This window comes from Vidua chalybeata, chromosome 7 (assembly GCF_026979565.1).
Source record: "Vidua chalybeata isolate OUT-0048 chromosome 7, bVidCha1 merged haplotype, whole genome shotgun sequence".
Taxonomy (NCBI): domain Eukaryota; kingdom Metazoa; phylum Chordata; class Aves; order Passeriformes; family Viduidae; genus Vidua; species Vidua chalybeata.
In genome coordinates, this window is record NC_071536.1 from 7442965 (window position 1) to 7556607 (window position 113643).

Sequence of the window (113643 nt, forward strand, 5' to 3'; positions counted from 1 at the left end):
AACCTGAAATTCTGCCCTAAAAGCATAATTAGTGACTTATCTTTGTACAAAAAAGCCACACTTAGGAGACCCTGTAGAAATTACCTTGGAAATTGCAATAATGGGCATGTCTTTCATTAATGTTTTGGAAAGCAAAAGTGTGCTAATAGAGGTGCTATTTGCTAATTGTCATAATTGATGTAATTTTGTTCATTATTTAATACTAAATCCAGGAGGAATAGAACACAAATGGTTGATGCATGTAATTTATGAAACAGAACCTAAGCATTTAAGTTGTCTGAATATAATGTTTTAATGTGAGATCTTGATGTTAGTATTTTTTCTTTTTTTCCAAGAATTCTGTTATTACAAGTTTGACAAGTTACCTTGTGAGTTGGATTTCTCAGTGGAACTCTGACCTGCATAAAAGTTATTAAAAGAGGGAAATGACAGATTCTCGCTAGTCAGTAATGACAATCATTTTAATATTCCTTCACAATCTGTCTTTTGGGCCACTGGTGTAATTTTAATCTTGGGATATCCTTCACTCTTCCTTTTGCATGTATTTTAAATGGTCTCTTTAGTTGAAGTTTAGCATTGCATCAATTAAATGGCCATTAAAAGTAAGAGTTGCACTGTATCTGGTAAATTTAGGTAAAGAGGATGCTAGTTCTGACAGTGTATTTTTCTTTCAAGAATTTGAAAAAGTTACAATTTTAAACAGTTTCTTATATTGAATGCCAGTATTTTGAAACTCAGTAATTTTATTTTTTAATTGGAATAGTTATTTTTTAAACAATAATTGCTTGTCTTTAGTTTCAGCTAAATATTAATTTTCATCATTCCACTTCTAGAAGTGTCACTGAAATAAGAAACATATTTCATGGTGTTTTGGTTTTTTTTTTTTTTTAATTTTATTTTTCTAAAAGTCCCCCATTCCAAACTCCTATTTTCAATATAAGACTGTGGGCAAAAGGGGAGCAATGCCAGAACTCATGAGGTAAGACAAATAGACTATTCAGAAGTATTTTGAATTTATTTTTGAGGCCTGGACTTTCAGGATTAATGCTCAATATTACCATCTTACTTCTGGATCTTGTGTGGGTTTCTTGGTTGGGCTTTGCATGAGAATTTTGCACAGATAAAGCAAAGTGAGGGTTTTCACTGATTCTTAGATAAAGATCATGTTTCTGAGCTAAGCTTAAATTTCTACAACTGTGGACTGGCTGGTGTGGAATAGAGCTTATAAATGTCTCTTCTAATTGGAATGACAAAAGTCTAAGGAGTTGAAATACAGAAGTTAGGAAGAGGTGCCTTTCTTCTCTTTTTCAGTGGTTTCTGAAATATCTGGTATATTTCTGTTAGGATGACTTATTAACTGGGAAATGTGGAGATATATTTAAATAAAGTTACTACAGAATTTTCAGCCTGTTGCAACAGATTAAGCTCAGACCTTTGCCCAAGAAGTTTGGCCAGAGAGTGCCCGAGGCTTTGCTCAGGGAAATATTGGCTGATGCCAGCAACAGTAGAGTGGTAGGAGGCAAAAGTTAAAGAGAGTGGGGAAAAGGCAAGTTACTCCTGCAAAAGCTCTAACAGTAACATCTTACAGATCACACGCTCCCACCAGAGCCTGGGGCTCTGAGTGCATCTTCTTGGTATCCTTACCCAAAATGAATATAACGAGGCAAATGAGGATACTTGGAGGGAAGGAGTTACAGGAAAATAAATATATAGCCAGCTGGGGTGGGCTCCTCTAGGTTTGATACCAACTTTGAAACCTGACAAAAAAGTGTGAAATAATAATTAACAGACAGTTGGTTCCTTTCCATCCCATAACTGCAAAGAAGAGTGACAGCTTGAGGCTTCACTTTGCTATCCTTGTGTTGCTTAAGACAGCAAGAATTTTTGCTGGTTTCTTGATAAGTCAGTTCTCAAATGCACTCAGTGCTTTCTCTTTTTCTAGTATGTTAGAGAACGTGGGCAATCGAGGAAGGAATTAATTGTTCACTATATCCAGTGTCTGTAGAACAGAGATAAAGAGTGGAAATACACTTTGAGGAATATAAACCATCTAAATTTCAAAGGGAAACTAGCAGTTGAAAACAGTCAGTTGGACCAAGATGGGGTGTGTGGGAGAGAGGAAACAGTTCTTTTGATCACATTTCTCTACATCTTTTAATTATGCAGGCCTAACATAATCTAGTATCCAGATATTATCCAGGTATAACTGAATGGTTTAAGTTCTACATTTTGTTAATCGTATTTTATTATTTATTTGTTGTGTATGGAGTCATTGTTACTTATGCTGGTGCTAAAACCTCTCATGCTTAATTCCAGAAGGGATCTTTAAATAACTTCTGATCTTGAACTGCAGTAAAATCCTCAGGTGCAGGTGCTGCTCTAGTCACTGATGTGACTCATGGGGTTGAGCTCTCTGATTCATATTAACATTCCTGATGGTGACTGCTCATGGTGGGATGGATTGCCTTCACTCTGGTGCCTGATAAGGGAGCAGGTGTGTGTTTTAAGCAGCCTGAGTTAGGTGAGGCATGACTGATTTGTTGATGCTGTGGCATGACTCTTCCAACCTGTGTCAAACCTTGAGCCTCAGACACAGGTGTTTTATAAACAATCTCCACCTTTCTGTTTTCTGCCTCCATGTAAATTATTCAAATGAAAGTGAATATCCCTAGACACTTGTCCAAAATATTGCATCCCATCCCCCCAGCATCCTGTTTTTGATAGTATCAGAAGTGTTTTGATCTTAATGTAGATGAATAAGTCTCCTGCATAGAGAAATCCTCCATGAATAGAATATTTTATTACCTATCTCATTTGCTTTGTAATAGACCATAAGATCAGTGGGTCTATGCTTTGGGTTGTGCTAGATAGTACAAGATAGTACAAAATAGATAGTACAAAATGGTTTACTGGGCAATAAGTATGTCTGAAAAAGTAACTTCAAAAAATGCTTTGTTGTACAGAGTAGTGATAATTTATGCATACTTGTATGCATTGGTTTTCTGCTTTTATTACTTTAAATTACTTAAACAGTTTCCTCTTAGTTTGCAAAAATCAGCCACTCTTACTAAGAACCAAAATCAGCCACTTTTGAAGAGCCACTTCAGATATTTAAAGCTGAACCCACCAAGCCAGAGGTAGAAAGCTGTAGATTGTTTGCTATTAGTAGGTCAGAGATGTTATGGTTATATAAATAAAAGTAGACTATCAGCTACTAAACTGAGTTGTGAATTGCTGATCCATGAGCCTCTTCTACTTGAGACACTTGAGATTAAAAATATTTTAAGAGAATCACTGAATACTTCTTTCTGCTGTAACTACTTGGCACTGCTTTTGACTTTTGGATGATTAACTGTCCTTGGGTACAGTGACCTTTGCTTATTGGTGAACAGGAATGGGCAATAGAGCTTTCCATGGAGTTATACAGAAAATGGTTTAAATCAGATCAAAAGTTAATGACTTATAAGTGACTAAGTCATACATGAGTGATATTCACAGTGGAGAAGAATCAGGGAATTTCTATATATTTTTTTTAAGTCCTGACCTTGAATTGTTTATTTACATAAAAAGCTGAGAAACTCCTGCAGCTGAACTGAACAGTAAGGAACTTATGTCTTATTCTTCAGCTCAGCTATCAAATTGTGGTGAAATTAAAAATATTTGAACAGCATCAGAATTTTACCACTATCTACAGACAACTCATTTTGCTCTGCATACTGAATCACATGGAAATGTTTCTTTTGGTTTATTTTTCTTGAATAATAAATATTCTTAAGCCATACTTATGCTTGCTACTTCACCATGGGAAAACCTCACTACTGAGAAGAATGCTTGTTTCATTTTAGTTAGTTCTGTTTAGTTTCATTCTGTTAATTTTGCAGTTGAACAGTACGGTGTAGATCAAACTGTGTATGGCAATTATATGCAGCCAGTAGATTGGCTTAAGTTAAATGGTTTTACAAGCAACCATTTGTACCACTTGCATCAGTGGTAAGTTCAGTATTTAAGTATTGTTTGAACAATGTTTCTGTTTTTTTTAATTTTTCTTCCTGCTCCAGCTTGGCCATGCTTTATTAGCTACAAGAAGCTGAATTCAATTTCCCAAAAGCACCCAGTTTTGCTGTTTATTTATATTTATACTTTGTCATTATCTGAACTTTCCAAGTATCTTGAGATTCCATAGTTGTGCTATAAACATGAGAACTGGTTTTGTTAAGCTTTGATACTTTTGGCCTGATACGACAGGACACGAGAAGTCCGTCATGTGCGACTGCTGCGGGGCTCGCTTGTGTGGCCTCGTGCAGGAGGAAGGCTGGAACGTCCCAGGGGTGGGCCTTGGCCTGGGGCAGCTTTGTGTGGCTCTGTTCAAGAGCTTGAGCAATCTCTGTGCTGGGGAAAGCACGGCACTGAGTTGTTGCTGTGCACTTGATCTCACCTGGCACAACATGAGGGAAAGCTGGGAGCAGTGAAGAAAAGCCACTTGCCCATCCTATGGGACTGGCACATGGCAGGCACATTGTGGCAGTGATTTGATAAAGGCCCAGCAATCTCCTACTCTCCCCTCTCATTCCCCCCTTCTTCAGCAGAAAAAATGGGAAGTGTGTGGGGCTTTGTGTCATTTCTAGGGAGCAACTCACCCTTTGTTGTCAGAGTTGCAGTAGCACACTTCAGGGATGGGCTTAGGAAGATATTATTGCTCCAAAGTCAGCGCAGATCTGAAGGCACTGAGTCTTTCTTATGGTTGTTCTTCGGTCTGGCTGTAAATGCAATAGAAAATTGAAACGAAACCAAATCCCGTCTTGATTTTACAGTGTAAGGGATACACAACTTGACTGTTTGTGTTATGCATGAAAAAATTACACAGGAATATTAAAAAAAATAGAAAGAGCAACTTCATGATTTAATTTAAGTGCGTTTTTAACAGCATGTGCTTTTTGGTCAGCACACTCTGGTTTAGATAAACATTGTGTTGGCAAATAGTGAGTGACAAGGAGTGGCCAGTTAGCATTTAGCATGTAATCACTGAATGAGTCATGAAACCAATATTATAATTATGCCACTATGAGATCAGGTTTGCAAAGCCCCACATTTGCAAATATACAAACCAGTGACTGAGAAGGTTTGTTGTTGGCTTCGTTTGGTTTTTTTCAAGGTAAATGATTTTGAAAAAGGCACATGCAAAATAAATTAGTCACAACAAACTGGGAGATGAAATTCAAGTGCTGCAGGTGATAGACGTGCTGACTGTTGGTTTTGCGGGTGTTATGTGAAACAATGAAAAATACCTGTTGTCTTTTGTGGTTACAAAGGTGTTGCTAAGGTTGTAATGTCAAGCTAGGATTTTCCATCAGATTGTGCCATCCTGGTAGAGGAGAAATTTCAGAAATCTCATATATGAATAATCAGTCTCTTCTCTCCCTGAGGAAAATCCCTTAATGGTAATAGCCAACAGGGCTCATGACATGGTTGTGAATGATGTCAGCCTGCAGTATATAATTACATATGAGAAGGACAAAAGGGTGTATTTAAAGGACTAGTGAGCAGAGGAAGGGACAATTGAGTCCCTCGGTGGCCTCTCTGTAATGATGGCTCAAGAACATTTGGTCAGGATTTGATCACCCTTAGCATGGCAGTTTTAGAGTCACAGATCATCACACTGTGTGCAATGCTCTAAGAAGGGTCCCAGAAGAATAACTGACTGTCTTCAGATTGAACAATAATGTAAAATCCTAAATATTTGGAAAGAGATGTTTGCTGTTCTGACCTGAAACTTTATTTTTGGGTCTCTGTGTATTTAGGAGAGCATTTGATGCATATTTTGATTTTACTTTAAATGGAATATGCCTTTTCAGAATCCAATTCTGATTAAATTTGTGGGAATTCTATAGATGAAAATAGAAGAAAAATGTAAAGGTCTCCTTATTCATCCTCCTATTATTATCCAAATTAAAAAAAAACCCCAACTTATAGTGATGAGGGGGTGGATTTAATATCTTCATGCTACTAACATTTCAGTTTAATTTATTATGTAAGCAAACCTCTGAATTTCTAAAATATGCCCATTCTGGTGTGCTAGTAATTTCTGACGCACACTTTCAATATTTAGTGATCCAAATGTGTAAAAAAACTGTTGGAGCTTTCAAAAAAAACTTTGAAAATCCATTTACACATCATTTTAATTTGGGAGGGCTTCTCTGTGCCTAACTCTTATCCCTGGAGGGTGTAAGTGGGATGGAGAATAGCTAAATAGCAAGCACAAATGTTAGATGTGAAATCAAAATTAGGTATTCAGATTTAATCCTTCTTTTTATTTTTGGTTGAATGAAAGTTGTGTCTGTTTACAAAGAAGCAATTAGTTCTAGAGGACTACTTATTCCCCTCATTAAATCATATTTGTCAAAACAGAATCATTTACATAGTAATTAATTTTAATACTGCTTATCGTGGGCTCTTATTTTGGTCGAGAAATAGGCCCCTGGAGCACATGTGCTCTTGCTGAGAAAAAAACCTCCTTTTGGAACCACAACTAAGGCACAAGTGGAAAAAATAATGTAGAAAAGACTCACAAAACAATTGTTATTTAATAAATTCTTTGACAAATTTGTTTTGAAATATATGAAGAGCAAATTCACCAGCTGCATCTTTGCTTGTTTAATCAAGGGTTTCAAGGCCTCTTGGCTGGCAGGTCAAGTGCCTATTTTTTCTTTATCTTAATTCAGAAAAGCCCAAAAACCTCATACCAACCAAGAGCTTACTGCTAGAAAAGTGAATTAGACTCTTGGAGAAGTGTCTGCACCACATTATTTGTAGCTTGTGGTTGTATTTTATGACTGATGATTAATTGCATAGACAAGGGGTTATCAAAGGAAGCAGTAAATCAAGTAACAGTAGTTTTTGTTTCTTTTCCAAAAATGACATAAATTGCATATCATTGGAAATGCTGGCATAGTTATGCATTGGTTGCAGGCATTAAAACCTCAGTTACTGAGCACAGTTTTTGAAGATTATGATCCCAAGAGCTGCCATTATTTCTGCCATTTGGAATAAATACATCAGTTCCTGTCGTGGTGAAAGGTTTTAAACCAGGAGGAGTTCCTCAAGGAAAGTATTCAGAAGCAGACTGTAGAATCACACCAGTTTGTCTGGGCCAAGCAATTATTTAAGGAATAGTTGATTGGTAAATATGAATTAATATGGTCAAAAATAACAAGCTTGTAGTGATTGTTGCAAGAAGGTTTTACAGTAAGTGCCTCCCTGCAGTTTCTGGGGAAGCAGGAACTGTGGAAGAGGTGCTCTAGTGAATAGGAGACAGAGTGAAAAGGCTTCTCCAGCATCAGTGCCTCAGTAATCCAGCCTGCTTTGTTCTTTTGGGCTGGGTTCACTATCACATGTGCTGGAAGCCAGCAGCTATGAAAGCAGCTTAACTCTTTTGCTTCCCTCTTTGGTCAACGGATTCCCTTTCTTACACGGTGGAAAGTGCCTCACAGTCCCACATTTTCTGGCACAATTAACCCCATCCTGTGATCCAGCCAGAGGCAGAAAGCAAGTCTGTTTCCTGGTTTGGGACTGATTTTTATTCTGCTGCCTGTCCCTCTCCTTGCCCAGAGTGGAGAGCTTGGCTTTCCAGCACGTTGGCTGATTTATGCCATGTGCTTGAAGTTTGGAAATTATATCTGTCATTCTTCACTGCCTGATTTTTACTCTCCAGGAATCTCATTTCAGAGAAAGAAACTGTTATTTCTTGTGTGTTTTCCATCCTTGTTTGAAATAATAAAGACATCAGAATATGAACAATAGAGACTTTTGTCTGGTTCAAAGCATCCTTTGTATAGACATGTCATGACAATCTGAAATTTCCTCTTTCAGTGTATGAAATTTCTCTTTTGTTCCTAAGAAATATTAGGGCTCCTCCTTTCCCTATAATAAGAAGAAAGAAAAAAATAGCGCTGCTGTCGAAATATTTTGAGACATTCTAGTTGTGAAGCAATCCAGAGAACATCAAGGCAGTCATTTACTTGGCTGGGAAGGCAAAGAAAAATAAATAAAATGATTGTAGCAACAAATAAAAACACATGAGCAAGCCTTTCCCAAGATAATTCCCAGCTCATAATCCTCTCTGTGAAAGGAGAGGCTCATTTGCTGAAAGAGAAATGCTAGGCTGAGCAGCCTCCCATGCAGCCTAATAGTTTATGAATATTGCCTTTACACTTCAAGTAAATATTTACAACAAGTCTTCTTAAAATTCATACTGAGACTAAGAAATAATTAAGAAATAAAATAATTTATTTAGCTCTTTTCCTGACATTTTTCTTTAGCATATAAACTTTTGAAGCTTTTTTCTTTCTTTCTTTGGGTTTTAGTTTTGTTGTTACTCTATCATGTTTTAAGTAATTTTGAAGTGTGGAATACTGTTTGTTGTTCAGCAATAGTTGATTGTTTATAGAAAGATACTTTACACTTGAGTATAAAATGATAATAATGGATCTCATGGAGCTGAGCAAACCACAGAACTAATCTCAGAATGCTTTTTATCCAGGCTACAACAGAAGATAGTTATTGGGATGTGAACATAATCTAGAATTTAGTGGAATATTCAGTAGAACTATTAACTTTGAAATGTTCAAATAGCTTTTTTCAGTCACTTGCTTTTAGAGGTGAAGAGGCAAACACATTATTGGTTTTCAAATCAATGCTCATGAACATGTTGTTTGCTCTGCATGTAAATGAATGAGCTACTTTGTTTTAAAGCCTTTAAAAAATACCTAATCCTGGGAAGCTGGAGCCTGTAATTTTCTGTATACCAGCTTTAATAATGATTAATGAATTCTGGCTGTGGTGAAGCAGCTTGTCTTATGTAAGCAAGATATCTTAATATAAACAACTCACTTTTCTCATTAAAGTAATTATTGAATCAAAGCCAAGGCAATTGTTTCAAACATGTTGCAGTTCTGCTCTGGTGTGCTGCTCAGAATCAATGCAGCAGAGCATTGAAATATACTTACCAATGAATTCTCAAAAGATTTTGGAGGCTGCCTGGAGAATCCTTATAGGCGTCAGGACATTTGGACAGGAGTTTTGGGTTTGTTTGCAAGTTCCCTTCTTCCTTTGCTGGTTTCTTGGGGCAGAGATCCCGGAGGGCTGTGCAGCAAGAAAGCTTCCTGCTGCCTGCTCCAAGTAATAATTCTGTCTCTTTGGATGAGATGCAGAGCAAACTGCAACAGTTTGGGTAAAATCACCTCAGATGCTGAATGAAGACGATTTTCCATCCCGTGGGGGATGGAAAGAAATTGGCTGTTGTTCCTCTTAAAAACCAGCCAGGTAATAGGCACAGGATCCTAGCAAAGGGATACCTTTAAAATGATGGGAAGAGAAGGCTGAGGACACAGGTGTATCATTCTTTTTTTCACTTCTCTGTTTAATTTGTACAGTGATAGAAAACTCTGCCTCTCCAGACAAGAAAGAAAACAACTTGCTTCCTGACATCAAATCAGCCTCTCCCAAAGCACACAGCTAGTTCAGAAACTGACACCCAACAACAGCATGTGCAATTAACTCATACACTTTCAGATTTATTGAAAGAGATAATGAGTCTTAAGTCATATATAGAAAAAGCAAGAATGTTCACAAGGAAGGTCTTTGGGTAGTCTTTGACATACCCAAACTTTTCTGTCATTCATTACTCCTTTTTTTATAGTAGCAGTCTAGAAACACTTATTTTCAGTTGCACATAGGCAGGCTTATGTAGACTGTGCTTTTTATGACATAATTGGAATAAGAAATGATCTTGAAGACCTTTGCCATCATTTGAATATCATATATGCTTACTGCTGAAGGCCCAGTGAAGCCAACAGTGACTATCCTGGGTTTCAGTATGCAAGTAATAACATCAGGGAGTATCTGGAACACAGGAGTGTAAAGACACTAAAATAAGAGATAAGTGTAGCACAACACGACATCTGGTAGCTGACAAGGGAAAAATTAATAGCAAAATTAAATGCAAATTAGGAACAGCAAGGAACAATTAAATAGCTTATGATATAAGTAATGATTTCTCTATTTGCTTGTCTCTACAGTTCAAGACTTGCTAGGATGTTTTTCTGTTGGAACTCACTTTTACTTGTTACAAAAGTAAAACTACAGGTAGTCAGCCATGGAAAGGTGTTAGTGATCAGTTTGCCCTAAATGCTAGCCCACAGTGAATAGCAAATGTATATCTGGTTCTTGTAGGCTCTGTTGCCTGTGCATCCTCATGCAGGGTGGATGGCAGGTCTTAGTTAACCTGCATAGCTGCAGTAAGCTGGCTTCATCACCTCTTAATTTAATTAAATCTGAGATCTCTTCACAGCATTTGGAGAAATCTGAAGAAACATTACTTCTTCACAACTCAGATTCAGCCAGACTTCTCTGAGAGCAGAGTGACCGTGTGAATGTTACCAAAAGTGACGAATGAGAACAACGCGCTTGAAATGTCATTGGATGTTTAAGGGGCACTAAAGTGTGAAAATCAGCACAGGAGTGGGTGCTCTAATGCACCTGCAAAGCTCTGCCAAGGTAGAGATGGGGTATCAGGTTGTTTTGTGAGGCTTCAGAGACTGCAGCGCTGTGTTGGCAGTGCTGAGCAACTTGGGAAAAGCCGTATCTGCTGTCCTGGTTCAAATAGGTCATTATTATCCATGAACAAATATGTAGCTGACAATTTGTGATTGCTAAGCTTCCTTTTAGTTATGCTTTTGGCCTGCATCCTAAAGACACTACATTACCAGTGCAGAAATGGAATCTTGGGGATTGTTTTAAGTGCTGAAGACTCCCTCCCCTAACTTACTTCCTCCTTTATCAGAGGCACAGCTGATTAGATAGGAAAGCCTGCTGGCTGGCGCCTTCCCATCCCGTTTGTTTTTGTACCTCACTGCTCTGTGCTGCTGGGTCATGTTCCTATTCATTTTTCATGACCTTACCTCATTATACCCTTTCCAATTGCAGCTTGTTTCTCTGACCTTGAAGTCCTACAGGCCGATCTAAAAGATCATGTTTTTAAGTTACTTTCTGGAAAGGCTGGAAACATGAAAACATTTTTCAGCAAAGAAGTTTGTGTGTATGTGTACACTTTTACTTGTGTATTTTTTTACTATTTTATAATGTAATATTTGGCTCAGTGCTGTAGACTGGTTTTGCAGCCCACTAGCACCTTCATGAATTCTGGTGTTGAATGATTTTGGTTTGCAAGCATCATATACTTGGTAAATGTTTATAAAAACAAGCGGATAATCATCAAATATTGTGGGAATATCTGTCTTTATTTCACAGGTTTTCAGTCCCAATGCTTTGCTGCTTATTTCTACATTGACTTTGTGTGTTTCTGCCCATCTGCAAATCATGCAATTATAGTGGCTTAGAACTCACACCTGTTTGTTGCAGCCACAATAGATCATGTGTTGAACTTATACTATGGGCAATTAACTGAATTGAAAATTTACATATATGCATTTTGATGTGCTTTACCACACCTAGATGCCTTTGAATAGATATTTTATTTTGATTGTTGGGTTTGTTTAATGTTTGATTAACTGGTTTCCTATGCAAACATTCAGTGGATACTCAAGTAGTTGAACAAGTGTTATGATCCCTTATTGATGACTAAGTGGATTATTGCTCATTAAAACTACTTCCTCCCTGCCTAAAGTCAACTTCCTATCAGGTTCAGAGCCTGAAGAGATATGGAAGTTATATGAGTGCTTTGAGAAAACCTGAAATAGTCTACCTGTGTGAGAGTACAAGAACAAACTGTTATAATCTGCCCTCCCAGTGTGCTCAGCGGGCCGACGCCAGACACTTCTGGCCAGGAGTTTTTTAACCTCACTTGTGTGGCATGAACCCCTCAGCATCCAGGGAATGCTGCTTCCCATGGGAGCCCTGTCAGAGCCCATGGGCTGCGTGGAGTGGAGCACAATCATCCCTACACAGTCCTGGCAACATGCACTTGGTGCTCCCTGCAAGGGCTTGAGACTGAGCTTGGAGCACGCAGCGCACAGGCAGTGCGAGCCTCATCCAAGCGTTGTCTGCAGGTCGCTGTATTTAATGCTGGCACCCAGTGTGGGATGCCTTTAGGTATGTGCTGCTTGCATGCACTGGCTCCTGACAGCTCTCTCTAAAGCTGGGAAAGGAAAAACAAAGTCTGGATTCATCCGCATGCCTACACTTGGACAAAAGTTGGTTTAACATATGAATTTAAATCTGTCAGTTCTGGCGTTGATGTATTTTATTATAAAATCCTGTAGTAAATGCAGAGGCAGATGCAACCTTGATGTAAGTGGGAGGAATTCTGGAGCTAAATGTTCTCTTTTTTTGGTATTTGTGCCTCAGAGACAAGTTGCACTTGTTTATACCTTACTTATGGTGTCTCTTTTCCTTATATTCTCTCGATTGCCTTGCTAATCTTCAGAAGGAAAATGGCCAGGAAGTTTTATCCTGTTTTTCCTGCAGTTTCAGTTCTTTGGAGCCATTGACTGCTGCTGTAAATCAGAGTAGTCTTGGGATTGAAGTAGGAGGGCAGTGGTCATGTGAAATAGGGATAGAGATATTTGTTTTATTCTGTCTATGACTTTCTAGTCACAATGACAATACTTTGAATCATAATAACATGATAATCATAATATCATAATGATAACATGAATCATCATAACGAGTAGTAGAGTACCTAATAGTAAAAATGCTTTGAATAAAACCTTGCTACTCAGTGTGCATAAAAAAAAAAAAATTCCCAAAAATGAATTTCAATACATTTGAAAGGAAGAGCTTTCATTTAGAAGCATGTAGAGTTCTAGCATAATTTAAAACTTGGCTTCTGTTAATCGTAGCTGTACTTTCCTGTGGTGGTTTTAAAGGTGAAACTTGTTGTCTAGAAGGACATGGTTTTTCTTAAAAAAAAAAAAAGTAGATGGATGCAGACTTGATTTGACATGAAAAGAAGTTCTGAGTGAGAGAGGCATTTTCTGTGGTTCAGTTACTCTAGAATGAAACACAGGAATTCATTTTAACTGGAAAAGTAACTGCAGTCCAACCTAACATTTATGCCTATTATTCTTTATAGTGCAAAATTGTTAAATATTAGTATATCCTATGTATCAACTTTGTCTCTTAATATAATATTGGCTCTTATTACAGTACATGTGTTAAGTACCTGCTGGCCCCAAAAGATTCAATTCCACTGACTCAGAGGTTTTGTTACTGCAGCTGCAAAACATTGCTTGGCCTGTAGCTAAGGCACAAATATATATAATTACAGGCAGAATATTGAAGAGAACTTAGGGTTAATAAAAATACACTGCTACTGAAGCTAAAAGGAAGTTTATCTTCTATTTTAGCTGAAATGTGAAAAGTGTCTTGTCAACAGCTTTTGAAAATCTCTCTGGACAGATGAAAAAAAATTATTTAAAAGAAATGGAATTGCATGTTCTGTCAACCCCTCATTTTTTCCTTTGCAACTTCAAAAACCTATTAAACTTGATGAAAAACAACAAAAGCTTTGGCTCATTAAGTGCCTTCAGTTCAAGGTCTTTCACTGACTGCCTAGGCACTGTTGTAGGCTCCTATTAATTAAGCATGTAAAGGACATGTGATTTATGCTTAGAAAGTATTTTTTACAATTAATTAAGGCAATCTAATAAAAAAAGTATAATTTTTCTGGCAGGAGATCTCACTTTTTGAAATGTTGGATAACTAAGAGAAATGAGTAGTGTTTGGTAAATCTAATTCTTATCCATTCTTTTCAAAAAGAATGTGAAAAATGTAGTGCTTTTTTAAACTTCTCTTATAACACTTGATTTGGTGTAAGCCAAGTTTATGTTGAAGTAAGAGATGATGTTGGTTTTAAGGCTATGAAAGCTTCATTTCTTGTAATGACATTGTAGAGACAGAGGCTAAAAATGAGCAATTACCAACTGCTTAAGATGCTGTGCCACGGCAGCCACTGCACCAAGGGATAATCCAAACAAAGGCTTCCTCATCATTCCCGGAAACTGCTCCCATTGTTCTTGCTCTGGTGCTGTGCTGATGTAAGGTGATCATTGGCACTAAGGCTCCTCATGCTGAACATTTTCAAGAGTCCCTCATTTGTGAAAGAGACTGAAAGCTCATAAGAAAATCCAAAGAAGTTTTGAGGGTTTTCTCACCCAGTTCCCAGCATGGCTGAGCACATCTCTTGGGCAATCAGAATTAAGACTAGATTTGATCTCTGCAGGAGACATAAGTACAGAGCCTAAGTAAAATGGGCTGGACATTTACAACAGTGAGACCTGGTGGTAATTTTCTTTAAGTGAGCTGGCTGTAAAAAATAAGACTTACTCCTACATAGACTGAATTTGTTTTAATGAAAGCAATTTATTTTAATATCTAATAAAAAAACAAGTTCATTTCCTATCAAAGGTTAATGTTTTGTTCAAGTTTCTATCTTTTTTTAATGCCAGTTCAGCCAGCTGCACTAGAAATGAAAAGACTGCTCAAAACCCAGCAGTCAGGAAGACTTCCTTCTGTCTTCTACGTGGTGCACAGTTGGTTGATGGGATGGTTGGGGTACCTGAGATTTGGTGTCTGCATTGATGCTCATGCTCTCATTCTTTGGTGTAGTGAATGCATTTTCATTTTATCAAAAAATAGAATAATTTCTGCAGGAGGGATTGCTTCTTTTAGTGCGTACTGCAGAGTAGAAGGGTCTTCTCTAGGAGACCAAGAGCCCAAGAGGGTTATTTAATTGAAGTATTTGTTCTGACTCGTGTGCCACCAGGCACTGACCTGAGGTCCCAAATATCCTGGCTGTGCCATTTGATCTTTGAGTTATAATGTGCAAGGTGAACATCAACACTTTGCTTTCATTTTTTGAACTAGTTTTGGAATTTAGTTCCTCAAAATCACACACATTTCAACACTTTCCCCACACTCCTTCTCTCCTTTCTTCCCTCCTTTCTTTCTTCTCTCTCATTTTCTTTACATCTTTCTCTATATTCAGCAAATAAAAATCAAACACATGAATATTTTCAGTTAAATTTTTGGCCTTTTAGCATTTTTACCAAGCTGTAAAATTGTGAGAAGCTGGATATAAGTAATATTTATGAGGATATTATACATTTCCGCAGCGAATATTTAATTTAATAAAGACGGGCATTGTAGGCAGAGTTGCCCATCTCTTTTATTACTTCATTTATATATTTATTTATGTTATTTTACAGTCTGTTTCCACCAATAAAAGTGGTCTCTGCTACACAATGCGAATTGTCTATTGTTCACATTTTAGGCACTACAAGATTTAATTGATTAATTTAATTGAAATGCATCATACTAACAACATAAAAGTGTTGTTTGCTTTTCAGCATTAGATGCTTAATTAGTGATTTGGCAGATAGGACAAGTAGGGAGGGTATTTCCTGATGGTGGATAATTCATTAAGTTGAATGCCAACAGAAAATCTAAAATCCCTTAACTGCCATTAATTAATTACCAGGAAATACCTGGCTCGGGTGGAGAGGGTCATTAGGCTTGTATTCCACGTAAAACTGTGAAAGGTGAAAAGAAATCAAAATAACACAGGCAGTGTATTGTGCAAAGCCAGTACAGAGCCCCAGCTGTGCCCAGTCACTGGGGCTGTGCAGTGCCACAAACGGGCCGCCACATCTGTCCTAGAAACCAGCACAGCTCAGAGACACAAAACCAGAACTTCACAGTGCCTTTGGGTTCAGTGTGCACTGCTGTAACCAGCATTGGTGTTTGCAGCAGGGCAGTGCTTTTAGGTTCTTATTTGAGAACAGTTTGGCTTGTTAATGCCTCAAAGCAAAGGCCTCTTGAATGCTCTAAGAATGTTTAGGCAGTGGCTTCTCCCCTAACACTCATTCACACAGGATAAAATTAGGTTACAAAACATGTTGCAGGATATCAGGTTGCTAAAGTGTGTCTCTGAGTTTTCTTTTTTTATGTTACAGTCTCCGGTTGCTCATTTATTACTGTAAATTGCTTTTCTAATAGAGACAAAAGAATAGGTAGTCCTTGATAACAAATAATGTATATTTCACTCTGATTATACCATTATTTTTCAATATATCAAAGGAAAAGGGAGGAAAACCTGATTTCCTCCCACCTCCCCCCAACACTCCCTTTGCTGAGATGTCTATGTAATTATTAACCAAGAGAAGTCTTGTTTTTGATTGAAATAGAATCTTTAGTCTGAGGTGTGGTGAACATGTGATTTAGAGACTTCATGATTCTGGAATACATTTATTTCTGCTCACACAAGTCCGAGTGAGAAGAGGACCAAGCCCAGAGAGGCAGCTTTAGTTTCCTTCTAATGACCGTAGCCATCCTCCTGGTGCCAATAAACACAGGTAAATAACATTGGGAACTGGTGCTATTTTGTATTATCTCAAACTCTGAAAAGATTTTTCTTTTCTTTTGTGAATGGTTTGTTGACTACCTGAGCATTTTGAAGTACTTACAATTTACTATTTTTTATTTTTTTAAATTGGTTAATGTTATAACTGTCAGAGGAGATTTCCTCTCCCTTCTTCCCTCCTTCAACAGCAATTGAGAGTTATATTTGGAAGGTACTCACATGCATGTAATCCAAGTTCAGTATTTCAGGTGCTTTGGGAGCCCAAACCTATTTCAAGTTAGAGTAATAAAGGTTATTAAAGAGAAGAAACATAAATCCCTAACCTATTTCATATCAGTAGTGAGCATGTATACATTTATACTGATAAATTTCTTTCCAATTTTTAAACTTCCCATTAATCTGTACAAACTCATCTTAAATACAACAAATCCTGGAGTGTAATGTAGACAGCAGGAACATTCCAAATACTCAGGATTTCCACCTAAATTTTTATTCCATAAAATTGGAGTTTGGTGAGGGCTTTGTGAGCTCAGTTTGTGTACACAAACTCTTCATACTGTTCAGAAGTAGATTTGACAGAACATTTGAACTTGCTTTACCCAAGGAACATTTCCACCACTTTTCTTCACCAGGCTGTGCAATAATTTTTTTTCCACATCCTGACAGCATCAGCACCTGGTGGGTGAGCCCTGCAATTTTTCCATCATTGGATTTTCAGGAGAATGTGTGTGCAGAGAGAGATAGGAAAATCCCTTTAGGTGGTGGTGCAGAAGGTGGAGACTCAAATGGGACTGAGAAAGAAAGGGGGAACTCTAGGAAGTGTACAGCAAAGTATTTCATTTCCTTATATTTGTTAAATGAGTGAGTTCCCACACATTAATTTTGGCCAGACTTGTGTTGCATTTTTAAGTATCCTTGAGGATCGGCTGATACCAGGCTTAGATAACTTATTGGGCCACTTTGCCTGTTCTTTAATAAAATAAATCAGATTTTTTTTTTCCCCAGGATGCTGTGTCTCAGCAAAATTTTAACGCCTTTAGGAAGAATAGGAATTGTAATGTATCTTAAAAACCCCCTGCCCTGGTTATTCAATGGCTAGTTGTTTAAATTTAAATAGTGTTCCCATGGGACAGGAAAAAAAAACTACTGATAAGAAACAATGTAGTCTAATGGTAAAGATCTTGTGATTGTGAGTGTTTCAGTGATCATTCTAATAATTCATGTACTTTCATAACAGAACAAGATATCTTGTACTTATAAATGAAGGGTGGATATTACTGCATAAACTACATACAATGCCTTTCAAGCTCTTTGTTTAGATGCTGTCTAAATAAACAGCTCAAATCCCTCTTTCACTGAGATGAGTAGTGGAGCTTCAAAGGGAGAAAGAACATACCCACTTTATCTGATCTAGCAGAGTTACAATGGGACAATGAATACAAGAATATTTCTGTTTTCTTCAGATGTAAACCTAAGGACAAGAAAAGAATGTATTTTATTGCTCTGTTTTCCCTGTGGGACACACCTAGGAAATATTATAGTGTACTTATTTTTTAAAAGTGAAGATGAAATTGCAGATTTTGTCTGCAACCAGTTCCCATTCAGAAGACACAGCCATATTTTTTCCTGCTAGACAACTAAATTATATTTCTGCTGTAAAAGCTAATATCATATAGCCGAAAACTCAGAGCTGCTGATAGTCTTGTCCTAATCTTAGAATCATCAAAGTGGTTGACATAATGCAATTATTAGGAAACTTGATTTTTTTGATGGAAACTACCTTTAGAAGTTCATCTGGAGAGTAATTGCACTATATTCTTCATGAGGAAAACTGACCAAATATTTGAAATTAATTTGTTTCCTAGAAAATGGTTTGAATGCTACTGGAAATCAAAAATAATTAATTATTCAACTTAAGGCAATGTATTATGTTATGAATTACAGAAAAATCAGTCCCCCAAGTTTCTTGTAGGTAGCTTCTTTTAATAATTCCTTTTTCAAAGTTGCTTTGGCTCTAGTCACTATAGTGTTTTATGCCCTGATTACTTGGTTCCAGCAAAAATGGCCTTAAGGTTTGCCAGCAGAGGTCCTGATTAGCTATTAGGAAAGCATTTTCACTGGAAGAATGGTCAGGATTTGGGGTAGGTTGCTGGGGGTGGTGATGGAGTCAGTGTCTCTGGAACAGTTCAGGAGCCCTCTGGATGGAGCACTTGGGGATGTGGTTTGGGGGTGGCTGTTGTGGGCTGGCTTAGGTAGATGGTTGGGACTGGGTGATATTGAAGGCTTCTTCCAAACTTTGATGATTCTTGTGTGATTCTGGGATCTATGCTGTGTAAAGAAATGATGCAGTCCTTAATATACAGCGACCATGTCCTTAAGTTGGCAAAAAATGATTTGACTGGGACTTAAACTATTTTGAGCATGTGAGACTCTGAGGATGGAAAAGGCACATAGAAAGACATGCTTTGTAACTTACCCAGTAGAGCTACTGTTAGAGCAGGAAGAGTTCTTACTGAGTCAATAAACTGCAAAAGGCCCTCAAATTGCTAATGAGAATTTTGGAATTGGAGTTCTTACAGATTCCCTTGCTTGTCTTAGCATTTTATTTCATTATTGCACACTGAAGCTTACTAGGAAATTAGATAATACGTAGATTTTATTTATTATACTCATTGTAATGCAATTAAGTCTTTATGATTCAGTTTGCAAATATAATGTGGGGGGTTTATGGGAAATTTCAGTTCAGCTTCCCATGTAAGTGTGTGGGAGGAAGATGAGAATATTATTTCATTTTTTTTAATCTACTCTTATTCAGTACCTTTCCCATCATATTGATTTTGTACATTCAATTGTACATTTGGTGTAAATTGCCCTGGCACTTAAAGGAGTCTGTGGATATGAAGTTTTTAAGCCCTTTTTTACTTTAAACATACATTTGCTAAGAATCTTTATTAAGATTTTTCAGCTTTAACTTTCTCTTTACCAGTATCATGTGCTTTTGTATAAGTATTTATTCTCTCGCATAAATGATGATAAATGCAGTAAAATACTTGTTTGTTTGTTTTTTTTCTTTTAATAGTTGGTAAAGGACACAGAGTATATCTTTCAAATAAAAGCATTTTTATGAAACTTAATTTTATGCCAATCCTTTAATGTAATACTGGGAGCTCCTACACCTATCAAAGACCAGAGAACAAGAATAATTATACTTTTAAAATAATTGACTTCCCATCTCAGGCCTTCAAATTTCCCATTATCTCTTCTCCACTGTAGGCCTGTGCTGTTATATATGTATATATAAAATAATATATATATTTTATATATATATATATATATGTTACACAGAGCAGTGTGTGTCATGTATATAGAGTGGAGCAAATGTGAAGTTTGTTCAAGTGTATCTCACTCTAGTGCCAAATTTCAGCTGACAGTTATTCTTCAGATTTTGCAATTTTAATTGGAATTTACAGTGTTAACAGGTGACAGGCCAATCAGGACACACTGGGGATATCTGGGTATATTTCTATGAAAAACATTTTTATCTTCAGCACCTTTACTAGTGCTGAAAGATGTGAGACTGCACAAAGCTGGAGTTTCAGATCTTGGGGTGCTTGCAGAGTTGGAAGTGATGGATTGTGTTGTTTTCATCAGTAAACGAGACAACCTGAACAAAAATACCATTTGCACATGTTGTCAAGACAATGTCAAGGCATAGTTCCATGTACTGAAAGAAAATAATATAATACTTTAATAAATTCAATTTAACCAACCATTTTTAATGAATGGTACTACTTTTATACATTTTAATGTATAAAATACTAGTAATTAGAAAAAAGGTTTCTGTGGCTTGAAATAATTTGCTGTTCTGCAAATTAAATATGTTTTTTATTACTCTGCCTTTTTTGCTGACTTTCAATTCCACTATCTTTTTCATCTACTATTCTTACCTCTTGTCTGAAGGAACTCTGCTTGCTTTAAAGACAATTGCAATTGTCTGGTATTACTTCTGACTTTTAAACAAAGCCAAGCAGTAGCCTTTCTCCTTCCAAAACACCATTGTATTTATTGTATGATGAATCGTATGTATTAACAAAACTTCAGGACTAATCTGGAGCTCTATTACACAGGATTATGGGGATGCACATGCACGTCAAAGTTAATCTCACTGGAAATAAAACAAGCAGAAATAAGTCTTCACATCTCTAAATTAGCCTTCTAGCTCAAAGTAAAGAATTTACAGTGATATTTCTGAGAAGATAAAAAGATTGAGGCTTGCTTTTAGTACTAGCTTACATTTGTAAGGGCTAAAGTGATCATGGCTCTTAGTTCTGCCTGAGAAGTTCTCAAAGTAGGCTCTAGCCATAAGGACAACTTTACCACAAAATAAAACCATCTTGAAGAAGTGACAGAATGAAAGCCACATGTCAGAGGTTAGAGAACAAACATTTAATTTCTGATTCCTAATTTTCGTTAGGTGAACACTGCTTTGGAGGTGAAGAGGAAGCTGCTCTGAGCTGTGGATGTTCTGGAGCTGGATACAGAAACCTGTCACTTGTGTCAATGTGCAAACCCCTCTGGTTCCAGCAACAAAAGTGAGTATTTCCTACCTCAGCTTGAAATTTGAATGACTTGACTTCATACAGCTCTTCACAGGTTTCACAGAGCTGTTTTAAAATAGCATAGAAATTGTCATGTTCTTGATGTTATTTAGTTTGTTCTGTTTTTATAAGACATGAGTGTCAGCTCTTCATCCCCAACCGGATCCTACACTTTTCCTCCTTGATGATATTTCTGTTTCTAAATAACTAATCACTTATTCAGAAAGCAGAGACTTCCATTAAGGTGTGACAATTCTCATGTAATTGGAGAGCACCACTTCTCAGGTATTTTGACAAATACATACAATGTATGTGACTGAACTTAGATGAGAAGCAGTGGAAATCTTGGCTTTTGGGGCAGGTTCCTTCTTGATGTGAAAAGGATCTGCAGCATTCACTGATGATCTCACAACTGACATATGTCCCATCTTATTGCCCATGTTTTCTTGTTTTACTTCATCAGTTATGTCACTCTTTGACGCTTTTCCTATTGCATTCCCATCACTTTTCTTATCTCTTTCCACATTTGTTTCCTTGTGGCATTGCCTCATTCAGTACATTACATTCTCCAAGCTCCTTGACAGCTTCTAGATTGATTTCTTTTTTTTTTTTTCTTCTATGTAAAGGTTTTGTTTAGCCTTTGATTTATTTTCCTCTTGTGCCAGTTCCTTTCCTGCAATTTCAGCTGTTCAGCCCTCTAGCAGTGGTATTAACAATCCCCTGCCCTTCTTGGGTTGCACACAATTAAGATTTTTCAGTGCCTTTCTGGGATTTTGTATTCCTGTGTTTCGAGCATTTCTCATTACATCTGGACTTAAATTCATGTTAACCTCAGCTGCAATTGCTTCAGGACAAGCATGAGTTTTAAGTATACTAAGTTTTAAGTATACCAAGGGAATCAATCTAATCAAAACTTATTTTTCAAATTATTTCTCCAGCAAAGTTTTTCTGCATCCTGCTCCAGGCTCTCTGTCTTTCTCCACCAACACACACCCATATAGGATTTGCCCTTCTTAAACTGCTTTTTATAATTTCTGTGCTTCATACAGAAAAAGAGGAGAGTTTTCTATGCCACTTGTACTTTCAGCATAAATTATTGTCACAGGGTAGTTTTTGAGATTGCCCAAAGTATGTATAGATCTTGTGCTAAAAACAAGGGAAGAAATATTTCCTCCATGAAATTCTCCAAGAGAATTATTTTGAACTTTTGTTTCAGAAAATCTTTCTTTCCACTGTTCTAAGTTGTGTATTAACATTGTATTTTTTCTAGGTTTACTAGAAGTTCATTTGACTATATGCATCATTTCAATGTTAAAGGCATTTTTCATATTAAAGATTAGGAAAAAAAGCATATTTGGTCCAACCAAATATGTGAAAATATAGCAACATTTGTCTTTATTTTTGCTATTGTGAAAATCCTGCTATTTGAGTAAAAATTTCCTGAAATTAATGAATTTATTCAAAGTAAATACAACTTTCAGAGGACACCGACTTGGTCTGACTTGTGACCAAAATAAAGAGAAATCTTTTTCATTCAGAACTTATTACAGCAGTTTACTGTCAGTGAAGTAAATATTTTACATTTTCTACCTTAAAAACAACATAGCATGATTAATATAGTGTAGTTTTCCATTAAAATATCATTTATAAAGAAAATGACACCTTCCTCTTCATTAGGAAGGCTGAGCAAATAATTTAGAATTTATAATCTAGGTTTAAATTCAAATAATATTGTCAACTTTCTTATGATGGATACAAACTTAACATTTTAAACTGGAATTGCAGCGAGAAGTTAATATTCAGAAGTGAGTGATGCTGCACATTAAACCAATCTGTACATTTTGCCTGAAACTTCCTAAGTAGAACAGACCAAGTTTTATGAATATATTTTGTTTCTTTAATTTTTTAAATATTATGACTTTTTTTTTTCCTATTTTTTTTAAATCTAATTGTAGGGGAGGTGAAAGGCAATGCAGAAGCTGGGGAGAGGTAAATCTTGTTTCTAGCTGTAGACACAGAATTTAATCTGTGGAAGAACCAGTTCCACCTTTTCATGCTCTGTTTCCTCACTCTGGAGACTTATTAGACCAAACCAGGCTAAAAATTACATTAAATTTGGAATCCCTTCTAGAGTTCACCAAGTTATCCTGAGGTACAGCTGTTTATTAGAAAATGTGCTGCTCTCAAATTCTTCTTTGCATTAGGTAGAACAAATTCTTTCTCCCCAGAATTAGATTTTTCTTCTGTAGTATTTATTGCACTCTGTTTTTGTGGTTTTTGGTTTGTATTCTAAGTTTTGGAAGAGCAGATAATGATTTTATTGCTACAGAAAACAAACTCCAACCATTTTTATGGCTTACTTACACTACAGAGTAAGCTATAACTGCAAATCCCAGGGAAAGGCAGGGGTAATAAGGGATAAACACAGTATCCTGTTAGGAAACAGTGTTTCTTACACAAAAACCTGCTTCTCCTAGATTGATATTGGACAAAGAAAATTTGTTGTGCTTATATTTAAAACCAGTTTCTAGCAGGCCAGTTCACTTGTTCCTGCACTGGGCTGTATCTTGTCATTTTATGTGCTGGTCTCATCTCAATTCCTATTTAATATTTTATGCGTGGCAGTGAAGTCGTTTTGGCAGTGCTTAAATTGGCATGAGAGGACAAAAGTCAAATCTTCCCTGCTCCAAGCTGTAGACCCTACAGACAGGAAGTTTGTGCCCTGTGAGGCAGGAACCCTGCTCAGTCACAGAGGTGCAGGTAAGAAAGCTGCTGGCTCAGTAGGACAGCAGAGCAAGCAGTAACATGCAAACTAAAGTCAGTCCAACCTGAGAATCCCAGCTGTGAAGGTGGACCGACCCCATTTTCTTCATCAAAAGTAAAACTCTTGCCTATATGCTTGTGCAGTCTGAGAAACTGAGTGAATATTCTCACAACACAGAGGGACCAACATGAGCCCTTTTTCCTGCCTGAAAGCCACAATCTGTGTGAGTGGCTTTGTGCTGAAGCCTTGCAGGGCTAATCCTTAATGGGAGTGTCTGGCTCAGAATACAGATTAGGTGCTGCTCCACTGGCTTTGGTTGTGAACAGTGTGTCAGCTGTAAAAAGAGCTGATGTATACACCTCTACTAATCCCCTGAACAAGGGTCTAATGAAATATGCTAACTGGAGCTTCCACTAATTTTAATGAGATTTCCCATTGGGAGTGGTAGCCCATGAAGACACCAGTATTTTCTGTGTGCTCTGTCTGATGTTTCTTAAGGCTACTGACAGGATCCATAATGGAGATACATTAACTGCAAGCAGAATTAGGATTCCCATGTATATCCTGAGGAGTCTTCAATTCTTTACAGGTTCTCAGTGTAGGCAGGAAGGCCTTACTAGGATTCACATGAAGCAAAAGTAGGCATGCTCTGAAGAAAACCAGATGATGAGGACAATTCTGAGAATGTATTCTTGAGTGAATGCGACTTTGTGTTTGTTTGTAATATGCGTAACTATGAAGGGACCAAAAAAAAAAAAAAAAAAAGCCTGAATGAGAGCTATTGTTAGCAAAAGCAAAACCCACTGCAAGAATAGGAAAAAAACAACTAAAGAACCAAAACAAACTAAGAAACAAAGGGTAAGCAGGTGCAGAAAAAAAAAGTTTATTTAAACATTTTAAATTTTGAAAGTAAATCTGTTTCCTCATTGTTCTGAAGAACCAGAGCATAATTACACTGATTTGTTTGTCCTTCTTTTTTTGATGCTTTTATCTGCTGACTTGTAACAGAAAGTGAGTAATTTTGCTGATGAGAGGGTAATTTTCTTTGAAGTTTGAATTATCTCCTTTTTTCTTTTACCTACTTTTTTTTTTAATGGGTATATATTTCTTTCTTATTTAGGCAGCTTTAGGGACTTTATTGTAAGTTTTAGCCTTAAAAATGAATACTGCAATGAATTCCATTGTCATTAGTAAAACAAGGAATCATTTAGAAAACCCAAACAAAATCCAAGGCACAGGGGAATTAGACATATATAGTAGGAATGGGCTTCTGTCATGGTGAACTTATACTTGGAAGGGACCAAATAATAAGAGAAATGTTATTATCTCATTTAAGAATGTGGGATGAAGAACAGAGCAATGATGTGACTTGACTAATGGTGTAGGTCGGAGCTGGGAACAGAATCCAGACTGCCTGACTCCCCAGGCAGAGCATTAAACAGATTGCCTTTCTCTCCTCCTTGAGAAATAAGTGAGGGCTACCTGTTTAACAGCCTGGATTTGATGAAATATACACTGTATATTTGATTTAGTGAATTATCTTTTATCACAATGATGGTATTTTCTAAAAGAGTCTATAGTGAAACTCACTGATTATAAATTATTTATAGGTTCAGTGTGTCACTACTGTAATGATATTTCTTTCTAATCAAAGTGACTGTATCATGTCAGAAGACACTGGTGTTTATCTTTCAGGCAAAAAGCACCAGAAAATGCTGCACAGGATTTCTGTTCTTTCTAAGCAGCCCTTGTTAACATTTAACCCCAAAACATATGGTCTAAGTCTGAAGGAGCAAAAATAAATCTGTTGCCTCAAAAATGGTTTTAAATATATATGCAAAAGTCTATATTTTTGGACTTAGCATTATCTATTGTGTACTGCAGAAAACTCCTTTAAAACCAGCCATGGTGATATAGCAGTACATGTCCTAAAGAAATGTTCTTACAGTTCTCCCTCTATAAAATACATTTTTCATTTGTAAATTAGAATCCCAGCCATGCTGGAGGCTGTATTGGGTAGACTTTGCCTGACAGATACACAACTTGGTAAAAGGAAATTACCTAAAATTAAACCAATCAATGTTTAGAGCAAACTAGGACTCACAAAATAAAAGAAATATGTTGTTTAACTCCATAGAAGGTGTATAGAAGGGTGAACAGTACAATCTGTTGAAATGGGAGTTAAAGTGGAACTTTCTTTACTTAGTACAGTTACTGTGACAAAAGCTGGAGCTTGCACATTATGTATTCCCAGACATGTCCCTGAGCTATCTTTAATGAATGCTCTTCTCATTAATTTAAATGCTGCTAACATGCAGCTAGCAATAAGGTAATTGAAGAAGTTCTTAATTTAGAAGCAGGCTCTCTGGTTATTCCACATGAAGTAGCAGAGCTATAAATTGTTCAATTCAGGGCAGAGAGATGAATTTTTAGAGATGAATTTAACAGCACTGGGGAGTGGGGGTAGGGGAAGAAAAGAGAAATGCTCACTGCTCTTTAAAGGAGGAAAGTGACCATGGGTTTGAAGGACTATAAATTTATTTTCCTAAGGCCTACTGTCTTCCAGCAGAGACTTCATGGTAATTAAATCTTTTGGGGCAGGAGCTCTCCTTTTGTTTTGTCCTTGCACAGCACTAAGGGTAACAAAGTTCTGGAGCAATAAATTGAGGGACCACAGTAATTCACTAGGAAGAACACTGGGGAGACTACAACGTGAATGCAGGTAATACATCATTTCAAGGACATTATGGAAAAGGAGAAAAATTCCTTCTTTCTTCTGCTGGTGAATTCAGGATCTTTTCATATTTGTTGCTAGGACACCTGCCATCCAAAATTTGGCTTTGTGCAGAGGGTTATCTCTCTTCTCATTCATTTGAATAGTTTTCCCTGAATTCAATCCTCACTTTACTCTCAGTTACCTCTAATTTTCATTTTAGCAGACATGTGAGAGTGACCCAGGGTTTTAAAGCAGCTCATGCTGAAATATTTTTTTGTAAAAACTTTTAGATGTAGGGAAGTTCAGAGGCTTTAATATGAAACCATAAAACCTGCTTCCTTACTGGAGATTGCTCCAAAGCATTATGAACTGAAGATTAGAACTTCTACCTCTATGGAAGCTGAATTTAGCTGGCTTTGCTTTTGTGGCATTTTATGACAGTCTTGTAGAGAAATTATTGAATTTCTCATTTTGAAATATTTTAGCAGAAGGAGGCCTTTATAATAAATGATGTGAATGTGTAGAATGAATTTCTACCTCTGTGTATCAAAATCAACAATGTAGTGACCTCTTTAAAAATGCTTCAAATTAGAATGACTCTGGATTTTCTTTTGTTTTAAAACAAGAAAAAGCCCCGTTCTTTGTAGTTTGTTCTTGTAATAAACCAGGAAAAAGAGTTCAATTTAAATATTGTGTGATGCAAAATAACTGAATTTCAGAAAATCTGGCTTCTAGCCTGGCTTTGTATGTCCATATTTGTCTAATACAAATAATGCAAAATTTAATATTGTACTGGAACTACATTCTTAATTGCATAGTTCTTTATGTCTAAGAAAAAAATATCCCAAATTAAAAAAAAAAGTAACATTGAAAAAGTCAGGCTTAATGTCATTAGTTTAATATCCAAGTGTAACAAGCCTATGGATAATAAACTGATATTTTAACGTACTAGGATGTGTAAGGAAGTTTTGTGCCTAATTCTGTTTCAGAATGTTCTGTTTTTTTCTTTGAGAGACTGCTTCATCAATCAGGTGAGCACTTGTGTGCATGTGCAGGTGGGTACAGCCCTGACCATTTAAATACAGCTCTAAAGGTTTCCTTACAATGTGAGGGTAAGGAATAGGAGAGAGATTTTTTCTGTGCTCTTTAATGTTACTGCCATGAAACAATCTACTTCAAACATCCTTCTGGCCATCCCTCATGGTGCTGGCTGGCACTGAGAGAGGAGAAGTCATCCTGTGGCAGCAGGAGTTCCACTCAGTGGAGGCTTGGCTGTGGAGCCAGTGAGAAAAGGAGATGTGGAACAAGGCTCTCAACAGGTAACAGGAGGGAGAAGACAACCAGGGTGTTAAAGCTGAGTCCTTGATGTGCTGGCTGGTTTGAAGAGGGAAGATGTGGGACACCTCTTTGAAAAACAGATGTAAAGACTATTTTGCAAGCCACACTCTGTGGTTTTAGCCAGGGCACTCCCAGTTTGGAGCTCTCCCTCCTGCCTGCCCACCGTGTAGAAATTAGACCACAGTAGGAATCTATTTGCAGTAGTTGGATTTTGATGAAGTTTCTTATGTTCAATTTCTCCCCTGTTCCATCAGCTCCTTCTCAAAGATATGTTCTCTGTTATTTAAGAATAGATGTTTTCATTCTTATTCACTAAAACTTATGTTGATTTATATGATTTGAAAATGGTAAAAATGATAAAAATAAAGCCTCAGAGTTAAGTCTGCAGTTCCAAGTTAGATTAATCTCTTATATATATATCAACCTAACATGAGCAGGAGTCAGCTGTGAATTTTTTTCTTTCCTTCTTTTTTTTTATTTTTAAGCAACACTCTTGATTTCAGCAGCATATAAATGCTTATAAATGTTATAATTTTGATTTTTCTTGGAGATTATTTGAAAAGTCTCCTGCATATACACAACTCTTGCAGAGGGACATTGAGCTGCTGCTGTAAAAGTTAAAGGACTGGAGAAATCACAACAGCCATAGAATTCCCAGTCTTTTTGATGAAAGATTCAAAGGAAATCATTGTGCTTATAATTCAAAACCACAGTGATTAATTCTCAGATTTTTTTGGAGATAATATTATTAGCAATTTTCTCATTCTGGTCTGTCAAAATGTCTGACAATGGGCAACATAAACAGCAAAACAAGAAATAACCCACTGTATGGTTTTGGGTGTATTTGAGAGCACAACGCTTGACCAGTTGTCCAAAATCTCCTGTTTTCCACTGGGTTTTTTTTCTAAACAAGAGCCTTGGAGCCCCACAGGAGCTTTCTTCTCTTTCCTTCCAGCATTTGATGTCACTTCCATCAGCTACTCCAACACTCAAGTTCCTTATCTGAGTCTTATTCTCCCTACATCTGTAGCAACTATTTAAACAGTAAATTACCACATATATTAATGGATTACCTGCCTTGGTGACATGTGCATGAGATGCTGTAATGCCTTTGTTGTACCTTAATTCTTCTTTTCCTTACTTTTTATTAATTGGATCACCTAAGATTATAAATTCTTCTTTGATTGTTATCAGGAAAAACAAATTGATCTGTGGAATTTGTTGCTGAATAAATACTCAGGAGAATCAGTGAAAACATTTTTTTTCCCTGAGAATTCCATGTTGGACAGTTTTGAATTTCCAAAAACCAAAGTATCATCTGGTTCCTGGAAAAAATCTTGAAGCCTCGAAAATTTCTTCTTCAGCAAACAAACAAAGTTTGCACAAAATAAAAACACTTTTGACAAAATGAAATGAGTCCCAAAGTTAAATTGCAATATTTGCAATAAAATAAATAATATTTCTGCTGGGAAAGCAAGTGGTGAAATTGGAGTTTAGAAACCATGTTTTTTTTTTTCACAGCATTCCTGGCATCCCTTTTACTTTACAGCTGGCTTCCAGTTGGCTTAGTATTTCACATCAAGCATATTTCTAAATGAGTTTTGAAGAAAGACTTGGGAATTGTCAGATGATGGATGATCAGTCTTGATCACATAAAATTACATTTTCCTCCCTAAATAAGGATAGCAAATGAAAATTCACCTTGACTTTTGTTCAGTTAGACCTATGGCTAAGGAAAAATTCATCTAAAGTACTTGGTCTTTAAAAATCTGTGATTCAGTTGCTAGAAGGTCCATCTAGCAAACCCTACCTACTGCCTTTTGTCAAAAAAATGGGTTGAGAGCTTTATATGGCACACAAAGCCCTTTCTTCCTGTGGGATAACTTGGTGAGTTTCCCACAGTCACTAAGAGCCCATGAACTCAGCAGGTTCATCCCCAAGGTTACAGCAAGGGAGAGAGTTTTCAAGCATTGCTCAGAGCTATGTGTACATTCTTGGTCATTCTTTGGCAGAAACAGTTCATGCTTATTTTGGTTCTCATGACATATTGAGCAGTACATATATTTAGAATTAAATCCTTTGGAATCCCCATGTAAATATAACAGGATTAATGCAAAAGCACCGACTCTGGCCTTCCACATGTCAGGTGGTAAGATCCACTGATCAGTACCTTTGATCCAAACCTTTTAAAGACACTTCCCTGAGCATTCCAAAGCAACCTAGTTTTGCACTGGCATTCTACACTGGATAAGGTATTTTGGTGTGTTTCATATCCTGGTGTTTATACTCACTGTGATCATTTCTGCCACAAACGATGTTTCCAGTAACTGTGAAAGAAATATGCAATTTATGCTGTTATACATCCTCATTCAGAATGCTCCACCATGAAATCCAATTGCTGAGGGTTGTTTGAGCATCCTGACTGAGAACAGTCTTTTCCCTTTCCCCAGCACCCAGTGCTGCTGCTTTGTGCTGCTGTGGGGCTCCAAGGCTCTGTGCTGGCTGCACAATCCCAGCAGATTGCTCTGCCTGCCCTGCCCACCCCAGCTCAGGGGGGCACAGTGCTGCTGCTAACAACATTTACTGTGCCCATCAGGCAGACAGAGTCCTCCTTTCCTTCTAACCTCTCAAATTACCCTGCTTTTCAGTGTATTTGGCTACACACCTACAGGCTTTTCCCAAGGGCAAGATATCAGCTAACTACTATTAGCTTGACTAGGGTAACAGAACCAGTTATATTGTTATCAGATAGAATTTTTCAGATTTAGTATTTTTCCACTTGTTTGGTGTTTTTTTGGTGTTTTTTTTTTTTTTTTTTTTTTTTTTTTCAGAGAGGGTGGTGTTTGGGGGAAGTTAAAAGTATAAACCCTTCAGTGTAGCAGCAGCAGTGCCTCTCCAGATTGCTCCAGCAGTCAGTCCTGATCCTTTATGGACTTTTGAATATTGAAGAAAAAAAAATAAATCATTCTATTAAATAATCTACTTATTTAAGCACCGATTATCACTCTTAAGGTGGAGTTTTGTGTGAGAGTTCAGTCTGGATGAAAAAAGATGGAACAATGAGAAGCACATCATCTCTTACTGCAGCCAAATATTTGTAAACTGAAGTTTCTGAGAGTGTAAGTGGTAACAGTCATCTTGCAAACAGATGGGACAGTCCTGTGTTTGTGAACTTTTGCCCTAGGAAGAACGAGGGTAAAGGAAAGAGGAGAAAGTACAAGAAATGCTTAGTAATTATTACTTATTGCATAGTATTATCTTGAAATTATTGTTTTGCTCAGGCCTATGTATATAATATTCATCAAAATAGTCCCAGAGTAATTCAGCTATCACATGTAGGTGTAATTTTGAAAATTGCCACTGGATGTTTGTATCATTTTTGGGTTGGTTCCTTTTTCTTAGTCACAGTACAGAGTGTGACAGAGTGGTCACTAGACTATTAATGATGTCATAGATCAAATTGCATTCTATAAACAGAATACTTAAAACTGAATGGAAAAATCATTTAAAATTTGCCATGAAGAGTCTGCACTTTCTATATGTTGAAATCTACTTTGAAGTTTTAATAAATTAAATTCATAGGGTTTGGGTAGGTGTCTTAGAGTGGTCTAAAATTTAGATGAGAAAGTAATGTATTTAAGGGTAATAATTTTTTTTTGTGTGGTGATGTTAAGTGTTCATCTACTTTAAAGAATGAACTTGGTTGCAGAATATTTTAACTTTTGATGGTTTAGAATTTCCTGTGCATCTTGGCTGCCATTAATGCAGGATGTTGGTCTTCATTTATAGGGTTTTTATATCCTGTTTCATAACTGGAAATATCTCATTGTTTCATACATTAAGACCTGTACATGTGGTTAGGAAGGAAATACTTCCTACAGAGGTCTGTATATGAAATCTATTGGTGGGTTTGTTCATTCCCTTATGTTTTCTGAGATATGCTTTATTACTTTGCAGCATCCTAACAGGGTCATCCTCTCTCTAAAACTCCATTGACACCATTCCCCCAGCCATTGCAAGCTGCCCACAGGCTTTCACCATAACGCCTGGGGCCAGTCTGAGTCGCTGGGGATGACCTGAAATTAGTGCTCAAGGCAGAGATACTTCTACATTCAAAGCCTCCTGCTTCCAGTACCAAGCTGGTCAGGCCCAGGATACAGCCCATGAAGAAGCTGGGAACAGCCTTTCCATCCTTCAAAGTAATCACCAAAAGTGCTATTTTAGGAAAAGGCTTAACTAACTTGACTTTGGATGCTGCTGCCTCACTCAAAGTTCAGTTTCCAGTACCAAACTCCGTGCCTGTGTTTGTATCTATGCACAGTTTGATATCAGATCCACTATACCAAATAGCATGAATATTTTAGGTTTTCCAAGAGCATTATGCCTAAATTTTTTTATGTTAGTGAAACCAGCTCCTTCATGGAGTATCAGTTTTTTAGTTCAGGAAAACACTTGTTTAGTAGGGAATAATTTGTATAAAAACCGTTGAGTCATAATCATTTAGGGGCTTTGGTGACCAATGACCCCCAGCTGTTTTCACTGCAGCCTGGTCACTGTGCCTGATGCCATGGAGAGGCCCCTCTCATGTTTGTATTTTCATTAACAAAGCCCCACATTTACACTGTGAAGATTTCCAGCATTGCAGATTGCAATGAGAATGAAATATGTTGTTACCGTACTGTCTCAAACACACAATTGTTGCTGTTACAGCCCCTCCATGGAGCATTCTGCTCATGTGGATACCCTCTTCAAGAACTTCATGGCAAAGTCTGGTCACTTTTTCAACACAGGTAAGTTTAAAGAAGTTTAATTAGTGTTACCAGGCTCAGACTTTGTGCCAAAGTGACTCAGGTAAGTGCAAAACAGCCATTATGTCCATTTTCAGCAGGAAAGGGCCAAGAGGGTGGGAGGTTTGGTAAAGAACCTTTGTAAATCTTATTACTTCCACTCTAGAATTCATAAATTCCAGTAGCACAGAAGTTGTTAATTTAAGGGTGCTCCCAATAAAGGATTGGTAACTTTTAAGCATTCAATTAATTATCAGTCCTAATTGTGTAGCTAGGAACTCTAATAGGCAGAAACAGAACAATTTTTAGTCAGCAGAACTTTTGAGAAAGTTTTCAAGCTTGTTGCTCTAAATTAAATGAGCATTTTTCAAATGCAACCAAATGTTCTGAATTAAGGTCATAACATTGAAAAAGTAGTGACTAGAAAAGTGGAAAAAAGAAAGCTGCTTTCTGTGGCTTGGTTTCTTACAGAAGACAAAGCACTGATTACAAAGGGTTGTTGATGTGGTGGCAGGACATGAAAGAACTGCACTGAGGATTGGAGCTACTTTCAATAACACAGCTGGAATGACTTTAATAGAACTCTCAAAAAAGCTTTTTAGGATATTTGGAATTTGCACGTTCTCTTGATTTAAGGTATATTAAAAAGTTCTGCAAATATATTCAGTACTACTTAGCCTTATACTCTATAGATGGCATAACAGAAGTCTTTTTAATTTCCATGGGACTATTCTTATGCTTATTTCATTGTGAGTTTCAGATGAAGGTTTGTGTTTCTTGGGGTTTTCATATATATACATGTGGTTTAAAGTTTTTTTAATGAAAATACAGTGTAAGAGCTGCTCATGTGATTCTGGGAAAGAAAATAAAAACAAAGTTTGAGGTTAAAGATAATGTTAAGATCTTTGACAGTGGTTTCTTGTAAATGGCTTTACCTTTTTGAATGTAGAAATATGAATTCTACGAGAAATTAATAATGGTTTTATTGGACTGGTATATATTATTGTTTAGAAGTAAATAACATATGTTGGCTTAGTATGATACTGCACCAGTTGTGACTGGCCATGACTGGGTTATTCAAGCTCTCTCATTCATTTTAGCCAATTAGTTTGGCTGCTTATCAGGAAGTGACTTCAGTAAGGAAGCACAGTAATTCAGTTATCAAGCACTCCCTTTCTTACCCTTCCAAGAAAATGCATATGAACTCAATGTAAGAAAAACATTTGTTTGCAGCTTCTTGTCTGTGATAACTCATTATGTTACATACAGCATGATTCACCCCAGAATGCTTATCTCTCATGGAGGGTGGGAGGAGGAGAATGAAAAATTCTAACACCACCTAAAATATATCATTGCCTCGTAGGCAGTGATACCATTTCCAGGAGAAATAGCTCAGTTATCTGTTTGAAGGAAATTCCTCCAGCCCCTGGGCCTTGCACCCTTTGTTCCTGATCACCTTGAGACATGCAATTAGAAAATCTCCAGTTTGGGAACCATCAGCAGGCAGCTCCTGCTCCTTGTGAAAAACTCAATTTGGATTGTAACGTGTCCTCTGAATATTATTGTTAATACATTTTTAAAAACTGAAATAATAAGGATTGGAGAGTGTTCAGAACATATCACTGGTCAAAGTTCACATTCTCTTGCTCTCAGTGAGAAGGAAAATATTAATATAGGACTAAATTCACAACATTGCGTGACGGGCAACAGAAGTATCATGCTCTGGAGAAAACTTCAGATGTCTATGAGTAATTTGTGGATGGTTTTTACTGTCTTTATTTCACACATATAAATACACAAAAAAAAGAACTATCCATACACTGGGTTGGAAAAGACCTGTGTCAAATTCAGCTGTATTTTTATTCAGGAAGACAAGACATCTTCACTCTGCTTTGAGTGTTGTGCATGGCTTCAACGTGCAACTTACCTGATGGAAGATCACCATTTGTATTGCAGAAGTTGGAAAGACCTTCTTATTTTTTTTGATATCAACTGATAGCAGAGGGACCCTCCAGTGGTTTTTATGGCTAAGAGTACATAAGCTCTCCGATGTCCTTTTCATGCATGCTCAGCAATGGGCCAGCAAGGTGTGAAGTAGCCATGCTGCAGGTAACATGAAGGAAGCTGTAAGCTGAGCCTAGAACTCCTGTGTCCACAGCTGCACATTGATCATTCTGGGGAGAAATACAGAGAAACAAGGACGGGCACTTAGCTGTAGGAGAGAACAAATTCATCCAAAGGGCTGTGTTGTATGAGCAGATGTAAAATAATTAAATAAATAAGAAAGATAATATTTTCCCTTTAAAAATAGGATGCTATGTCAGATATCTTTCCAACAGTTGGTGATTTTCTGTACTAATTTTAAAAAACAGGCATAATATCAACTTGTGGCCTTTTGAACTCTCTTGCAGCAGGCTTTGATTTTCCAGCTTCTCCACTTCGGATACATTTGCCCTGTGTTCAGCACCATGAGAGTGTGGGGATTTATATAGGAACCTAAATGAGGAAACAAATAGAGGCTCAGGGTAACACTGGAAAGAAACAGGAATGTCAGCCTGTAGTGTGGCTTCTCTGCTTTTTCTACCTCTGTTGGGGTCAGGATTGAAGGCACTTGAGACAATAGTTTGCATTCAGACTCAGGTGTTTATTGTTTCTTATCAGTGTCACAGCCTCACAACCATGAGTTCTGCAGTCTTTCATTAGCAAGGCACAATATGGCTATCTCTTGTTACAAGGTCTTTTAAAACTTAACTATCCAATTAAGAAATGATACCTAGCTTATTTTCCCTTTTAACCCAATAACTGATCCCTCAAAGCCCGCAATGCAGACTTTTCTGTCCAATTACAAAACATCACCCAAACCCATGAAGAAGATGATGAAGAACAACCTCTCTCCACCTTAAAACCTCCATCCTGCTTCATATTTATTACTATATTTTAAACCTCAAACTCTAATTTTTCCACCCTGTGCTATTACACACTTCTAACCAACTACACACCTGTAATCCCAGTGCTATTAATCAATTTTAGAAGTCTTCTCCACAGCCCCAGGTCAAATGCAGTGTTTTGTTGTGAGTCTGTGCCTTTCAGCACAGAAAGTTTAAAATTCTCAGCATCCAGAACATGTAGCTAAAGGATAACGTAATTGGTGCTACTGAATATCAGGATCTGGGGAAAGAGGTGAGTGTGCAGGTTTCTGAGCATGCAGATTTCTGAGCGTGCAGATTTGCAGATGTCTGAGCATGCAGATTTCTCCGCATGCAGGTTTCTGAGTGTGCAGATTTGCAGATGTCTGCAGGTTTCTGAGTGTGCAGATTTGCAGATGTCTGCAGGTTTCTGAGTGTGCAGATTTGCAGGTTTCTGAGCATGCAGGTTTGTGAGCAGGTCCCAGCGCGTGTTGCTGCCCCAGATGCCGGCGCAGCCGTTCCCTTGGAAGGGAGCCCTGGTGGAGGTCTGTGCCCAAGGGAGCTGCATGAATCAGCAACCTGCCACTGCTGCTTGCGAGGGATGAGAGCTGGGCCGAGCTCCTGGTGAGCAGGCTGAGTGGTTTTGTTACTGGGACAACAGAGGTAAACTTCAGCTGTGTGCAGACCTTTCCAAGGAGAATACTGGCACAGTCCAGCTGTGAGCAGAACTGGACTCGTGCAGCTTGTGCATCACAGACACGAACTAATCCTAGTGCTGGTGCGATCAGATGGAGAAAAATATTGTAATCTAATTAGGTTGAACTGGGAGAAAGAAAGTCTGGAGTCATGGACAGGCCAGTTGTTTGAAATTGTCTGAAAAGATAAAAATTATTTTACACAAATTTTCTTGGCAAATTCTTCTCATTTCTAAGAGTAGACAGATGAGTGTTTTAGATATAAAGCATGACTCACAAATTGAATATAAACCTGGAATTTTTTAAGGATTTCAGTGTACTGACTAAAAGGACAAAGCCCAAAGCATCTCTTTGAGTGACATTAGAAAACATGAAAAAAACTCTACAGCTTTCCTATTTTGCCCCAAATATGAATACCATATTAATGATTTTTTTAAAAATCTATGATTATTGTTCAAGGTAAGAAGATAGAAAATAACATTAAAGATATTAACTCAGTGTGCTGTTATCTCTTGAAGGGTATTTAAGCTGAGAGAGGGCAAGTTTAGATTAGATTTTAGGAAGAAATCCTGCACCGTGGGGGCAGTGAGGCACAGAACAGGTTGCCCAGAGAAGCTGTGGCTGCCCCATGCCCATGGGCAGTACAGGAGGCACTGAGGCACAGCTCCTCCAGGCTGCCCCTAAAGCTCCAACAGGCTGCTGGAAGGGAGGTCAGGAAAGAGCCCCAGGCAGAGCCTCTGGAGCTGAAGGAGGCAGCTGGAGTTTGTGTCAGAGCAGGTCTGAGCTCTAGACAGGACTGGGTTGTTTATCAGGGAGAGCTCCACTGCAAGGCAGGGATCTGAAAACTGGGATCTTGCACCAGGATTTGGTGATGAGAGTAGATTTAATCCACTGGGCTTGAAATGATGCTATGTGTTGACAAAAGGAAAATGTTAGGGATGAAGAAACCCAAGGTGTATTGGTATAAATGACAAAAGACCAGAGAGAAAAGAATATGATAAATTTTAGCATTTCAGAGTTTTGCTTTTCATATTCTATATTTTGGATGTATAAAGTATTATGATTTTCTGTTCTGTATTTTATCATTGCCTTTTAAAAATAATTAACTTTTTCTTTACAAAATAATTTCTTAATGAATAATTCCAACTTTCTGTAAAAGTAAACTATTATTTCCTTCACTATTTCCTTAATATTTGTAAACTGTAAGTCTGTAAAGAACTTTAAAAAGAGGTAGTTGATTGATTTTCTTAGAGGGGAGTTTAGTTACCATGTATTTCATGGTAGAAATGGAGTTTAGTCTGTAGCATTTGTTTTATTGCCAATATCTGTGCTTTTGTGCATTTGTCAAATACACATTCACAGATTTCGAGTGACACAGTTCTTGAAGGCTTATAAGCTTGCTGTAGCACCTTTTTTTTTTTTTTTTCATTCTTTCAAGCAACCCAGATAGCTTTACTTTCTTTGCCTAGAAAAATTACATTTGTGACTCTTTGCTGAATGGTGGGCCATACCAGATATGGAGGCATATGACAAGTGGACAAGAACAGTAATTTTTACCATAAAATTATTAAACAAGGACTTAATACTTGAAGATGCTGATTTACAGATTCAAAATATGCCATGGACTGCTGGAGAGCTTTGTTTTATTTTCACATTTGCTACTGATGGGACAACTGTGCTTGGACACCTTCCAGAGTAGATATTCCAGAAAAAAAAAAATACTTCATGGTTTAAGATATTTTCTCCCAACATAAATAAAGCAATTTAAGTAAAAAAACTCCACAAACCTGTTTTTGTTATGGAGGAATAGTGTTCACAATGGGAGTTCTGGAATAGCTAGTCTGGAATAGCTATTGTGCTAAACTGCCAGTGTATGAAGGGGGCATTTGCTGATGGGTACTGCAACAGATTTAAAAAACAAACCAAAACATTAAAAATTACATTAGCTGTTGAAAAGGACATCTTGGCTCTTAGAACACAGCCAAGATAGACTCAAAGGAGGCAAGATAGCTAAATAAACTAAATATTTAAACAGTAAAAGATCAGAATATGTTCAAATTCACAGGAGAGGTGAAGGTCTCAAGGAGCTTTTCTCTTGCAGATGTTCCTATATGGCTTACAGGAAAAAAGAGAATAATCCAGTGTCAGCTACAAAAGGACCCCTGAACAAGTTTCTTTCCAGGATGGCTGGGTGGTCAGAGACCTGCACTGAAGTGACAGGTAAAAATGGCTCTTGTCATGACTGTTTATGTCTGAGAGTTCAGCTCCTGCCCACGGCTCTCTGAGCTCTGGCAGATGCTGCTCTGCAGGGCTGGGTGGGTCTGGGGATCACAGCTCCTTGGGAGTGCAGCCTTCAGGGGCACTCACACTAATCTGCAGGTGAATTAACTCTGAGCCTCAAAGCAGAGTGCAGTGATTTTACTGACATAGTTGGAGAGGCTAAAATATTGTCATTTCCTATCACATGACCATGCTGAATATTTACAGATAAAGAAGGGAGCTTGCAAAAATATAGTGACAAGTTCAAAGCAAATGGAGAGAAGCAAAATTCTTTTTTGCTGAATTTTTTGTCATCACTAAAATAAGAACATGTTGTTCTCACCATTTGTTAGTGAGAGGTTCTCCTGTTCTCAATTTTTAAACAGTTATTTACACTTCACATGAGGAAAAGTCTGTTTGGCCTGTCTCTACATTCAAAAGAAAATACCAGATGATATTTAATTTATCTTTAGTATGTCCTTTGAGCTGCCTTGTTTGAAAAATGGAGTATGAAAATGGTGATGCAGAAATACCTGCCAGCATCCTCCTTTAAATTTAAACATCGCTCTTATGCAAGGAAGTGTAATTTTGGACCTGTAATTATCACATCAGTGCATTTTCTGCACTGGTCAAAATCACAATGGGTCTAGAAAAGGAGATTCACTGCTGTACCCTGATGATGAGGACAATGAGGCAGCAGTGATAAAAGCCCTCTGATCTTAGCAACAAGGGAACTCATTTTTGCCAGGTACCCCTCTGTCCTTTCCTATTGTGCCCTGCAGTCAGATGTGCGTGTAGTGATTTCAGTACATCACATCCTTCAGTTCACTGTGGGCCTGAGAACATAACACAAAAGGACAGGAAAATGTGATGTTTTCTGAAGACACCATTAACTTGATTTTTTCATTGTGTATTTTAATGTCTTTCAGAGCATATTTTCTCCCTTTGTTGTAACTCACATTCTCCTGTACATGTCAATTATTTGAGACTTGAAGAGAATTTTGATTCTCTGAGTGTTGCTTGCTAAACACACAGCATGTACATCAGAGTGCACAGCTACCTTGCCCTTGATTAGAGGACACACCCCTATCAAGACTTTTAAAACCTGATGTTTTTCCTGCCTGTAGGTGATAATGCACTTTCAGAGGCTGCTTAAAATAAGTGCTGTAAAATAAATGTATAGGACTTCACCAAAGGTAGCACAGAGCCCATAAAGGAGAGTTGGAATGAACACAGAGTCGGCTAGTCGAATGCAAAATGAGTTGGAATCTGTGGTCTCACAGTGGTTGTTAAGAAGCTGGTGAATGGAACATGCCAAAAAGTTGTTCCATGGGCAGACTGCATGGGTGCTGCTGGTTTGTGAATATGATAACAGTGCTAATTCTAGGAGTAGGTAGAAGAAAGCAGGGAAAATTTGCTCCTTAAATTTTATTTATTTAATGGTGCACACCCACCTGTATTTAACCCAAACTCACACTAGTCCTATACAATTTAGTTCCAGTTCAGAAGGAACCCTTACTAGGCTAATTGTTCTATAGATTGTGGCTTTGAGATGCAACCAAGGGAGACATTATTAAGAAAGAATTTTCAACCTTTAAAAAGGTCACGCTCAGTTCAAGACTGTTAGCATGGTCTGGATGTCTTATCCAAACTGCTTCACTTAAGTCTATGGCAACTTTCCTATCTAGCCTAGACAAAGGAGATAGTTTTTAATTCTACAGTAAATACTTCTGACAGTAAGTCTTGCTTTAACAGAAATAAGAATGATTTCTTTGTCTTGGCTCTCATTGTTGGGAACTGGGCTGGATGGCTAAGGAATTCATCCTGTAGAATCACTGTAGATAAGGCCAGATGATATCATGTTGTGCATAAAAGAAGGGAAATTAAGGAAAGAAAAGGCAAAAGAGATGTGTGGAGTTGCTGCCCCGTCCTTTCTGCTAAGTGGGCTGTACCCACTGATGCTAATGGAGGAAGCCCCAAGCCCCCTCTTAATTTTTCTTCTCACCAGCATGTCTGTGTCTGGAAAACCAGTGGGGAATGTCTGCAAATAGATGGATGTGCAATTTTCCTTTATTCTAAAGTACAATTCTTTTGCAAGGACAGAAGAGGGACTGTTTTTGGAATTGTTAAATCAGAGACAGTCCCTATCTGTACAAACATCTTTTTTATTCACTTTCTCTTTGGTTTGTGCTTTTTTTCTTTTTTTTTTTTTTTGGGTCGGTTTGTTTGTTTTTTGTTATTATAACATTGCTCTATAAGCTTTGCATGCTAATGTTGTCTCTGGTCACAATCACAGAATGTTCTGAGCTGGAATGGACCCACAAGGCCCAACTCCAAAGGGAATGGTCTGTCCAGGGATTGAACCTATGACCTTGGTGTTATTTGCTCGCAGTGTGCTCTGTATGTTCAGTAATTCTCTGCTTTTATTTTATGCTTTTGCTGGATTGGGAATAGGATAAATTAGATTTTTTGGCTTTCAGTTTGCAGCCACCACTGTATGTAGGAACTGGTGGGGATTCCTGCTCCCATCAGTTGTTTCAACAGCACCAAAAGGCATAAACAAGGAGTGATTGAGGAGAATGTCAGAGATTCCACAGCTCAGCAGGGAGAGTCCAGCCAGAAACCAGCCCTGTGCATTCTTCCTTGCAGGAAGGAGCAATGCCAGTTATTCCTCAGTGCCAGAACAGCTTTGCCTAGGAAATGAGTGAGGTAAAGGCTCTCTGAGGCTGCACTTCCTTCATCCCTGTGCCATGAAACTCAGGGAGTGCTGGTGACTGCCCTCCTGTGCTGCTCCTGGCACAGCTGGGAAAGGATGCTAGGCTGGAGCAGTATTACCTCCAGTTTCCAAGACCTTTGGAGATGGCTGGTGGAAAGGAAAGCATCTTGCAGAGCATAGATAACTGCTGGAGCCAGGCCTTTGGTGAATATTAAGAAATGAGAGGAAGGCTTTATTGGAAATAATAAAAATCATGCCAGTGCTGGAGAAATACTGAGACCTGAGGTGATGGGACAGACAGTAAGATGCAAAACTCAAAATACTTTGCTGACATTTAAATAGAAAATATATTTTACCACTTTAAATGCTTATGCTTCTAAAAAACCCTCACTTTACATGGCTTAAAAGATAAAAATATTTTTATATTATATAATGAAATCATAATTATATAATGAAAACATAATTATAAGTAGTGCTGTTGTTGTCTGCAACAAAAATACATTTAGAGAGTTTTGCTACTAGCATGTTTCTATTTTTGCTTTCAACATTTTCATTATTTCTGTGAAAGCTTCCTGATTGAACCACCTTCTCTAAGAATTTTTTACACACGAATTACAGATCATTCTAATAAGCTTTTTAATTACAACTAGAGAAGACTATTTAGAACATTCCTGGCTGTTAGAAATGAGTCCATGTGGGGAAAAAATAAGAGGTAATTAGCTTTACATGAAAAATAGCTGCTGTCATTTTCCACTGACAAAAGGAAAGGGAAACAATTTCTATACCTCATAGCAAATGCAGACTTGGACTGGAAAGGACTGTTTGGCTCAAAGTCCATACCTTGAATTTATCTGAAATTGAACTAGTTTTACCACAGATATTGGCTACGAAGATTTTGAAGGCATCAATATTCTAACTTTCTAAATTTTTGTAGCAAGTCCATTGCATCATCTGGATAAAGAGTATCCCAGTTATGTGAAACGGAGATGCTTTTTGTAAGAGGGTTGGGAATATGAAAAACAAGGCATTGTCACTGCACTGTGCTAGAACCCATGGAATAGTATAATAAACTAGTAAAATAGTATAATAAACTAATAAACTAGTGAAAATAAATAGTAAAAATAAAATACAAAAATAGTATAAATAAAAAAAATCATAAACTTGAGGAATCTTCAGGTCATCTCAGACCGAGAGCTCTTGCTGTGAATTTTCTTGTTGCAGATCCTGAGGTATCCCTGATGGCTGAATGCCTACAGGCTCTGGAAGCAAACTCTGGAGTAAGGAAACCCTTCCTGCAATCATCTGCCCAAACTACGCCAGAAGGAGCCAGTGCTTGAGGACAGCTGCTGGAGTCCAGTTGGCATCCCAGGATGGGAGCTCCTGGTGAGTAACAGGAACAGGTTGGGTATGGGCCCCGCTCCGTGGCTGCAGATCCCTCCAGGAAACCCTGCCAAATGCACTTTGGAGAGCTCTGCTAAATTTGCACGTATTTGGCTCCTGTTCAAGGTTAGCTGAGGAAAATGTGATTAAGTATTTGTGTTCCTAGCTCTTCTCTGATGCTTCAGGTCTACATTCAGGGGAGCATAAGGGACAAAGTCATTATAATTTCTCTAAGTCTATAAATATGTGGTTTAAAAGATAGCAATGCTCTGATTTGAAAACTTTTTATAGCACAATTAAAAAATTTAGGCACACAACACTTTATTCTACGTTTTGTCCCCTTTGCTCTACTTCTCTCATACCTAGCAAAGTTTTTGTATCATCGTGTTTATTGTGTTAACTCTCTGACAGCTATTTCTGTTTAGTGCAATCTACTTTTTGTAGCATCTAAATATTGTTGTTCCCTACTAATTCAGTGTTTTATTTTCTTAAATATTTATATTCAAAGCTACTGGAGATACAGTGGACTGTCACAATATGGAACAGCTGTCTGTGGACTTCACTGTGTCAGACTACACCACTTTACAGTGATCCCTGTGCAATGCATGGAGGAGGGATTTTCTCTGCTACAGGCAAAGGTTTGTCACCTTTCATTGGCAAATAGCAAGGTAAGGAACTAAGCAAATACATGAAGACTTGTGTTCAAGCCTGTTTCCTCCTTTGATAATCTGTGCATGGCTTATGATTATGCATGTGCTGTAGAGCTTTGGGATTCCTTGCTGGACTCTGCCCCAAGCACTGGCCATGAGCCCACTGGCTCCAAACCAGTTCTCTGCATAGAAGGGTTTGCTCCTGGCTCCTCCACAGGGAAGAACTCAGTTTAGATTGCCTGCATCCACCAATAAAACTTGGATTCACCAGACACCACCAGCACCTCTGGGCACTTTTTCCTTTGTGGCCATTTTTCATTTTGATACCGATTGTGAAATCTGAATTTCCAGGAAAGCTTGTTCATCTTAAGTCAGGAATTAACAATAGTGTGTAAGCACTTTTCAGAAGACAGGCTTTGATTTTTTTTGTATTTGTATTTTGTTAAATTCATATAAGACAATGTATTAAGCTTCAAATGAATTAGCAATAATCATAGGATCTTTTATCTTTGTAAGAGTTTTTATTTAGAGTGGTGAATCTTGTTGAGGGGAAGAAAACTTTGAAGTAGTCATTAGAAGTACTGGCTGAAAATATATTTAAAATTTAGGGGGCAGCGATAAAACTGAGTTTATTTTAAAAAGAATCTTGTATGTCATTTGCCTCAAATGAAGCTTGAACTCCATGTGGATAAATTGGAATTATTCATTTAGGGAGTATCGTTTAAAAGATGTTAAAGAGCTGCAGCTGTAGGGTGATTGATAGATAATTGTAATTATAAACAAGGGTCTGTCACTGCTGCACTTGCAGTCAGACTCACTTTGGAACGGATTTCATCTAGTTCAAAATGAATTTTGTATTTTTGGCACATAGATGTTCAGAGTCAGATCATTTTCAAAAGCCAAAACTTTGGTTTAGAACTGTGACTTCAATGGTGACTGTCACGACAAGAACGTGCAAGATACACCACTGGAATATTTTCAAAGGCAGTAATCTTTGTATCTTGCAGAGAGTGGAAGAGGATTCTGTGCCAGTATTGATGGGATATTGGTAAGTTTGTTTCAATATCTTGTGCTGTAAGAACATTTCCTCTTTTAAAATGATATAGAAAGTATAAGGATCATTGTTTAATCTGAGGGGGGTAGGATGCTGGGTTTCATTTTGCTGTTTAATTGCTTTTTGGGTACCTATACTGCATTGGAAAATGCTACTGTAGCTATCATTTGTGCTCCTTTTCTTCTGCTGGACGTGAGTTACAATAAAATGTTTTAAGGAGAAGCTTTTGGATTTGGGGGATTGGATTTACTACTTCTCTACAGTTACTTGCATAACAGTATAGAGTAATTGTTAAATGGACCAGTTTAAACTCTGTACATACAGAGAATCAGTAAGTGGGAGTATGGGAAGAGAACTGAAGGAACAGACACAACTTAGAGTCTGTTACAATTTCTACTGCCTGACATTTGGTCCTAGGAACCGAAGATCAAAAAACCTACCTGCAATTACAAGCTGCTGCTTAGAAGCCATGAAGAGAGGCAGGAGATTGTGCATTTTTTGGATGGCTATTAGCACACTTTAACTGGGGGTAACAGGCAGACTGTAGTATTAACACCTAGTATTTAAGATCCCCTGGGGGGGTGTTAAATATTTCTTGGGGTTTTACTTGACCTTAGGTTTGCTTATCTACCTCCACCTCCACTGATGGAATGAAGAAGATGGATACACTCAATTTAGTCTCTTTAGAACTAACTAACTCTGCTGTTAGTTCCTGATGAAACAGACATTTTGGCTTAATGTAAGTAAATATTAACTTTTTATTAAAAGGTGGATTCAGAAGACAAGAAGTAGGAATACTAAACTTTCAGGTAAATAATTTTATGTCCAGTCATCTCATATTATCTGTACAAACTTCCTCCAGAAATTCAGCACTCTAGTATTAAATACAAGTATTGAAAAACACTTAAAACCAGAATAATTGTTAGTAACTCTATGTAATTACTTTCTCCCTGGGTTAATATTTAACTATCACAGAGTTAAGACATCTGTGAAAGCCAATTTAGATCAGCTTTGTTACATTACAGCACAAGAGAGATGAATAAATGGCGTAATATTTTATTGATCAGAAACAATACTTTTCTCGGCAATTAAAATGCATGATTCATATGAACAAGGTGAAAACCAAACGACCAAAAAAATAACTTCACATTTTTTCCATTTTCTTCTTAGTGTAAGCAATAAATACAATGCCATAACTTCTATTAATCTTATTTACATAGTACAATAAATGAATGTTGCCTGGTTGCCAGCCCAAATGTTTCTTGACATCAAAAGGAATAAGTGTTGCAGCATTTCTACAGCCAAATACTCTTGTAGATCACCACCATGAAAAACTGAATAACAAAAATGCCAACATGAAACAACCAACTGAGGGACCCTGCAATGCAGCCATTTATTAATTGAAGACAGTAGCATTAAAAACAGATATTTTCTCTCATTGAATCATAGCATGCTGGTGTTACAGATAACAAATACAACTATTGCTGTAGCCTCTGTAGATTGATACAATAAATTCTCACTAAATAATAATAAAAAAAAGGAAACAGCAAATAATAACAGGTAATAAACAAATAATAATCTGCATGTTCAAAGGAATCTCACAGCCCCACCAAAAGAGAGTTTACTTCCATCCCAGAGAATACAGCTATGGACTACAACAGTCTGTAAAGTAGAAGAAAGCCATGAGAAATCAGCATAAGAATTTGATTTTAACTTACGGTGACCAAAAAACATTTTAAGAAGCAGACTCTTAGCTATGTAGAAACAGAAAAAAGGTGAGGTAGGAAGACAAAATAAGGAATTGGTATTTTCCAATGCAAATTAGAAAGCAGATTATCTAACCTCAGCAGGAGAAGGGAAATATAGCTCTGCTATACATGTGACCCTTCACAGCCAGAAATATTTTCTTGCACATCCAGCTGGCTGTGTTTCTTTTCCAAAGTGAAGATGGGCAGGTGTGTGCCTAGAAGGAAGCTGTGATTGTCCACCTAGATGTAGGGTAATTTCTGTATAAAAACAATTTTCCCTCCTAAGTTACAATTACAGCTTTCTCTAATAGAAATATATATTAAATGACAAAACCTGTAGCCTGTTAAATTTGAACTGCCTCTCTGAGAATGAAGCTTAATTAAAGTCTAATACTGTATCACACTCTAAACCAACATCTATGTGTTAATTACAACAACAATCCACCAGGTACCATGAAATAATTCTCTAATAATATGCCATAAATGGTTTACAGCACACTTAAATGGACAGACACCTGTCTGGGCTTTGAGTCTCAGTGGTACCTGCAGATTGTGCAAAGGGAACTCAAGACAGATTTATACCAGCTGATGATCTGGTCCCACAAATATAAAGCTGCTACACTGGAGCAGGGATTTTCTGCACCACTGATATCTTCAGAACATTGCACAAATGTTAAGTAACACTACAAAGTTCAGCCAGCAGAGTTGTAAATAACCTCTAGTCATGTTGTAGCAGACATTGTTACTGTCACTCTTAAAATTTAAGAGACTGTAACTTTTTATTGCCAGATCTTACACTACTCTACACAATCCAACTGATTCTTCAAATCATCCCCATCAGCTGACCAGACAGCCCTGCAGAAGAGGAGAAATCTTCATTGTGCATCCTAGCTGAGATTCTCTATTGTGAAACTGTATCATTAATAAAGCACTTCCTATGTTCACTCTCCAGACATGAGAGCTGTAAAGTAACACTAAAAAAAGGTGCAAGTGGCAGGACCTTGCTACATCCTCCCAATGTTTTCTTTTTAAGTACAAAGTATGAAACACCTTATGAAGTCACAAAGTAATAAACACTACTGAAGCGTAGAGAAAAGCGACTGACAAAAATGTTTAAATGTCAAAGTCAAGGTGGCTTGTATACAACAATTTTCTATGCAAAATTATTTCAAACTGGTCTCAGAAAGAACTGTCTTCCAATTTTTTGACTGGACTACATGCATCAGTAATATGTTCATTAGCAAAGCAGTCTGTCACAGTTCCAGCATCTACTTGTTCTTCTGCCTAATTTTGGTTTTTCCCTATTTCAAGTAGAGACTTATCTGCAAATGAAATGTATAAAATTTTTTCTTACATTTTTAATTTTCAGTGAACTCACCTTGTTTCATGCCCTCATTCTTGAGCATTTTTGTCTTTTCACTTAAGAAAACTACTATTTCTTTAAAGCATAAAGATTTAAGAAAAATACAAATTTCTGTAAAGACACTTTCTCAAGACCTTCCTGACAACCTCCTAGTTTTCAGTGAGACCTTTATGCACCAGCAGAACCAAAGGAACAACATATAAAGTACTGTTCTTAGCTAATTAACTGAGACAGAGATTCAGAATCAACCAATCCAAAATAATATTGAAATTCTCAATCCATAAAGTTTTGAAACTTTATAATACAAAACTTATACTGGATTTTCCAAATAATGAGAATTACTAATATTAGTTTGCTTGATTGGTCTGAGTCTCATATACTGGCTTTAAAGGTAGTATATCATGTGCACTGTGTTCAGTCTTGCATGCTCACATCAGACAACAAAAACAGCCACAAAACTTTGCCCCAAGAATGAAGGAATAAGTTATCAAGAGTATGGCCAGGGAAATACAGAAAAGTAAAATCAGAATGACGCTACCACGAATAAATACAAGATCTTCTCCAGGTGAGTGAATTCCTTCAGCACACAGTGAACTTCCACCAGTTGCAGTTACTAGAGTGTCTGGAAGGACTTACAGTGACTCAGGTGACTCCTTTGCTCTCTGGCAGTGAGGCCTCATCAGTCTTGTCTTTGTTAAATCCAGAAGAAAACTTCCATACAATTCAGGAGAAGGAGACACTGCTGAATATCCTGAAATAGCTTCAATAGAATTGCTCAAATCTTGGTGCAAGATAGTACACTGCAGTACAGAAGTACATGAAGGCTCACACTGGAAGTGGTGTCTGTGCTTGGTGTAAAACAGTGGGAAGAAAACAAACTGGCCAAACCAAAGCAAAACATCAATCTCTTTAACCAAAAGAGCAGTATCTATCTTTGAATCTGTTACCTCAGCCTACCTGTCAGGCTTTTTTGACAGCCAAATGAATGCTGGACCAAAAAAACGACCTGGAAAACTTCTTGTTATTGCACCTATTTAAACCATTTTGCTTTGTTCTATTTTAAGTTGAATTAAGACAACAGTGTATGGTATTTACACTCTAAGATTCTATAGGCAAATGAAGTGGCTTCAACACAGCACAGTCTTATACAAACTTCCAAGAAAATAAGAAATCCTTCATTGATTCCCTTTGTACAAAAATTTGCCAACTTTGTCTACACAGTAGAAACTGAAGAGGCAAAGTTTGTATCCTTATATAAATGCACATACATATATAGATATATATGTACAGATGTCCATACTGTATAGATACACACACAACTACATGCATGTGTGTTTACACACGCACACACACACGCACGAGAAACACCTTGGTTTAGTTTGCATCATCCAGGAGAATAACATTTCCCAAGGTAGGCGAGATCTTCTGGCCATGAAGTCACTGAATCAGCTGTGGATTGGCAGGGGACAGCCCCTCAGCCATAGAGCTTCTCAGTCTTGAGTGCCACGCTGTCCATGTCGTGGTAGCCCTTGCCGTTGAGGTGCTCGCCGGCGCAGTCGTGGCCGTAGCCGTAGCCCTGCACGTCGCTGATGGTGGACACGGTGTAGGAGGCCGTGCGCATGGCGTCCGAGTGGCTGAAGCTGTGCTCAAACTGGATCTTGTACTGGTTCCAGTGCCTCCTCAGGACAGCCTGCACCTGTGCCCCCAGACAAAGCAAAGTGCACGTCAACCTCAGCTCAGGGCCTCCTTTCGTTGTTGTTTGTCTCTTCACTCTTTGTCTCAACAAATGGGCCAGTAAGGCTCAGAAATCCTGGACAAGGATACCCACCTACCTGCCATTTAGCACTGGAATTATTCACCGCTTAGGTAAGCATAATTTTTCAGCAAATTTGGTGTGAAGTAATGGCATTTTACAATTGTAGTGCACTAGCTGCTCAGAAAAAGGACAGGTTACAGGAGGAACAGCAGCCACACAATTTTCTGCTTCCTCCCCTGTGAACTGCAGTCCAGTGGAGGACAGACTAGAAACAGAGGTGGAAAAGGTAATTTCTGTTCGTCCTTATTTTCAAAAGGCCACATCCTCAGCAGCTGTAAATCCATTTACTCTCAGCAAACCATAATTTATATTTGCTATGCTTTTGGCACAAGTCAGTCTTTCCCAATTTCTGGCCATACCTTAAGCAAATGACTAGAAGGACAAATTCCCGAACTCCACATTTCTACCAGAGTTAAAAATAAAGCTGATAAAATAGCTGAACATTGGTTTACATGTCTCCACTGAAAGGATGTGATGTTTGTCATGGCCTTCCTCCAATATGGTTAAACACCTGTGCAGAGTGGAGCGAGGAAGTGTCACATTCATGAAATTCACACAGAATTAGTCTTTCAGGGCACATGCCAAGTGGGGAATGCTAACAATGGTAATAGCTCCTGTTGTTGCTTTTTCAGACATTTTTCTATGTTAAAAAAACTGCCTACAGGTCGTGAATATTTAATTTCCTTTTCAGCCAAACTTTGTACAGAAAGCAGTCCTAACTGCTAACCAGTGAACAGGGACTGCCCCAGTTAATTGTTTATATTATGGGTAAATATTTTTAGGATTTTCCATATGTCTTCTGGGTTTATGTTTGCTTTCCATTTCCCTCACACAATGGCTCCTTTTATCTAATTTTACTCTGGCTTTAATAATGAAAAATAAAAATAAATGCAAGAAAAGGGATGTAGCTTTTAGGCTTCCTGCAGTCTAGTATCAGAAATCTCTGCTTAAAGGAGAACTTCATATTTCTCAAATCCTTTACAAGGAAATGTTAGACAGTAAGGAAAAAGGTATCAACCAATTAACATAACAAATTAGCATTTTAGGGCAAAGGAAGTGTTCTCTTACTGTTCACAAAAACTTTCTAATCCACTCTAAACATCTAAACACAAATCTTCAAGCACTGAGAAATCAATTACCTTAATAATTTTGAGTTTCAGATCTTATTGCTTTTCATATAAAAATTCTGTATTTCCTCAGAGTCTAAAGGCTGAGTTCTTGTTTCAGCATGGGAAGTTTTTGATTAATTATTATATGCATTGCATAGAACCTTAGAATAGAGCCAATACAGAACCTTAAGTCTCTGCACAATTTGATTCCACCTCCAGTAATCTATCATAAAGCCAAGACAAGGACCATATTCAAAATTCCAGCTTTTCCAAGAGGGAAGCTTGGAATTTAGTTTGGACTCAATCAATCTGTGTTCATCACTAAGCTATGTGCTATTTGTTCTCCTTTCACAGTCAGTTACTTCAGTAAGCTCAGAGTTTGAACATAGACACACATGCAAAAAATTACACATTGAGCAATTTTCACTTTAGACAAGACAGGCTGGAGGTGGGGAAAATGCCAGCAACTGGAACTAAATGGCTTAACAAGGTCAAAGAAGTCTCTTGGCAGAGCTGGGAGATTAACTAGGCTTGCCAAATTACACACTCCACTCCTCTCCCACACTTCTCCTGATTCCTTCAGTAACAATTATTCTTCTTATTTTTGCTTGTTAATAACATTTGTTAACCGATCCTAAAGGATTCCATGGCTCCTGAGAGTCACCAGCATCCCTGCAAGACAAGTGTCTTGGGGCTACTGCCAGGGAAAAGCAGTCCAGCTGCTCCATGCCAGGACAGAGAGCTATAAAAAGGGTTTCCTGTACGGGCAAAGAGCATTTCCTCTCTGCCTGCCCCAGTGCCCATCACACTCTCTCCATGCATTTCTAACTGAGCCACGTATTCCTGGCATTCTTCCCAAAGCCTCTCCATTACTGCTGAATCAGGACTGCACCCCTGCCCTGCTGTGTGTCTGTTCTTGTAGGGTCTTACATCCTTTCATCTATTGTGAGTGTCTTTCACTCTTCTCTAACCTTCCAATCATTTATAGAAAAAGATGGGAAAATTCAGTTACACTCTGTTTAACAATATGTGTGTCTGCCCACAAAGTGAGAACAGAACTTTTACTGCCTTCTCCTCTCACTTTGAACAGTGGCATGGAGCTGTAAATTCAGCTCAGGAGGGGTAGAACTTTGTAACTTTGTTACAAGAAAGGATGTTAAAGAAAGCATTGAATAAAAAATATTGTAATAATATAATTGTGTTTCTCAGTCATTAACAGAGATACTGATTCCAGCTGGAAAAAATCATTATTTCTCACCTTGTAACTTAATAATGGCTGGATTTGATGAGTTTGCAGGAAGGACTCCTTCCAGTCAGCCCTATAACACTGGTAGCTTGACGTTGGATATCAGACAAATTAAACAGCTCAGTAGCCAACCAGGAGGAAAAAAAAAAAATAACCAAAAAACAACCAAACCACAACACAGCCTCATCCATCTCAACTATTGTACAACAGATTGTATAACCTTGCAAACCTGAGACTATGATCTTCATGGCAACATTTCTGAGGAGCAGTGAAATGAAGGAAAAAAAGCAAACAAACCCCACAAGGCTTACACAGATCATGTAGGTCATTATAACACCTGCTATTAAAATTTCAACAGGAATCTTCCTACTGATTTATCAGCGATCTGGGACAAGCTTCTCCTCTGACCACAGCCTGTATGACCCCAAAAGCCACACTAGCCCATCTGAAGCTGGCAAACCTGATGTGTTGAGAGCATCTTACTCTGTGGGCTGCTGGCCCAGAGTAAGAGCAGACTGTGAGTGTCCTTGGGGAAGCCCTGGCACAGAGCATCCAAGCTGAAGGGCTTGCACATCCGCCCTGTCTGGAGGAGCTTTGTGACCAGCAGCTGCAGTGCCTGTAAGAACTGGATTTGACAGGCCATCCCTGGCTGCTCTGCTCAGCAAACTGGAGATGTTCCTTGGCTACAGTCAGCAGCACATACCAGCTATTTTTCTTACATTTCTTAATTCATCTTCACTGAAGTTCTATCCTAGCAGATCACTTTTGTTCACTTTTTGGCCAGAAGTGTTTTGCTCAAACAGGATTAGGCTCCTGATATTTGGTGCAGAACACACTAAAATGTACAGTAAAAGGCTAAGACTTGGAAAGAAATTAGTGCTTTTAGCATTTTTTAATTGCTAATACCCCTGACCTGCAGCCCCACTTGCTGGGGCCAGAACCTTTTAGGAGAAAAATGAAAGACATTTTTTCTGTGCTGACATTTTTCCCTACCTACATTCTCCCCTTGCATTTCCTTACTGATACAGTTGTTTATATAGCACTAAGTCCTTTCTTGAGCAAGGTGTACTGAAAATCATTTTGAAAAAAGTATAGTGGTCACTGAAGCACTGAACACAAAGGTGGTCTAAAAAGGATAAATTTCCACTCTCTAGAGAGCAAATACAGACATGTATCTTTAACTAAGTAAAGGTCTGTGGTCTAAAAGTTGAACTCCTAAATTAATAAATGTTAAAATACCTACATTCTCCTTTAAATATTATTCTGCCAGTAGATATTCAAGCAGTGATTCACTTATTAGGATTTGTATGAGTTGGAAGAGCTCATCTTTTACCACTGATGAGCCCATGGTGAATTTAGGGGATGACTCAGGTTTGGTTTTTCTTACACAGCAGAAAAGGATATGTTAAAAAATACGAATTTGTAACAATGAAATATTAACATATACAGGAATAGATTTCAAAATAAATCATAATTTAAAATTAAAAGCAGCCTTGGAAGAGGCACAAGGATGAAGACAGAACTGAGCAGCAGACAATATTGTTTCATAAAAACTGCAGAAATTTTCAGGTTTTCCACCCCTCCTCCTTAATTTTCCACTGGAGCAGAACAAACTGATTTTTTTCAAAATACCTGTTTTTAGAAGGCATTCTGAACTATACTATGGCATTGTAAAGGCATCCTGAGCTTTCTGCACTGTAGAAGGGAAAGAATGTGTGAAATGTCAATGCAGAGTGAGGGCAAGTGATCAGATCCAATCCAGAGCACTTAATGATCTTCATGCTTTGAACTACATGTATGAGCAGGGACTTGAACCTGCATCTACTCTATGGCAAAATCAGATCAAGGCCCCTGCCCCAGACCCACTGAACCCAGAGAAAGCCTATCTTCATCTTTTCTGGCTCCCTGGCAAAACACCAGTAGAACTGAGACATTTGGGTGGGGGGACACACAACAAAGACACACAAATAGACTTTCAAAGCCCATGGTAGTTTCATTGCAATTCTGTCAGCTTTGGACTTGGGAAGAGAAGGAAGGGCAATTTACACTAATGAATTCTAGCATTAGTGAAATATTTACCTTTGAGTAAAAATTACTGCCCAATAACACTATAGAAACACACTGGCACAATTTTAGAACATCTAATAAAAAACCCTAAGGGTTCACTCTTAGGAAAACATCTGGTTACTCCCAAATTTCTGCTTACAGCCTATACTGTAACCACACTAAATGGAGAACAAATGAGCAAACAGATGTGTAGGAATAAGTATAGCATTGTATTTGTTCCTCTGCCAAAAATGTTGGCAAATTACCAGTTAGTTTTTTGGTGGGGGTAGTTTTGTTCATTTGTTTTGGGGTTGCTGGGGTTTTTTTGCAAGCAAGAGGAACATTAACCATTTTAGACATATTTTTTTAGCCTTCCTACTACTCTGATCTCTGACACTAAGCCTCTGGAAGTGTACTCTCTACAGCCTGAGGCAAGAGTTTCTACATGAAAGTAGAATGTGCACTCTGAAAGTCATCCTGTGCACTCCAGGGATCTTGACCTAGCCAAGATAACAGCGAAGCTTGTTAGCTTCAACAGGATCAATACTATCTATTACTGAAACTTGGTACAATCCTCTCATGTCAGAATAAGGTCTGTCCTTGGAACTGGCTGATCGTGGTACCTTAAACATGCACTTGTGACCCACACAAATTCCTGCCCCAAGCGCACCAAGCTGTTAAGGCCTGACTGTTGGAATGGTTCTTTTTGCTTCTGCTAAAAAAACACTTTTCCAAATCTCAGCCTAAAATTTTCTCAGAGAGCCTCATAAAACAATCCCGGACTCATAGAAGGAGTTTGGTTGGAAGAGACCTTAGTGACCATCTAATTCCAGCCATACCCCAGCCCAGCAATGTGTGTGCAGTGTGGTCCTGTTCCTGCTACAGAAGGATCAAGCAGTGAGTCTCCAGGATAACATCCTGTACAGCTTCCAACACAGACAAATAAACCTTCTGGATGTTGAACTGCTTTTCAGTGTGATGATATTTATCTAGACTTTATAGCAAAGTCACAACTCTCTTCAATTTCTTAATCAAGACAAACGTGTATAGCTCAGCACCCAAGAATCAGTCCTAACACACTTAATGGTGCCATGAATGATGGCATAGTCCTTTCCAAGCTCTGCTCTTGGCATCCTGATACTTTGTTTTCTTCTTTTAATTTAGACAAATTTAGACATAAAATTAAAAAAAAAAAAGAAAAAAATACCACCTCCTTAATTGCTGAAACAAAAACATAAAAAACATAAAAAAAGAAAAATTATTATAGATATAGTTAAAGTTGTTACTCTACCTCGCCATTGAAGAAGCAGAAAATTGTAGCCACCAGCAGACCCTGTAAAATAAAACCAAAGATTCTGCTTTAATTCATATGCATATAGGCTATTTCAGGTGTGAGATAATTAAAGGTTTCTGATAAAATTCAGATATAGATAGCACAGAGAATGCAGGACAAATCTAAACACGATGAATTATTTCTAAAAATAGGTCACTAAAAATATGGGGCCAGCTTTCTGCCACGATGTTTCTTTCCTTTGAAAATTGGAAGGTAAGCAAATGAAAATCCAACATACTGAGAAATCAAAGCCTACTGGATGAAGATCTTTAAACACTGCAATAACAGGACCATTTCTCTTTTGTTTGATTGCCATGTCAACTGCTCTGAGCTCAGGTGAGTCAGGGCTGTGTGCTGCTCCCCACCTGGTAGTGCATGAGGATGTGCATCACGTAGTCGTACACCTCCTCGGCGATCTGGCCCTCGGGTCGCCATGGGAACAGCACAAACTCGATGCCAAGGAGAGGGACAAGAATCAGGGTGGCTCTCACTGCTTTCATGTACAGGTTGGACTCAGCCTTGTGGGTGTCTTTCAGCTTGGTTATGAGAACGCGAACGATGTTCAGCAGGAAGAAAAGGTTCACCTGTCGGAAAAGGAAAGGACACTGAGAAGGAGGTCTGAAAAATTAATTCCACATGCTGATTTGTGAGACTGGAAACCAGACAACAAAAACTCACACTGCTTGTGTAATCTACACAAGAGATATCAGATAAACATCTTTGAAAACACCTTTAAGTAACTGAGATGTGGGTCTAACTTCCAGTATCCACACCATTCCTTGAACTCTCTAAGCAAAGTACCTGCCAGTGGTAACAACCCACACACCTTTCTCTCTGCTGCCAGAAACAGTGCATGGGTGAAGGATTGATTCTTTTCAAGTTGGTCAAGAGAGAGGATGATGCTTTTCCCTCCTTGTATTCAAATATGGTTCCTCAAAAAGCTACTTTTTATTTTTCAAACATGAATTTGGTAAACTTATAGAGAAGATGAAATAAGAATAATTTAAAAAACCCAGCAAAATGCTGCTACAAGGAACTGTATATTCTTCTAGACAAACAGTGGATTTGGCATTCTTACACTAGCCAGTGGTTGGATCTTGTATTCTTTCAGCAGAGCTGCCAATGAGGCAAGCACTGAGATGATGCTCCATGTCATTCCCTTGCACTACTGAACTTGTTTATTTCCATAGTTACTAAGGCTTTTTATTGGTTAGAAATGGTCGATCTCTGTTCCTTCAGTTTGACCAGGAAAAAATCCCAAACTGTCACTGTGAGCAAGCACAAAACTGATACACTCACACAGGTATGTGTATGGACACACACACACCCCCCCAGGGATGAGGAACCAGAGCAACAGCAGCCCTAGGGATGATCCCACCCCACCCTCACGTCCCGTGCAGCCCCTGGTGGAAGCTGCAGGCAGATGAGACCCTGAGAACTCAGCCAGTCCATGCCCTTATCCCGGGCACAGAGACAGGACAGAGGTGCTCTGGGGAGCTGCCATGGAAGGGACAGACACAGCCTCTGCTCCTGTCTCTGCTTCCAGAGGATTGTCTGCCCTTGCCAACAACCAGAGACAGAAGGAGGGTAGGGGAAGAAGTTGGCAGACAGACAGACAAATCCCTTCTAAAACACCTCAGAATTCCTGGTCTAGGAGGAGGCTCTGTCTTGCTGTAGCACAGGTGCAAGCAGGGGAAGCATTTCAGACCATGGGTGTCATTCTGTCTCCACAGCCCTGGCAGAATTCCTTCTGTCAGTTCAGGCTTTCAGAATAAATAGCTGTGTGCTATTACAGCAACATGGCCCTTTACAGACATGTGATGTTATTTATATTCTACTTACATGCTATTTAAATCATGCTAACAGGAAGCTGTTTTACATAGGAAACTACTGCATGAAGTTCTCCTGGAAGCCTCCAGCTACCTTTAAGCTTTGTTTAAACAGCCAAGGTCTTCTGATTCTTTCTCAGGGGATTTATTTAGATTTTATGTAGCCCACGATCCCTATCCAACTTCCTATAGTTTGTGCAGACAATAAGTCCTTCCTCCATTTCTAAATTTAATCTTTCTCAAATCTACTTGTTCAACATTAACGTCTCAAACACTGAGTTTTCTATCCGCTCATGTTTTGGTAGCATGGCCAATTCCTATAAAACTGTCCTTAAGTGCTAATTGAAGATGAAAGTTGCAGCAGCCAGGCATAAATAGCAGCACCCAATGAGCTGGTTCTTTTACAATATGCACAGAGTTTTTCTATTTTTTTCACCCACGAAAACTAAAATGCACAAAATTAAGCATGCAAAGAGTTTGCAAATAGCAAAAAGGGCAAACAGAAAGCTGGAGGAGGCAAAGCAGAGGGCAGAGCTGAGTAGAACAGGATGAGTGTCAGTACAAATATGTAGCACCAATTTTTGAAGAATATCTCTTCTGTCAGAAAATAAGGGCGAGATCAGGATGAAATGAATTCTTAATTAAAGTGATGAAAACAGGTCCTGGTTTTAGGTAAGGTGCTGAGTAGATTTTTACATTTAAACAGAAGTAGGGCAGTGAAACTCCTCGCATGCACATTATCATCATATTGACTGTGATGGCTTGGAAAAGCCCAAAGGAGCTCTGTTGTGCTATCTGCACAGTGAACAGAGAGTGAAATAGCAACAGCCCCACAGTGACCTGAAAACTGAACAGGGCAACTGAGCAAAAACAGAAACAAAGGCAGAGAAGGCAATCCTAGACAAAAAAAAAAAAGTGTTGGTGCCTATACTGGAAACTCAGGAGCATTTAGGTTCTGGCTTGACAGAGGCAGTAAACTGAAGCTGAGTTCCTAAGTCAATAGGGGCTGCAGTTTTTGAAGTAAACTCTCCTCATGGCCCTGATATTTCTACTTTTCTCCATGCTGAGTTTGCACTAAGTAAGTATAGTATTCCTTGTAGGTTTAAATTCTGTTTCAGTTCTTCCTTAGGATGATATAAACAGACCATTGTCACTCAAGGCACTCAGACATTTTTAGATATGAGTTGGTAGCCACTGCCTGGCTTTTAATGCAGTTGTTCAGCTCCATATCTTTGCCTACTTGGACACTACTGAGCATTCAACTTCTAAACTCCTAAGCCTGGCACTGAGTTCAGCTCAAAGTCATTAAACGCAAGGACATAAAGACAAAGTGGGGAGCAACTGAACTTCTTCTAGCACACCTTCATTTCACTCAGAACTTGCATCTGTAATGGTCTGTCAGACTGCAACACCAATACATAGCATTATTACAGGGAGAGGAATATCCCTGTGACAATATTTATATAAAAACTGGCATAGCTAGATAATCCAGAGGCATCCAAAAAAACCACAGGAGCACTGGCACATTGAAGTCTACATGGAAATCACTACTGCTTTCACTGAAGTGCAAACCAATCCCTTTACCCTTCCCCCCTCAATTTTGATCAACATTTGTCTAGCATGCAAACTAACATCACCCTCTACTGTCTCATTCCCCCTCTGTTTCTTTAATTGTGATTGCTTAGGCAGACAGTTGTAATTTAATGGTCAGTTGAAGACAATTCCAATCAAAGTGCAACCTATGTCTGCTCCTGTTTCTTTGGCAGAAGAGCTGACCACAGTTACGTAACAACAGGGACCATAAAAGCAGCGTTGTTTTTAACTTTATGTAATTGTAGGATTTTCAGTGGTGTACAAGAGTTAAATTCCCATTGGTTTCTGCCAATTCTCCCTGGCACCCACTTGACAGTCCCCTTCACGTTCTGTTCTTTGAGATCTGTTCCTGCAAATAGAAACAGTGTCTTCCCCCTCGTTATCTAATTTGCAGTTTAATGTTGTTGCTTAAATGTCTACTAAAGCAGGTCATGCTTAGTAAAGTGTGGAAATTGTATCTGGCAAGCAAGCTGCTTAAGCAAATGAAGGTTCTGTTCACAAAGCCCAAACACATGCATTTAATCTAATATCTTTAGCCCTGCCTTGTCTTTTCTGAATTGAAAAAAGTATCTTTTTTTTTTGTTTGTTTCCAGAAAGGAAAGTAACTCCTTTAAAGTACTTTCACATCACAGGCAAGATGTACAGTTTAATCTGTTATTGCTGCATGATTTTCAAATAAATTCACTTATTGTACTGACTCAAGAAAAATACAAGAGGAACACTTTTAGTTGGGTCATGAAAAATATAGGAATATCAGGTGAACAAAGTTGTGAATTGCAGAGAGGATGGACAAAGACTGCCCAGACCAACCCCACAGAGATGATTATTATGCCTCCAGTAAAATCAAAGAACATTCTCAATGTGGCCTTGAATAGAAACAAGACTTGGTCATTTGGGATGGATCCAGAGCATTTGAATCCCACAGGAGGTCTGGCCACTTGCAGTGTGATTTTGTGGAGGCCACTGCTTAGAAGGATAAAAAATGACCTTACATCCTAAAATGAGGTCATTTCATAGAAGATAGTACAGTCTCATAGCTTTTACACAAATTTTTACATTGCTATTTAAAGCAAATTCTAATAAAAATTATCATTCAGCTTGAAAGAGCTTTACTTAAGTGACATATCTGTGGAAACACCAGAACAATGGAAGCAACAACCCACCAAAAAAAAAAAAAAAAATCCCTTTACTTTTCTGTGAAAACAGGGTTTCATCTGTGTGTAGCAGAGAGAATCAAAACTGAAAGGATTTAGAACTAGGTTGAAGTTTACAGATTAGAGCACAGCAGATCCTCATATGAACAGATACAGCAGACCTGTCTGACAGGACAAGAGATTACCAGCAATAATTCACACCCCAAGGGTCACAGCTCTCCATAACTTCATGGGCATTGCTCTGGCTGCCCACACAGAGGGGCTCAGGTGTGTCATGGTATCATCACAGTCTTCAAAATTTATGTTCACTATTTAATTTCACTATGAATGAAAAAGGGAGTCACAAGAATTCCAGGATTTATACAATGGTGTTCTGAGAGAATTCTCTACACACAGGATGCCCTCCACAGGTATTCATTAACAAGTTAACAGAAGAGCAAAGTGTAGATCAGAAGCTGAAATTATTTCCATAAAGTTAGGAAGGAATTTCCATAAAGGTTTTTATTCCTAATCAACTGCCTTTTGTGACCTGAAAAGCGGGGAGGAAAGTCAGCAGCCACAGACCCAGCAGTTTGGCCAGATCAGCTCGAGGTTTCTGCTACAAAACAAATGACTGTCATACACAGTCAGGGCTAATCACATATGCAATGCCTCTATGCTAATTATGTTCATTATGTAGATAGTTGTTTAAGTGCACACCTATTTCTATTTAGCAACAATATACTGCCTGAATTTCATAGGATAAATCCAGTCATAATGCAACTGACATACAAGATTGATTTTTATGCAGCAATGTCCTCAGTTACTCATCTAGAATTTCATTTAGTAGTGAACACTGAATAGAGCTGGCATTGACTTAGGGTGTCAGACAGAACACCGTGCTCTAAGATTTCATGGGCACTCCAGAAACAGAGGAGCTGCAATACCCCAGTGGCCAAAGCAGACAGGGCTAAATTAAGTATCAGAACAGGGGTAGTCACAGGTGCTGGCAGAACCATGTGCAGTGGCTCTCTCACAATCACCTGCTGTGATTTCTCTCCATCCCATATTCCCACCCAAATTCAGTCCTGGCATCCAAACCCCCTCTCCCTGAACCTCAGACAGTCTGGTGGCTGCTTGGCCATAGCACAGTGACACAATGAGGCTTCCAGCAGGGTCCACCTGGCAATTAGTCTGGGCATGAGAGGCATTCTCAGCTAAAGGAAGGATTTTCAATTCCCTTCCAGTACTCCAGGTAAGGTTTAGTCCTTCCTTGTTGCTAGGATTTAAGTGGAATGATAGCCAACATTGCAAACCCTGAGTTTCTCAAAGGACCAGAGGCACAGATCCTTAACAAAGCCAAGACTTCTTGCATCTTGTGTGTCTGAGGCACCTGCTGGGTTAAGCAGCAGACTCACAAGTGACAGTGACCTCAAAATGTTAGCTTAAGGCTCTTACCTTTGTAAGCTCATCAAGAGCAGCCAGAAAAAAAAAAAACCAAGAAAACAAAATACTATTTGAAAAATGCTTACCAAGAGAGCAGCACAAATAGGGCCATGGATGATGTAAAGCAGATGAGTATCAGAGCTGATCCAACAACTACAGAAAACAAACAGGAAAAGAAAAAAAAAAGGCATTTATTAGCTTCAGTTATTTTTTTTTTTACCTTAAAGAAAATATAAAAGTTTTGTAAAGCAAGCTGAAGCTCCTTACTTGTCATTATAATATAAGCTCCTTGCAACAGCATGTATGCAGGCAGGGATCAGTGGAAAACCTGTGGAGAAAAAAGCCAGTGTTTTCTTCATTAGTAAAACCTGGTTAATAACTAAGCAAACTTGCATATCTTGCAGGAATCTTCTGTATTTCCACCTCACCCAAACTATATACCTGCAGAGAAAATAAACTAACACGGACCAATTTAAACTTTATTTTCTTAGATTTCTTTCGGAGGGCTGTGTGAAACCTTATCCCCACTGACTTGCCAAGAAGTCCACAGCAACACACAGGAAAGGCAAAGCAACTTTTCACTTTTTAGAATGTAACAAGTGATCTTCATTAACACAGATGCTTTTCAGGTTGCCATCTGCAGTAACAGCAACGAGGAAAGGAATATTAAAATGGTGGTTGCATGTGTGAGCACGTTCTCACTGGTATGAGGAGAAAGTATCTTGCTGTATTTAGAAAACAACTTTGAAATCAGACTCAGGAAATCAAGCCAAATGAAAAAAATTAAAAAGAAAAAGCAAATTAGTCATCTGGGGCCCTTGACATTCTGGTGGTGCCTGACCTTCAGGAGCTGCTGAGCACCTGTGACCTTCCAGCCACGCCTCAGCTGAGCCTGCAGTGGGACAGTGACCCAGGTGTGAGTGTGCCAATGCAGGGAGGCTGCCAGAGCCTTCCCTCTCACTTTGTGAATAAGCCCTTGTGCATTATCTGAAGTGAGCAGGCTTGCCTTGTTGGTTTTGATACCGATATTACTTGAGCTCTTTGGTTACAGCTATTCTGTGTTTGCTTAGTGAACAATACAGGTCAAATGGAAGTGCTGGAAAAATAAATCCTCGGCCATCTCTAACTCAGTTCTGACCCTCCACCCTCAGCACAGGCCAGACTTCTCTGAAAACAAACATTCATTCCTGAATAAACATCTTTGAGGTGAGGAACAATGAATAATTACTTCTTAAGGTCTTTTTTATAATAGGAGACTATTTTCTCTATACAAAGGAGGAATCACTTCCTGACTCCAGAAATGCATAATCTCTCTGTCGGCAGAGGTGAGCACAACTTCCTACATTAATATTTCTAAGCTTGTTAAAACACTGCAGACAAAGAATTGGGGTGTGCCATGGCCACCCAAAGCTACAGCTCAGAGAGGCAAAGGTATGGATGTTTGAAGGAGGAAGAGGCTGCATTGACCTGAAAATACACAAGGTGAAATCACATACCCCAGCCAAGGAGGTAATACCACATCAAGTGCTGCTTCTCAGCAAAAACAGCCACCACAATCAGTGTGTGCAGGTAAATGCCTTCACACAGCATCCAAAAGTAGTTGCAACCCATCAGGTACAGGTAGATGAACTGTGACACTTTGCAACTAACCTACAGGGAAAAAAAAATAAAATAAAAGCAGAGTATAACAAATTTTTAATTTGCAGAAATCTCAGAGCTATATTTGCAAAGTGGAAAAAAATACCACTCGAATTAATGGTTATTCTGTTTTCCACTAAAATTACATATTTATTTACTTTGTAAAATAGAATTTTCATGATATTACAACCCCCTACTTTATGGTAACATAAAATTCATAACTGAGTCTGGATTTCTATTATTCAAACACGAGGACCCTGAGATCCTCCAGAGTGACAGAATGCTGTTATGATATTTTGCCTTATTGCAAACCTTGCCACATTTAACCACTCCAAATCCTTAAATTATCTAATAGTAACCCCACAGGAAATGTACTTTGATGTGAGCAATCCCCTCTCAGTTTTCCCCATCACAACATATAAATACCTCAGAGAACAATTCATGTTTTTAAAATGCTTGTAATACTTCCAGTTTTAACCTACTCAGAACTGCACCTAGGGACCAAGAGCTTGCAGTAGGTTCTGGAGGAGCCTGGCATTTATTTGTATTTAGCTTAATTCAAAATATATTCTACAGTTCAAATACTATAATATAATCTATTGAGAAGCCTAAAACATGGGGTTGTGAACAAGGATCAACAGCTAACTTGCAGATTTGATCACATTAAATCCTTTTTTTCCATCCTTCCAATATTGCTGCCTTTTTGATTGTTCTATTTCTGCCACTTGGCTTAAAACAAAACCCAATATTGTTTTACCATTTTCTGCTACCTGACTCACTTGATGATGATTATTAGCAGCTATCTCAGGTATGTTTTCCAGCACACTGATGATTGCTTCTATAGGAGAAAAGGAAATTATCTTTTTACTCGATTCAGCTTCCGGGGTTTTTACCCTAACTTCCACAGAATTAAGATTTATCTTCCATGTCTAAACAATAAAGCCAGAGCTAGGGATTTGTTTATGTACTTCATCTTTAGAATACTAAGTTGCAAAAATAAATTGTTCTTTTAACTGAAGATGGCCAAGTCAAACTAGAAGACAGATCCAAAACACCTCGCAAAACCTTTTTTCCTGCCCTTCCTTGGTGAATTCAGCTGTCAGCCTCCCTGACACCATCTACATTAGGCTTTCCTGCAGTTGTTTTGGGATAAAGCCATCCTGTGGAGCTGGGAAAAGGCATTCAGCAAGCTCAGTCTCACTTTTCCTATTTCACAGCCTGCAAAGTGCAGTGTCCCAGGCACTGTGAGACATCTGCTGCGCCCCACGGCCACGGCGCCGGGAACGCTGCGCCCTCGCTGCACGCAGCATTTCATCAGCTCTGCACTCCCACCTCTGCTGCAGCACTCCAGCCATGCACCTACAAACAGACAGGGCTGCCAAACAGACTTTCACTTACTGGGTTAGTTGCAACTAATTCCTGGTTGTTGGCAACGGCCGTCAGTGAAATTATTGTTACAACAGAGTTGCAAACAAAAGAGAAAAACAGATTTTTATGCAGGGTAATCCTTTGGCAACTCAAGCTCCTGGAAAAGAGAAACAAGAACAAATGAGTACATGGGAGGACAACTATGTGTACTTGGGGACAACTCTGACATTTGGAAATGCTACAGCTCTTGATTTTACTAACAAGTCCTACATCAACCCTTTCTTCGGGTCCAGAGCAAATTTAATACAGCAAAAAGAAGAAAGAAAGTACATTTAGATCCAATATGCTTAATGTGAAGGACCTGCTTTGAAGTGGCCATCTGAAAATTATTTAAATGCTGATAATCATTTTCAGAAGATTTACTGTTTTGGTTTTTTTTTGTTAGTACCTGAAGAATTTCCAAATTACCTGTCACATCTGTGCTTCATGAAGCTGTCTTACCCTGCTACCATTTACCCAAATCTGTTCAGATCTTCTGAGGATAATTTCTGTTACTCATATCCTTGTCATTTTCTTTCCTTCAGCCCAAAGCTAGAGAAATTTCTAAATAAGCAAAATAATGCAAATCTCCCCCTGAATTTTGTGTATAACTAAGTTATAAACACACATAATTATAAAATCCCTAAAGAACTGTATTTGTGTTAATTTCTAAGGTTTGCTTTTAATCTTGCAATAAAATTAAAGAGAGAATATATTTGGAAGGGTTTAAAAAAAAAAAACCAGAAATTTAACTATATCACAGAATGTTGAACTTAGGTGCAGCAACTTTCTGGTTTTCTACCCTTCTAGAGGAAACAGGAATAACTTAGTGTAATCAAGGAGGAGGGACTGCTTCTCATTCAAGTTTTTCCAGTGAACTCCTGGGTTCCTCCAGAAGCAGCATTGACTGAAGCCTCTGCTGCAGAGTGCCCACACCTGCCTGTCTCCAAATTCATGGCCAGAGAGATGCAGTGCAGCTGGTTGACACTTGGGAATGACCAGCTGGGGGAGAAAATCTACCACTCACACACATGCCACTGAAAGAAATCAGAAACACATTCAAAAGGGCAGCAGATGACATGTCTAAACTGTCACCCAAGAGAAAAATAAATAAATCAAGTTTTCTGGCCTCTTCAAGTAGCATGCCTGGAAGAAAAGGTAAAGGAGGCACATCGGTGATTCATTTTTAATTTGAGAAGATAGAAGGGAGACCTTTACATTTTTTCAGAGAAATGCAGATATGGAATCTTCACAAAGGCTGGAGGAATATATTGAAAACTGCTGACAGATGAAACAACAATCAAGGTGACTCAAATAAAGGACAGCCCCATAAGCCTGGCCATAGGGCAGATGTTGGCTGCATCCTTTGCAGCTCTCACAAGGGCAGTGTGCAAAGCACCCACAGATGCCTGCACTGAGCTCACAGTACTCACTGTGCAAGCCCTGAGACAGTTTGAGCCCATGGCACTAAAAACAGGGGAAGGAAAAGGAACCCCCTCTAGAAACCAGTGCTGCCATTTAACAGGAAACTTTGGTTGCCATGTGTTATTTGGCTGAAGAAAACACAAAAGAAAAAGTCTCCAAAATATGGAAAACAGGGTTGCACATGAATTTGAGGAAAAAATATATTCCATAAGGCTCTTTAAGATTTTATTTGAGTCTTGTTTTAATGCCCCAAAAGGATAAAATTCAATTATTGTAATATGCAGGGTCTTACATTCTTGGAAAATCTATTTTTCTATGTTTTTTTTTTTTTTTTTTTTCCCTGTATGCTTTATATATGAAAAGAGAGACAATGCTAGATTCCAGAGAAGGGCTTTGTGTAAACAAGTCCTGAAAAACTCTGGAATTCTGTCTGCTTATTGTTAAGACTCAAGGCTCAGGCAAGGAAGAGCACGTACAGCTAATGGGGCCATCTCTCCGGGTCATCCCGCAGCTGTTCCTGTTGAATATTCAAACACACCCATCCCCACCCACCTCCACCCATGCATGAAAGGATTGAAAGGATCACCGGACAAGAAACAGAAAGCAAGACTGATGACATTTAAAAACTAAGACTGTTTTTGGTAATAAAAAGATTTTTCCTAAGCTTCCCCACCCTCTCTCTTCTGTTATCCTTCCTATAGTTCTTTTTTCTGACTGTTTTTCTTAATGACATAATATCCTTTAATCACTTAATTCTCATGTTTATGATCTAAGTACATTTGAATGACCAATCCTTCAATTAAACCATATGTAGTAAAATAAAAACAGACTTCCTACTAAATTACCTATTTCCCTTCTTTTTTTTTTTTTTTTTTTTGACTCCTGTATATCTTGGGAATTAGGAAAAAAATTAATTTCTCCAAAAGAAAAAAGGGTGACATTTTCAAAAGCCCCTAAGTGGGTTTGAGATCTCAGTTTTTAAGATATTTCAGTACTGAACAACTCAAGCGGTGAGATCCAGGTAAGCGCCTAGGGGGAATGATCTGTTCAGATGACATTAACTGAGTGATTTAGGTAGCTCTGTCTCCATAACAATCCAATTATCAGTGCTTTGCCCACTCTCTCTTTAACACAGTGCTGCTCTCCTCTGTGAATTCTGTGAATGCTGTCATGGGATTTGATGTGACACTTGATCAACAACTCCTTGGTTTCAGGTGGGTTTCATTGGTTTTTTGTTTGGCTGCTTTGGTTTTTGTTGGGAGGGGTGGGGGCATCTTTGAAACTGTAGCTGCCCTTTAGTGATCCTAAATCACTGCTTTTTAAAGTATTCTCTTGCCTCATTTTTCATTCTTTATGAAAACCATACAATTATTTTAACACTTGCATCACGTGCATGATCTCAAGCATGTAACAATGAGAAAGCAGAGACACTGCAAGAAGTTACTTTTATGTCTCACAGATGAGTTTTCATTCAGAGAGACATTCAGAGCTCCAAGTTTATGACCAATTTCTGTTAAACCAAGAACTCCAATGCACTTGGGGAACACAAGTCACAAGCTGGACGAGTATTTCCAAGGAGAAAATTTTCTGAAGAAAAAACAAAATTTAAAATACAAACACAAAATGCAGAAAAATTTTAGTCTTAAAAATTAATTCAAATCCCAAACAGCTGATATTTCCTTTGGGGGAAAGTTCCAAATTTCTAGTCAAATTTAAACATATGCTAATGATCAGGAATCCAGCAAATGTTGACTGGAAACTGTCAGTTGATTTACAGATTAAATGTTTTGGAAATGACAAATTCAAAGACACCCCCCCACAATAGAAAAAAAAAAAAATGTCCACCTGTTAAAGCTATGAATAATTATCCAAGCCTTAGCTGATACATAATACATCCTGGTATTAATCTAGGTCCTTAAATACCCTTCTGCTACTAAAAATACTTTAGAGGAACTGTACATCCCAAGAGAACAGCTTGCAGAGGACTTTCTTTAGCTTGCTTTGAATTTTGTAATTTCCTTTTATATCCCAACATACCCACAGTCTAGAAAATGTGGTTTGTGGCTCTGGATTCATTCCATGTGGTTCTCTGAGGAAGGATGATCCTGCTCCCAGAGACAAAAATCCCTGGATGGTCAGACAAACATGACACAGGATGGCAGCACAGCAGATCACCTGCTTTTGCAGTAAGTGCCACAAGCAAAGATGAAATTACTTTGGCTTTCATATTATGGTATAGAAAAATCATGCTTGACTCTCTGTGAACTTCGAAAATCATATCCTACTCCAAATCTTTTTCTCTTCCCCTGTGTTAAAGCATTTTTCCTGTCACATTAGATAATTAGTCTTCTAAAATTTGTGATGTTTATTGCAACAGTACTGACCACTTTTTATGCAAAATCAAAATTCTTATAAGGACTCAGAGCCATTTCACACATTGAGTTTGTGGAATGAAAGTGAATTTGGAAAGGAGAAGCACTGTTTTTACAGATCATACAAAAATAAATTGATTGAAAAACAATTATATGTGTTTTCCTCATGAAATGAGATCAGAAAAAGCTGAAATGTCATCTTGGATTTTCAAAGGAAAGGCTACAAAGCTGAAACACTCCTGTTTGTTGGGGATTTGCAGAAATGCTGTGGGAGCCTGGGGCAATAATGCACAGCTAAAGTGGAAGCACTGCTTTCAGACATATAACTAAAAATAACTTTTTTTTTTTTTTAATCAGCTATCAGCTGCCTCCACCTAATCAAAGTCCACAGCATGAGAAAAGCAGCATCCACTGGCAGTGTCTCTGCTATTGCTATTTAAATGTCAGGAGGAAATGGAGGCTGGAGTGAGGCAGCAGGGTACAGGAGCAGGAGAGTGTGAGGAGCAGATGTGCAGTGCCAAGGAGAAGGTGTTTATGAAATGATTAAAGCAGGCTGACAAGGGCAGCCCAGTCTGGGCACGGCAGCAGCTGGCACAGGGAACAACTTGTCTTTCTCAGCTCTGCCCATGTGGCCACACTCCTGGGTTCACCTTTCCACCAGGCCTCAGCAGCTTCTTAGAGGAACAAGAAAAGAAAATAGAAGGAGCCTTTCATAGGGAAGCAAAGAAAGTTCACCAAATATGAAGTAATAGGACTAATTTTAAAAGGCCTGTATATTATATTATATTATATTATATTATATTATATTATATTATATTATATTATATATTATATTATATTATATTATATTATATTATATTATATTATATTATATTATATTATATTATATTATATTATATTATATTATATTATATTATATTATATTATATTATATTATATTATATTATATTATATTATATTATATTATATTATATTATATTATATTATATTCTGTTGGGAAAGCAGTCATACACTGCCCAAACTTCCTTTCAAGAAGGTGACATAATTGTTAGTCAGCAGATGACAAGCCTGTCATACACTGTGAATCAAAAAATGGGATTATTTTTACTATTTCCATTTCTACTGTAGCTCTTAGCCTTACTTCCCTTACAGTTGTCATATTTTTTGAGCACCACTTTGGAGTGTTACTGTACCTATCAAATGTCACCACTATTTTGGTTTCCACTTGATCTTTAGCTCAGCTGATGCTTGGCATAACCCAGAATCATAGAACATCCGGACTTGGAAGAGACCCACCAGGATCACTGGGTCCAATTCCAAGTATCCATACTGTAATTTATCACTAAAAAAATCCCCAAAACTCACAAACCCAAAACGAACAAACATTTTCCCATTTCCTCTTCTCAATATATTCTACAGGTTTTGAGTTGCAGGCTTTTGATTTTAGATTTCTGAGAAAAGAAACCTCCATTTTTGTTACAATATAAAGTCCAATGGCAAACCTACATACTGGCTTTCTCCACCTTCCTGCTCCATCTAATTTTATTTGGATGGCTAGTGTTCCAAAGCACTGAAACCAGGATTGTGGCAACCACTGGGATTTGATGAAGGATTTTAAATGTACTTACTTAAAATAAAAGAATATGCCAAGAGAAATCAGAAGGGATGCAATTGAAAGTCCGTGTCCGATGATGGCCAAGTAATACAAGTTCAGAGCAGTCTGCAACACAAAAACAAAGCCAAGTGATTCAGACAGAGCTACTGCTGATAAATCACGTATTTATACCTCTCCACCTGCAGTTAAAGTGACTATAATACTAATAAGGGAAAAGAAAAAAAAAAACAAAACCAATACCATTTCAGGTAATGAGGGAACAAATCCAGAATCCTGCCAAATAACATCCTACTAAAATCTCTCTCCATAGGAAACACAGCAGATTAATTGAAGTAATCACTAAAATTCACCTCTTACCAGTTAAAACACCAATTTTCCAATATACAGTGCTATGTTTTTTTTTTTTTTTCCTGAGTATTTATCTAAGTCTGCCTGTTTAAGTTCCTGTACTGGGTGCATTGCTGTCTGAGGCTTGATTCCTCTCTTAACACAGCTCCTAAGTAAAGCATGTGCTTCCTGTATGAATTGATGTAATTTTTTCCCCACAGATTTTTTTCTCAGCATTTAAAGATACTTCCTTCAAAGTAAGCTATGATTATGGTACTGGAAATTCAATTTTTATTGAAAATTTCAGGAAGGGCATGAAAAAAAATTGACAATTACTCAAAAATAGTGAAGACTATTATGTTAAATAGTCAAATTATGTTTCAATATTATATTATGTTAAATAAGCCTACTGCCAATTATGTAATTATGAAAATCTGGGTAGATACAAAAGGCAAAAAAAAAAAAAAGGAACTGGTGATTTAGTATTTGGATATGTTCATGTTATCATTAATTCTGGTAGCTAATATATTAATTAACTGATTAGTTTTATCAGAAAGTAACAAATCTTTGCTTTCAGTCATGGAATCTGTCTTGCAAAAAAAACCCTTGCTGCATTAAATGTAAGGTTATCATTTGGCACACAAGGAAATGAAGATTTTCAGGTTGAACCTCATACTCTCACAATAAAGCACAACTATTTGGGTTCCATAGGGAGAGTTAGAGCAAACATCCAAATGCTTACATACTGCAAACTCTGTGTATCCCCTGAACTTATCATTCCAAGGTAGGGCAGAGTAATTGCAGCTTGCTATATATGCTGACTTTTGAGATTGAAAAAAAAAGATGCGAAGATTACAGGTAGAGCTTTAAGTAGGTTGCAAGATGACACAAAGGGAACTCAATGTGTGCTAGAAATTTTCAAATTACAATTATTTTTAAATGAGATAGCTTCCTTAAAAAAAAAACAAAACAACAAACATCAATGCAATAGGTATAAATGGAACTTATTGTGAAATTTGGAAAACAAAAAATTTGTGAGTGAGAAAAATCAAGCATTACCCAAAAATGCTAAAACCTGAGATGTATAAATGACAACAGGCATTCTATGACAGGTGCATATCCTGTTATCACCCCCTCACTCAGTGGCCAGCCTAGGCAGAGGTGCATTTTAAGGATTTAGAGATTGCTCCGCAATTTAGAACAGGCACCAAAGCGTGGTACAGCAGGGAGCACTGCTGAGGGCAGCAGCAATGAGAATTACCAATGCACAAGAGCCCCAGTCACTGTGCAGGGTCCCCCCCACCTTCCAGGCACAGTGAGGAGACAATGCTGCGGAGCACAACAACACACAAGTGCAGCAAGGCTTTCCTTGGAGCTGTTAATCCATTCAATGGCTTCAGATTTGTGACAGAGTTGAAATATGCTGGCAAAACAGCCTGAAGGAAACTACCTCATTATTAATAAAGAGGGATTGTCATAGATCTGCTCCTTTCTGAATAATATCCTCCATTCCCAGCCAAATATTTGCAAGAACCAAGGAATTATGGCAATTCTGCTAATAGAATTAAACTGCCATAAGCAAAATCAAAGTCTCATGCTTTGAGAAAAAGCAACAATAAAATGCCTTATCATCTGTAACCATCTTTTGCCCAATCTGATTTTTAGGTAAGGCATTCAAAAGTGATGGTTGCAGGCAGTTAGAAACTCTATTACAGGTTAGATTTCTTGACACAGTCTGCTACTACTGAGCCCTTTAACATGAGGTCCAAATTAATTTACATCCTGTCCTGGTCTGTGGTTTGTATTCCTGGTTCTTGGGAATTTACAGTCTCAATTTACTGGTTGTTCCCAGGACTGATTGTTTCATGAACATAAAGAATATTAGTGGACACAGAGCTGGGGAACAGGGCAAAATACGCAATTTTGCCCATCGTATCCTCACATATCCAAAAGTAACTCTAAGAGGTCATTTAGAGATTTTGTTTTTCTTTTTCTGAAACTTTTAATAAATGGGCATGTTCAAGATAAACTGAAGTCTATAAAAATAGCATCTATACCCACACAAGTACAGAGCCTACTTTTGGTATATAGAAACGTGTAAAGATTCTCAGGTCAGTTTCTTGACATGGGTACCATGCACCCTTTCCTCTCCTACCTTCACCTTTTCATGTGTATAGATATTGCACTGGGTGTAGTTTGTCCAGGTCCTGTTGCTTTCTGGGTGTCTGAACCAATTCCCATTTGGATCACAGATCTTCGTAACTTTTTCTGAATCAAAGTTGACGGAATGAAAAACAATAGAAGAAAAGTGAAAGAGAAACACAACAGTCAGCACTGAAATTCTCTTTCCTCATGCCAAGTATTTAATAAAGACTGGCAAACAATTGACAGCTTTATTAATATGACTAGAGAGACTGCTTGTTACTATGAATTCTGAGAAACTTGAGGCCGTTGCTTTTGCTTGGCAAGGGCAACCGATGATGTGATTTTCCTTAAGAAAACAAATAGATCTTCCCTCTCCAATCCATTAAGTATCAAAATACATTGAACTAACTCTTAGAGAACTACCAGATGAAGTGACAAGAATATTTAAATGTCTTGCTTAACATCCAAGATGGAAACTGAAGCCTAACATCCTACCACTATAAATTAGTATTGGACAGGCAGGAAAACATAAATAGCAAAACTGCTCAAGAACCAAACTGGAAAATTGCTGGAAACACAATGATTTCCATCATCAAATAGAGGTATGAAAGACCCTGGGAAATACAAAGAAATCCATGACATTTTCCACATGCTCAACAAAGCTTAGCCCACAGAAACAGAAAATTATTAAAAGTGGGAGACACTCTGTCAACTTCAACTGTTAAATTAAGGTAAAGGAGTAAGTCATATTTCTGCTTGTCTGTCAGAAAAGCTGACCACTAAGAGGAAAAAAGTGTGACCTAACTTCAATTCCTGCTCCCTAATCTACAGAATTCCTCAGGGACACATTTCAGAAAAGAAAACAAGTAGCTTGTCAGTTTTCTATGTGATAAAAGAAAAATGCAAATAATGAGTCTTGAGTTTGTGAAATCCTGAAGCACTGATGACTTGAGTGAGGCAAACAAGAGACATCAAGCCCCCAGACTCTCATTTCAGTGAGAAATACATTGATGTAGAAGTCAATGCACTCACCTGATGGGTTGAAATCCTGAAAGTAGTCTGGACAACGCTGCACCGACACGGTTCCGGCAGCAACATCACTCCAGCACAACCAGCCATCCCAGGTCCTGTTGCAGTAAGGACCTGCAAACAGAGAGAGACCTGGGAATAAAATAACTCTTGCTTCACAAGAGTCTTTCAAAGGGAAGATGTAGGACTGGGTAAGGTAGGTTTGCAGCAATGGGGAAAGAAAGAGAAAAGATTTAGCAGTGGTTGATTAAAACTTCACTTAACAGAGATAGTTCCTTATACATACATTTCTTTGAACACATTTCAAAATCTTTTCTCCTTCACCTTGAAATGGCCTACATCTACAACTGGCAAACCTCAGGTCTAGAACATGGTGGGCAAAAACCCCTAAATCAATTCATACTCAATAATGTACCTTAGCAAAGACCCTCACTCTTTCAAAGATGGCTTTACTGAATTTATTTATATTTTGGATGTACACCAAGCCTGTACATGTGTCTGCCTGTTTGTAGAAAACACGGTGGTATCCCAGAAGCCATGAGAAAGCCTGGCTGGGAGGCAGCCACAGCTGCTCTGCCTCAGGCTGGGCTGAGCCTGCAGCAGCCACTGTGGACAAACACTTTCCTAATTGCCCCAGGAACAGAGAATCCAGTGTCCCTCAAGAGCCTGTTCCAATGCCTCATTGCTCACACACATTTCAACATCTAAATAAACCTCCCTTGAGAATGAGCTGGCATTTTACAAACAGCTTCTTTCCCAAAAGGCACGCAGAATGACTGTGTGCCTCGCTACAAATTTGAAGATGTTTTTATTATCTCACTTCAGTTTTCTTTTAAAGGCTGATTAATGTCCCCATTTCAAAGGCTGCAGCTCTCAAACTAATAATTCCTCCTCATCTGAAGATTTACAATTTGTGCAGATCCTTCTGAAGCTGTGAGGCCCCCTTATGCTGTGGGCATGAGCTTACACTGCCATATTTGTAGCCATTCTTGACCTCCACGCACTCCAAAGAATCATTTCAGAAGATAAAAATGTCTTTGTAGAAGAACACCATCACCTTTCCTTGCCTCAAAAGCCACTCAGCATTTCCAGAAGCTACCAAGTGAATACAGCAACAGGTGGAGTGGCTGAGGTCAGCTCTGAGTGACTTATCAGGAAAAGCAGTAATGACACCAGCACAACCCTCAGAGCAGGGAAACTCTGTGAACTGAGATAATTAAAATGTTTAAAGGCAGATGTGACCAGGCAGACAGAGGTATAAAAAGAGCACAAAATGAAATAAGGTGATAAGATTAATTAGTCATGATTTTTTAATGTAGATATCTACTTCAATTGACATTTTCTTATTTCATCAGAAAGAAAAGCATTGTGTTATATCTGAAGTGGTGCTATGGGCAGACAGTATAACATATTACTTCATGCATCCCAAAGTGATGCTTATAAAAAATTGGGAAAATAATGTTACAACCTGAAAATAATTGCTAGCAAGATAGAAATTAATATAGTTAAAGGACTCTGAATTACTGCAATAATATCTGTTGACCACTTGCATTAGTAAAACCTCATGAGAAAGCAACTTCTACCTTCTTTCTTGTGAACAGGGTCTTGCATAATCTTCTGGTAGCATTCATACTGTGCTGTCATGATTTTATTCCGTGTAACACTCAGCTGGGCAAAGTCCATTGTGGAGTTCTGGTGTCCCTCAGCTGGAGAAGCAGTGGCAAAAAACTGAGAGAAAAAACCACTTATTTTAGCAAATCACAAGTACAAGCTCCAACATAAACTTTTTCAACATCAATCTTTTCAAATATTGTACTTTAAATATTATTTTACTGAAAGAGAATGATCTTCAAATCTTATTACTGGCAATATGAGTTTATGTTTTTCTGGCAATTCTTACTACTGAAGATAAGATGTTGACAAACATCTTCAGTAAAGGAGATTTAAACATCTCCTGAATGAGCATGGGTTAGGAACAATTGGCAAGATTTGTAAATAAGAATGGCAACATGCACAGAAAGCACTGAGACAGTCAGAACCATATGAACAGCTTTTGTAAAACCCAGTGAAATATAGCAAAGTTTAGTCTAAAAGACATTTCAGTCAGGCCTAAAGTGATCCTTTAAGAAAAAAGACCTTCCATATATTTTATGCACTGAAGCATTTAGCTTGTCTAGAGTTATTTGGCTTCTCTGTAATCTGGTGAACCATAAAGTCAACCCTCAGAAAAGAGAATGTTATTCAAAAGACAAGACATCCACTTTGATAGTTATTAAAATTGAAAATTAAAACATCTTAGGAAAGTTGACCTTGACCAAAACCTGAACCTTTCAAGTGCATTTTTAATAGTAATTAAATATTCTAAGGGAAGCTACTAAGCTTCACAGAAAAACAAAGCTGCAGATTGAAATACTGTACCACTGTTGTACAAGGGATGAAATTAAAATTTCTGAGGATGCCTCTGGATCTCAGTTAGTTGTCTCCTCCTCCTCTTCCTGGGGTCTGCAGGGTACTGCCTCTGTGTCACTTGTCCACTGGTACTGTTCTGAGCCAGCAGAGAATATGCTGGATTCAGTAGAGGTAAAAACTATTTCTGTTCCTTTGCCAAAGGAGTTTAACAGATAACAGAATATAGATAAAGATCCTCTTGTGCAGAAGCTACATTTGAACACAAGATGAGCTCTTTCTGTGCTTCCATATTAATAATTTCTGTGGTACTCTCTACAGGGTTGGTAAAACTGGAAGTGATTTTAAAAATTCATAAGACTCACCATAGTAACCAATAAGAAGAGCAGCAAAAATGTGATCCAGATTTTTGTCATTTTTGTATCTTATGTTGTAGCTGAATGAACTCAAACTGCAAGAGAAAAAAAAAAAAGGAAAGAAATTTAGGAATTCATGAAAACCAACACTGATAAAAGAGTTCCGTATTTTAGTTCTGAACTAAACTAAACTGATGGAGGTGCTCTTTGTTTCTATTCACACACCGTGATGCCATGTGAAATACACAGGGATGCACCAAAACAAGGCACTCAGATCCTCAGCACTGAGCTCCAGCAGCAGAGTTTTCCTGCTCTGCTGCCTCCACTGCCTCAACCAACAGCTTCAGAGGGTTTGTACCCTGGTGCCAACCCCACAGCAAACAGCCCCAGACACAAATTGCACTCTGGCCATCTCTGCCTTTGGGAGACCACAGCAAACTGCAGGTCGGTTCCTTCAAATACACTCAGACTTTCAAACACACACATTTATTTCCCCTTTTATTCAGATCTCCTGATATTTAATTGTGCATTTCTGGAATAACTGACCTAGTGAGAAGCCACTTCATCCTGAACTTCCAGCTTTGCAAGGATGATAGTAGCAATGCAAGAATTCATTGTGAGCTGTAAGATAGTTTGTGTATCTGCAGAAGCTGTAGTTTCTTTATCTGTCATTGGAAGAAAACACAAATACCCAAGCCAGCTATGACCATCTTACAGATGCAGACTCTTCTTGGAATTGATTCTTGAAGTGAAAAATTCACCCAAAGCATAAAATATACACAATTATTTATGAAGCACGTAGACCATCTATCTAGTGTAACCCTGCTGTGACAGCTGCCTCTAAAGGAAGAAAAATGTCAAAGTGTTTTATCTTTTAATATTTCAGTGTCCTGAGGTATCCTCAGAAGATCACAAAGCTGAACCTGGAACTGAGGTAAGAGCTTTTCTTCTGATTGCATTGTGGCAAAAGACCTCTGCATACTCAGTTTAGTTATTACAACTAAACCACATTTCAAAAATCCAAAGATCTCACTGCAGCAGCATTAATGAAGCTATTTTCAACTAAAATAAAAGCAGTAACATGTGCATGAGTTGAGCTCCCAGGTACAGATGAATTCACTCCAGCTCTCACACTGTTATTTAAGACACAATCTTTGCATACCCAAAATCCTCACCCAGCTCAGAGACCCCACTGGCAGAGAATCCAGAGGGCTGTGGGTGCTGTGCCACACACAAACCTGCATCCTGACCCAAGCCACCTTCCCCCTCACATCACCCCTGCTCTCGTCTCTGGAAGTTTTCTTTTCCAGCAGTGATGTGCTGTGAGAGAATGGGGGATGACAAACAACTGGCTGTACATTGGCAGGCAGAGATTATGGCACAAAAACCTCCTTTCACCCCTGTCCCAGCCACAAAAAGCAAACATTCAACATCAAACTTTTCTGCTTTTATGCTGAGACTAGGTCCTCCTTATACAGCTATAGTACAATAAACAGCTTCTTGTAGGACATATTAACTACTAAATATGAAATCACTGCTGCAAAGACAAGAAATATATTATAAAATCAGCTGTGCAGGTTTAACCCCGACTCAAGTTGTATCCATAACCTTCCTTCCATTTTTACCAGTGGCATGCAATCCTGGAACAGTGCTGCAAATTGCACAGGCGAGGCTCTGAAATTCAAATCTGAAGGATCTTAAAACACTTACAGGAAGACCAAGTGAAATAGATCCTTGGTTTCAGCTACTAATTGCCTGGAAAATCCACATGATAAGAACTAAAGTGAACAGATAACTTTAAAGACCTTGATCTGCTAGCTAAAGAAAAATTTAAATATCTTTGTGCAGTGACTAAAGCTTGACTAAAACCATATATCTAAAATATATCTAAATTAACAGAAGGGCAATATGAGCTCAGTTCTGCATGACAACTGGGGGCAAGTGTGATTAATTCAAACTTATCACATGTTTCATTCATTTACAGCTGTGTCTGTTTTCCTAGGGGGAAAAACCCCGACCTTCTAAGGAAATTGGAATTAATAACTTACTGTAAAGTAATTCAATAATATTTTCTCTCCCAAGTATGACAAAGCACATCTGTGCAGGGTTAAAACCCACAAATGATGCACACAGGACAAGCTAAGAGATGAATCAAGTAGAACATAGCAACCACAATTTAGTGTATGTTTTTCTATACATGTATACAAGAGTTCAAAATAATTTTCTCTGCAATAGTTCCAAAAATCCTTATGCTAACACAAACATTGGATGGAAAATTTAAAATGCATGTTTGTATATTGCTCTCACTTAGCCTTGCTTATTTTAATTTATCTAGAAGATACAACATCATATAAACAAAGGCAGAAATTATCTGCTTTGATTCAGAGTCCAAGTTTATTTCTGTTTCACAATATCAAAAGTCATCCCTTAGCTCAGTTCCTGTAATGATCCAACTCTTTTCATGCCTAGCAGTTTTGTAGACATTTCCTATCAACTGCTCCAGTATCTGCTGCTAAATTATTAAGTCTTCCCAGGAGATAAAATGTTAAGTCAAGCCTATAATGCACTCTATGCTTTCCACTCCTTTCTCTCAGTTGCTAACATATAGAAACAAACCCCAACCACTGCCTTCTTCTAAACATCACTACTTATGGACTTAATTACAAAATGCAGGATGAAGGTCATTCAGATACCTCTTTGGACTGCAGGAAAGCATTTCTTGCATCACTACATGAATTCATTCACTCAATATTTATTCCACTTAGTCTGGACAAGACCTTTCCAAGGAAAATTAAGAACTTTCTTAGGGATGGACAGCAATATATTCCACTGACTGAGGCAGCAAGCCAGCACTGCTAAGAAAGTCAGGCTGCTGTTATTAATCATCTGCTCTGATGAGATACAAACCAAAACTAATTCTCTGGAAGTTCTTTCCCTCTCAGAGCTGGGAGGTATTAGGCACACAAGAAATTAATAGTGAAAAGAGACCATTCTTAGGTTTCCTTACATAATGATGCTTCCCAAGTTGTTCTGCTATTGTAAATCTAACAAGTCCATCACGGGGCCGAGAAAAGAACTGTATTGGATTGAGATTGATCTGAGTGTCTTGAATTAATCCCTTGACTCCACTCTGTGACAGTGGAAATCTGCATTAATGCTAGTAGGGCTGGGATTTCCATGGCAGGTATTGACTGAAACAGAGGTGGTACAGACAGCAGTCTTCTGGCTGAAGTATTTTCCCACTAAAAGGGAACATCAGAGAGAAAAGAATGGGGAATTGTAACAGTAGATCAGACCTTCCAGATCTTTGAAATATCATTTTTATTTCTGGTGCATGTTTGTGCATTAAGTGAAGACTGGGATAACAAAACAAAACAAAACAACAACAAAAAAAGAGCTGCCAGTAATGATACTCCCAAGACCTACGCTGTGTTTGTCACTGATAGCAGTGACACCTACTGAAGAACGAGGAATTAAAAAGGAACTGCAAGCTGGACTTAGCTAAAATAGTCACTGGTATAGCTTTAACAGATGTTCCTATTTCTCTTCCTCCTGCTTTCTCTACAGAGCCATCCTGCCTCATCAGCTGTTTCTACTTTTAACTTTCCCCCGTCCTCCCTGGAGTAAGCGGCACCCTTGCTGAGCTCCAGACACTTCCCCTTTCAACCATACAGTAAAAGGGTTAAAAAAAGCAGTCATTAAGAAGAAAAAAAAAATCATTTTTTGAACTTGAAAACCACATTTTGTAAAAAACAAAAAACACAGGCAGCTTCCACTTCAAGCAGTTCTCAAATCTGACTTCAAGTGAGAATGCAACTCTGTGGGAGTGGGACAGGAGGGAGAGCTTACTTGTGGCACTGCAAGCCCATCCATAAATGCCCAAACATTTTTCACTAGTTGGTAATCTTTAATTTGCCCAGAAGCCAACAAAACAACCATTCCCAATAACAACAAAGAGAAAGCCACAAAAGCCACAGTGTCAATTATATACCTGGCAGTGTGCTGTAACCTTGTAACACTGGACTTAAACATGTTTGCATACAGATACATCCCATACAGAACCTTCATCTGAAAATGGGGTCAGAATGGGTATTTTCTTGACACTTTGCTACTTCTAGTTCTTTTTTGAGGGAGGCATACAACTTGAAGTATTTAAAACCTCAGGCAGTGTTTGGCTGTTTCAGCCCAACATAAAGGCAAAACCAACAAGCTGGAAAATGCCCAATACTTTTCAAAGTGTCCCTAATTTGAATTTCTGTTCAAACTCCACTGGTAATAAAAAACTCCCCCAAACCAGCAAAACTAGTAGCCTCGAATGGAATGACAGACAGAGCCTCCACCTGTATCTTCACTCACATAAACTTTCCGGGAAACACTACTCTGACTAAAAGGGCTTCCACACTTACATTAGAGAACAATGCAAGGCAGTTTGGAAATCTTCCTATTTGGGTAATCTGCCTTTTTTCTGAGGGAATCACTTCTGCCAGGATTTGAACAAACTGCTCAATGGTATCCCATAATTACTCACAGCTCTATGTGTGGGAATTACTCCATTCTCCTGATAATTATGGAGCTTGAAAGTAAAGGTACATAAAATACAGCATTGTCTCTCATAAAACACAAACATTCTCTCTCTACCTTTCCTTCCTGCAGTTTCTCCTAGGAAGAAGTTGTGGCACAATGGCATTTACTGTCTTCTTGAGGATTAAAAGAAATAGAGGCAGACAGTGGCATATCCCAATTTATCCCCGAGTTATTCCACAGCACCTTCCTTGTGCAGGTGGTAGTTCAGCTCAGTAGGAGAAAGTCCTTGCTGTTTAACTCCTGGGCCATGTGCTGTGCTGGTGTCATGGTACAGGTCTCTGCAAGTAGGAAATTTGGACTGGCTCACTGGGATGTTTCACATCTTGTATTCTCTTTATTAGCACACTTTTTGCTTTTGTTTTTGCATCGCTCTGGCTGCATGTCAGAGGCCTTGCAGAGACTGCAGAACCATCTGCATATGAGATTACACAGATTAAATTACTCCTGGGTGCTTCTTCCCATGAATAGCTTTTGGCAACCATTCAGATAAGTTTTGTCACCTGCACCCAACAGAAATTACTAGCAGTAATTGGCAACACTTGTGGCCAGTTCCAATAACACCTAAAGTTGCAAGAACCTATGACAGAGTGATAGTGGTGTTAGTTTTCCTCTATTTTCTAACATTTTTTCGAGCAGTTCACAGGTGTGGATGATATTGCAAGTTATTCTGAGGAGGCCCAGTTAAAATCCAAACTAATAGAAAGAAAAAAACTGAGCAAAAAGTGCCACCACAACAAAGCTCTCCAAATAAGATTTTGGAGGAGGGAATGTCTACAAAGTTCTTCTCCTGGCATATTCTGCAATTTCTGCCCTTGGTTTTGGATCTTTAAAACAGGATTTCCCATGATAAAAATGGGAAAAGTATTTTCTCCTTGATTTTACATTGAAAGGTCTTCTCTTGGCCCTTTTGCTTTCCATTCTATCCCTACAAATTGTGAAGGCTCTGTCCCTCCTTGTCCAATATGATGAACTTCCTACTGACTTCAGGACGCAGGAAGCCAGCAGTACAGATGGTGCAATTCCACATGGAAGCATGGCAAGGACTCAGTGAGGGTCATAGTTACAAGTCAGCAGGGTATCTAACCCTGCTAAAGAAATGCAGCATAGGAATTTTAAAAATATGGAAGCAAAGTAAAATTATTTGTGTCTCCTGAGGAACTAGTTGTTAAAGGAAGGCAAGAGAGATTCTGGCAAAATAAAATCTTTACCAAGAGACTGCTGAGGCTTTACTGTCAAGAGATGCAACTGTGATTTCCAACAGTTTATAGTTCTTAATACCTCCAGAGTTTCCAGTGAGTGCTATTTGACTACTATTGTGTAAGCACTGTTATGCTTATTTTACAAGCTTAACCCTTTTCACCCCATAGCCCAAACCCAGCTGTACCTTGATGCCTAAAATCCAACAGCATAGCTACATATGCTGCCAGGCATAACTCACCATGTCCACTTCAGAGTTCTGTGAGCCACAGCACCAAAATTCCAGAGCAATCACTCAGGCACAAAGCAACTTTGAAGAGAGGCTGCTCTCCTGAACGAAATTAGCTGTAAAAACCCACTATTAAACATCCAAGAAACAGCTATTAACAGAAAGGAAGATGGTGGCAGACTAGTGAATGATTAAATTCTAATAGTTGATGGATCAAGATGATTTAGTTTTGGTACTTCCCTTTAAAAAAAAAATTAAACTGTATTATATTCCTGTTATAGTAATTTTAAAAATGGGTTGCAGGATATCCAAGTAAACTTCCTTGAAATTTTACTTCTTCCAAAACAACTGCTGTGATGTGCCATGGATGTTCCAATTAACGTGCTGTTTTAAATAAAAGGGAATAGTTCATTAGTTCTTTTCCATGGATTTCATGCTCTTAACAAGTTGGAGAGCTCCTGCCTTGTTACTAGGTATAGAACTGTAGTTTCCTAGATACATTTATATGTGGATGATACTCTTAGCCACAGGATTTAATTTTAGGTAGTCCTGGCAGGAGCAGAGAGATGCACTCAGTGAGCCTCATGGTCTCTTTCAAGTTCAGAAATCCTACAATATATGTGAAAAATACAGTATAGTCCTCCAAAGAAAATTTCTCCACCTTCCAGCAAAATTACTTCTGTTTTGAATTAAAGCAAAGACAGTATGAATTTATGAATTCATCAAACAGACCTTAGGACTTGTGTAACACCCCTTGTTGAGATGCTGAAGCGGGTTTTTTTCCCCAGCCACTGCTGTTTAAAAGCTGCAGAGCGTACTGCTGCTCTGTGTGCCTCTTTCAGGCAGTGCTTTTTTAATTTGAATGACTCCGTTTGATGCTGTTTACCAAGCAATGACCCAAAAGACATCCAAAGGTTTCTTTGTGAAAATGTTTATGACATGAAGTAATTTTCTCAACTGGCTGAGTTTTAGAAGTTTTTTGTTATTTCTTCATTGACACATGCTAATTTTACAAGAACAGTATTTCCACAGTTCAAAGACTTTTCTCAAGGTCAGAACAAGGCAATGGGAAAATGGGTTAAGCAAAATGTACCAGGACTTTTGTTTTTTTTTTTTTCAGTTTACCGCTCAGGCTTTTTCTCATTGGCCCCAGCCCAGTTTGGCAGCACAGCATATCCTATGAAACTTACAGGTTTTACACCAGTTTCCTGTAGATTCACATTTAGAATCTAAATTTAGATTTTTAGAATTTAGAAGTGTGACTTTAGAATTTAGAAGTGTGAGTATTTATGCACAAATATACTCTTATTCAGTTCTAAATAAAGCGATAAAGTTTCAAAATCCGATTTTTTAATGCAATTGTTAATTTTCAGGTGGACAGTGGCACAGCAGCAGCTCAGAGCAGGATGGGGAGGGAGCAGGTGGCCAGGAAAGGGAACTGCTTTTGCCAGGATAAACAAAGTGCTGGTGCAGCCACTGCATCAGAACCGGTTCCCAACTTTGGGTTCACCTTTGGTCAATGACTTGACCAGAACTGATGAACAAAGTGTAGCAATAAGCTCTTCATGGAAATGTCAGAAGCACTATGGTCTTCTGATTTTGTGCTTTTCTTTCTTTTACTTAAAAAGAACCCCAAATAACAACAACCAAACAAAACCCCAAAACTCAGGACAGAGAACTAAAATATCCCCAAGGCAGCTTTCACTGGCAATCATTTTAGTCTGGCTAAGGATGTAATTTCAGATGGAAAGTTCATGCCAAATATTTGCATTTTCTCTCATTAGATATTTCTGATGCATTTACAAGTCCAAGAATATTCAGGTAAATTTAAGGCAGCTTTAGAAAAAATCAGTTTGGTGTACTTATTTAAAACAAAATAAACCACCAGCTACTTCAAAGCCTTTACCAGGTCAACCTAAGTCGCCACAGTTCAGAACATTTCCTCTTAAATTTAAAATTTCACATGCCAGAAGTCAAAAGTGCAAGGTCTGGAATATTTCACCCTTTGAATATTAGACAATACATGTTATACTGTGCTAAATTATCAAAACTACTAATCCATCCTGAAGAAAAGCCAAGAACAAGCAGCAGCCAAAACCAACCTTTTGCATTCTAGTGGTCTGCAGCTTGCCTCTTTTGCTTTAATTAGCTACAGATATTCCCCACCTTTCCTACGTTTTTGCATCTGCTGCATTACTAAAATGGCACTTAAAGAGCAAATGGTTTAAGCTGGGCTCACAGAGGGCTGTGAAGAACCTCTGAGACTCAAGGAAGTTAAACCACAGGTAGTTATCTCAACAGTATGGAAGGAAATGACCTTATGCATTTTTTTCTATACCTGCATATTGGTATATGCACCTGTTGAGGTCCCTACAGACAGAGGGCCTGTGCTCAGAGCAGGGGAGGAGGGCAAAGCCTTGGGAATGACCTCCAATGGAAGCAAATCATGGACGCACACACTCAAAGGCCAGACTAAGAACACAACAACATCAAAGCTTTTCTCTTTATATTCATAACCAGAGCCTTCCTTTTTATCATATCTACAGGGAGCTGTCTCTCCCTTTCTCTTCACAGACTAGCTGCAGAAATCATCTTAAGGCAGCCATAAAGTAGGCAGTGATAGAAGGTTTTCCCATCCTCTGCCCACATTTCCTTCTGAGATATTGCCAAAGCAAATGGTATTTTGCATTAACATTATTTTCTGTCAATCTGAGTTAACATAAGCTTTGCCAAACTGAGGGAAGTATTACCCATGGTTGTTTCTAAGTCTTCTAAATGGGAATTACCTTCAGCTCCATCCCCACACTGCCACACCCACAGGAATATCGACATAAGCAAAACTCTGACACCAGTGGAAACATCCAGGAGAAGGAAACACTTTGCTAGAGATGTTGTCAGTTTAAAAGTCAATTACAGGATCAGAGCAATTAAATAACCAGCTTAACAAAATGAGATCGTTGGAAAAGATGCAAACTGCTACCCAGTGGCTGCAGTAACCCCTCTCAGTATTCCTCATTCTGCTCTGGACACAGAGGGCAAAAAGTAACTAAAAATAACTGGCACCAGTATAAATAAACTTGAAAGTCTCAGCTTGTTTTGTTACATACAATCCCCCAAAGGGCACTTATGACTGTTTGGACAGGCAATGCCATTTTCAACCACCTAGAACATATTTGAGTGTTGATCTTTATGAACGATCATTGTCAATGTGCACTTACTTTTAAAAGAGTAATTTCTTTTTTACCTGAGCTCAGTCTTTTAGTCTAAGTAGAAATCTTTAGCACTAACTGAAATAATACATTTTCTATATCTTTTCTCAAATACCATTTAGGCAAAATTTCTTACACCTGAAATTGCATATAATCCTTACCTGAAAGTAAGAAGCTAAGCCTTTTCTAATTTTCAAATTAGTCCAGCAATTGCATCTTGAAGCCTTAATAATTTACATTTTGAGATGCTAGAGAGTAACAATGCTGAAAACTGGACAGACACAAGTCTATATACTTCAGCTGACACCCTGCTCCATTTTCACACTGTTAACAGAGAGGTGATCCTGTGCCACTGAAAAAATCCTGCTTGCAGAGCTTCTGCTGCCGTGAAAAGTTCGACCTAGCAGGAGCAGTGGCTGGGGGGAGCTGACAAAAGTGGCTGGCACGCAGTCTGAAAGCCACACACACATCTGAGGGGCAGCACAGCCCACGCTGCCGTGCCCAGAGCCACGGGCAGTGCCACATCCCTCACTTGTGCACGCTGGCTCTGCGCGCCTCGCTCTCCTCGGGCACATCTCTGCTGCACAGAGCAGCAGAGCAGAGCCCAGCATCCCACAGCAGCACACAAACCCCTCTGCTCCCTGCGAGGCAGAGCTGTCACAGGCAGTGCCAGCTGCAATCTGTAGGAAGCAGTGTGAATGTTTCCATGAATTCAGTTGAAGATCATATGCTCAGGGTGTGGCCGTGGGAAAGACCAGTGTATCTTACACACGGTCCCTAAAGTCCAATTAGTGTTCCTTTAATTGCAAACAGACTTTTCCATATCCTTTTGCAGCATTCCGCCCTCTCTTACCTGAATGAAAACCAAAATAAAATACTATGGACGTTAAAAACGTTACATAAATCAGACACAAAAACCTCTGCCTTGATAAACTGGAGTCTCACTTGGACAAGAAGATGGAATACTACATATCAAATGTAATAAAACATTACAAGCACTCTAGCTACAGCAGAGGAATGTGCATCAAGCGCAGCTATTCTGGTCATGAATTGCATACAAATTTTATTTGCACATAAATTTATACATTTAAGCACATTTTCTCCCCTCCAGATGTAATATTAACAATAATATAAAAGGCAGGAAATGTGATGGAAAATCTCAGTTTTAAGCTTGTCTAAATTGCAAGCAAATGAAAATTTTCCCTGCAAGCATGGAAAATATTATATGGCTTTAAATAGGTGCCCATATTTTCTGCATACTCACATCCTGCATTTATTTTCCTTGAGAAAAATAAACCTCACAGAATCCTCAGACTGATTTCACACTCCAGAAAAAAAAATCCTTGGCAGAAACAAAGTGCATGGAATTTGATGGGAAGCTTTTATAAGGATGTCCACCCAAATTAAGTTAAAAAAGAATCATTTGAGTTTCTACTTGTATAGAGCAGATCCTGCCATTCTTAAGTCAGTGTTTCAGATACCAGTGCAGAACTCACAGGCATTAGTTTGGCTTTGATACACAGCTTGGACATCAAACTTGCAGGCACTACTTCCCTCAGACTGAGGTACCAAACTCACTAAAAAATGCACTTGGCATGCATTTTTAATTTTTTCCCCCATACTCTTTAACTTAAGAAGACACCTCAAAGGCTCATCCATTTCATGCACCTGCAGAAACTCTGGACTTGCACCCCTCATCTGCGACTCTCTCAAAGCTGCATTTGTGTATCTTGTTCCACAGAGCATGTGAAAATTCAAATTCATCTTGCTGAGAAATTCTGTTCACAGCTGCTTGCTTGGCAAAGATTTGGTTGGGGAGGGAAGGGAGGGAGGGAGGAGGGAGAGACAATTTTCCAAGCAATGGGGAAAAACAGTACAGAACTTTCATCATCAATGGCCTTGACACTGGTGGAGCCAACGGAAAGAACATCGCCCAAGTGACTCCATGCAAGGGAACCATTCACAAATAAAAAATCTCCTGCATTTATTTCTATCATGGTAGCTTATGCCAAGCTTCCTTTGGTGAAATCCAGATTTCTCCTGCATTGGCTTCCTCCTGCTGTTGATAGAGCAGGATATTTGCTGAAACAAGCAGGTGATGAATGAGATATTCTGAATTAATCAGCATATATGCTGGAGAGAGAATTGTGTTCTCTTATGAAACTCTAAGAACAACTGGCTGTGTTTTTCCAAAGGAGCTAACAGACATAAGATTTCTGTACTAAATTCTAACTGGATGCAAGTCTTGCTGGCAGGTGAATTTCATAACAGATACATCTCTTACTGACCCTGTCAGTGATTTTATGGAAGCAAAAATGCCTGGCAATTGATACAGGCCTACACCACACCAAGAACAGGGAACGTTTCATGAGGAAACTTCTCCTTGCCATAAGTCCTCCAGGATTCCAAAAGAAATGCAAATTTGCAGGAATAAAGCCTGGTTGGTTTCCTCCACAACCAGTAAATATATTTCCCTTTCTCAAAAGAGCATTAGAAAACAAGTACTGACCAAGTCTATTTTATAACCGCTCAGTGAGGAGCATAGTGTACAGAAATCACAAAAACATTTTTATTCTTGGTGTTCCCTTGTGATATCCCAAGCCTTTACTGACTGTGCAGTGCCAAACACTCCCTGCACATCATTCCAAAACTAGTGGCATTTTAGTGATGGCATTAGTTATTCCATATATCATATAAATGTTTTATAGATCAGGAAGAAAAGTACTTTTGGCTTTGTCTAAGCCAAGAATGGATTAGATAAAAACCCTGATCAAGAAAGACACTGAAAATTTTATGTGTATTTGGGTTTTCTATTCTAAAAGACATAATTTCCCTAATATTAATTCAGTAAGATGCTGAGATTTCAGAAAGCACCGTTTGCAACCACCAGAATAAGTAAATCCACTCTCATGTCATTGCCACATGACAACTTCTATCTTTGTAATCATTGTTGATCCTCAGGCTGCTTACAAAGCTTTGAAGAACAGAAAGAGATTTTTGATGAGTGTTTTTAAGGAACAGAGAACTTTAAATCCAGAGTGGCCATCACCCAGGGATCTGAACTCTGAACCCCACTTGGCTGGTGATCTCTGAGGGTCAGACATTACATGAAATATGACATCTGTTGGAAATCAGACTACCAAACTGATGGGAAGTTCAGTCTAATCCAAATGTGGGAGCCAAGTCAGCTACTGAAAATACATAATGCTATCAAATGCAGAATCGTTCCCCTGTGAAGAAAATGGTTTCAGTTCTAGCAAGAAAAAAATAAAAAATAGCCCTTCAATGCAGTTTTTCCTGTAAAGTCATGGAGAAGCACCAAAAAAAGAATACAAAGGAAAGACAAGAGCAAGAGAATTTAAAAAAAAATGATTCTAAATCAAAGAGTTGGCAGTCAGTTGATATATTCAGTAAGGGCTTTGTGAGAGAAGTTTTAAGGCATGTGTGGCTCTTACAGACATATCTATTGTGGGTGGTATTTTAACCAGCTTCATGTCTGACAGACAGTCTGTGGAATATAAATAAATTTCAGCTTCTAATACAGATATAATTCTCCTGCTCAGTAGGAGTGAATACCAGTGAGAAAGTGCAGCCTGTTTAGGATCAATCCAATTGGATTTACAGTTTTTGAGAAGACTACAAAAACTGACAGTTTTGAAGGCCATAAGTAATAAAACCTTTAATGTGCTGAAGAAAAAAAAAAGGAAAGAATTTAAGCAATTTGCCCACCACCACTTTGCACATTGTGTCACAAGTGAGGTTTAAATATCCATTCAGCAATTAGCAATGGATTTATCATTCATTTCTGTTGGGATTGTCATCAGAAGGACTGCAAATAGAGAGTAAAAATCCTTGGCTTAAGAGAAAACCCAAAGAAATGAAAATTCAGGAAAATATAATCCAATGTTTCTGCTAGTAAATTACCAGTAATTTATCATCTACAGCAGTATTTCACCTGGAGTTGGACTTCCCAGCCTCTGAGATGGTCTCAGGACAAAAACCCCTTCTAAGGCTGTGGTTTGGATATTAATGCCTCTCACTAGGGACACCTGAGCTCAAAGGAAAATCTCCCACAAGGAACTCCCAGTGCTAAGTGCTACTCAAGTGAGACAATCTACCTGAACATTCTTTTGGCTCCTAAGAAACATGAAGGAGACTCTTCCCATGCTGAGAAGGAACCAGGAGCTAAGGTGAACTCCTGCCTCCAGCTCTATCCCCTTCAAATCTCTTGCCACCCATTCCAAGCACTCACCCCATCAAATGGAGACTGAATTGCAATTAGCAGCACTGTGGATGTCAGTTTTCTTAGCCACTTCAATAAATGACTTACAGGCTCTGTCCCAATAACCAAACTGATACAGCTTCCCATCACGTTCTGCCTGTAATACCCTGCTGGAAGCTGGAGATTACCTGCTTGGTGTAATGAAACTTGAGTGCCACATCCCACTAGGTAACAGTCCCCTGCAATAGACAGGCTTTGATAAAGGTGACCAAAATGTCTCATTCTGGTACTCTGTTAATCAGTCACATTTGATTTTCCTGATTCCTTCGTTACTCCCATAAAGACCTAAGAGGAACTAGAAATCTCTTTTACACATAATCACAAAGCAATCACAGCTCTTAAGCAGGCCATCCTGACAGAGGTTAAGGAAGGACAGGAACCATGAGAAAATTACTTGTCAGAGAGTGTACTCCTACACAAAAATGTGAAAAACACTACAATGTAAAATAGACTACAACTTACCTTACAATAGCATGCATAATATGTTAGTGCTAGGTATCCATTTAACACCACAGCACATTCACAATCCTGATAATTACCACTAGTGAGGAAAAGTTTAAAAATCTGCAGATGTAAGAGTCAAGCCTTCACTTAGATTTTGAAACATTCAAACTAAAAGTGATTTTGAACAACTCTACGGTCCTTTTAGTTGGGGAAATGTATTCACAGTGGTCAAAGTACACCAAGGAATTCTCAAATCTCTGCACTCCAAACAAAGCAAAGGAAGTGAATGGGTGGTAGCTTCAGAAGCTAACTTGAGCTTTTTAAGTACCAGCACCATCAACTATTTTGCTTTCTAAAAAATACCCGAGACACCCAAAACACATGCTGGTGCGCTGGAAATGGACCTGCCCAGCTAATCAGGACCATCCTTTTTATTTTTAATTGACCTTTTACAATAGCAAAAGGTGAACAACACATACTGCAGAAAGCACAAACCCATTAGAAATAAACCTCTGTCTCCCATTTTGCTTTCTCCAATCTGCTAGTGGGGCAATCAGTCTCTAGGAGAGTCTCCACTTACACCACGGCTGCACTCAGCTGTAGCTGCACACATCTTGCCAATGCTGCTCCTCACCTGTGTGGGTCAGGAGATAGATCAAGACCAAAGACTAAATTCCCTGCCTGTCACAGAGCTCCCCGTGCCCTCTGAGATGCCCTGAGGGTGTAGGAGACACTGGCCAAACCTGGCCATGATGGATCTGCTGCATCCTGATGGACTGAGCCAGGCCTAGTGGGCTGCCCAGGAAGCAGCAGGTGCCTGAGTGCTGGGTCATCCCATCCCACCCCAAACATGGAACACTACAAACCCTTCCCCTGTTGGTGGCTTCCCTATAAACAGCTGAGCTGAAGGAACAGGAATAATAAAAAAGAAAGAAAAAAGAAGGAGCCCCTCCTAACCAAACCCACACACAAAAAAAAAAAAAAAAAAAAAAAAAAAAAAAAAAAAAAATTAAAATTTGATGAAGAATAAAAAAACACACAGTACGTTTGCATTCTGTTCAGTTTCACTGAAGTCACTGAATCATTACATGCCCAGAGCAGAATCAAACAACTCAGAAACAAAGGTCCCGAGAAAAGGGGGTCACACACACTGGGCCACCTCCAAGGACTGCAAATAAAGGGCACGTTGCTAAGTACAACTTTTAGAGAAACCTCAACCAGAGCCAGGAGAGCAGGATGAACATTTTTGGTGAGCTCCCACCACAGAGCTGACAGCTCACCTCAGGAGGGCTGTCAGCATCCAGAACGTGGCAAACACGACTGGAGCAGTTTTGCAGTGACTGCAGTGTCCCAGTCCCCAGGATAGATGAGCACTGGGGCTGCCTTGCCTTTGTCCTGTTTACACAGCCCCTTTTGGCAGGAAACGGCTCCTCCCAGGGCTGAAGGGACCAAAAGAGTCAAGTGATCTTGAAGTACAGAGAGGAGGTGGAGGAAAGGGTGGTATTCTTTCCCATCAAAGATCATTTTTACTTAAATACCATTCTCTGTTGAGCTTAGACTCTTGTTTCTGAGGCTGTAACTGACACTGATGAGCTTTGCCAAGCAGCCCTAAAAACCAGCAGCTCTGAAGGTATAACCTTACAGAGGCAGTACAGGATCACCCTTCTCTGCTTCCCAAGGGAGCTCAAAGCAATGTATCTTTGTAGAGACAATATTTGACAAAGAGATTTGTATACCCAAGAGGAAATGCTATTCTGCACTGAAATAAGACCAGGCTGTGAAGCTAGATAGTCCCTTGAACAATTATTAAGTCCTCTCAAGTATTTTCACCACATCTGGAAGAGCTGAAAAGCCCAAACAGAACAAACACTATAAATAAAGAAATAAATAGATAGATAACTTAAGAAAGAAATAAAGTGCATCCGCATTGCTCTGTGAGGTCCAAGTTTTGCTCAAGGTCTCTTCCATGGGCTTTTTGGTGACTGTTCAGCTGGAAATGAAGGGCCCAAGAGATTTTTGTGAAAGCAGAAAGGGATATCCTGAATCCCAGCCACCAGCCCAACAATGCAGTTTCCAACAGCCAGGACTCATGGAGCCTTCTTGTAATTCCGCTAACCTATTAAAAATGTTCTGTTTATGAAACATACTACACTTTCAGCAATAGGTTCCTACTCTATAAAAATCAAACTATGACTTTTAATTACTTCTTATTTCTCAATATATTCAGGTAGTGAACTTTGAAAGGTACACTGTGTAATTCTAATATATTTATTGGGAAAAATAATTTGCACAATTTAGGCTGTGGAAAGTCTATTTCTAACTTCAATTTCATTTTTATTTGACTTCTGACCACTGTAACTTGAAATTTTCTTTATGACAATAAAGGCTAGGCTTCAAGGCAAAAAAAAAAAAAAATTCCAAACCCGAAACAAAATTCAAACAAAACAAGACAAAAACCCCACCCAGTCTGTATTAAACTCTCATTGAAGACCTGTGCATCTCCTACTGTTTTCTACCATAAAATAGCTCAAATGCATTTCTCTCAGCAACATCCTCTCTCCTGCAGGACTGTGACATCGGTGGAGATGATCACTGTGGGACTGGATTCCTTTCTTGGCAAAAGTGGTTATGACGTACTTGCTGCTACATCCCAAGGTTTGTCAGCATTCCTTGTCCTAGCTGGATCTACGCCCCAGAGGGACAACTGAGGAATTACTGCAGAAAGTCAGTATCTGAGCTGTGGATTTCAGAATTAGCTGCATTTATGTCCAAAATGCTTCAATAACTTCTGCATTATTACACATTACTTCCTATTTGTACTGAAGCTCATGAAAGTAAGAAAGCAGAACTGCCCAAATTATAAAACTCTAAAATTTCTAAAGGAAAATCTTTACACTCTTAAGACAAATTTATGTCCCATGCAACAGTTAAAGAGCTACAAACTGTTTAAAACTTGAAATTCTCTAAGTTCTCTCATTTTTTGGTTAATTTGAATTAAGGTATTTTAATTTAGCTGCAAAGACAGGCTTGTTGAGACAACTACAAATGTGAGTCTTCACACACTTCTCATTCTCCCTGTGCTACTTCTCACAGCTTGATGGCACACTGGGAACTGACTGCTCCGTGTCATTTCTGCAGGGTTACTCCCCTGAAGTGCCTCCTGCCTTGTCAGCCCTCCCTGCCCAGAAGAAACCCGGGTGTGATCCTGGCTCTTCCCTGATAACCTTCTTCATGACAGAAACTGTGATTATATTTCATTTATTCTTTCCATACTTCATTGGCCTTCACACATTACAAAACACAGTCACTGAAGTGTGACTAACTTATTGAGGGCATCAAAAATTACTAAAATGCACAAGGCTTGATGCTGACATTATTAATCCAATTTCTTGTGGATGAAGGAAGAAGCAAAATTTGAGTAAGTGGTGAGCATCCATCCTGCCCTCATAACCCAATGGTCTTTGTGCACAGTTCCTCACCATTCCTGGAGAAGTGTAATTGTACTCCTAGCAAATGCTTAGGGGGAAAATAATAATTTTGTCACTCTGACAAAATTTTGTCACTTTGACAAAATCTGATTCTGTTTGAGCCACAAGTTTAGTAACGTAAAAAAGAAAGTTAGGGAGTAGTTGTTGATCAAGGCTTCAAACAAAACACAAGCGTGCCTTCCTTTCTGTGCTAATTCTAGGAGGAGAAGGAAGTCAACACAATTAATGGCTGATAATTATAAAAATACTGTGTTACTTTATATAGTGCAGCATATAGCTTTCATAAACACTAAAGATGTTACAATCAACTCTTTTCAGTCAAGTCTGGATAATATTACATACTATCTTTGTTAGCTAAATGTATAGTTAGACTAAAAATATGCAAGTCTCAGAGTACTAAGTAGTTCCCAAGATCATTAAGGAGAAATTACTTTTTCTGTAAACAAGTCATTGAAAAAATAAGTTCAGTTTCTTAAGGTGTCATATATATATATTTTTTTTCCATTTCAGGAAGCACCATGCACAGGGTATATACAGAAATTAAAAGGAGGATACTAAAGCTCACTGGTCTATATCTGATTCAAGATGGGAAATCCTATGTCCTGAGTATAAAGGTTCAAATTCAATTACAACTGTGAAACAACATTAAGTAGTCTAAAATAAATGAAAAGCATGAATTGCATTATGAAAATATAATATCCTGACCCCTGAAATATTCTGATCCCTGAAAACAACATGTCACTGCTAACAAATCAAAAACATCTGTTTCCACAACATTAATTGGTCTTAGGAGCAATTTGTTGTGGAGACAAATTTTTAAAAACTTAAGAAACAAAAAAAAAAAAAAATCATCAGGACAGGACAGAAGGTAACAGTGGGGAAAAGAGCTCAATCCCAGTATCTGGAAACAAACTGGCACATCTTCTTCAGCTCACTGGAAACCTGGCACATTTGTCAGTTTACAACATTCTCCAGCTGCAGCTGCAAGGTACAAATATGTACAGGACATGGTATTAGCATAGGGTATGATGATATACAGACCCCCTCGGAACCGTTCAAGCCTGAAAATTTCTGGTCCTTGTGTTATAAAAGTTACCTAATAACCACTTAAAATTTGTAAAAGCTGAACTACTTAGGTGCAATAGCCAGGAGCCAACTCACAAATTAGGAGCAGAGGAAAACAAAATCATGTTTATCAGCAAATACAACCATCTTTGACTTGAGACCAGATAATTAGTAGCAAGTCCTCTCTGACCTGACTTATTTTGGACACACGTGGTTTCCATATGCTGTTTCTACTGTTGCAGATCTGCACATTAGGACTCAAAAATTCTGTACAAATTTATAGTAGGTGGGGTGAGACAGCCCTGAGGCTGATGCCCAAAGACTGGGAATTGATGAGCAAATTCAGTTCCTCAAATAAGAAGCTGCACAGCTGGATAAGCCAAGTAGCCTTTTGTATATTTAATGTTCTTCCAAGCCCCATCATATTATGAACAGAGTACACAGAGGCACAATAATTTATCTAATAAGAGCAATTTGAAACTAAGCTTACTAATGTTTGCTGAATTAAGGCTGATAAGATGCTGCTACTACAGGTCTCAGTGCAAAAACACTTATCAGTTTACCAAAAGCTGGATTTTCCCCCTCAGAAGTGAATATATTTTCCTGTCTCTTACCCAATCCAGGAATCTCATTAACACTTCTTCATGAGCTACTGCAACAGTATACAGCTACTAGAAAAATACTTTTTTTTTTCCCCAGCAAAAGACCTGCAAGTAAATAATGATAAATTCTAAAGAGCACCCTAAACCACTCTGTAGCCACAAGTTATGCTGACCAACGCTTTCCCCCTCTCACATTCATCACACAGATAAAGGCTTTCCTCCTAAAAGGCTAATTAATTTAAACTTATCAGATTATCAAACTTCATTTAAGGAGAATATGGATGCTCATAAATAAATAAAATTTAAACCACATATATCTTATTAGTTTACCTATTACATAGGAACCATAAATAGGAGTCACCACTGGAAAATATCTATTTGTCCACATAGGTAATGTATGGCAAATGTGTTTTTCATTGAATGATTATGTTTACTGATTTATATCAGTGAAACATGACAAACATTTCCAGTGAGCTCAATCCTACTTCCCTGAGAAGAAAACAAAAACAAGGAGCAGCACCAGCTGCTTGGCAGGACTGTGCTGGAATGATAACATGGTCTCAGGGTGCTCTTGCTCAGGCCATGGAATTAATTACTGGTGAGTAATTAACTCAGCCACAGCACTGACAGTTGCTTCACCTTGCCCAGCAAACAGCCTGTTTTGCTCATGGTGCTCGCTGCCTCCACGCAGAGCTTCTCCAGAATTAGTTCTGCATGCACTGCACATCTCGAGCAGTATTAGACCTAAGGAGTGGACCATGTCAAACTATGAAATATGTACCTCTGGAAAAGATTTGTGGACAAGGACAATTTGATATACCACTAGCATAAAGCTCTGTACTATATCTACCTGAAACTAAGTAATAAAACCCATTTTGTTTAATAATATCCACCCACTAATTTCAGTGAATGTTCATTAGAGATCCAGTTCTAATTAGAAAATTAGTATGAACTGGTTCTATAGTTCATTCTGCAAAACTTTCATCACCCTCCAACTTAACTGACTCTTGTTCATAAAAAGATGACACTTATTTCTGAGAGAAGGGAAAATTATCAATCTGAATTAAAAAAAAAAAAACCCTAAACATTAACAAGGGAAGGGGACAAAGAAACAAGATAAAATTATACAAAAGTCCTTTTATATAAAGTAACAAAGGAAGAATAGCAACCAAAAAAAAAAAAATTTCAACTCGAAGGCCAAAAAAGAAAACCAACAAAACCACACACCCAGCAAAGCCACGCCACATCAAAGAAACTCAACCACAAGCTTTGCTGTAACTGTGTGATTGTGTAGATTTCTACACTTCCTTGGATAATGGTCCAGATTTGTTGGAAATCTGGATAGGACTCTCATGAGAACAGGCTTTCTGATGATATTTTAGATACTCCCAGGTTATAAGTCTGCCAGAAAGAATTGAAGAGCAGCCTTTTTTCCATAGAAGTTTTGTATTTGGATTCCAACTACAGCAAAAGAGGAGCAACTGCAGAGATGTGTAAACTTAGAGAGGGATCAGTCACAAAACTTTCCATTTTCCTGACCAGTGCACAATATGGCACAGCCTGAATTTTGGGAAAGATGCAAGAGAACTCAAATTTCATCCAACTCACTTCAACCTTTTCTAGTTTTGGAAAAAGTATTAATTGGTGCTATTGAAAATAAACGCCTGACAGGAGTCACAGCGCCATTCAGTTTGTTACCAAATGGTTTTCTAATGAAGACCAAGGATTTCTGTCTTGAGCACTGCGTTGTGGGCTGAACAGGAAGGATTCCTGCAGCTTACAGATATGGCTGGTAAGTAAAACAGGATGTTACAAAGGTTACCTTCCTCACACAAAACAAGGAAAATATTGAAATCGTTGGAAGACTGTGAAAAGGGATCTTCCATCAGAAGCAACAATAACACGCTCGCTGCATTTTGGAAGGGAAAAAAAGCCAATGTAACAACTGATTTTCTGTTACTCCTTAATGCTGGCAACAAAACTAGAGGCAATTTCATTCCTGAAAACAATAACATAACCACAATTTCCACATATATATCTTGCACTTCTTTGCAAAAGATGCAACTTGGAAACAGGTGTTCTAAAAACCGCACTCTCGTCCAGTTAAGACAAAATAAGTTAAAAGCTCTTCTGGGAGAGGAGGTTCCTGGCTCAAACACCTTTTGTGTTATTGACATAGGTTTGCTTCTATGTTTTGTTTGATTACAACATATACTCTCTGGTTTTATGGGGAGAGAACAGTAAGTTCCTCCAGAGGGTTGCAGAAAAGTGAAAATCCTTTATCTAGACATTTGTGGATACAGACAGCTTTGGAAATGCAAAGTCCAAAGTCTCTTGGAGCATAGGAAAAGGAATCAAGACACATTTGGTTATTACACAGAGATTCTAGCAGATGAAGAGTCAATAGCATCTGAGGAACACAAAGCAGAATGAAAATAATTACTTCCATCTCTTGGGGTATTTACCTTTTCAGGTGGGGAAAAAGGTCTAGATACTGGCAAATTCCCAGGAGCAGCACTGGTTTGTCTGAAAGCTCAGGTTCTGCAAAGTGGGGCAGGAAGGGCAGCTGAATCTCTTCAAACAGAGAAGCTCCTAGATAAGTTGGTGCCCTTCCTGCTAAGCCAAAAGGGCCCCAAACACACAGAATCCATATGACCCATGACATCATCAAACACTGGAAGTTGTTAACCAAATGCCCAATGTCAGGAAACAACTATCTGTCTGTGACAAACTGAGTTCTTCCCTCCCTATAGGGCTGGAACTAATTTATTTTCTATCAAAGTTTGCTTACAACCTTTCCCTCTTTTCTCTCATCCAAAGAGAAGCATTTTCAGCAATCACTTGCAGGTTATTCCTCTGGAAACCCAAAAGGAATTGGTTTTAATTTGCTTTGTGGTCCCATTACTGGGATGATAGTCACCAATAAAACTAGTGCCCTTCGAAATGGTCACCCTCTAGGAAAACCCAGGTGATGTATAAAATCATCACCTGTAATCCTTTTGCTCAATGCTCTGAGTATTTAAATATTTGCTTTAAAAAGTTACCAATGGATTCTGGAAATCCACGTGTATTTCTTTGAGCTTTTAAAGTTCAATAAAACTGCCTGCATTCATCTACACAGGATCATGTGGTTTTAGGAGGAACACCTTAACTACTGCGCTGCAGTTAATTGAGACAAAAGTACTGTTGATTTGCATTAATTAGTTTCTTTTTATTTTTACACTAAGCAGTACACATGGCCCTTCCCATACCAAGTGATACATCAATTCCTTTTTAAATAGATACAAGTAACATTAGATGTGATAAATAACTACTGAACACCCTCTGTAGCTCACCTCTCAAAAGTAGGAGTGCTGTGGGCACAGTGCACAAGAAATTTTCAGCATCACATACATACTCTTCAGTATTTCCTGCTCATCCCTAGCTTTTTACCCCTCTCATTTTTAACTGCTTTTAAATTGGTGCTGGATTTGCAAACCTTTGACCTTGCTTCGTGCTCTGAGCATCATCCATACAGCCTAAGTGTGCTCCTTGTAACTTGATGGACTTTGTGGGATGGAAGACTCAAAAGGCATCAGAGAGCTGAGGAAAAACGACTGGCCTCTAATGAGCCATTTGTCAAACTGGACAAAAGCTGTACAGCTTACAAAAGTTTTCAAGGAGCAATTCCAACCTCACCCACTGTCACCTCGTGTCTGTGGATCTGTCCCTTGCTCTGTGACACTCACAGGAACATCGCTGCTGTGGCCAGCTCGCGTGCAAAGGAGGCAGCCACATCCACGCCGAGGCATCCTCAGCTGCCAGACTTCCCCTCTCAGCCCTGCTAACCTCAGTCCTGACCTACAGTACCCTCAGTTTTCCATTCCTTAGCCGCTCTTACGCAAATATAGCCCAGGATTCCAAATTGGGCTGTGTTTATTCCAGGAACACAAAGACAACCGTTTGCACATCTAAGAAAATGACGTGTCTTGATAAAGAATTGAAACACTTTCATACGATGCCGAAAACAAACACAGTTTTCATCAGCATCCCAAATCCCTGTGAACCAGTTTCTAGTCTATTCTACTAATTCCTGGATCTTTACACCAAATTCATGTCTTCCCAATTTTGACTGAATCCTCCCTTGCTTGAACTCCTTATTTCACCTTAGCTGGAAACCTACTCCAATGTTTGCAACTGCGCCCATTAGCAGGTGTCTTTCAGGCAGAAAGTTAATCCAACTGCACACAGAAACAGCTCACAATTGTTGCTGCAACTGGTTGCTTCATCTTTGCCTTTTAAATAAAACTGAACATTTGGATTCCAACTGTTGCAAACCATGGAAAATATCTTATATGTCAAAAAGCACCACTGCAAATAAGCTGCTTTCTTTTCAAAATTCAAAAGTAACATATTTTTCTTTTAAATGATCTAACTAAATTTTCCAATACAACAGCCCCATCACCAGAATCTGTGATTTCATTTTGCTAAGTACATTAAGGCTAATTTGCAGTTTGACAGTGAAAATCTTCCTGACTTTTTCTTGTGTGTCATTACCAATGATGATAAATAAATATCCAGTACTTAAAAAATCCATACATTCATTATAAACATTGAAAAGCAGCTTTCCACAGGGCTATTAGAAAAAAAAACTTCATTTCATCAAATTGACCTTTGCTAGAATATGAGCTGTTCATAGCCTTACAACACCAATTAATAATAGGGTGCTGACAAATAAAACAAGCTGGTAAGTATGAATCTTGTTCATAACAAGATTGCCCAAGAAAATATACTGTAATGACCCTGTCTGAACATCCTGTAAGAGCCCATTGTTCCTCTCTATTACTGTCATTCAGCAATTTTTTTTTAATAGCGGATGCGTGGCAGCAGAGGAACCAACGCAATGTGGGACTGCACGTGCACAAACCCTGCCCCATCCTGGAGGTGAGCAGACAGCCCTGGCACCCCTGGGCTGCTCACTGGATGTGGAGATCTGCACAACCACCCCACATCTCTGCACAACTCCAGTGAGACAAGTAAAAATATTCAGCTGTAAGTGCATTAATGGTTTGTAAACTGAGAAGAGAGCAAAATCCTTTTACCTGTCAAGGGCAAATTACGGGAACAACAGGAATGAATAGTGGAAAAATCACAGGCTTAAATTCTGAGAGATCGTGAAGCCTTTTAGACAATACATGGTGGAAGAAATAGGAGGTATCCTTCTGTTCCATAGATGAAGAGAATGAAGATCTTCCATGTGTGACAATTGGGTATTTCACCTGCTCTCTGTATGAGGAAAGATGAGCTAACTTAGCACTGCAGTGACTGACACCTTAACTAGACCACGGACTGGAACCCAGCGTCTGGTTTTGCTATCTAATTAAAATACTGAATAGACAACTGATTCCATAACCATTCTGTGAATTCATGTCACAGACAAGGAGTGGTTTCTCTCTGTTTATCGAAGTCTGACTGACCACTGGACACCTGATTGAGCCTTGTCCTGCAGTAAGAGTCATGCTAAAGGCAACATCATTCCATTTACTGATTCTTTCAGTTCACTTTCCTACTGGAACAACATTTTAAGGTTCAGACTTTTTTTTTCCTTTGTACATTTGTTATTCCTTCCATCACTTTGTCTTCCTTGCTACCAGGCTTCATTGTTTTACTGTTAATTAGTATTCAAGGAAGGAAGAGTTGGACAATGTCCGGCTTAAAATCTGTAAATGTTTAAAAATATAAAAGCTCAGAATTCTATGAAACACAAGGGATAAAGAAATTGTAAAAATAAAACAAACCAAACCTCTGGCTTAACAATTTCCACATTCCTGTATGGTACAAAGCTATTTTTGAACACTTTGGTTTGGCACACGTGCATTCCCTGAGGAAGCAGAGTTATCACCCATAACTCTGTCGTGCCAGTTTGTCTTCATTGGACAATCTAAACTTCTCTGCCCTTGCCTACGCTGACTTAGAAAGGTTAATGGTTCAAAGGTTATTGGTCCCTAAAATCTGCTTTGAACCAGGGCTCTTTTGGTGCTGTTGTACCCTGGAGGTGGCAGCAGCCACTGCCCTGCTCCGGTGCCCCAGTGCCCCCGCAAAGACAGCACAAGTATTTTGCCAGCCTTCCAACAAACCCTGAATTACTGCCATGTCCTTCACTGGGCTGTAATGTGACTCTAGGAAAAGCTTAGCATGTCAGCAGACTATTTTATCCCTGCAGCCCTAAATAAAAAGTGTCCAGTTAAACTACATTGTCTGAATTCTTCCTCTGGATTGCATGCACAGCTTGCAGAAGAGGGATCCTCTGTAGAGAAAGAGCTCTACCTGTGCAAGTTCTTCTGAAAGAGCTGAGGGAGAAAAAGCAAAAGAAAACCTAGCCCCAGCAGCTATCCCAGTGGATCATGCTGAAAGGTTAGAAACATCTGAGTGATTTTCCTAGGTACTCTCAAAATGCTGGTATAACATTTTGGCTCTGAAGGACTGAAGGCTCTGAAAGGACCACCACTTCTATAATCAACCAATAATGACACTTTAAAGAGTAGAAGATGGACCAAGATCACCTCCTTTAGTCAGAAATTAAGAATTTCCAGAATGAGAAACTAAAAATAATTTCAAATGAATACGACTGTACTCCAGACAATATTGCTTGAGCTTCCAATTGTAACCATTACTCCTGTTGTAGATAAAACCTACACTGTGATAGCAAATAAATATGAAATAAAAATCTGTTTTCCCTGGTGTGTAATTTGTGGCAATGTTAATTGCACTTAGGACATAACGCACAGAAAATTACATCTGATATAATCTTTCACATCTTCCTTAGGGAAAAACAATGGAGGGTGAGATCCTTGGGTTCTGTAGGACAAGGAGAAGACTGAAATAGCAGAGTTTGGGATGGGAATTCTTACTCTTATTTGCATATTGGTTTCTAAAGTTCTTCTTTTCTAGGACTATAATTTCTTGTTTGTTTTCAGCAGAAAAGCTTTCATTTCCTGATGCACATATACAATTAACAGATTAAAACCATTTTTTAAAATCCCTCTTCACCCACTTCTTCTAAAACTGGAGAGGAAAAATAAAATACACCACCAAAAAACCAAACCAAAACAAAGGAAAAAAAACAAACCCTCCCCCACAAGCCTCACATTACGCTGGCATTAACAAAACCACAAGAAAGGCAGCAGCTCAGTTCAGTGTTTAAGTGCCTACTTAGCATGTGCTTTTTTCCCAGCTGCTGCCAGCCACACACAAACCCAGCGCAGTCCTGGTGGCCCTCCACGCATTTTAATGCAATAAACAACACATTTAATAAAGAATGAAGAAAGTGCAGTGGTAGCCATGCAGAGAGGACTTGAATAGCATTCAGGAAAGAGCCTTAATTTGGCTTTCCTGAACTTGTGGAGGCTAACTTTTTGCTCGGTACCCACTAAACCAATGTTAAAGAGGTTCCCCATGCCGATGGTACGGTACACACGCTCTGCAAGGACGATGGCTCTGAAGTTCAACACGGTCATTTATGGAAAGGGTTCCCACCCCCACCTTCCCCTTCCAAGAAACTGGACGTGTGAAGACAGACATTTCTTTGAGAGGAAGGATAAGGCAGAGGTTAATTTCATCTGCATGAGCCAGCATAGGATAAGCTGTTGGAAATATTGTCAAGCCACATTCTTAATGCCTGGCAAAGTGACTCACTCAGAGTCATCACAGGAAAGGAAGTTGAATAGAATCAAAAACGGAACAGGATGAGGCTTAAACAGGAGAAAGAAGTGAGAGAAAGGAAACTGGATTGTTTAAAGTAGGCAGAGGTTACAAGTTCTAGAATGAGATTATTTTTAAAATACTCATATAAAATATATATCTGTAAAAATATATATGCAAATGTAAAAATACATTAATGTATGCATGTATTTATGAAAAAAGCTTCTTTCCATTTCAAGAATTTCATTGTATTTGTGGATTGCCTTCCAGAGATGCCTGCTGAGGTATTTGTTTCTGTTTAAGGTGGAATTAACATGGTCTGGGAAATAAACAATTCCCACTAGAAACCCACAAATTTTTAACGATCACATTCCTATTCCAGACAATATGAAACTCTCAGAATATGGAGTGCCACACACATGTAAAAATCCACCACAATACAACATCACTACATCATTCCCTAAAGAAACACTAAGCCATAAACCAGTCACGTTTTTTTCCCCACACCAAAAAATTCATCATTGACTTTTACTTGAAACTCCGTGCCACATGGCAAAGTCTCTCCTCTCCAAACTTTTTTTTACTGTGAGAGCTGGGATGATCAGCCACCTCACATATCAATTTCAGATATGTCAAACACAAACAGTATGCAGACTGTCTCAATATGTAAGTCACTTGCAGAAGCACATCCTTGACTTCATCAAAACTGAAAACACATGACTTGTGCAAAAGAATGTTCACCACCAAAAAGAACATTTTTGGTCCTCAAAGAAGATGACAAAAACATTTTCTTTTTTATATCATCAAGACAATATTGAACTGAGTCACAGCTCTCTACGTTTCAGCCATGTCACCTGCGGGTACAAGCTCTGACTGCTCTTTTTCATGTTCAAGGGGACACACAGAAAGATGAATACACCAATTAAATCATATAACTAAAAAAATCCCACAAATTTCAGACTTAAGGAGGCATGTCTGGTCAAAAATTATTCTGGAAAAATGTATTAAGATAAATACTTCTAAAATCTCCTAAAAAAGCTTATCTCTGTTTGTGTAATATTTCTTATTTAATCCCCAGAGTGACACCTGCTGGATTTCACTAACTGAAACTAAAGGGCAGATATTGCCATTATACAGAATATCTTGAGATAATAATTGCAAAATCGTGCCATTTTAATAATGAAAGGCTGCAGAGTAGAATACTTTCCCTCCATTTAGGGTACTAAATAAACACATAGATGCAACCACAGAAGAAGGAGGTATAATGCCTAAAGGTCTTACTCATTTCTGGAAAGTACATTTTTAAATTTCTATCTAGGAAGGATTCTAGGGCATAGCATTTGGTGACAAATTATATTAATTTCTGAAAATATTAATATGGAAAAAATACTTTTAAATCCTAAAACAAATTAGTTCGGGTATAACAAACATGTTCTCAGTACATCCATTGCTTTACTTTAATGAAACTCTAAAACTCTACCAAAATTGCCAGTATTGGGATAACATAAAATTTATGAAAATTGATTGGCAAGAATTTACCACTGTAATGGGGGAGGAAAAAAGTAAGGAGAAAATCTAAATGGTAATTCAAAGAGGGATGCTTTGTGCCCATACAAACACTCAAGACAGTGCAGTTCTCAAGCTGAGAATATCAAAGAATAGGTGGAAAAGATGCTGCAGTTTTTAGGAACATAAGGTATTCAGCCTAAACACAGCTGATGGTAAACAACAGTGTATGAGGTAGGTGTAGGTGTTTTGAGCATAGTAATCAAAAGAAAAAAAATTACTCATTTCTTTGGTTGGCTCCTTGTTCATGGTATTACGTGGGAAGTCAGAGTAGTATGGGCTTCATTAAACAAAATCATCACTAATTTTTGGGGGATATTTTTTCAAATGTAGCCTCCATGACCCAGACATAAACCCAGAAATATAACATTGTTTTATTTTCTAAAATCCAGTTAGAATGGTCAGCTACAACTTAAAAATGGCCAAAGCTGCCAGAAAAGGCTTGAGTGACACCTAGGATATACTAAAGGTAACAGCCTCAGGCACACAAGAGTCTGATTTCTTTTCTTGAAGGAAGAACATGGCTTCTCTCATAGAAAATCTTTTTTGGTGCATTACAATGAGCAAAGTGAATTTCAAATGCATGTTTCAAAAGAAAAGCAACTCAAAATAGATCACTTTAAGACAGCATATACTGCAGAAATGATTGAAAGTGTTTGCACTGAGCTAGGGCAGAAAAAGGATGACTTTGCTGGGAAAATGTAAACAGTATAAACAAACTTGGGAGACTGAAGCATGAGAGACAACTGTTAAAACAAAACTTCCAAAATGTGAAAGTTTAGCCTTTGAGCTCTGTCCAGATTCTAAAATAGAACAGAAAGTGTTGCTAAAGAGAAATAGTCTAATGGAACCCAATTTCATAAGATCTTTTGTTTTACCACACTGGCTGTGGAATTCTCCATTAAGGTAACAGGTAAAAAAAAGGCTATTTTCTGCTGCTCTTTGTGCAAGTTTTTTATACTGAAAACATCAGAAATGCCAACATGAATACAAAAAGTAAAAAAAGGGGTTGTGTCCACATATAGAAATCTTTCTCTGTTTTGTTGCAAACATTAGAAAGATGCAGCATTCAGATATATGCAGTTCAGAATATTAGCATGTCTGATTCCCAGTTTTGCAAACAAAGGATAAGGTTAATTTCCTTTGAAAGTTTCTTTGTAAACTTAGGTTCTCTCTTTAGTTGCTACATTGGCAATAATGGAAATCAGCATGAAATGGACCTGCACACGTTGTATGTAGAAATAATATACTAAATATATTATTATATGTCTAAGACACATAAACACATATAAAACCAAACTTATTTTACTGCCTAAAAGTTATTTGTTCACCAGCTCACATCTGTTTTGATAGTAGCAATATTCATTCCTTCCTCGACACAGCAGTACCAAGGATATAGTTAATTCCAGAGCTCTGACAATTTGCTACACCAATCACTTAAAATACTTCCCAGGGACAGAGCAGTTCCACGAGCAAGTAAAGGCTGTTTTCAATAAGTGCAAAGCCTGGCTGAGGAAACTGCTGCACATGAAACTCAAAGACAGAGCTGCCCAGGCTTGCAGAGCAGAGGTGGCCAGGGCACCGAGGTAAGGCAAATACTGTGTGTGCCACAGGGGTGGCAGCTGGTCAGAAGCACCAAAGGGATTTTGGTACCAAATCAAGAACACCATAAACACGTTGGCAACAGATGGGAACAACTTCTTAAGGAGAAATCCTGCTTTGTTTTCCTAACTGTAGACTTGGACTCTCACTGGACAACTTCCCTCAATGGCTTTGATAGCTGATGTTCAACATTGACTATAGCAGTGACTAGATGCACTTCTTTTAAATATCACTGAATACATGTTATTATTAAAAACATATCACCATAAAACACACCATTTCTTCCAAATGAGCACAGTCCCACTTTATTTGCATGACTGCATGGTTTCATGGACTTCTGTGGGTCCAATCCTACCCAGCTCCTGCACAAGCCAGGAATGCTACTGGAGAAAGATGATTACCTCAAATGCACAGAATATAAAAGCAAGTTAGTAGTTATATGAGTGTCAAAGGAAATTTGTTAGTGTGCTTTCTTCCCTCAGTTTTGTTCTCAATTGTATCCTGGTCTATAATCTGAACTGCAATACCCAGACAGCCCATGGAACAATCCTGTATTCCCAAAGTCCCTTTACTGACCCAGGTAAGGCATTAGTCACCCAGTGAGACACTTGCAGATCAGTTTTTCAACTGATCACATGCATGATCTGTTTGTCAGATCATGTTTTTCAACTGAAGTGCTCAAAAATTACAGAAATTACAAAAAAAAAAACCCAGCTGACAATAGACAGCAGAATGTAAAGTGCCTGGATGGATGACCATCTATGTATAATTCCTTCAACAGAAAAATACCCGTATTTAGGAATGTGTTGCCCTTTGACAGTGAGTGGAAAAGCTCCCACTGGCTCTCAGCGGGCCAGGATTTCAACAGTTGTGTTGTATCAAGAAAAGCCTATTGAAAGGGACAAGTACTACATCTCTTAATGCAGATAAAGACTCCAACTGATCAGAAGTTCAGTGTGCAGTAACATTTGAAGTTGAAAGGACACACATAATGCAGTTCTTGAACCTGCAATCTATCTTAGATATCCAGGTACTTTGTTTTGTCCAGTAAAAAGTGCAGTCACACTTTCCTACATCAATGCCCTGTCTTTGCTTAATCTCCAAACAACGTAGATTCTGACATCCAGCCTGCAAACATGCACATGCCTGGCACATCTTCTGTGGGCAGACCCACTTCAACCTACACCAGTTGCTTGTGAAGAACAAAAAATAAGAATCTAAATCATTTAGCTGGTATACTTCTAAAGACAGTTGTTCCCACTGCACTGATCATTTAACATAAACACCTTTTATGTGAAGTGCCATCTCCACTGACTTAGTGTCATCAAGTGCCTTCTGTGCAGAAGATTTCCAAAGTTGGATAAAGACTTTGGGATTGCTCCTATATGCAGTGAAATAATGAGAGTTTAAGCAAACTAGAGAAGAAAATACTGTGCTAATACAAATCACTATTTTTAATTAAGAATTTCAGGAAGTACCACAGCATGTGTACTGTAAAAGAAAACACATCTGCTTTCAGATGTGGTCTTACATTAATCTAGAGTGTCTCCTTCCCAGGCACCAGAGGACCTCAGATTCAGAGCACATCCCTGAAGAGGGTTCAGCTGTTAGAAGCATTATTAGTGCAAAGGAATGACAAGATCCCCAGTAGGCACAGTAAGACTGGGAAGACTGCATTGGTGCAATTGTAAGAGCAGCAAAGTCCATCCCCAAGGTACCTGGAGTAGTTTATTAAGGCAAAGAGGAAAAAAAAAAAAAAAAAACCCTCAGTTCTTTTTATAATTATTTAATACTCTTCCCATATAAACTGCATGGATAACTGAAGGATTCATTGTAGATCAAATCCAGGTGTGATCTATAGCCTAACAAGATTTATTTTCCTGGTTCTATGGCTCCCTTGCTTACTCACACGAGCAAATGATTAGAATTCCCAATCTCAGCACTGCAACCGCATTTGTAAAATCAGAGGGTATCACATCTGTTTTGGAAAGCTTAAGGAGTGTCAAGACTTTTAACTGCCTCTCAGCTGGCACTTGAAGGCACGGCATCACACACCTGCCACCGTTCAGTAGTTTCTCGAGGAAAGGAAAAGCAAGCATTTAGCTGTCAATAAATCAGCTCGGTGTTTGCGGTTAAAAACCTCAAACACTAACACGCCGGCACGCGTGCAGCCTTCAAAGCAGCCCAACTTTTCCTCAAGCAAACAGAAAGCCCAAACAAAACAGTAGCTTTATCTTTTAAGTTGTGTAATTACAACACAAAACCTAATTATGAAACAACTCAAGTATGACCTCTTTCTGGTAGAATAAGTTTAGAGAAATACTCAGTAAGCAAACCTACACCACTTTATCACCTAATTCAGCCTCTATTGAAAGAGCTGCAGTTGTACTGAATTAGTCTTACGGACCCTTTTCAAGCCAATGAGTCTCTAATTCTCTCCAGATGCCAAGACAGAAATTTGGTTAGTTAATATTAGAGGTTTCAGGCAGAATCCTTTAAAGCGCTACTTTGGGAATTTTATCTCTTTCTCTATCTATCCTACCAAGCACAGACGATAACAACACCAGTTATAAAATCAGCTCAACACCTCGCTCACTAAAAATAAACGAAGGTTTTCCTCGCAGGCTGTGTCGGCGCAGATCCCGCATCCCACGCCGGGGTTAAAGGCAGAGCAGGCACACCCGCGTTACTACCGCTGCGCTCGGGTGGCACCGAGCCGCTGCCCGCGGCTAAAACAATGAAACCGCCCGCAGCGGCACTCACCACGCCGAGCCCTCGCTTTCAGAGAACGCCTTCAGCTGGAGCTGCGCGGAGCTGCCTCGCCCAGTGCCTCCGTGCCAGCTGCGAGCGGCGGGAGCGCGGTGCCCGGCGGGTGTAATCCAGAGCCCGCGGCTGTCCCGGCGGAGCGGCGCTGCTGCGGGAGCGCCGGGAGCGTGTCCGCGGGCAGCGCGGAGCGGCGGCTGCAGCCAAGCATCCGAGCTTCCTGTTACATCACCCGACCCCGCCTGCGGCCGCCCTAAGTTACTTTTCTCTCCCGAACGGCATGTCCCGGGGAAGCCGGGCTCCCGCGGCGTTCCAGCCCCGGCGCTGCCATCTGCTCCCGGCCAGCGCAGCCTGTGCCCGCACCTGGCCCCAGCGCGGCTCCGCTCGCCCGCCCGGGCTCACCGCCGGAGCTCTGAACCCGCTCGCGAAACACTCACTCGCTGCTCTGCTGCTGGGGAGGGGACCACGGGACCTGGTCCTCCTCCTCCAACTAGACCCATAGAAACAGATTGGTTTGGACCTTTATTCAGAGACAAAGAGCACGCGAGAGCTGCATTCCTCCTCAGTATGCCTGACCTGACCCACCACCTCTGCCAGCGGCTGCGTGACATCCCATACCGTAAGGGCTGAAAAGCTCTGCACAGAAATACCTTTATTCCTCAGATATAAAGCAGCTGCAAAGGTCAGATTCAAATTTTCAATTACAATCGGGCACATAACTTACGGTGCCACTATTTTTTTCTTGGATACAAAACAAAGTATTAAAGAAATAAGTCTTTGAAGTATCAAGAGTAGAAAAAAAAAGCAACAGGAACATTGTTACTGCTGATCTCTATGCTTTTTCTAAACACTGCTGATTTGAAAGGACAAGTATGAATGGTTTGAAAACTGCCATGACAGAGGACAAAACAAAATGAATAGCAGTCTTCCGACTAGCTTCAAATAATATTGTACCAGAAACTAAAAAAAAATTTATACAATCAATTCCCTGTACTATGGAGAGAATCTGTGCCCTCTAAACCAATAGCCAGTTACTGTATGCACAGGAAAACACTATGCTGAACAAATGGGGAGTTCATGGAGCATCAAACTCACATTATAGGAACACCTGTAACACCAGTACTCCTTAGGGAACACTGCAAGAGCCCCCAAAAGTCACATTCTCACAGGGTTTTATCAAAATTATACACTGAATTTGCTCATAAAACAACATAAAACATTCTGCTTGTTTCTTGCTACCTGTCACTTACCCACTTTTTTTTTTCTTTTTTTTTTTTTTTTTTTCTTTTTTCCCAGCAGAATCATTCGTGGAACACACTGTGAACTGAATGAAGGAATTTACCTGGGCATTGAAAACATTTTTCCTCAAGAAGGAAAACACCAAGAAACAAAAAGCTAAGGGGAAATCCCCCATAAAACAAGCAAAAAACTTCAAACAAAACCCAGCCCAAATTCAGGGTCAGGAAAAATTGGAAGAGGGAAAAGAAGGCCAGGAATACTTTGAATCCAGATGACCCCTAGACAATATGATTTGTGAAATCCCCCTCCAGGGTTACCAAAAAAGCAGACTTGGATACTCATTTGGCACACATGAGAACTGGTACTTCTAGGATCTCTCATCAACAGGAGAATGTTTGAGTTTTCTAATCAGTGAAGAACTAAGGACTGGCACTCTGAACCTCTAGGCAATGTAAACACATATAAACTGGGGATTAGATCTAATTCTGAACAGTGATGGAAATTAACTTCTCTAAAAGAAGTGGTGTCATCTCAGGTACAGGAATTCCATCAGGAGTGAGCCTGGTAGCATTGCTTTAAACCAATTAGGTCTAGGTTGTAGATTGCAACAGCATACATTACACACTCTAGTTTAGAGAATAATCCATGTATTCCAGCCAAGCTCACAGCTCCAAGACAGGCACCTGAATTAGCTAGACATGTATTACACAGGCCATGCTTCATTTGGCTTGTCAAAGTCAGTGGAGTTTTGTGTGAGCATTTTTGTTTGTGGGTGTTTTTTTTTTTTCCCACTTGGTTGCCTGCTCTGGGCAGTTTTGCAGTTTATTTTTACAAAGTTTTATATTCTACTGATTTAGATAACATTAAAACTTATTTACCCGTACCCTACAGATACCCGAGACCCCTCCGTTGGTGCAGTTTGCACTCGTGAGAGCGGTGGCTCCCCTGCATCTCCCCGTCCCCTGGCTGCGAGGAGCGTAAATCACACCCCTACAGGTGCCCTGCTTGCCGACAGCTAAGGAGGGAGCAGTTCAAGAGGACCTAAATCTGCAAACCTACCCGCAGTGGCACCAAAGAAGGCTTAAAGGCGAGGAAAGAAGGTAAATCCAGTGAAATCCACTTTTTCCAGCAGAGCCATCCCGCCCGGCGCTCGCCGCGCCGCCGGCGCCCTCTCGCGGCCGCCCGGGGCATAAACGCAGGCGCGGAAGCTTCGCACAAGGGTTTACCCCCTTAATTAATTCGGGAATTAATTAATTCGGGAATTAATTAATTACCCTGTGTGAACACCCCCTAACCACACGTGCACAACTCTGCTTTACATGAACCCCGCTTGGAGACACCACTGAAAACAAGTTTCACTAAGTTTCAGAAGGTAGAAGCTGGAAATATGCTAAAAATATTAATTAAAAAACTATCAGCTTTGAGAAACTAAGGGGATTGGAGATGCAGGGAGAAATGCTGGCACAAGTGAACTAGAAATAAAACTGAAGCAGGAGGTAGAAAATAAAAATGAGAAAAAGGAGGGCATACCAGTAAAATGTGAGGGGAAAAAAAGAATGAACAAAAGGACACTAAATTATTTCTCAAAGATATTTTGATATAATTTTTGTGGATTAAGAGCACCTACCAAGTTATTGCAGATCAGATGATACATGGAAACTCATCAAAACCTCTGTGAAACTGCTTCAGCTTGTTGGCTGTTATCATACAGCATGGGAGAAATTTCACAGCGCTCTGCATTTCCCCTCCAAAGCAACTGGAGAAAATTCTGGAATGAAATGACTGGATGAATGGACTCTAGTCAAGTGGAACTGTACAGTCACTGTAGCACCTTAGCACAGCCTCATGTTCTGACTGCTTCATCAGTCTGGCACCTGATCCATACCTTTTCCTGTGTTGTGCCTCAATTATGCCCTTGCTCATCCTTCAGTTGTATTTGGGAAATGCGTAGATCTTTTTTTCTTATTGGATTTGAATGTTCTGCAGCTATGGGAGGTACAGAAGCAAAAAGAAATGAATGAAGCAGAAGGGCACAAAAGAATCTTCTTGTTATGTTGAAGATCATATCACATTGCAGTTTGGACTTTTTATGGGAAAAAATAGCTCTGTGTACTGTTGGGCTAAACAAAAACAGCTGGATAGCTGGTGTGGTGGCCAAACTGCACACACAGCTGAGAGCAGCCTGCACTCTCTGATCAAATCTTGATTATAATCAGGTCTTTACAGTCTGTGACACTGCAGTCTTGATTCTCATTGCACCAAGTAAAAAGCCTGACAGATGAATCACTATGAAATGTTTCCTTAGTCAGTTGAAACAGAGGTACTCTTGAGATGCTAGCTGTACAAATTCCCTTCTGTCTCAACAATGACACAACAGAGACCTCACTGGATCCCTTAATTGCTGTTATTACAAAATGTACTACAGCAGCACAAGGAGTTTCTCCAGTACAATGTAAGTGGGGTAGGAGAGGATGGGAGAGTACCTGTCAGTCCTATCCTAGCTACAGAGTCCTGGAGGAGTCTCACAGTCCTGGGAGCAGCTGATCCCTCTCAGTGAGGAGACCCTGTTAGTTTGCAGTAGAGCTCAGAGAGGAGGAAGCTTATAAAATGGAGAGCAGCCACACAGCCAGGCTTCTGCTGGGACACAAAGGATGATTTTTTTTTTTCCCTAGATCTTTTTTTCCCATGTGGGTTTTGTAGGTGTTGAATTGAGGCAGCCAGGGACAAGTTGGTGGAACAAGAGGGAGCCTGAAGGAGAGACACTGTCAGGAAATGACACAGGAATCACAAGACAATCTGCATACAAATTCATCTTTTCTTTCCTATCCTCTTATATCTGTTGTCTCATTTCAGAACATTCTGTTTTAGAAAGTTCATAATTCTAGTTTGTAATCTAATCAATCTCACAAAGCTTACAAATCCTTTTCAATGTTCTTGGTGGGACAGCTTAATGAGTTCCCTTGTCTTTACATGAAAGCCCTAGATGTTTTAGTTTAATGCAGTCACTTCAGCTCTGCCTCCCTTTGAGGAACATCATGTAATCTAGCAATTATGTAAGTTTTAATACTGGCAGCCCATGGGAAATTTTTACGAACAAGAGTGGAAAATCAGATGTTTTTACTGGCTTGACCATAAAATGCAGATAAAGGGAGGTGCAGACATTTGTGCCCTTGCCTGCATCCCTAGCCAGGCAGACACAGGCAGTGTCAGTGCAGAAGCAGGGTAACCATGGCATGAGAGCAAATCCTGACCCTCCCACCCCAAATATGCCTAAATCCACTTGCCCCAGGGAGGCCACATGAACTGCTGTGCTCAGGCAGGTGCCATGGGACAAGTGGAGAGGTCTGGGAGCAGTTTAATCCATGGGTTCTCCACTTATCTGCAGTGAGGGATTCCAGCTGGTCTGAGTATTTACCCTACTGCTCTGCTCCTGTGCAGGGCACAGCTACAGACTCGACTCCTGGTGCATGAAGAACAGGAAAACCTGGAGAGAAAGGGCAGAGTGATGAACCAGAACAGGAAGATACCACATTGAAACGGAGACCAGGAGACAAAATGCACCAAATTAATTCTGTGCATAGCAGCCTGTGGAGTTTATAGGTTCCCTGGCAGAACTGCACTTGTCTGATTGATGTGGTTATTGCAGTGGTAGCCTGTGGTGCTCATTCATTTTACATGACAAGCTCTACCTAAGTGCTCTCTGCTGTACACTCCTGTTCCTTGAGAATCTTTCAAATCAGAATTAATGCATCCTAGATTGAAAGAGCCGTGAAAGGACTTAAGCACCCAAAAAGAAATTTGGTTAAAATTTCAGTATAGAGATCTGATTTTACTTATCCCCTCATTCTGGTATTTAGAATGCATAATTTTTTACAATTTCAGAGGTAAAGTTTAGCCATGAGTCTAGATCAGTAGCAAGGATAAAAATCAATGACCCCAACACATACAATTATAAATCTTTCCACAGATTTGCCACTCTCCCTCACACCTTCACAGCTTTAACACTCCCTTTATGGATTTTTGTGAGTTAATTCTGATTTCATATTCATTTTACAGTACTGTAATTATATGCT

The 113643-nt window shown here is 38.8% G+C and overlaps 1 protein-coding gene and 1 long non-coding RNA gene across 5 annotated transcripts; one reads left to right on the forward strand and one right to left on the reverse strand.

Moving 5' to 3' along the window:
• Positions 1–44978: 44978 nt before the first annotated feature.
• Positions 44979–108409, reverse strand: CALCRL (calcitonin receptor like receptor). Of its 4 annotated transcripts, none has more exons than XM_053947110.1 (13): positions 108332–108409; positions 75630–75715; positions 74442–74586; positions 72862–72972; positions 71846–71952; positions 69371–69462; positions 63937–64063; positions 62397–62550; positions 61168–61228; positions 60987–61053; positions 55265–55483; positions 54858–54899; positions 44979–49045 (listed from the first exon to the last, which is right to left on the reverse strand). In XM_053947110.1, exons 2-13 carry the CDS (start codon positions 75678–75680, stop codon positions 48824–48826), a joined length of 1398 nt encoding a protein of 465 aa, XP_053803085.1. In that variant the 5' UTR covers positions 75681–75715; positions 108332–108409; the 3' UTR covers positions 44979–48823. The 4 variants fall into 4 exon arrangements, with proteins under 4 accessions (XP_053803085.1, XP_053803084.1, XP_053803087.1 ...); XM_053947109.1 differs by having other exon boundaries at positions 71840–71952; XM_053947111.1 differs by lacking the exon at positions 44979–49045 and adding an exon at positions 51550–51608 and having other exon boundaries at positions 71840–71952.
• On the forward strand, positions 92227–93651 carry LOC128790429 (uncharacterized). The gene is made up of 4 exons (XR_008431752.1): positions 92227–92289; positions 92565–92612; positions 92704–92808; positions 93564–93651. It is a non-coding gene; the product is annotated as an uncharacterized LOC128790429 (long non-coding RNA).
• Positions 108410–113643: the final 5234 nt, after the last annotated feature.

Excerpts from the sequence above, each read along its gene's own strand:
- CALCRL (XM_053947109.1), bottom strand. The coding sequence starts at position 75,680 with ATGACAAAAATCTGGATCACATTTTTGCTGCTCTTCTTATTGGTTACT. Across the intron at positions 62,551-63,936 it reads AATTAGTTGCAACTAACCCA|GTTAGTTGCAAAGTGTCACA; the intron begins GTAAGTGAAAGT and ends TTTTCCCTGTAG. Across the intron at positions 54,900-55,264 it reads ACATCCTCATGCACTACCAG|GGTCTGCTGGTGGCTACAAT; the intron begins GTGGGGAGCAGC and ends TTTATTTTACAG.